We start from the raw sequence: 144,179 nt of genomic DNA, 5'->3' as shown, positions 1-144,179 counted from the left end.
GGAGGGGGACATCAAAAATCCCACATCACAAGTGGCCATAGGTTTTGAGTCAAGTCAATGGAGTGAATTTTCTGATAGCATGCATCATCCTATGGTTTTTTTTTTCTTTTTAGGCAATTGGGGTAAGTGATTTGCCCAGGGTCACATAGCTAGGAAGTGTCAAGTGTTTGGTCTGAGGCCGGTAGAACTCAGGTCCTCCTGACTTCAGAGTTGGTGCTATATCCACTGCACCACCTAGCTGCACCCCATTATCCTATGTTTAAAGGAGTTACTGGGCCTGGGTGGGGGGGGGGCTACTCTGTAAGTCTTTGAAAATAATACCAATTATCACCCATCTGGAATAACTTTCTTTGGTGTAGTCCTGCCCAAAAACAGGGAGACAGATGTCCTGACCCATGGAGTCTCCTCGAACCCCAGAGTTTCATGACACTATGAAAAGTTGACAACAATAGTTGGCAAGTGACAGCAGCTGACAGATCCCAATGGCCTGTAGCCAGCAACAACAAGGTAACTGGGCAACGCACCTTGAGTTAATCAAAGGACAGTTGCAAATAGCAATAAATCCAAAGGCTGCAAGGATTAGCCATTTGAAAGGCTGTACAGGCAAGTAGATGGAATTGCTAGGTGTTACATCCATTGTATGTCCACAAAGGAAACAGTAGCAGAATAGGATCTCTGAATACAAAGTGTAGGTGTATGTATATACATGTGTCATAAAACACATAGACATACACTATTTATATCAGGGTGATGGAAAGGTCTGCTTGGGAGGTCTAATTTCCAAGATAATAAAAGTAGCAATAACAATTAGACTGCTCTCTTCTTAAAAGCAGAGCATGTTTTCTGCCTTTATCACCTCTTTTATCTTCACAACATACCTCTGAAGTAGGAAAAGATTGGTATCATTCTCTCTATTTTACAGCTGGAGAGCATCAGGACCAGAGAACCTTAAATGGCATGGTCAAAGTCACCCAGAGCAGCAACCTGAGACTATTGGTAAAAAAGTCCCCGGGGGCGGAGCCAAGATGGCGGAGTGAAAGCAGTGACTTGCTAGAGCTCTCCCCCAAACCCCTCCAAATACCTATAAAAAATAACTCTAAACAAATTCCAAAGCAGCAGAACCCACAAAAAGACAAAGTGAAACACATTTCCAGCCCAAGACAACCTAGATGGTTGATCAGAAAGGTATATCTCGCCAGGCGGGGAGAGGAACACAGTTTAATGTGGGCATGCAGGCCGCAGCGACCCTGGAGCAGGCCTCAGAGGACTGAATTGCGGGCAGCTGTGGTGGTTTCCAGACTTCTCAACCCAGGAACACCAAAGACAACTTATAAGGTCAGTGGGAAAAGTCTGTTTCTACAGTGATGAGAGAGGAGTGTGGGGTCCCAGCCCCATTCCTTGGGGCAGCGGCTGCTTCCTGAGCTTCTGGCCCACAAGACTGAGGGGGAATCCAGTGGCTGATCAGAAGGGGATTGCAGGGATCTCTCTGCTGGTGCAGGATTCTCTTGCTTTGCTCCTGCTTGGATCTGGGTCACAGTTCTGGGTGGTAGTCCTGAGGCAAGGAGGAGCTTGTAGTGGCTGTGGAGAGGAAACCCTCCTCATAGTTCTAAGACAGAAAAGAGTGCTTGTGGTCACTCATAGACCAGAGCACAGGCCAGGAAAGGAGTAAACACCTCACCTTTGATCATAGCACCTTGGAAGAACTGAAAATTTACAGGTCCCTAGAAGTATCTCTGAAAACAGCTGCATAAAACCCCTGAAGCTTGGGACAGTACATTCTCCATACTGGAAACAGACTCCTACCTTAACAAAGAGTCTATAACTCAAGTAATTGGCCAAGATCATGAGCAAGCAGCACAAAAAGAGTCAGACTATATTATCTTACTTTGATGACAAAGAAGATCAAAACATACAAGCAGAAGAAGACAATGAAGTCAAAGCTCCTACATCCAAAGCCTCCAAGAAAAATATGAATTGGTCCCAGGCCATGGAAGAGCTCAAAAAGGATTTTGAGAAGCAAGTAAGAGAAGTACAGGAAAAACTGCGAGTGATGCTAAAGGAGACCCAAAAAAATAGTGAAGAAAATAACACCTTAAAAAATAGCCTAACCCAAATTGCTAAAGAGGTCCAAAAAGCCAATGAGGAGAAGAATGCCCTAAAAAGCAAAATTGGTCAAATGGAAAAGGAAGTCCAAAAGCTTACGAAGAAAATACTTCCTTAAAAATTAGAATAGAGAAATTGGAAAGTAGGGACAATTTGAGAAATCAAGGCACTAATCCAAAGGAATGAAAAAATAGAAGAGAATGTGAAATATCTCACTGGAAAAACAACTGACCTGGAAAATAGATCCAGGAGAGAGAACTTAAAAATTATTGGACTATCTGAAAGCCATGATCAAAAAAAGAACCTAGACATCATCTTTCAAGAAATTATCAAGGAAAACTGCCCTGATATTTTAGAACCAGGGGGCAAAATAGAAATTGAAAGAATCCACCAATCACCTCCTGAAAGAGATCCCCAAAGGATAGCCAAATTCCAGAATTCCCAGGTCAAGGAGAAGATATTGCAAGCAGCCAGAAGGAAACAATTCAAGTACTGTGGAAACACTATCAGGATAACACAAGATTTAGCAGCTTCTACATTAAGGGTCTGGAGGGCATGGAGTATAATATTCCAGAGGGCAAAGGAGTTAGGACTATAACCTAGAATCACCTACCCAACAAAACTGAGTAATCCTTCAGGGTAAAAAATGGTCATTCATTGAAATAGGGGACTTTCAAGCATTCCTGTGGAAAAGACCAGAGTTGAATAGAAAATCTGACCTTCAAATACAAGACTCAAGTGAAACATGGAAGAGGTAAACAGAAAAGAGAAATCATAAGACACTTATTAAGGTTGAACTGTTTACATTCCTGCAGGGAAAGATTATATTTGTAACTCATGAGTCCTTTGTCAGTATTAAGGTAGTGGGAGGGAAAAAAAAATTATATGTATGTATAGATAGATAGATAGAGGGCACAGGGTGAATTGAAGATGAAGGGGTGATATCTGGAAAATAAAATTAAGGGGTAAGAGAGAATTATACTGGGAGGAGGAGAAGGGGAGAAGTAGAATGAGGTAAAATATCTCACATGAAACAGACAAGAAAAGGTTTTTACAGTGGAGGGGAAATGGGGGAAGGTGAGAGGGAATGAGTGAATCTTATTCTCATAGGATTTGGCTTAAGGAGGGAATAACATACATAATGGGGTATGGAAATCTATCTTACCCTACAGGAAAATAAGGGGGAAAGGGGACAAGAGAGCAGGGGGTTGATAGAGGGGAGGGCAGACTGGAGGAGGGGATAATCAAAAGCAAACACTTCTGAGGAGGGACAGAGTCAAAAGAGAGAATAGAATAAATGGGGGGTAGGATAGGATGAAGGGAAACATACTTAGTTTTTCACAACAGGACTACTATGGAAGTGTTTTGCATGACTACACATCTATAACTTGTACCAAGATACTTGCCTTCTTATTGAGGGTGGGTGGGGAGGGAGGAAGGGAGAAAATTTGTAACCCAAAGTTTTAAAAACACATGTTAAAAATAAAAAAATTAAAATTAAAAAAATAAAAATAAAAATAAAAAGTCCCCCAACATCCAGTGGATTTACCCTGATTCCCATTTGTTCGCCTACTTCTAAAGCAACTTTCATTTTAAATGACCATTTCTTGAACTTAAATTTGAGATACCTAAGTCTGACACATCACAACTCATTAGTTTGCCAACAAGTATTGATCAAATGCTGACTTTACATGCTCAGAACTGTGTGAGGCACTGTAGAGGATAGTTTGATGCATGATACCTGCTCACAAGTATCTTGTAGTCTGGATGGGAAAGCAAAATGAATACGCATGAAAAGCTAATATACAATAGTACAGAACACATGCAGTTACAATTTGTTACAATAATATACAGTGCATAATTAGATGACATATTTGGTAGGTACAAGTTATAAATATTGCAGCAATGAGAGGGGGAGGAGATGTAGAGTTTAAATGGAACTCTGAAGGCTGGGTAGGATTTGGATAGATGGAGGAGAAAGAAAAGACATTTCAAGGTGAAGTAAAAACTAGCAACAAAAATAAAGATGGGAATTAGCATAGCATGATTATGGAAAAGTGAAGAGATTAGCAGCTAAATTTTACAGAACAAATCCTTTTATTAAGGGGATTTGTTCTGTGAAGTTTGGACTCAGTCAAAGGGCCGCACTTGAGGATCTAGAGAGCCACGTGTGGCCCTGAGGCCTCAGGTTCCCCACTCCTAGGTTACCCCAAGTACAAAGAAAGGTTTATGTTGGTGAATGGTAGGAAATACCCTTTAGTGGATAAGGTAGATCAAGATCATGGAAGGCCTTGAAAAAGGCCCAAGAGTTTCGAGAAGAGGAGAACAATGAAAAAATTTTTGCAGGTTGAATTGAAGGGAAGAGACACAGATCAAAGACACAGATTTATAGAAATCATATTATGGAACTTCTCAAACAACAGGTATGCATACCACTTAATGACATGAATAAAAATATCCATTAGGGACACAGATTGAATCCGTAGAAATCAATCATTAACGGCTGAAAGTCACTTGGATATTTCACCTTTCATAGTGTCCTAGCACTAGGTGACTAAAAGACAAAGTTCTAGAAATCTAAGCAAGCTGTTTGGCTCATGTCCATCTCTCACCTCAAAATTACTGAACTCATTATGATAGACATGGAGATCCTATTCATTAATCCACTAAAGTTATAATTACATGTTTAAATTCTGAGTGTCCGTGCTAAAACTCTTTCGCCAGCATCACTTGCAGAACACAGACTCTGTCCTGTGTCCTCATTTCAGTGATGGGGTTTGCTGCTTGGTTGATACTAATTCCCTGTGAGAGAGAAAATGAGAGCATCATGCTCAGACTGCAGTTTGTTTTGCTCTCACTCTCCCTGGACCTTTCTTTTGCTTTTTGAACTTTCCCCATGTCAAGCAGAACTTGATCTGCTCTAGTTCCACTGGCTATCATATAGAAATATGGCATCGTTATGGAACTTCAATCTTTACACAGTCTGTAAACATCATCCTTTGAGACTCCATGTGATATAGAGAAGAAAAAAGTGTTAAACCTGGGGTCAGGAGACCTGGGTTGGAGTCTCATCTCTGACATGATGTGACTCTAGACAAATCACTTAAACTCTTGTAACTTCAATTTCCTGATCTGTAAAATAGAAATAATTTTTGGATTTGCCTACCACATTGTTTTGTTAGAAGGAATGCAGGTTGCCAACCTTAAAAGTAAAATTGTGAGTTATCATCATCATTATTATTGCTTATTGAATCATCAGAGCTACAGGAACCCTGGCTACCATGAAGCAATGCTAAGTCAATGATTTCCCTCTTTTCTCTCAGGATACTTATTTGGAAAACCTAGGGTTAGACATTAGGAGGCCCACAAGGAAAAAAAAGTTATAGAGTTCCTAGGATTGCTCCCTTACCAAATTAATTTCCAAGAAATCTAACACAATCACCTTACTTCATTTTGTCCTCACGGACAATAAAACACAACCTAAAAACATGACAAAGGGCAATGTTTGGACTTGCCCTTGATGTCATATTAACCACACCCATGACTGCATTATACCTGTTTTTTTAAATATTTTTCCAGAGAGGTCATGTAAAAAATATAGTAAAGTGGAATTTTTTCCTCTGTGCTGTTGATGAACTTTCTAGATGATACAAGGACAATAATAAGGTAAAACACATCTTCCCCAGCAAGTGCTAACTTGTTCCTGAGGCTGCGGCTTTCCTTGCCATTTACAGAACAGGTTGGCAGTCAAGAGGCATGAAGGCAGCTACAGGTGACACTCATTTAAAGATATTTTAAAGCCTATTATTAAACTAGGCATAAACAATCTTTGGGAACTTTGTCATACCAAGTGAATTCACCCTTGGCTACTTTATGTGCAATGTAAGCCCTGTCTCTTGAAAACAAAATGTTTTCACTTTTAATGTGTTGCACACTCTTTCTTCTCTAGATTAGCCCCAAATATTAATATATTAAATAAAGCTTCTGTGATATATTTAAACTCTATAACAAGTTCTCACAGGTTGGGGATTCCACATCAAATAACAATTCTTTTAGACTGTGGGGGCCATAGAAATGTCAAGTATTAGTCCTAAAAGAAATGTAATTAACTCTACCTTTGTGTTTCCTAGTCCCATTTTTGTTAGCTTTTCTGTGGAAATCTATGAGGGAACCCTATTTTCTGTAGCCATTGCTGTTGTGCTTCTAACCTTGTAATTAAGTAATAATACCTAGGATTTCTTCTGTAGCCCTGTTCCTACAAAGAGTTTCTTTTTAAATATCAAGCCTGATATAATGCTTAGAAAGATGGGTAACGATAATGACTTTTACTGACTTCTAAAGATGGAGAAAACCAAGCAGCCCAAAAAATATAAGTGATTTGCCCAAGATTATCCAAGAGGTCAAAAGTAAATCCCAGAACAACCAAAGTTCATATTATCCTCACTGAATGTTTTGTCACAAAGACCATATTGCCCTCACCAGAAAAAACACTAGGACTGAGTAGGAGAAAGCCATTAATAAGTTAATCTAGGGTTATGAAGGTAATATATGTCAAAATGTGTTGAAAAGTACAGAACTAAGAGAACATTGTATACAATAATAGATATTGTTCAAAGAATAACTATGAATGACTAAGTTTGAGTATTATAAATATTCAAATCAACTATAAAGGAACTATGAAGTAAGATGCTATCTACCTTCAGAGAAAGAACTGACAAATAAAAGGATGCGCAGTATGGTTTTACAAGTATGCATATCTATGTTAAATAAATTGGTGGCCTTCTCTGTTGTGGGATGCAGAGGGAGAGAGAGAGACAGTTCAGAACTTAAAATGTTACCAAAAAAATAATTTATTTTAAAAAAGAAAAGTACAAAGTGCTATAGAATTGCAAAATATTATTTAGTGGATAGATTTTTTTAAAAACATTCATCAAAGTGTTAAAGTACATAAACTGTATTAAAGACCCACTTTTAATATTGGGCTATTTTGTAGAGCTAAACACTGATTGTTGTTCCATTTCTTCCAATCCCACATCCCTTTCATCTCATCAGAAAGACCATAGGTATCTGAAAAACAGATTTTCTATAATTGATCCATCAGTTAAGGTCTGACCATGTGGAAGAAATGATGATTTAGATCCTCCTGATGGCCATGACACTCCCTGGGAATAGAGTTGTTTAGTAAGACTCTAGCAAGACAATTCAGCTCTATATAATATACTACTGCAGAATACCAAATGATCTTTCAGTGACCTAATTTTCTCCCCAAAAGTAAAACATAGAAACTGAGGAACAGTTCACTCATTTTGTAAATGCCCTAGAGATGAAAGCCTCATATATCATTATTTCCTTATATATTTTATATGTACACATATAATGTATGTCAATATATACTATATGTTATACATGTACATATGCCATATAAATAGGATGGTTCTTTATGTTTAGTGAGCATGAAACAAGAAGTCCTTACAATGTATTTCAAGGGGCAGCTAGGTGGCGCAGTGGATGGAGCACTGGCTCTGGAGTCAGGAGGACCTGAGTTCAAATCTGACCTCAGACATTTAACACTTACTAGCTGTGTGACCCTGGGCAAGTCACTTAATCCCACAGACTAGCAAAAAAACAAACAAACGAACAAAAAAAACCAATGTATTTTAAAAGGCACAAAATAAGAGCTCTAAAGGCAGACATAGAATAAATATCCTAACAGCGAAGCCGTCAGGAATTAGAATGGGTTATATTAAGAATAGGAGAGATTCTTACCTATCTGGTATGGGGTAAAGTATAATATGACCTAAAAGCAAGAAGAAGGGCTGGAAACTGCTCAATGTCCCTCTGAGGCCTAAAATTGAACAAGCCTTATCCATGATCACTCACAGAGATAAAGAGAAATCCTTCTGACCTGGGGTGTAGCCAAAATTATAGTGGGGGGTAATCTTATGGTGAACACCTTCTTCTAGTATATCCAAAGGGTTCAGTTTTTTCTTATGACCCTTGTTCTGGAGTGATTTTCTTTTTTTAATCCAGAAAAAACACCGGTGACAAAGTTACTTTTCCTGCAAAAAGAATGCTTAACTGATCACTTCTGAGAAGTTCACACTGTCCCCATCCAGCCCCAGATTTCCCCCACTAGGAAAATAAATGTTTTCTTACATGAAAATGTATGTATGATATGTCTTTTTGAACAATCTTTTACTCTAAGGTAGCAGATATGTTGGAATTGTTATTAAAAAAAACATTAGCGCTTAAAAGGGAACAGAAGTACATTGGCCTGTTATTACCAAATGACCTAGAGAGATGGAAATGGAGCTATTTATACAAGTTGTGAATTGTGCAAAATCTATAACTTTGGGGGTGGGGAAAAGGTAGGTAGGAAGGGAGACAACAATTGAGTGCCAGAGGCACCTGGAAGTGAATAATATACTTTGTTTTAGTATTGCTCAATAGTGACCAACATTCACCAAGGTTCTTGCCAACACTCATGTAAAGGATCAGAGTACTGCTGATTGATTATTTCATTCCCTGCTGGAAGCAGTGTGAGGAGCTGGTCCAAAGTTGCAGCGTCCTTTGTGAAGCTTAGACTCAGCTAGGTGCCAGAGCCTGAGAAGGGCATCTCTCTCGTGCGAGATAGGCAAGCAGACATGCACCTACCTGCACAAGACGTGTCTGCAAGAGGAAAGTGAGGTGTCTCTAGGCCTCCAACACAAGGAGTCAAGCTAGGAAACAGAAGCTCATTCATTCCCTTGCTGCTGAGCAGTCAAGGGAACACTCTGCTTTCTCATCAATCCCTCTAGCAGCTCTTTACCAGGGGGTTAAGAAAGTACTAGAGGTCCTCAGGCCATGATCAGTGCAGGTGCTCCCACTCTGGGAGAGGCTGCACAAATCCTAGGAAACAGAATATATTCTACACAAAAGCACCCTTGTCAGCCACCTCTGATAATGATTGAACTGCAAAGGACAAACCCTTTGCTAAAACAATCTCCCACCCATAATACCTGCAACCCAAGCAAAAATTACAACAGGAAAAAAAATCAAGAACTTGGGTTAGAGTTGTGTAGTCAGGCAGTTCAAAGAGCTCTCATGAGCTTATACATGGCAGAATGGAAATGTACATGAACAACATGGAGCATCCTGATGGATTTGAACTCCATGGACTGAATCATATCAAAGCAAGCACAAAGGTCAGGTACTGAAATGCTTCTTCGTTACTGTAATAAGCATTCACCGAATACGTTCATTCAAGGCACTGGTATACAACCACAAAGAGATATAAGGCACAGTCCCTATCCTTAAAGAGCTTATAATCTAGTTGGGAAGAAAGGTTATACACAGAAAGAAAAGAATTATACTACAAGGTGGCATATACTAAGTGCTAAATGAATAGTATAGTCTATTGTACCATACGTTATACTTCAAGGGAATGAGTTAAGAGCTCATTATTAAATGAGCTAAATGGAATTAGAGCTAAATAGTTTCTCTTAAGACTAACTAGCCTCCAAATTAATGCCCTTAACTAACTATGCAAATAATTTTCCACAAAATTATTTGGCCATAAAAATTTTCTTGAGCCTACAGAATGGTCAAATAGCCCCAAAAAACATTTACCAGTGACTCCCCTTCCTCTTTCAAACCTTCAAAACATAGCCATTTATTACTGATTGCATGGTCATACCTGTCATTTTCTAAAATTGGCACCCAAATTTGATAGGCTACATGAAACTGAATCAATGTTCCTCAAAAAGAGTTATTTTCAAATTTGTTTCAAAAATCAAAGTACCTGGCATTAGCACCTACTTTGTGCCCAGCATTGCATATGGTAAGAAAGAAACATAAAACATGTTCACTACCATCTAGGAAGTTACAACATAGTTAGCATCTAGGTGGCACAGTAGATACTATTAAGTGATAGACATGGAGTCAGGAAGGCCTGAATTCAAATATGACCTCAGATATGTACTAGCTGTATGACCCTGGGCAAGTCACTTGATCTCTGCCTGTGTTTCTTCCTCTGTAAAACTAGGGATAATAATAATAGCACCTAGCTCCTAAGTAGTGAGGATAAAATGAAATAATGTTTATAAAGCACTTCGCAAACTGTAGAGCATTATATAAATGCTACTACCTTGCTAGCTATTATTGGAAAGGCAAGACTAACCCACATTTTTAAAAAATAACTATTTGATACTAATTATGACTACAGTAAAAGTTGATAGGAAAGAAATCATTGAAAGGTGGAAGGCCTTTTCTTGAAAAAAGTGGAATCCTGAGTTGGTGTTTGAAGGCTGGATGAGATCTGGACAGGCAGAGAGGAATAGGAAGAGCATTCTGAGAGGTGATAACATAAGCAAAGGCAAGAGTAGAAGTAAGCATGACGCATAAGAAAGCAGACCAGACTGGAATGGAGGGTGTTTGGGGGGACAAACTATAACAATGATAGCTTCATATTTATACATTTTAAGAGCTTCCCTCATAGGAACCTTGCGAAATAGTTAGTATAATTACTATTATTCCATTTTATAGACAAGGAACTGAAGGTTCAGGGAGGTTAATGAAATTGCCCATGGTCACCAAGTGAATGAGTATAAGAGAAGGGATTCAAACTCATATCTCCTCTTTCCAAGCCTAGGAATCTTTCCACTGCATTATGCTAGACAGACCAGATGAGAGTACATTAAAGAAGATCTGGAAGGTCAGTTATAAGACTTTATATTTTATGCAGTAGTTGATAATAACAAGGCACCACAGCATGATGAAAGTGATGTTCAAAGAATATTGGTTTGGCTCATGGAGGAGCCATGAACTGCTCCAGTCGTTCTGGAAAGCACTTTGGAACTATGCTCCCAAAACTATTAGACCATGCATAACCTTTGACCCAGAGATATCACTAAAAGGCCTATGCCTCAGCAAGATCAAAGAAAGAGAAAAAGAACACATATGTACAAAATATTTATAGCAGCTCTTTTCATGTTGGCACAGAATTGGAAACTAAGGGGATGCTCATCAACTGGGGAACAACTGAGCAAGACAGTATATGAAAGTAATGGAATGCTATTGTGCTATAAAAAAAACACAATGAAAGTTATTGTTTCAGAGAAACCTGGGAAGATTTGCATGAACTAATGAAGAGTGAAGTGAGCAGAATCAGGAAAATCATTTATACAATACAACAATTCAGTAAAGACAGATAACTCTGAAGGACCATTCACAATTTCAGTTGGTTCATGATGAAACATGCTACCTTCCTGCAGATAGACTCAGAGTGCATACTGAGGCATACATACATATGTGTATGTATGTATACGAGACATGTATTTATATATTGAAGTATATATGTATAAATAATGTATATATACAATATATGTGTATATATTGTATATATACATATTGAGGCATATATGTATATGTATGTACACACATATAGTTGGACATACTTAATATAAGAATTTGTTTTTCTCGACCAAAAATTTTTGTTTTTCTGACATTTTGTAATGAGTTTTGTTTTTCTTTCTGAATGGGGAGAGGCACAGATGGGAGGGAGAGAATTTAGACCTGAAAATAAAATAAAATTGGATTTGTATAGACATATAACAAAATAATAGATCTTAATATAAGAATATTAGCTTGCACAAGAATCCAAGAATATTGGCTTGCATAACATGGAATGCACAAAAAAAGCAAAAAGAGAAGACAGCGAGAATAGTTAGGAATTAGGTCTATCAATTCAGGTATGAGGTGATAACATGCCAGATTACGATGCTGATGGATGATGAGAATGCAAAAAAGGAGAAAAAAATTAATGAAAGAATAAACTACAAGCCTTGGTGATAAACCCCATATATGGACGAAAAGAAAAAAGGAATCAAAGATGACTTCAAGATTTCTAGTATGAAAGAAGAAAGAATTATATTAGTGCTATTAGAAGTTAGAAAGAGAAACCAGGTAGAAAGATAAATATATGACTAGACTCTTGGTGGAGTTGTGAATGGTCCACCATTTGGATTTCAATTTGGAATGATGCCCACCCCCCAAAAAAGTGAATAAATTGTCCATACCTTTAAACCCAGTGATCCTTTTACCGCGTATATACCCAAAAGGAAATAAAGGACTGAAACAAAGTTCCTATATCAAGCAAAAATATATAAAAAAAAAAACATTATGTGTGGTAGTAAAGAACTGAAAACAAAGTAAGTGCCCATTGATTTAGGAATGGGTTGAGAAAAGCATGAATATGAATATAGTGAAATTATTGTACTATAAGAAGTGACGCACATGAAGAATTCTGAGAAATGTGGAAAGATTTATATGAATGGATTGAAATAAGCAGAACCAAGAGAAGACTGTATAATGATAACAATATAAATGAAAATATCACTAAAGTGAAATTCTGAATAATTGAAAAACCAGTGACGGTCCCAGAGAATTGATAATGAAACTTAGGTCATCCCCCATAGCAGAGAGAAGGACTAAAGGGATGGAATGCTATACCTCCATCAAGATGTCTGTGGATTGAGTGTTTTTGCAGGTTATTCCTTTGTCACAAGATAGTTCCCTCTAGAGAGGAGATTGGAATTGACTATGATGATGGACAACCACAATTTCTGGATCAACAATGGAACATGCTATTTACCTCCTGACAGAGAGGTGATGAACACAATAAATGGGTACAACACATATATTTTTGGGCAAGGAAATTTGTTTTACCTGACTATGCCTATGTTATAAGGGTTCTCTCCCCCTCACCCCAAGGAGAAAGTTGGAAATAAAATAGATTTTTGGTCATCGAAAAAATAAATTTAAATTAAAAAATTAATTATGACATGAAAAAAAATAAATAAAAATAAAATAAAATGAACCAACAAAATGTGTTTTAAAACAACAATAATGAGCCAGGAAATAAAAGGGGTGGGGAGATAGTTGGAATGGGAAAGATGATTTGGGATGTGCTAAGGCTAAAGGGATATGACATAAGTGGTATGAATGTGTCATGAGGACTGCTTGGTCCAAAAAAGTCTCCTAAATTATGAGCTGGCATCATATAATATTTAAGTTTATAACAAGCCAATGACTGCATTAAAAATCCTGGAATAAATGAGTATTTTCCCTGTGTGCTCAAAATTGGTATCTTTTACAAAGCAGCACCAATCTCTCCATTAATCCTGGCAAGTTTGGGTTTTGTTTTGTTTTTTATAGGGGCAAGTGGAGTCAGTAGTTCATAGACTATTCCATCCTGCTAATGTGGCTATGCATCAAAGAAACTTGAGAACTATTGTTCTATCTCTCTTATTGTTCTATGACTTATCATGACAGCCTTCTAAATTCAATTCAACTCAACTAAACAAATATATCGATTGTTACTGTTCAGTCATTTTCAGTCATGTCTGACTTTTAGTGACACCATTTGGGGTTTCTTGGCAAAGACATTGGAGTGGTTTGCCATTTCCTTCTCCAGCTCATTTTACAGGTCAGGAAACTGAGGCAAACAGGGTTAAGTGACTTGCCCAGGGTCACAAACATGTATTAAGCACTTATATGCAAGGCACTATTCTTTTTTTTTTTTTTTTTGGCAGTTGGGGTTAAGTGACTTGCCCAGGGTCACACAGCTAGTAAGTGTCAAGTGTTTGGTCTGAGGCCGGATTTGAACTCAGGTCCTCCTGCCTTCAGGGCCAGCGCTCTATTCACTGTGCCACCTAGCTACCCCTGCAAGGCACTATTCTAAAAGTCACAGGTACAAAGACAAAAGCAACAACAACAGTCCCTGCCCTCAAGAACTTACAATCAACTGGGGGAATACAACAGGTATACAAATAAGCAAATATAAATGTAACCCAGACAGGATTCAACTCTGGGCATTTGCAGAAGATTTTCCTCATTTAGAGAGACAATGATTATTCAAACCTTTGCACCTGTGTGAGGAATTGCTAAGAGTTTGGAAGAGTTCTTTTTCCAACTTCTAGCTTTTGAGAAAAGACCAGGCAATTCCAGGCTCTCTTTCAGGAGACATCCCTGGAGGGGCAAAAAGATTTCCAAGGAAACTGGCTTGTAAAGGACCTGGTGCCTCCAGCATGTCTCTATTTCTAGCTTGCTACACTAGAGACTTTAGGAAATGGGTAGTACTGAGGACTCTGCCTCTGTCTCTGTCTCTGTCTCTCTCTCTCTGTTGAGCTGAGATATTTAACTCCAGTGGGAGAGTTCACTCACTCTGTGTATTGCCTGGCATGTTCTAATCTAGATTTATGCATTATTTCCGAGTGCTGCTTGCTTTCACCATGGAAAAATGGGTTTATTACCCATTTAATATTTGTGATGGTCTTTGTGTAAATAGCATGTTATGAGAAGGAAGTCATGCCTTTGGATATAACTTCCGGAGGTCCTCCATTAAGGAAAAGTGCCCAGGAAAAGCAGATTGAACCTAAAAATAATTTTTCCCTGTTATTCAGTAATTTCAGTTGCATCCAACTCTTCGTGACCCCATCTGGGATTTTCTTGGCAAAGATACTGGAGTAGTTTGCCATTTCCTCCTCCAGCTCATTTTACAGATTGAGGAAAGTGAGGCAAACAGTGTTAAATAACTTGCCCAGGGTCATACAGTCAGTAAGTATCTGAGACTAGATTTGAACTCAGGAAGATGAATTTTCCTGACTCCAGTCCCAGCGCTCTATCCACTGTGCCGTTTGGCTGTCATAGTTTTTCCCTAAAGTAGCCATGTTTAGTGGGGCATATAGAAATAATTCTGGTTCAATATTCCCTCTCTGAGAAGAGCAGAGTGGGCCATTCTTGTGGCCTCAATCCTCTGCTCTTCTCCAGGCAGGAATCAAAGTCTGCCTTGAAGAGAGGTGAAGGAGAATCTAGAGATATCTACTTACTCTTCTTTGCAAGTTTTATTTAGACAAACCCATGTGGCCATATACCTAACCTACTTGGGCAAAATACATACCTTACACAAAGTATATATAAAATAAATTCAAGAATTCAGAGTCCTCAGTTTCACCTAAGGGAAAATTCCCTAAGGTTTCTAGTGCTGGCAAAATATATACCTTACACAAAGTAAACATAAAATAAATTCAAGAATGTACTAACTACTCAGAGTGGGAGTGGGAAAGGCTTCAGATTGGAGTAGCCACCTTAGCTATGCTTCAAAGGAAACTAAGGGTTCTAAGCATAGGGTACAAACTGAAGTGAAGACATGGAGGTAAAAGAGGAAACATCATGTACAGGAAAAAGCTAGTAGGCAAATATAAAATAAGATGGGAAAAGTAGATGGAAGCCAGACTACAAAGGGCTTTAAATGCCAGGTGAGGATTTATATTTTGCCTTAAATGAAAAGGAAACAACATTTTCTCCTGATTTAAAAATAAAAAGCAACCCATTTTGATTTCTTCATTTTCTATCTCCTACTTAAAAAGAATCACTCCCCCATACTGCCAACTCCATTTTCGCTTCTCTTTACCCCCAATGCCTTTTAATTTTTTAAATAAACTTCTCAATCTTTGTTCCAATTTCTTGCCCCGTACTTAAAATAACAATAATAAACTAAATTAAGGTGGGGCCGACGGTGTGTGCCAAGTGTGGGATTTGGCATGGACCAGATCCCTTCAAAGTCTAGTGTTACTGGTTTAAGCGGTGTTCAGTGGTGGCTGGAGTTGAAGCTGGGCAGGTGGAGGGTGAGAGACTAAGGAATATAGTGCTCTACCAGGTCTGCTCAGTAAAACTGTGAAATTATTATTATTTAGTGAGCATTTATATAGCACCTACTGTGTACCAAACACTATGTTATACAAACATTCCTTCATTTGATCCTCACAACAACCTTGGGAGGTAGGTGGTATTACTATTCCCATTTTACAGATGAGGAAGTAGAAATAGAGGTTAAATGACTTGTCCAGGGTCACACAACCAATAAATGTCTGACTCTGGATTGTACTTAGGTCTTTCTATTTCCAGGCTCAGCACTCTAGTTACTTCTAACCTGCCCTAAACCGTCTTCTTTTCAGAGTCCAATGCTTTCATGCTGACATTTAACTATCCAAGGCACTAGAAGAGGCTATGAACCCCACTCAGGACTGTCTAAACAGGATGGTATTCCATGCTTTTGACCAGATGCTCCCTTTCACAAAAAAAAGATTTTTTTTACCAGTCTTGTGTTCATCATCTCTGCTTTCCAAGGGGACAGCTAAGTAACCAGATACAGTCATTTGAGCTGCATTAGTGGATGCTAATGGTTTAACTTCTTACACCTCACAGGTTTGAATTCTAACAGGGATCTTCTTCAGAGAATACCTTAACCCAAAGGAGTAATTAATTAAAGAGAATTTTACCATATCAGAATTAGTTGGAAAAATATCATGAAGTATGTGGGTCTCTTGATACCCCTTAAATCACATCATGTAGGGAGGCCCTAGAGAAGGAGAAGTTGGGATTTACTAGAACAAGAGAGCAGCTATTGGTTTAATTTTAGTTCATCAGATCTGGAGTTAAATGAGCCCTTTGTAAAATATCACAGAATCTAACCCCTTTCAGTTACAACCTTAATAACAAGATAGTGTCTATTTTTCACGAAGTACCTACTGTGGGCCAGGCCCTATGCCACACACTGAGGATAAGAATACAAGCAGAAAGAAAGGCAATCTCTGACCTGAAGGAGCTTATATTCTATCTAGTGTGAGAAGACAATACATAAAATGGAGCGAAAAGTGGGGAAGGGGAGATGGGTTCCCGTGTAAGAACAAGGTGAAGAAGTCTGGAAAATCCAGAGAAAAGTTGGGCTTGCGCACTTCCTCAAATTGAGATGCCAAGCTAGGACACCCAATTAGAGGAGAGGGCAGAGGCATCTTCCAGGGTGAGAAGGATCCAGAGGGTCAGGAGCAGAGCCAGGAAATGATGCAAAGGGTAGATATCCACAGCAAGCAAGCTTGATCAAGGTTAGGAAGATTAAGTGACTTATCCCAAGGGTCACAAAGAAGAGCCTCTTTCCTATCTTCAGGACTGTTTGTCAAAATCCACAACTCTCTATCTCTCTACATACCCCTATGAAAAATTAAAAAATTTAAAAAAAAAAAGATCTGACAGAGGAAATCAGAGATGCCTAAGAGCATTTACTTTTCTTCATTTAAAAAATAAATTCATCCCTCAAATTAGCTTTCCACGTCACCCCCCATTTAAAAAAAAGTACAAAGAACCTCCCAGCAGCTAGAAGCCCTGAATCTTTTCATCTCCATTTCTTCAGTTGTGTTTGGTTCAGGAACTTTAAAATAAGCCCTTCTTGGCAAGCCTAATTCTTCCCTATCTTTAACTCTCCATAGCACATCTTTACGAACATGAAAGAACTTTTCAAGTTCTGGCCCAAACTGATATGTTAGAGCTATACTGGTGTAGTGGCACCACTGATTTAGAGTCCGGGTCCCTGGATTCAAATCCTGGCTCCATCACTTATATATGTGATCTTGGGTGAGTCCCAACCTATCTGGTCCTCAGTACCCTTATCCATAAAATGAGGGGTTAGATTAAATGACCCCCGAGTTCCCTTGCAGCTCTAAATCTATGATCCTGTGAAATATAAACAGTAAGAAATTGAATTTTCAGAAAAGAGAACTTGAGGAGAAACTGCAATCAATCAATAAGCATTTATTAAATGTCAACTCTGTGCCTCACATTGTGATAGGAACTCTGAGAAATACACAAGAAACATATGGTATAGTCTGGTCCAAAAGAGATCCTATTAATAGGAGGACTTTGGAATGTTTAAAATCAAAGCCATTTGCAAAAATCACTTTTAAGTGATGACAAACCAAAATTAGACCTAAAAAAAAAATCTTTCCCATTTCATTGGGCTAAGAAAATACAAGAATTTGTCTGCATCTAATACACTTACAATTCCCACAAATTGATTCCTAGTAAAAATTTACCATAAAAGGAGTAAAATATAAATCATCACAATATACAGAAACAAACAAGCATAGTAGCCTAGCATTTGATAAACCCAAGGATCCCAGCTATTAGGACAAGAACTCACTATCCTATATAAGTCTTGGGGAAAACTAGAAAGCAGGCAGTTTGGCAGAAACTGGGTATAGACCAACCATATATCAAAATAAGTTCCAAATGGGTACATGATTTAGACATAAAGAGTGACATCATACATTAGAGGAGCATGGAAGAAATTAGCTACCAGATCCATGATAGGGGAAGAGTTCATGATCAAACAAGAGCTAGAGAGGTTCACAGGAGGTAAAATGGATGATTTTGATTATACAAAATTACAAGGTTTGTGTACAAGCAAAACTAGTTCAGCTAAAATTAGAAGAGAAACAGTAAATTGGAAAAAAAAAATCTTTGCAGCAAGTTTCTTTGATAAAGGTCTAATTTCTAAGATATATAGGGAATGCGTTCAAAATAAGCCATTCGCCAATTGATAAATGGTCAAAGGATAAGAACTGGAAGTTTTCAGAGGAAGAAATCCAAGGTATCATTACCCATGTGAAAAACAATGCTCACCTAAATCATTAATAATGAACATTAAAATAACTCTGAGGTGCCACCTCCCATAATTCAGATCAGCAAAGTTCACAAAAAAAAGGAAAACGATAAGTGCTGGAGGGGCTGTGGGAAAATAGGTACATTTTGGTAAAACTGTGAACTGGTCCAGTCATTCTGAATAGCAATTTGGAACTATGCCCCAAAAGCTATTAAGTTTGCATTCTCTTTGATCCAGTGATACTGCTACTAGGTTCATACCCCCAAAGAGATCAAAGGGAGAAGAAAAAGACTAATATGTATGAAAATACTTATATCAGCTCCTTTGGCAGTAAAGAATTGGAAACTGAGAGTACCCATCAATTGGGGAATGGCTGAACAAGTTATGGTATATGAATGTCATGGAATACCACTGTGCTATTAAAAAAAAAAAAGACAAAGGGGATGCTTTCAGAGAAACCTGAAAAAACTTATAAGAACTGATATAGAGTGAAATAAGCAAAACCAGGAGAATAATTAATACAATAGCAACAAAACTGTAAAAAAAGACTTAGGGACTCTGATCAATACAAGGATCAACCACAGTTCCAGAGGATTCATGATGAAACATGCTAACCACCTCCTGTTAGAAAAATGATAGACTCAGAGTGCATATTGAGGCCTATTTTTTTTTTTGACATGGCTAACACAGGAAGATTTTTCTTTCCTATACGTATTTGTAATGGGTTTTAGTTTTCCTGCTTTCTGAATGGAGTAGGGTCAGTGGAAAAAAAGAGAATTGGGACCTGAAAATAAAATAAAAATTGAATTTAAAAAAAGAAAATAAAGCATCATGTAAGATTAGTGCTAGAAGTGATTTGAGGGATGAAGCATATTTCATTTAAGCTTATGGCATAAAGGTCAGTGTTCATTTCCATGACTGCCCCAAGTAGTTCAAGGCAGAGAAAAAGGTAGCTTGATTATCTATAGGAAAGTCCTCCCTCAATTACTCATCCCAGTATCCAACACTATAAATAAATTTCTTCCTTGTTTCTGTCAAAAATCCAATACATACATACATACATACAAAAATCCATACACATACATACACACACACACACACACACACCACTGAAAGTCAATTTTCTCAGTGAAGGAGGGCGACAGCTAGGAACCTTACTATGTAAATGGCCCTTTACATACATAAAGATTACACTGGGTCTTTTCTTAGCTCTAAGTTAAAGAACCCTAATTTCTCTCTAATTTTTTTTCCTTATTTTCCAACTTTTAATCACTGCCCATTTTGAATGTCTTTGTCCAACATTTTTACAAATTCTCCACATCTCCCAAAGTCAAGGAGCCCAGAATTAGGTACAGTACTTAAATGGGGTTAACCAATAGTGATTGTAGTAGTTACCTCACAGTTCTTTTATGTCAGTTAAAACTATAAATTGAAATTGCTACTTTCTAGTATCAAACATAAGAAGAATAACAGGAGATGCACTTGTCATTTCACTTACATCAGGAACTTTCAAATGTGGTAAGTCCTTCTACCAATAAAGGTTGGTATCTTCTCTGAAATTTGTAGTCTTAGAGAGTTACCTAGAGCACTGAGAGGTTAAGACTTACCCAGAGTCACACAACCAAAATGTGTCAGAGGTGGGCCTTGAACTCAGGCCTTCTTGGCTCTGAGCTGGCCAGCTCTTTATCCATTATACCATACTGACTCTCAGAGCCTGAATTTTGGGTTCAATAACATTATATATTTAACCAGACAGTTGGAAAAATCTTCCACACATCAGTCAGTCAATAGGGATTTATCAAGTACCTACTACTGTGTGCCCGACTTGGTCTCAATGCTAAGCCCTGAGGATACAAAGAAAGGCAAAAAGTCCCTGCTTTCAAGGAACTCACAGTCTAATGGATGAAATAACAACATACAAACAACTATGGAGAAATAAACTATATGCAGGATAAATTGGAGATAATAAATAGAGGTAAGGTACTAGTATTAAGTGGAATCAGGAAAGGCTTCTTATAGATGAGATTTTAGCTGGGACTTGAAGGAAACCAGGAAAGCCAGGAGGCAGATATGAGGAGGGAGAACATTGCAGGTATGGAGGACAGCCAGAGAAAATTCCCAGCCTTTGATGAGTGTAGAAAGATTTTCAGACGTGACAGATTCAGAAAAATTCTACCTAAGTTTATTTTCCAATATTAACCAAAATGCTACAGTAGAAATGACAAGACAGCATACAGAAAGAGTATGTTTATATTATACTGTGCATATGTTGTTGCTTAGTGTTTGAGTAATAATGAAATCTTTTATCAGAATCCCAACTGTAATCAGAGATGTCTGGCATCCAGCAACAATGGGTATAATTTCACCAACATGTAATCTGTTAGAGCTTTAAATAACCAGGAATTTGCTTCTCTTTTAGCTCAATTTGTGAATCAGTTTTGAAACTGTGTACCAGCTAATTAAAAGGTACACCATAAAAATTAGTTTTGTCCAAGAGATGGGGATGGAGAAGGGGTAGCAAAATACAGAGGGCAGACATAGCCATTATTCCTTGCTAGAATGAACTTCATCTGAATGACTCCACATCTCTATAGGCCAGTCTTCATTCCCCTCCTCAGCCCTGTTCCTGGCTCCCATACTTCCAGACCGTGCTATCACCTGGAATCTCTTCCTCCTGGAAACTTCTCAAACTGTAACATTCCCTTGGGTGAGTTTGCAGGGCGCAGTCCAGTCTTTATTCCTCTCCCAGCCCTGTTCTTGGCTCCTAGACTTCCAAACCATGTTCCTTGAAGGCAGCCACCTAGCTGCCCCATCAGCGTAGATGATCATTCAATCAATGGGAGCTGATGAGACCACCAAATAAAGTAGTATAGAGGAAGAGCAGGGAGCTCAGTACAGAACCCAGAGGAACACCTGCATTTAGAGGGCATAATCTGGAGGAGGATCCAGAAAAGGAGACAGAGAAGGAGCAGTCAGAGAGGTAGGAGAAGAACCAGGAGAGAGTGGCGTCCCAAAAACCTAGAGAGAAGAGATTACTAAGGAGGAAAGAATGATCAACAGTGTCAAATACCACAGAGAGGTCATGAGGATGAAGAAAAGGCCACTGGATTTGGCATCTAAAGAGATTATTAGTAACTTTGGAGAGCAGTTTCAGTGGAGTAACGTCTGGTGCCAGATTGAAACGTATTAGGAGAGTGAGAGGAGAGAAAGTGGAGGCACCTATTGTGGATGGCCTTTTCCAGGAAAAACGGGACAATAGTTAGCAGGGATAGAAAGATCAAGTAGGGGTTTTTTCAAGATAGGGGAGACATGGGCATGTTTGTAGGCAATAGGAAATGAGTTAATAGAGAAGGAGAGATTGAAAGTAAGTGAAAGAGTGGGAATGACAGAGAAGACAATCTGCTGAAGGAGTCAGGATGTAATGGGATCACTTGAACAAGTAGAAAGTTAGCTTTGGTGAGTAATGAGGCCACTTCATCATGTGAAACAGGGCTGAAGGAGGACAAAGTGGCAGAAGGCTCCTGAGGGATAGGAGATGAGGAAAAGGAGAGAAAAGGGAGGTTCACAGCAAATGGCCTCAATTTATTCAGTAAAATATGAGGCAAAGTTCTCACCTGGGGGTGGGGGAAGGGCAGGGGAAGAGCCATGGGAGGTTTGTCCTCCAGAAATTACAAAAGTAACAGAATTGAGTTCTGACCTCCATGGGTTTAAAATCTAGTTGAGAAGATAAGTGTCCATACCAAAAGAAAATAGAGTACAAAACAAGCAATAATTGATGTGGTACATACTCACTACACATCTGAAAACCTCCACATCTCTCAAATCTGACCCCTTCTCTCTATTAACACACCCTCAACTTTAAACTAGGACTTCTTATCACTTCTTACCTGAGCTGCTTTAAAGGCCCTTTAATAGGTTTCCCTGCCTCAACCCTCTCCCCACTCCAAATTCATCCTCCACATCACCACCCAGGAGATGAAGCAATGATCTGCTCTTACTATTCCCTCTCCCCTTAAACTCCAGTGGGTCCCTACTGCCTCATGGATAAAACTCTTTGTTAGGCTTTTAAAGCCCTCCCCAACTAGCCCCTACCTATCTTTCTAGTCCAATTATACGTTACTCTCCAGAGTCTATGGTATAGTCGAACTGGCCTTCTCTGGTCTTCAAACAGCACTGCATCCCTCACTGCCCTTACCTTCCCTGATCTCAGTGCATAAGCCCAAGGCACACTGGCCAACACCACACACACACACCCCATGCCTGGAATGCACTACCTCCTCACCACCACCTTAAAGAATCTCTCACTTATTTCAAGACACAGTTCAACACACTGTCTACTCAAAGCCTTTCCTGATCCCCTTAACTGTTACTGTTGTCCCTCTGCAGCTACATTACAACCATCTTGATTTACTTTGTATTTATTCTATAACATATACGAACACATCTCCTCTCATAGAATGTTAGCTCCTTGAAAGTAAAGTATTTTTTACATTTATCTTTATATTGCCAGCATTTAGTACAGTACCTGGCATATACTAGCACTTAATAAATGCAATAATTATTGGTTGGGATTGGTTAAGAAAGGCTTCATTGAACAGAGAGGGCTTGAGGCTGGGCTTAAAGGGAGTGTAGGATATAAAGTGGCAGAGAGGAGAGGTTAAGAACATTCTAAGACAGGGAAAGAGAGGAATAAGCATGTAGTATGTGGAACATAGGAAGGAACTGGCTTGATTGGATTAAAACATCTCTGTTGGGAAACAGTGAGATAAGTTAGTGCCAGTTGATGGAGACCTACAAATGTCAGGTTGACAAGCTAAGGTTTGATAAAAAGGAAGCCACTATAAGTTCTGAAAACTGGAAGAAGGAAAAGAGAAAGGAGACTGGGAGAATGAAGCTTACATGATAAAGCTTTATTAAAATTAATCTGTATTCCACTAGTCTGGCCACTAGGTGGTAGATTCTTTGTCTCCCACAAGCCATTGGGACAAAAAAAAAAGGTGGAAAGTAACTCTCAGTACTGTTCAGTCCACTTCTGCAACAATGTGACTGAATGACCAAAAAGGGGACAAAGAGTGCTAAATATCACAGTTTTTAGACCATAAAAATTAACTTCCTTATTAGTATTCTAAATATGAGATCATTGCCCAATAACCAATGAGTTACTACTAGAGGAACTAAATAATATCAATTTTTATATTTATAACTATAAATTAAACCAGAAGACAAAAAGATCATAGCTTTATAGATTTAGAGCTGGAAGGGACCCTTGAAGGTCACCTAAACCAACCTTCTTATGTTACAGATAAGGAATCTGAGGCCCAAAAAAAGGTTAGGTAACTTGACTAACGTCACACAGCAATTGGCAGAGATGAGATTTAAACCCAGGTCCTCTACATGCAAATCTAGCACTCTTTCCACTGTACCACATTGCTTCTAGTTGCACCTGACTGAAAGGATGCCCCAGGCTCTCCATGAAGAAGCAAATAAAGGATAATCCAGTTGAATTCTTCTCCCCTACAAACCCAAACCCAGATCCCTGGTTTTTGCCCCATTTCTTTCTTCTCCTTATGTTTTTTTTTTCTTTCATAATCTATCCTCTGTATCTCTGTATCTCCTCAACTCTACCCTCCTCACTGGCCTCCCAATCTGGTCCACTGCTTACTTAACTTTCTATCACTATTATTTTTAGTATTATTTGCTTATTATTTTGGTCTGATGATAAGTTCACAAAAAAAGATGAGAAACGCTGGATGGCCTATGGGAAAATGGATAGACTGTTGCATACCCATTCACTATTGGTGGAACTGTGAACTGGTCCAGCCATTCTGGATGAACAACTAATGGTACATTAATTCTTTTTTTTTTTTTTTTGCCTATTAGTTGTGTCCCACTCTTTATGACCCCATTTGGGATTTTCTTCACAAAGATACTGGAGCGGTTTGCCATTTCCTTCTCCAGCTCATCTTACAAATGAAGGAACTGAAGCAAACAAGATTAAGTAACTTGCCCAGGGTCACACAGGTAGTAAATGTCTGAGATCACATTTGAACTCAGGTCCTCATGACTCCACTAGCCAGCATTCTATCCATCTCGCCACCTAACTGCCCCATAATGGAAGACTAACTGCAACACGTGACAAAAGAAACCTGGGAAGACCTATGTTTAGTAGTGACAAAATGAAGTGAGAAGAAACAGAAGAACTACACATACAGATACAGACAGACAGACAGATAGATAGATAGTACCGTCTTCTTCTGGGTACTTTCTGCTTCCTAGGTTTTGTGACATAACTTTCTCCTGGTTCACTACCTATATTTTTGGCTGTACTCTCTCAGTCTCCCTTGCTTGTTCTTCGTCTATGTCATGCTCATTAATCATGGGTGTACCCCATAGTGCTGTACTGAGGCCCTCTTTCTTCTCTCTACACTATATCACCTGGAGATTTCATCAATTCCCATGGGTTCAGTAATCTCAATGCAGATGATTATCATATCTATATATCCAACCCTAAAGTCTCACCATTATCAACTAACACTCATGTGTCTCAAGCTAGATATCTCATAGACATCTCAAATTCAACATGTTCAAAACAAAACTTAATACCTTTCCCTCCAGACCCTCCCCTCTTCCAAACATTTCTGTTTTTGTCAAGGGTACCACCATTCTCCCGGGCTCACAACCTCAGTGTCATTCCCACAGATCCAATCAGTTGACAAATTTTGCCTCCTGTATCTTCACATCTCTCATATACATCCTATTCTCTCCACTCAAAAAGCTACAAGCCCAATTCAGACTCTCATCACCTCTCACTTGGACTATTGCAATGGCATTCTAACTCTTCTCCCTATGCCAAGTCTTTCCTCATTGCAATCTATTCCTTACTCAGCAGTCAAGTTGTTTTGTTTTTTTTCCCCTAAAGTGTCACTTTCCTTCCCAATGTGCGCCAACGGCTCATTATCTCCAGGCTCTGTTGTGCACTTAAAGTTCTTCATAACCTGGTCTCCTTCATAACCTAGTTTTCTTACACCTTATTCTCCTTTACACATTCTACGATTCAACTACACTGGCTTAATATGAACACGATGGCTTCATCTCCCATGTCTATCTGTGCCTTTGCACTTCCTATCCCCCATAACTGGAATGCTCTCTCTTCTCACTTCTGTCTCTGCTAGGTATAACAATAATTCTTCTTTCATAAAGAAATGGGGGGAGGGGCAAAGAGGTGGCAAAATTATCTCTAGTTGCAGATATGATATGTGACATGGAGATTTACTTACAGAATCTCCAGAAACTCAATGAAAAAATAATCAAGGTAGGTAATCAATGATGTCAGTAAAGTATCAGGATACAACACCCTCCTTATCAGTCCTTCCATATGGCAAAACCCAAGAGGAAAAAACAGAGAAATTGTATTTTTTCAAACTACCAAATTCATAAAATATTTGGAATTTGGCTATTCAGACATATTCAGAATTTTTATTAACACAACCACAAAACACAATTTGCAAATAAAAGAAATAAAGGAAGACAAGTAATTGGAGATCTCCTTATTGTTCACTGCTAAGCTATGTGATGTAATACAAAGGGGCTATAACACTTAAATTACATAGGATCACAGATTTAGGACTAGAAAGGACCTCAGCTACCATTCAGTCTAATCAGCTCATTTTACAGATGAGGAAAATGAAGTACAAGTAAGTGATTTCCCCAAGGTCATGTAAGTAGCAAAAACTGGAGGCAAGATTTGAACCAATGTCCTATGACTCCAGGGCCTGTGCTTTTTCCATGTACCACTCTACTTATCTAACAAAGGGACTAGACAGACAAAATTTGGAAGAAACAGAAAGTCAGGAATTTCAAGGGAAATAATGAAAAAGCTCAAGAATCAAGGCTTAGCATCACCAAGTCCGAAACTATGCTACAAAGTAGTAGTCATCAAAACAATTTGGTATAGATTCAAAAACAGAAAAGTAGATTACTGGAGCAAACTAGATGGACTGGAAGCAAATGAACACAGGAAGTAGCCCAGTATTCCATAAACTCCACAGCACACGTTTCTGAGGGAAGCATTTTGTATTTGATAAGAACTGCTATGAAAACTAGAAAATAGTTTGGCAGAAAATAGGTTTTTATATTTGTGCTAGTTTCCATCTAAGACCAACAGTCATTCCCAAATAGATAAATGAGGAAAAATTAGGAAGTTTGTTTTTATTCTTTTGAAAACAATCATGTCATACTCCTAATCACTAATAGTAAAATGCAAATTTTAAAAACTCTGAGGTTTTGCCTCACAGCCATGAAATAAGCAAAGACAATAAAAGACGGAAAAGGATTCTATGTTGTAGAGGCTGTGGTAAGTCAAGTAAACAAATAACTGTTAGAATAGCTATGAATTGGTCTAATGATTCCATAAAACAATTTAAGTCTAGAGACAATGGATAAGGTGTCCACTAACTGCCATCATCAATCAATCATTTATTAAGCACCTACTAGGTGACAGGCACTAAATGAGCTTTCATTAACTGAGGAGACAACAAGCACATTCATAGCTATGTACAGGGTAAGTACAAAAAGAATAAATACAAATAAATACAAAGTCATTAAATACAAGGTATTGTGACAGGCAGGGATGGCACAAGAAATTATGGGGATCAGTTTCAGGTAGAAGACGTTGCTTGAGCTGTGTCTAGAAGGAAGAGAGAATTCCCTGAGACAAAAGTGTGGAGGGGGTGGACAGGAAGCAGTCCATTTTAGACATGGAGGACAGCCTACAGCAGGAAATGGAAAGAGGAGCAAGGAGAAGGCCTGTTTAGCTGGATCACTGAGTGTTAGACAGAAGTAATGCACGTTGAGGCCAGAGAGATAGATTGGGGCAAAGCTGTGAAAGATTTTAAAAGCTAAACAGAGGAGTTTATATTTGATTCCAGAAGCAATGAAAAGCCACTGAAGTTTACTGAGTAGTAGAATAAAATCGACTATACCTACACCAATAGATTACCATTGGGTAATTCATTGAGTTATCAATATCTTTCCAAATCAGCTGTCTGTGTATAGTCAAACCATCAACTTGTTGGAGCAAAGGAATAGGAGATAGGGCACTGGATTTGAAATCAGGAAGACCTGGGTTCAAATCATGCCCTTAAGATACTGTTTTGCCTATGTGATTCCTGGCAACTCATTTAACTTCTCAGTGTCTTAGTTAAAGTTAGGAGATTAGACTCAATGTCTCCAAAATCCCCTACAGGTATACATTTATGATCCTATGATCCAATTCTAAATTAGAAGTAAGAAATAAAATGAGAAGATATACCATGCAATTAAAAAAGCTCCAAACCTATATTTAAACAAGCTGCTGACATGAAAAATTGTAAATGGATAAATGGAGGGCCTGAGATATGGTGATGCTAATACTAAGACTGGACCTCTGTTGAGACCAGAAGATACTCCTAGAAAGGAAGGTTAAGAGAAGATAGAAAGAAAAGGATTAACTAATAGATGGGATGATGTATGGTGTGGAGAGAAAGCAGGAGGCTGAGAAGGAGGTAGGGGTAAGGTTAGATACTAGACCTATGATTTCACAGACTATATGGAACTCAATGCTGAATTAAGTTCCTACCAATATAGGTTGGCACCTTCCCTACAACATAGAGTGTTACAGAATTACCTAGAGTACTGAGAGGTTAAGGGGTCTACCCAGAAACACATAGCCTGCATATGTCAGGACTTGAACTCACTGTCTGGTTCCAAAACTGGCTCTCTGTCCTGTATGCCACAGTGCCTCTCAATATGGGGGCAAAATAATAATAACAGCTCATATATATAGCATGCTGAGGTTCACAAAACATGTTACATCATTATCTTGGATTTTATAATAACCCCAGTGAGGTAGGTAGCACAAATATTATTTCCATTTTACAGATGAGGAAACTGGGTAGATTAAATTTTATCCAAGATCATACGCTAGTAAGTGGCTAGTATCCTGAAGAGTGATTACAGGGCATGACAGTATAAGAAAATTTATGTTCTGAAACACAACAAGGGAGATGTAAATTTTGGTCAGATGTCTAAGGAAAGAAAAAGTTAGGAAACCACTGCCTTAGGCTATACTACCTCCTACACAGACAATATTATCCAAGGTTAGTAAAGAGCTGGCATAAAGCCCTATAGTCTTTCATCAGGCTAGCCACATCAGCTTGCCCTGTTTTATTACCTTTGCATTGCCTCAGAAGAGCTCGCCCCATCTGGTTGTGACTGTTAAAAATGTGCTTGGCTTTCTTCTTAAAAATAAAAACCCCAATCAAGGGATGAAAGAAAGTACTTTTGGAGGCAGTCCAGGGAGCCACTGCATACAGGTGGGAAGGGAGGGAGAAACGAGAAGATGAGTGAAGAGGGAAATCAGGTGAAGGTAACAATCAGAAAATGTTGAAAAAACAATTTGGTTATAACAAAAGCACCCACTTTCAAGCACAAGATAAGCCAAAAGATATTTTCCAATGCCCAGAGACTGCAAAGATCTGCCACTTAGTGTAAAGAGGGAAGGGAGGTGTGAAAATGTAATTCAAGAAATATGCAGCTACTTTTAGCAAGGCAATGCCACAGAAACATCTGTTAAAAGCCTGCATTGAAATGTAAAGCAACATATACTCACAACTCTTATTTTCTACAAGTGAATGATCTGTGCCTTGTGGATTATCTGTAGCAGCCCAAGGTGACATTCAATCAAATAGCTAGGTTCTCAATCCTCAACAGAATGGAGCTGGGAAGGGATCGAGACTAAGTATTACACGTTGCAAGTTCCCCTTCAACCTTTAGTTACATCCATCCCAATCTTAAGGCTCTTTTTTTGGGTTCTCCACAATATTTAGAATATTTAGAATATTTAGAATTCGTTTCTTCATAGCAAGTCAACAAGCATATTCCCCTTTTCTCAGGCAGACTTTCATGAAAACTTAACCAAAAAAACTAGAATTTCCTAAAATTAGATTTAGGTCTACTGCCTAATTTCTGTGATGATTCCTTTTCATGCTGAAAGCATATGCTTCAGTGCATGGTGGGCCTGGAACCTTTGACGTTAACTTATTTGGGAAGAGTCTCTGAAGCAGAGGCCTTCACATTCAAATACAGTCAAAATGCCAGGTGGCAGCAACTAAAAGCATACCACGTTGACATCACAGCAGAACTGATTCTCAGAATCAAGGCCCAAGGTAGGCACTCTTTAGGTGTATAGTAACATGTATACACATTATTCAGAAGAAGGAACTCCTTTGCATCTGGGTTGCCTTGGTCTGTATGGTACAAAAATCCTGAGATTTGGTGAAGGGCTATGATTTCCCTTTAAGACTCCAAGTCATTTTGTAGTAAACAAGACTCAGTGTGGGAACAATGTCCCTATAAATTACAATACAAATTGATTAATGCCATAAAAATGTTGCTGAAACCACTGGCCCTTGGAAACAGTGGGTCTTATGTTGTCTGCTGTATTCCAAGGAAGATTTAACTTTGGAGCTTGTGTATTGTTCACCCTTTATGTTGGCACACACACAGCCTTCTTAGAGCATATAATAAGGCAGGTCATTAAATTAAACAACTTAATTTGGACCATTTTCAAGGGAGTGATTCAGTCATGAGTTCTCAACACACAATCAGTTTACAATATCTTATCAGATGTTATAAGAGGAGTGGGAAGACAAGCCAGAAAATGTTTTTCTTGCCTTCTGGAAAAGTTCACCTTCTCATGGCCACAAGGTGGAGCTAAACGTGTTGTTTTTTTTTTAAACAGTTAAAAGCAACAGCTACAGCTTCCAACTCCCTAGGCTATACCATCTAGCTTATACAACTAAATACAAAAAGGAAATAAACGGAAGAGATTAAATGAACATGAAATTCTTATGTGTGATGCTTGCACAAAAATATAAATTATGGTCTGAACATAATCAAAATGGAAACAATCACTTGCTTTTACTTAGGATCATACACAGGACTTAAGATCACAGAATTTTAGAGTAGGAGAAACCTAAGGTCATCTAATCCAGTCCCCCTCATTAGACAGATGAAGAGAGGGAGAAGTGAAGTGACTTGCCCAAGGTCATACATATAATATGTGAAAGACCCAGAATCTGAGTCTTGTTCTTTTGATTTTAAATACAGTATTATACCATGTTTAGGGGTAAAAATGGCCATGTGCATGCCATCACGAATCAATGAGAGCATGATACAATTGAAATTTATACTTGGCCACCAGTCAGGAGACCCAAGTTCTAGTTCCAACTTTGCTACTATTGAACTGTATGACCTTGGGCAAGTCATTTAAGTTTGGTGCCTCCATTTCCTCAAATGTCGAAAAAAAATTTATCCCTACATCACAATTTTGGTGAAAATTAATGAAGTAGAACTTCACAGTTGGAAGGGAACTCAAAAGTCACGATTAATCAATCAACAAGTATTTAGTAACTTTGTGCCAGGAACTAAACACCTCCCCAAAAATAATAAGAAAAGAAACTGCTTATTCTCAAGGAGTTTTTATTCAATCAGGGGAGACATACAAAATAAATACATAAACACAATATTGGAAGGGGGGGCACTAACAGATGGAGGTAGAGTCTGAACAAGCCCCATATAGGTGATGGCTGGGCCGGGATTTAAAGGAAATCAAGGATTTTAAGAGGCAAAGGTGAGGAAGGAGGGCATTCAAGGCATGGGGACAACTTGTTGAAAAAGCACAGGAGAAGGGCAATGGAATGTCATGTGTGAAGAATAGCAAAGATGACAATTTGACTAGACTGTAGAACATCAAAGGGAAGTAAAGTATAAAAAGGTAGAAAAGTAGGTTGGAGCCTGGTTATGAAGGGCTTTAAAAGGTAAACACAGGAGTTTCTATTTGACACTAGAGGTAATAGGGAGCCACTGGAATTTACTGAGTAGTAGAATGACATGACCAGACTTGCACTTTATGCAGCTGTATAGAGGATATACTAGAAAAGGGAGAGACTGGGGGCAGGGATCCATTATGAGGCTAATGTAATAGCCCACACCAAAGGCAATAAAGTCATATAGAGTATACTATACTATACTATACTATACCATACTACACTATACTATACTATATACTCTATACTATATAGAGACTATAGATAGTCCAACCTCAACCTGAACAGGAATGCCCCTTATACTAATCCCAACTACTTGTCATCTGGCTTTCACCTGAAGACTCCTACTAAGGAGGTATTCACTAACTCACAAAAGTCTACTTTGTTTTGGAGCAGCTCAAATTATTAATCAGTTTTTCTGTTTATATTTCTGAACATCCTGCTTTTCTGTTAATGCAACCAAAGATCACAATATTTTTTTACTGTCTACCACATAATACTATGGAATTACATTGAAATTAGGACAAAGACCTGGCAATTCTAATGAACAGTTGCCTAGCTAGCTATATCTTCCCCATACTTTATTTGTGCACTTGATTTTTAATCCAAATATAGAGGCTTTACATTTATCCCTATTAAATGTATCTTATTAGATTTATTCCATCAATCTTAACCTAGAAGAGATTGTTTTTAATCACTATTCTGTCATTCAGTATACTAGCCCTCTCTCTCAGCTTCCTGTCATCCACAAATAATGTATATGAAAGTACTCTATAAAATTGTTGTGACCCATAAAGTATTATTTTATTGTTATTTTTTACCAAATGGATATGGGCCTATAAAAAAATCACCAGAAGGGCATAAAGGATAGGCTATGTGAGAAAAGAGTCTAGGGATAAGAAGTATTTCCTGATTAAATTTTCATGTTCAAAATTAAATGAAAATTCTTACAGTAAAAAATATACTGAATTATAAATAATAAACATATATTAGTTTGTAAATTTAATTTGCCTAGTAAAAAACTATGACAAAATGACCTAAGTATATAACTTAGTTTCTGCTTAGAAATACATACTATAGCACCAAGAACTATAGATAGATGTAGGAATGAGACCAGACTATTAACCCATTAGGGTTACTGAAGGAGGTGGTGAAATCTATGAAGTCCCACGATTTTAAGAATAGGAAAATATTCATCCATGGAGTCTGTAGACAAGCAGATGGATTATATAATCTTAAGATTTCTACCATACTTTAGGCTCAATTATTTAGTTTGTGTGGTAAGGACCTACAAATTCCCAAAACTATAAAGGTCATTATGCCTCAAATAATGGCTATTTTACAGAGAAAGGAATAAATCTTTTAACATAACAAATACATCTCACTTTATACAATAGTTTTCTGCCAATGTTTAAAAATCAAATCTTTTTACATGCAATCAGGAATTCTGCATTATGCTTTGTAGTTTTCAAATATATTATCTATCTAATTTGATCCTAACAACCACCCTGGGAGTTAAAAGGGATGGATGATACTAACCTACCGCACAAATAGAGAAATTAAGAACCTCTTTGTAATGTAAATAGTTACTTCCTAAATTTGTTTTGATCGATCTTTTTTTTTTTTACCTTTTTTTTATTTTGTAAGGCAACTGGGTTAAGTGACTTGCCCAGAGTCATACAGCTAGTGAGTGTTATATGTCTGACGTTATTTTTGAACTCAGGTCCTCCTGACTCCAGGGCTGGTGCTCTATCCACTGCACCACCTAGGAGCCTCAATGATCAGATTTTCTTAAAGACACATTTGCATTTCTAACTACATTTGCCTTCACATTCTACACTAATAAGTATAATTCAATTTTATTTTAAATAAATCATCATATAAAAGTATTAATAGCTCTAGAAAACTGTAGTATACAGTTAGTTTGAAAAGGAATTAGGACATCAAAAGTAAGTGCTTTAGAGTAAGGTAGAAAAATAAACCAAAAGAGACAGTGAGTTCAAAATATGCTATATTTAATCACAGGATATGATAGATGAGAAAAATCTGGAGAAAGTCCAAAGGACAGAAATGTAGATCATTAAAACAGTCTTGAAAATAGCAATATAAACAAAACAACTAAGTTTTAGAGATGACAAGTAATTATTTTTCTGGAAATGTGCTTCTACTGTCATTTGAACCATACATAAATTAAATAAACAGAAAAGTTTCACTGCTTCTTCTTCCCTCTATGAGATTTTATCCATGCAAAATCACATTCCTGCACATTATAGAATCCAAACAATCAGATTTTATCAGAGGTAGGCAGTAGACATCATTGAACAAGAGTTATAAAATAGATACTATAAGATTATAGGAATTAAAATTTTAGCAGTCCATATTGTTATATAGTCTGCCCTATGTTTTGAAAAGAATAAAGTATAGAATGATTCTTGGATTGGAGCTAATTTCCATTAGGTAGCATGAGCTGTTTCAGAAAATAAAGGCTAAATCTGTTATCATCTATTCAAGGCAAAAGTGACCAAGACCTAGAGTCATAAATTTAAATTAGGCATTGAAAGTAACATTCAGAAAAGGCTTCCTTACCATTAACTGCAAAAAACAAACTTCTCCAGCAGAAAACCCTTGAAAGTCCATTTGGTACAGAAAAGCAATGAAACACTCTTATGCCCCTGCATTTAGGAATAATTATTGCACTTGTCAGAATGTTTACTGGAATAAGACAGTTCTGTTAGCAGATACTGCTAAGATCATATTAAGACATAAGAGCTAGGATAATAAACAAAATTCTAAATAATAAAACTTCTTATGGTTTCTGGAATCTATCCTTAAAACTGGTTATTTACACACACACACACCCACATACACGTATATATGTACAAATGAAGATGAGTTGGATTAGTGGTGAGAGCAAGAGATAACTGTTGAACATCTCACGTGCACTACAAGTATCCTTGAGAAGAGAAAGCAAAGCTCTATATCAATAAAATCATAGGTCCAGTCTATAACCCCCAAAGTCAACACTTTATACAAATGGGTTTATCTTAAATTAAAATGGGTTTACTTTCTTATCTCATCAATGCAATTTCAACTATATTTGAGACAATTTAGGAGCCAACAGTATGAAAAACAAAGTTCCTTCACAATTTCTTATTATTTAGAAGTGGCATATTCAATGTAACCACTGAAAATACTATATTAAATTCAGAGTTTTACTTCACAGTGATTTTCTACTTCAATTTTCTCATCCAGAAAAACTACATGAAACACTAACATCTGTTTACCTTGCCCTAACATGTATAAGCCAATTTTAGTTCTAAGTTTTCTGTTGTTTTTAAAGTTTTGTAGTCTTTATTGACCTTGGGCACATATAGAAGGTTCAATAGTAACTCGTGACATACTAATAGGAGTCATAAGTCAAACCTGTTGCATTTTTATATTAAGTTTAAATTAAAAAAAATAATAATACACTATACTGATTTCTATTGGTGAAACCAGCTGGCTAGTAAGAAAAAAATTTTTTTCCATCTGCAGCTACAGAAGAGTATTAATCAAGAATTGTATGTCCAGAGTTACAACAGACCTGAAGAGATCAATTAGTCCATTTCTTTGTATCAAGCGGTGCATCACTCAGACCATCTTAGGTCACTTTTAATAGGTGAACTACCAAGCATAAAACTTTTTCCCCCAATCTGCCTTTCCTCCCCACTAACTCCCTCCCCCTGGGGTATGTGTGTTGTGTGGGTTTGGGTGGGGAGGGGAGAGGGAGTAACATTCTGACTTCCCTGTCAGATTGAGTCCTAGTAGAACTCAATTCTCCTTTCCTCTTCATTTCTTTCTCAAACCCTGGTAGACCACCTAATATTGCGATTAAAAACAGAGGAAGAGATTACAACACCTACTGTTACCAATTCCTTCCTTTCCCAAGGTGGCTGGAGAAAATACTACCACTAAAAGGGCTAGGCATAATGCCTTAACAAGCATTCCCTGCCAACCTGGACATAAGCCTTGGTCCTCACTTCTCCAGTGTTACTCGGCTACTGTTACACAACCACGTATGCCAATTTTGACTTAATGTGTTACTTGTGTGGTAATGAATCATTCTGGCAATATGCCAAATATAGTATGACTGAAACTAGTGGCCAAAAATAAGAGAAGAGAGATGAACAGCTATACTATGTTAGAACATGATTTAGCATTTGAACTAAAAAAGAACCTGTGGGAAACTTTTTTCTGTTCATTTATCCCTACTTAAACAGTGGAAATTAGTCATCTGGTTAGAAGTGTAAAAAACTGTAAGCTGCTCAAATCAGCATGATTTAGAAATTTTCAACAAACAGCTTCTCCAAATGCTCTATAGAAAATTAGAATTCAATGAAGGAACTCAAACAGCATGTCAAGTAGTACAACTCAACAGTTCCCATGTTCATTTTGCAAAAGGAAATACTGCTTGAGAGCAAGATAAAGAACACTGAATGAATACACAATTTATGCAAAACACACCTCAAGATTTTAAAACAGAAGTCAGTCCAAAGTCTCATGATCAATGTCTGTAAAATCATTAACATCAAGAAAATAATTATTAAATCAAATCCTGAAATCTGAGGCAAGAGGTCACACTCATTATAAATCTAAATAACTGGAATGACAAATAAAACAAATATTACTTTACAAATTCATGGGAGGGGTTAGATAGGGAAGAGCTGACACATTATACAAATGAATTCAAAAGAGGCATGGACAAAATTTATAAATACCTGCCCTTTAAGATTGATGTATAACCCTGAACAATTAAGTCATATCATTGTTTCAGGTCTCAATTTTCTCTTCTGTAAAATGAGGAAAATGGACTAGATAATTGAAGGTCCCTATCACAAAAACTAATACTCTATGCTGGGGAAATAACTGTACTTTCTCACATGTCCTAGACAATCTCAGTTGGCAACAGAATAAATACTAGGCTGTCTGTTCAGCTGTGGCAATTCCTACATTCCTACAAAATGAAAATTGTTATAAAGTCCTATGAATTAATCCTTCAACATTACTTTGTAGTATCTTAATATGGCCAAGTAAGCTAAGTAAACATCTTCCAAACTCTTAAACACCAGTTTGCAATGAAAAAAGTATTCACATATCTGAAAATATAAAAGCTGAATCTACTTAGGTCTTAGGATATGGCTTGAACATAACTTCACAGTTTTAAGTTCTATGGCTTGTTTTTTTTTTCGCTATGTTTCACTTTCCAGCTGAACACAAAATCCATGTTTCATGATGTGTCACTTTTAAGTCCTACAATTATAATAATACGCCTAACCACTGTTCCTTTTTTCTTCCAATAACACCCCAATAAGTGTGTGTGTGTGTATGTTTGTACAATTTCTGCATTTCAAAGATACATGATCTCATCACTGTATGTACTCCCTCAGCATTCAGATCATAAGAGTATACAAAGATATAAATAACTGGGGAGAATAAGTCTAAATCATAGGACACTAATGTCATCCAGTGGGTTAATAAATGACTATCTCAAATTTTCAAATAAGGCAAACTTTCTTATTTTTTTTCAAATGAAAATAAGTGTCTATACAAATCCTTAATATAAAGACTAAACATCTCCAGTTATTGCTATTCAGTTAAGTATGATTTTTTAAAAACACCAATTACAAATACCAAAAGGAATTTCTGCAGTCCAAGTTACAATATCTAGTATTCACAACACAAATATATCCCAAACACATTTTTTTCCCAAACCAGTCATAAGATCATCTATGTAATACAAGTAAAATGTGGGGAAAAGACTGAATCAGAAAATCTAAGAAACTACTTCACAGAATCACAGTTTTAGAGTTGGAAGAGGCTTTAAAGGCCTTCCAGTCGAACTCCCTCATTTCACAGCTGAGGAAATACAAGTTCACAGAAGTTGTGACATGCCCAAGGTCACACAGGAAAGTGATAGTGGGATTTAAAGTTGTGCTCTCTAATTTACATACTTCCTCACCATATATTTAGATTTATTTGAGAGATCTCAATAAATATTTTTAAATGAATAAAGCTAATCACATTGAATAATAGTTTAATGAAGGATTCATGAAGATTAAAGAGACACTAATATTTGTAATCTTGTTTCCTTTCTCCAATTTCAGAGAGTTAAAACAAATAATAATGTTTGTGTGGTACAGATTCAAGCATGAGAAAATAAATAAAAGGAAGAATGTTTTCCTTTCAACTCCTTTTCACCTCACCAGCAGAGTGCCTTGCATACTATAGATACACTCAATAAAGTTTGAATGAATGGTAAGAAAATGTAAAATAAAAAGGCCCAAATTCAGAAGTTTTTGTCTGTTTTTTTATTCCAAAAAAAAGTTCATGATTCATTGGGAAGTTATACAAGATGGTTTTCCAAATCAAAATCATAATCTTTACAATTTCTGAAACAATAAAATAGAAAGTGTTTTTCTTTTTTTTCTTTTTGGCACCCACACTTGAAGTCTCATTTTTACTGAAAAGAAAAGGCTGCTAACTTTTTATTTTTTTTATAAACCATATTATTCTTCCTTCTGACAAAATTTGCATGATTGCTTAACTTAGGAATATGGCAGCAGCAAGTAGGACAGCTACACTTAACCGTTTATCTTCCATCATTAAAAATCTCTTTCTAAATGTTAATATGTCTGTCAGAAGAAAACTATATGAAAAACTGCAACCAGAGAGAACATGGCAGTGGCCTACCTTCACTCTCCTCACTGTTTTTCTGATTTAAATTTAGAATTACTGAGTAATTCTGTGAGAGGTAGCAAAATGTCTGGCACTGGCTCTGGCTTCATGATTTTAGGTTACAACTGTAGCTCATCATTCTTCCAAAGCATTTGTATTAAACTAAACAAGGTAAAGAAACAAAGGAGAGCATCAGCAACATTTACTACATGCACAGGAGTTTATCAGTGCTCTAAGAGAAAATATAATTTTTAAATGATGACAATTACTTTGGGGATAAAATGGTGCTTGTAAATTGTTAATGCCAATTAGTGTGTGAAGTGAGCACAGGCATGAAATTTTAAAGTGTGTTGTGGGATAGTAGTTGCTGGTTTTGTTTTGTTATTTTATTTTAATTAAAAAGCTGCAAAAGGTGAAGCATAAGAAAGTGCACTTTTTTTTTAAAGTTCCCATACAATCTTAGGACCCTTAGGGAAGAACCAAGCAATAAGGGTAAAACCAGCCAATATTTAAATATTAAAAGAAAAACAAAAATAAAGCCAGAACAGATTACATCTCATACCTTTAGTGTGTATGAATGAGGTTTATGAACTTCATAATGACCTAGTACAGACAACTCAAATTTACATTTTAGCTACTTTTTGGACTCTTCTGGGAAATACTAACAAAATCTGATGATAAAAGTCACTCGATTTTACTTAAGTCATTAAACATAACCAAACCACTTGCTTTGTAACTTAATGATTTTTCTGACTGCCATTAATAAAATGGTAAAATGTTAGATTGCTGTATGTAGAAGAAAGTCTGGTTTTCCTTCCCCAAACCTAAAGAAAACAAGAAAATTTTAATTTCTGACTGAAATGGTGATGTTATAAAACTGGAAAAATATCATAAGCTACAATACAGTATTTTTAAAATTAACACTGGATTACTTTCTGCTTGTGGTACTAAGTTTGTTGTTTTTAAGCTTTCAGTTTAAAAAAAAAATTGACAGAGGAGCAGAGCAGTTCCACTCCATGGAAAATGGGTCATTTTTTCTGCCAGCTATTGACTGATTCACAATTTTTTTTTCCATTTAAAGAAGTAATGAAGGAATCAAATAAAAAGAAAAGACAGTACAAGTAAAGAAATACAGTCTTCCTTTCATGAATCCAGCACTATGTTCTCAGTGGCAACTGACAGATTTGATCCACGTTCTCAGCAATCACAGTAAACAGCATCTTTCTTTAAAACTTTTCTTGTTTTTGCTGCTTTTTTTGCCATTCTTATCTTTGTTTTCTGACATCTTCTTTGCTCTTATTTCTCTCATTAGATCAAAGAATACCTGGAGGAGAATAAATAAGAGGGAGAAGAAGGCCATTTCACCAAACATAATTATACAAAGCAGTAAAATCAGAATGATGAGCTAAAGCACAAATCAAAATTAAATTTGAAAAAAGTAAAATAAACTATGTCAAGAACACAGGACCTAAAGCAAAGAACAAAAATTACTTGAATATAGTTGTCAACTGAATAGATTAATGATGTTTATATCATGTAAATGATCAAAAAAAGAGAATGGAAAGGGGTATTCTTAACTGTTACCAGTCATTTAGCAACCTGCTTTAAAATAAGTTTGTTGTTATTGTTTTTGTGAAGCATAAAAATAAAATGCAGTAGCACTTTGAGTCCATCACTTCTCTGTGAGAAGTCAGGCAGCTTTACTTTATCATCAGTCTTCTGGAGTGGTAGTTAGACATTACATTGATCAAATTTTTTAAGTCTTTCAGAGTTGTTTTTCCTTACAATGTTATTTTTTTGATATACATAGTTGTACTGGTTCTGCTCACTTCACTTAGTTCATACAAGTCTTCCCAGGTGTTCCTGAAACCATTTGTTTCATCATTTCTTACAGTATAATATAAAATACACTGAAATGCCATAAAACTATTTCCCAAATGATGATTACCCCTTTAGTTTCCATGTAAAACAAAAGGCTATATTTTTGTACATGCTAATCATTTCCTTTTTTTTCCTTTAATCTCTTTGGGGTACAGACCTACCAGTGGTATGCTGGGTCAAAGGATATGTGATTTTTGGAGCATAGTTCCAAATTGATTTCCAGAATGGCTGAATTAATTTACAGATCCACCATCAGTGCATTAATATGGCTGATTTCCCACAACCCCTCCAATAGCTGTGATTTTCCTTTTCTCTCACCTTTGCCAATCTGATGGAACCCCTAGAGAGTTTGTTTTAATTTTCATTTCTCTACTTATTAAAGATTTAGAACATTTTTGTATAGCTGTTGATAGCTTTTTTTCTTTGAAAATTGCCGGCTCATATTTTTTGACCATTTATCTAATGGGGAATAGCTATATTATTATGTATTTGAATCTGTTCCTCATATAACTTAGATATCAGACTTCGTCAGGGAAACTTGCCACAAAGATTTTTTTTTTAACCAGTTAACTATTGCCCTTCTAATTCATCTGTTTTATGTAAAAACTTTTGAATTTTATGCAATCAAAATTGTCCATTTTCTCTTCTGAGACTCCTTCTATATCTTGCTTGGTTATGAATTCTCCTATTCAAAGCTGCAAAAAAGTTATTTCTTTTCCTTGTTCCTGTCATTTAGATGTAGTATAACATTTACATTTAACTCATGTAATATTTGGAATTTATCTTGATATGTAGTGTGAAAGCTAGTCTAAGACTATTTTCTGCCATAGTGCTTTCCAGATTTCCTATCAGTTTTTGTTGAACAGTTAGCCCTTGTCCCACTAGCTGAGATTTTCAGGTTTGGTTAACACTATGTTACTGTGTTCATTTGCTTCTGTATTTTGTGTTGTTGATTTGTTCCATTGATCAACTTTTCTGATTTTCAATCAATAGCAAACAGTTTTCGTGACTGCTATTTTGTAGTATAATTTGAGACCTGGTACTATTTAAGTTTCCTTCCTTCTCACTTTTATTTTCCTTTAGATTCTTCACTTTTTGTAACCTAGACAAAAAGTAATTTCTTCTAGCTTTATAATTTTTTGGTAATTCGATTGGTTTGGCATTGAACAAATAAATGAATAATAAATGAATTTAGGTAGTATTGTCATTTTTATTATATGACATGACCTAACATGAGCAACTAATATCTCTCCAATTATTTAGATCTGTTTTTATTTTTATTTATTTATTTTTGGTGAGGGAATTGGGGTTAAGTGACTTGCCCAGGGTCACACAGCCAGTATGTATCAGGTATCTGAGGTCACATTTGAACTCAGTTCTTCCTGACTCCAGGGCCAGTGCTCTATCCACTGTGCCACCTAGCTGCCCCGTTTTTTTTTTTAATTAATATTTTTTAATTTATTTATTTTAGTTTTCAACATTCATTTCCACAAGATTTTGAGCTCCAAATTTTTTCCCCATCTCGCCCCTACCCCTACCCCAAGACAGCATACATTCTGAATACCCCTTCCCCATATCTGCCCTCCCTTATATCACTTCCCCTCTTCTCTTATCTCCTTCCCCTTCCATTTTCCTGTAGGGCAGGATAGATTTCTATACTCCATTGCCTGTATATCTTATTTACCAGTTGCATGTAAAAATAATTTTTAACATTTGTTTTTAAAGCTTTGGGTTCCAAATTCTCTCCCTTCCTCCCTCCCTACCCACCCTCATTGAGAAGGCAAGCAACTCAATACAGGTTACACATGTATAGCCATGCAAAACACTTCCATAGTAGTCATGTTGTGAAAAATTAACTGTATTTCCCTTCATCCTATCCCATCCCCTATTTATTCTATTCTCTCTTTTAACCCTGTCCCTCTTCAGAAGTGTTTGCTTCTGATTACTTTCTCCCCCACTCTGCCCTCCCTTCTATCATCCCCCCTCTCTTTTCCCCTTCTCTCCTATTTTCCTGTAAGACAGATTTCCACATCCAATTAAGCGTGTATGTTATTCCCTCAAGCCAAATCCGATGAGAATAAGATTCAGTCATTCCCTCTCACCTTCCCCCCTTTCGTGACCACTGTAAAAGCTTTTTCTTGTCTGTTTTATGTGAGATAATTTACCTACTCCATTCTACCTGTCCCTTTCTCCTTCTCCCAATATAATCCTCTCTCACTCCTTAATTTTATTTTTTATATTACCCCTTCATCTTCAACTCACCCTGTGCCCTCTATCTATTTACACATATTTTTTTCCTCCAACTACCCCAATACTGACAAAGGTTTCATGAGTCACAAATATCATCTTTTCATGTGGGAATGTAAACAATTCAACTTTAGTTAAGTCCCTCAAGATTTCTCTTTCTTGTTTATCTTTTCATGCTTCTCTTGAGTCTTATATTTGAAAGTCAAATTTTCTATTCAGCTCTGTTTTTTTTCATCAAGAATGTTTGAAAATCCTCTATTTCACTGAATTTCCTTTTTTTCCCCCCAAGGATTATACTCATTTTTGCTGGGTAGGTGATTCTTGGTTGTAATCCTATCTCCTTTGCCCTCCGAAATTATCATATTCCAAGCCCTCTGATCCCTTAATGTAGCAGCTGCTAAATCTTGTGTTATCCTGATAGTGTTTCCATAACACTTGAATTGTTTCTTTCTGGCTGCTTGCAATATTTTCTCCTTGACTTGGGAACTCTGGAATTTGGCTATAATATTCCTAGGGGTTTTCCTTTAGGGATCTCTTTCAGGAGGTGATCGGTAGATTCTTTCCATTTCTGTTTTACCCTCTGGTTCTAGAATATCAGTGCAGTTTTCCTTGATGATTCCTTGAAAGATGATGTGTAGGCTCTTTTTTTGATCATGGCTTTCAGGTAGTCCAATAATTTTTAAATTATCTCTCCTGGATTTATTTTCCAGGTCAGTTGTTTTTCCAATGAGATATTTCACATTGTCTTCTACATTTTCATTCTTTTGGTTTTGTTTTATAATGTCTTGATTTCTCATAAAGTCACTAGCTTCCATTTGCTCCATTCTAATTTTTAAGGAAGTATTTTCTTTGGTGAGCTTTGGACTTCCTTTTCCATTTGGCCAATTCTGCTTTGGATATAGGAGCTTTTGACTTTGTTGGCTTCCTCTGGTGGTATGTTTTAATTTTCTTTGTCACCAAAGTAAGATTCTATGGTTTTTTTTTTTGCACTGTTTGCTCATGATCCCAGCCAATTATTTGACTTTTAAACTCTTTGTTAAGACAGGGGTCTGCTTCCACTGTGGAGAAAGTACTGTCCCAAGCTTTGGAGGTTTTGTGCAGCTATTTTCAGAGATACTTCTAGGAACCTGTGAGTTTTCAGTTCTTCCAAGGTGGTACGATCAAGGGCTAGGTATTTATTCCTTTCCTGGCCTGTGCTCTGGTCTATGAGTGACCACAAGCACTCTTTTCTGCCTTGGAACTGTGAGGAGGATTCCCTCTCCACCTCCACAACCACCACCACCACCACAAGCTCTACCATGCCAGCGCTCCTCCTCACCCTAGGACCACCACCCAGAACTGATACCCAGATCCAAGCACGGGCAAAGCATGAGAATTCTGCCTCAGCTTCAGCAAAGAGATCCCAGCACTCCCCCTCTGATCAGTTGTTTGATCCCCCCTCCATCTGTGGGCCAAAAGCTCTGGAAGCAGCCACCGCCCCAGGGTTGCGCTGGGACTGGGGCCCAACCAAGCTCCTCTCTTACTGGGGACAGACACACCTTTCCTACTGACCTTCTAAGTTATCTTTGGTGTTTGTGGGTTGAGAAGTCTGGAAACCACCACAGCTCTCCTTGATTCAATCCCCTGAGGACTGCTCCAGGTTTGCTGAAGCCTGGCCTTTGCCTACACAGCCTGTGTGGCCCACACTGAACTGTGCTCCTCTCCTAGCCTAGCACAACAGACTTTTCCTACCAACCTTTCAGGTTGTCTTGGGATGGAAATTTGTATCACTCTGTCTTTTTGTGGGTTCTGCTGCTCTAGAATTTGTTTAGAGCCATTTTTTACAGGTATTTGGAGGAGTTTGGGGGACACCTCAAGCAAGTCACTGCTTTTACTCCACCATCTTTGTTTTTATTTTTTTTTAAAGAGTGTTTTGTAGTTGTGTTCAAAGAGTTCCATAAATAGTAATTTAAGGAGATTTGAACCAAGTCATATGACTCTTAAGTTTGGTGCTCTTTCCACTATATAGTTTTCCTTCCTTCTCTTACCCCTAAGAATATATTTCTCTGTTGCATAGGATTCCATGCACAGCTGTGTTAGTAGTGTCAAACAATAAAAAGATTCTCCCCGACAGACAATGAAAACTCTGGACCTAAAGAAGTTTTATTACTAGAGGTACTCTTTACTATAAGTTTGCTACCTAAAAGACCACCACCCAATAATTAACAAGTTTACCATCAGCTGTGAATTACTAACAATAAAACATGCATTTCAGGTTATTTTTGTTCTAGCAACAGAGGAGAAAGGATGACTCAATTTAAACAGATGACACAAACAGTTGTTAGCTGTCTTGAAAAACAGTTCTCTTTCACATAAACTGTTTATAATTGAAAACAATACGACTATTCCAAGATCCTGCTTGTTCTGGTTTGACAGGTAAAGCTCGTCCAAAAGGGAGAAACAAATTTCAAATGTGAATAGAAACATATTCGTCAGTGATTTTATATTGAGAAAGCCTTCCTTATTTGCTTAAAATAAAGTCAATATCTGACATTTACTATTATTATTATTATCTCTAAGATTAAGGATCACTTAATTTCAAAGGAAGCAGGGGTCTGGAACTAACACAACTGTAACAACAGCTGTCTGAAACAACAGTTGTCTGGAACAACAACTAACACAAACACTGAAATGAAACAGACTTTTAAACAATGTTATGCTATTTGGTTATGTTTCACAATGAGATATTCTTAACTAAAGAAGACTGTATTTTCCTAACAGAAATCCCCCAAAATGCTTGTAACTCATAGAGAGTCCATCGCCTTTAACAGTGAATATCCTGTAACACTATTCCTCAGAATTCTTCCTACATCTGGTTCAGAATACGCGGCCATGTGTGTCAAAGCTCTTCTCTCTTCATAATGAAGATGACTCCTCTCCAAATGAAAAAAATTCATACAAATGTATGAAAACCTTGATCCAGGTCCAGATGCCAATAAAACTAATATGAAGAGATTACTAACTCTGTGATTGCTAAATGTTATGTTGAATTTGAAAAACAAGACCATGCAAAATGATGGCAGAGGGAAAAAGCCACATCTTTCTAGTTTTGGTTTTGTTTTGTTTCATTTTTCTGGATAAGTACACTGACTTTATAAAATCTTATCTGCTTAAAAAAAAAAAAGTACTCTTTAAAAGCAATCCCTGGTACCTAATTTTTCCTCCCCTGCTCCACTTTCCTAAACTTAATTTTCATGTCAATATCACCATCCTAGATGCCTTCACAAAAGTTTTGGCTTCCCAAAAGAGAAAAGAGATTTAAAGAATTTAGACCTTAAGAATGAATATTGTTGGGGCAGCTAGGTGGCGGAGTGGATAGAGCACCAGCCCTGAATTCAGGAGGACCTGAGTTCAAATCCGGCCTCAGATACATAACACTTACTAGCTGTGTGACCCTGGACAAGTCACCTAACCCCATTGCCTAACCCCCCCCCCCAAAAAAGAATGAATATTGTTTAGACATCAAGTTAGAAAGAAGCAGCTTTAGTGCTTTTTTGGTACTGAAGGGTGAAAGAACTGAAAATACCTGAGTTCAATGAAATCCAAACCAGGCTAATTGGCTAATGTTTTGTTAGTAGTAGTGGTTCCTCTATGAAGTGGATTAAGTGAATTATCCCTGTTCCTTATTAGCAATAAGAGATCAAAACATGAAGTACTTAATGGCTATCTCTCCCTCCTTCAACAAGCTCCCGCCAGAACACACTGATTACTTAACTTTATCTCAAATGATTATGTAAAAATTCAATATGCTTTAACAAAGTTATCCAGCATGAATCAAAACTTTTGAGTTAACTCTTTTCTGATGTTTTAACAGGAAAAAAAGAAATTCCAACATTTCTTACAGCATTGCTTAGTAACAAAATACTCAAATTAATCAACTTTAATATTTGGAAAAATCCCAGTGATTGTGTTCTAATTTCTGTAAGTTCCTTTATAACCATAAAGTTAAGAATGTCAACATTTTAACTTATATCCTCTTAAAAGAAAAAGAGAAATTTCATACCTTGTCTACATTGGCTCTAGTTTTGGCAGATGTCTCTACATACTGGACACCCCACTCTTCTGCTTTACTTCTGGACTCTTCAATGGGGACCTGTCTCCGCTCTTCCAAGTCAGATTTGTTTCCCACCACAAGCAAAGGGATTTTATCTTCTTCAGCCTTAACACGCAGAATCTGTTCCCTAATGCATTAAATCAAAAATAAAATAGCTGACAAGACTGTAGTATGTCATATCAGTAGTGACAGAAGCAACAACACATAAAGTCTTAGAAATAATGAAGACTTCACAATGGCATAAAAAAAGTTTCTACAGGAGCCACATTCCAAACACTGTATTTTAAGCATAATTTAGATCAGATTAAAAGAGCAAGGAGCATCCCCACAAATACATAAATACTTGAATGTCTCTGGAATGGAAGGGGAGCTCAGCACTTCCTCAAGGTGGAGCTTGATGGCAGTCCTGCAATGCCTACTGAGGCAGCTGACTTGGAGCTAGCAGACTGAGGAGACACAAAGTTCTTCCAAGCTCAGGGACAACTGCCAGGACCAAAGGGGTAGGCATTCTCCTTCCAACAAGCAGTTGGGTAAAGCTTCTCCCTTTCTCCCCCAACTAATTTTTGCCATATAGTAATCTTCATATTCTTTTATTCAAAAATAGTTCATTTTTTCTTAAGTTCAGATACACAACGTACCCCAAATATAAAATGGCAATATTACAAAGGTCACTCTCTCATCAGTTAGATACATATGCAAAGAACAATTTTATAGGCTTTCTATGTTTTTGCATGTATATTCCAACATATTTAACATTTGAACGATGAGGGATTTTTAAGGTATAAGGTCCTAATCACTCAATATCTTAAGTGTATATGGGTAAGTTATCCCAAAAAGTCCTATCAACATTATTTATCAAATTTCTGTAAGACACTATGCAGAGCAGTAAAGATGAAGCCCCAGAATTTCATATCAATTTCCAAACTCAAAGTATTTCTTCAGACTGAAAACAAAATGAAAGGTAAACTAAGCTAACAATATAACTGTCAAAGGCACCACCATCCTTGTAGCCACAAATGTTTGCAACCTCAGTGTCATCACTGACTCCTCACTCTCACTCATCCCATATAAATAATTAGTTCTTTCTCCACAACATCTCTCCTAGGTGTCCCCTTCTCTCCACTCACACAGCCAACACCTTAGATCTCAAACCTTCATCCACCTCTTACATGGACTACTGTAACAACTTTCTAATTGAGTCTTCCTGCTTCAAATCTCTTCCCTTTCCAATCCATCCTCCACACAGCTGGCACAATGACATTCCTAAAGCACAGATTAGACCACAGCATCCCTACTATTCAGACTCCATTGGTTTTCTATTACCTCTAAGATAAAATATAAGCTTCTCTGTTTGGATTTTAAAGCTCTTCACAACTTGGCCCCTTCCTGTCTTTCCATTCTTCTTACACATTACTACCATGCATGCACTCTATGCACTCTAGTCATACTGATGGACTTGTTGTTCATCATCCATCATGCTCCATCTTCCATAATCATACTTCTGCACTGGCTGTTCCTCAAGCTTAGAATTTTCCCTTTCCATCAACTCCTCAACCAATCCTTAAGAAATACTCTAAGCCAAGGTTCAACAAATCTTGGTGACCAGATGTACACAAAAATGGGGAAAGTTCCTGAGAAGAAATTCTGGGGTTGGCCAATTCCAAGGGTTGGATAGTTACAGCCACCTCTCCCTAAGAATGGCACATGAAGCTCCGAGTTCTGTTTCTGAAATCCTAGAAATAAAGGTATCCTCAGGATCAGGAAGGTGGACATGATGAAGGAAATCTGAGTAGAGGGCATATTATAGGAAAGCACAAGATAAGGTGTGAGAAGACTCAGATGAGTTTAGGAGATGTACGGAATGGAACTTCATAAGCAGGACTGGGTAGAAGAAAATGCCATCGGACATTAGGGGAAGGAGAAAGAATCTGAAGTGTTATTAGGCCTGAGGAAAATGGGAGAGGAACTGTTGTTATATTAATTTTTCTCAAGGAATACCATAAAAATGAATTAGAGAAAAACAACTGGGAGATCTGAAAATGAAAAACAATTCTAATAGATTTTTTAAAATTTCATCATTAGAAAGAAAAATGTGTTTGTCTTCTAAATTTGGGGGACAGCTCCTAGATTCTAAGCAAAGCAAATTTTGCCTTCTTTATGCCCTAAATCTTACAAATAAGTTGTTTGAAGGAAATTCAGTCTTAAAAGTTCATAGATCAGAAAGTAGAATCTGAAGAAGATACATAATAACTATAATAATGTAAATGAAAACACTGCTAAAAGGCAACTAAACTCAAATCAATTGCAATGACTAAACTTGGTCTAAACAAAAAGACAATAAAACATATTTCTTCTATCTTGGGAAAGAGGTGTGGGGGGAGAGGGAAGGTTCTAAGGTACAAAATGTTGCATTTATTGTCAAATGCAGACATTGTACTGATGAGTTTTGCTTAACTGTTGTTCTTTGTTACAAGGAGGGTTCAGTAACAGGGAGAGGATCCTGGGAAATAGTTTTGTTGAAAAAGAAAAGACACCAATACATTTTTAAGAAATTAATATAGTTATAATCTACATTGTTTTATCTACTAAAAACTAAACTTCTTTTATTTTAAAAACACTGAGATTTTAATGAGTCAAGAATCATAGCACAGTGGATAAGAGTTGGCCTCAGAATCAGAATGAGCTGGTTTCAAATGCTACCTCAGATATTTAACTTCTCAGTGACCCAAACAACTTTCTCAAGACTATGAATAGTTGTCAATCTAAACTGGGGGAGGAAGTTTCCTCTGGTACACCTCACAGCAGTGAAGTCACAGGTGTAGACCAAAACAAAACCAATATCAATAGAAAAAAAAAATCAAAGGTTAACCAAGATACTGTAACTGGGTGCTGGGGCAGAGGGAAGCCCCAAAGGGATTCCTACCTCTATTTCTGGACATAATTTTTGGAAAATAAAGTCCCCTATATAAATGTATGATACCTTATGTGGTGGGAACACATAATAATAAATAAACAAAAGCATGTCTTTTCACATAGTCTATTAAAAGCACATGAAATCAAATCTTCCAAGATTAGAAAAGGAAGAACAAGCAGATGTTTGCAATTTGCCTCCTAAACAGCTATGTCATCTCAAATGTTTCAAGGGTACAATCAGCCAAGCTCATGATCTCACTGTCATCCTCAACTCCTCATTCTCACTCAACGCACATATCTAATCAATTGCCAAATCTTGTTGTTTCTTCTTCACAACAGCTTTCACATACGTCCTCTTCTCACCACTCATCAACCTCAACCCTAATCCAGACCCTCATCACCTCTTGCTTGGGCTAATGCCTAATAGACTTCTAACTGTTTTCCCTGCCTTAAATTTCTTCCCACTCCAATCCTCCACTCGATTGTCAAGGTGATTTTCTGAAGTGTAAATCTAACCATGTCAGCATCTCCCTACTCAATGGGGTCTAATTAATTTCCTATTAAACTCTTTTGGTTAGCATTTAAAGCTCTTCATAATCTAGTCTCTTCTTCTCTTTTCAGTCTTACTACACTTTATTCTTCTACACATATTCTATGATCTAGCTACATTGGTCTTCCTGCTATTCCTTGAAGATGATACTCCATCTCCCACCTCCAGACCTTTTCACTGACTATCCCCCATGCCTGGGATATTCTGCCCCTTCACACCCATTTTCCCTGGTCTCCTTTTTAAGACAACTCAAATCCCAGATTATGCAGGAGGCCTTTCTTGGTTCCTCTTGCTAATATCTTTTTTTTTTCCTTTCAATTTACCTTCCATCTACTGTGTATACATCTTGTCTTTACTTAGTTATTTACATGTTGTTTCCCCCATTAAAATTAGAAATAGAATTCTCTTCCTTCACAACCTCTCCCTGTCTATACCAGCTCCTTTTCTAATGCCTTCAATCATGCCCATATCTCTCCCACATCCTCAAAAAACAAAACAAAACAAAACAAAACAAAAACCTTTACAGGAATATAGCACCATTCCCAATTTATTTATATGGAACAAAGACTTGATGTAGAACCATTAAAGAACACTAATGTCATTTTTGTGCTAGACTTGTTGGAAAGGAGAAGAGTGATATAATCTTTCTCCTGAGAATAACTGTACTGCTTTCCCTTTAGGTAAACCACAGAACAAGAGGAAACAAAAGAATAGAAAAAAGAATAAGATGTTCATGTCCCTTTTGTCTTTTGAAGAGGTATAAAAAAAAAAGTCCTTATCCCTCCAAAATAATTATGAGTGCATTTGCTACATTTGGCAACCAAGTTCCATAAGGAACAGAAGTAGCAAAGGAAATTCCTGAAAAGAGACTTCTAGGAACATAATTATACTACAATCTTATGCTAGGTTCTTTCTTTAGGAGGAAAAAGAGTCCTTCACACTACTGTATTATGTGTGTGCAGTTGTATGAAATTATGTACTATACTAAAAGATAATATACTTTAATGACTCAAAACTATACAACAGAAGAACTGAGATACTGTTTTTGTTGCCTTCCACTCACATTTTCCTGTTTACCTTCATTTCACCTTTGAGTCCTCCCTGGCTCAATGATGCTCCTTCCAAATCTTGGGACAAAAAAATTAGCTTTCTCATTTTCACCCCTTACTGGTCACTTGACTCTCTGATCAGAACTTACTAAGAAAGGAAAAGAAAATACTGGGTGTTTTGTCTGGTTGTTAAAGTCTCTTTGAGGTTAAGATACTTTAAGTGTACTTACAATGACTGGTAACTGCTTATAAGAAGCACAGATGAAAATATTTAATTCCCCAAGAGAAATGGGGAATTTTGATTGAAGGAAGTATCAAGGTAAACAGTGACTGTATCCCAAAGATCCTATTTTTTTACAACAGAAGATTAGCAACTGAAAGTATTTTAACTTTTTGTTTACAAAAAAAAAACAAATCTCAATAATGTACAATTAATAAGACACATATTTATTCTACTCCAAAACAGGAAGAAACTAAAATTCTGAATTTGGCAAGCTTTGTAGTTCCAAGTCAAATCTTTTCTTCCCCTGTCAATGTCCTACATAAACAAACCTCAAAATACAATTAATGCCAACTTTCCACTGAAATTTTAAAAACAAGTTTAAAACATTAATCACTCACTATGACTAGGAGTCATACAAATCTATAATCATCAAATATTGTGTGTGTATGTGTATATAATATACACACATATATGAAACACACACACACACAAATCATCGGGTCCTCTTTTGAGGAAGACAAGATTCCAATACTTGTAACCATAAAACCAAGAGCCAAAAGGTCCACAGAAGGAATCTAGTACAGACTACTTACTGCTCTGATGCACAAGTACCAGAAAAACAGACAGCTACACTTCTATTTAGAAGTCCCAACATCTTCTTTAAACAACTGGGACAATGCTCAGAAGATACACTGGGAGTGATGTTATTGGCATACATTGCTTCTCAACCAAGGCTATAAGGAAGGAAGACAGAAAAAGGCCTCAAGAGCCTTCGTGTATCTTTTTTTAAAAACATACCTGAACTCTGCTGTGGCTGTAAAGGATTCATGTTCTGTTATGGAGAAGACTAAGAGAAACCCCTCCCCACTTCGGAAGTAGTTGTCTCGAATAGCTGCATAATCCTCTTGTCCAGCCGTGTCCAGAATGTCTATCTGCACTTCTTCTCCATCAAGGACCACTTTCTTTCTATAACTGTCAGCTTTAGTAGGTTCGTAGTCTTCTACAAACTAAAAAACATGACACATAAGTAATGTCATCAAATAACTAAACTACTTCAAAAACAGAATTTTAATATTACAAACATATGCTTTGCTTATAAACTAAAAATATTTACTGAGTGCTTACTATATGTAATATAATGTCTTCATTGTATAATTATTGTTTATGTTCTGCATTTACATGGTGGTTTAGCTCCCCCAAAGCAACATATAAGCTATCATTTCATTTGTCTTTTGAGTACTTCTGTAAAACAGATAGGTATTATCCTTACTTTACAGATGTGGAAAAACTGAAGAACAGATAGGATAAGTTGGTAATATTGTCACAAAAACAAGAACACATGTAGCACCTTGAGATTTATAAAAGCACCTTCCTCACAATATCTATCCCCCATCTCTTCCCAAACATACTAATACATCTTCATTTTTGAAGTCAAACTTGTTTTCAATGAACTAGGTATAAAATGTGACAGCATGATTAAAAAAATTACTGATAAAAACCTCCTTTGAATATCATGATTCATTTCACTTTCATTGAAGTATTTTTGAGCTGATTAGGTTTTGTTCCATTTATTCCTTTGAGACTGGGAGTCAAGATGTCCTGATCCTACCATATACCTCATTGTTAAATGAAAAATGTATGCTATTTTTAGACATCTAGATTACAACTCTGATGTTTACATTTTTCAGCTAGGAAAACAGGCAATGAGACTCTTTAGAAAGATAGGGAACATGAGCTAGACTGATTCTACAGGAAAAGACAAACATTCTAATTCCCTCCAAAGTTGTTAACGTGGTAATTCTTAAACATTCAGTAGTCACAAAATCTTTATAAACCTGTATTTTTTTGTTTTTTTCTCACCTGCCCTTCACATTAACACCAATGTCCCCTTTGCCAGTTACTACAGAAACCATTACTGCCACAACTATACCATTATTATCTTCAGGTTTCTGGGCATCAGTGCAGGGGACACATAATTAGAGAAACTTTGAAATGAACGCTTAGCTTCAATCACACTAAGAGGCAGTCAACTGCTAATATTTCACAAAAAACCTAAAACTGCTGACTCCCAGAGTGTCACTATCATTCTACCTATGAAACGTGATCTTCAAATGTAAAACTAGGTATGTAACAGAAAATCAAATAGGGACAACAAAAACACAAGTCTCCTCTTATCCATTTTTTTCCCTCTTTCCTTTCCAAAAACCTTGAACTATATTTTCTTTGCCATATTACCCCACTAACTGTCCTCTCCTCAGCCCTGAACACATATCAGATCATAACAGCTAATAATAATAATACTAGCTAGCATTTACATATCACTTTACAGTTTACAAACACTTTACATATATCATCTCAATTGACCCTCACAATGACCCTGTGAGGTAGAGGTACTATTTTTATCCTCATTTTACAGATGAAGAAACTAAGACCCAGAGAGGTTAAGTGACTTGCCCAGAAACATATAGCTAAAAAGTGTCTCAGAAAGGATTCAAAGTCAGGTCATCCTAACTGCAATTCCAGCACTCCAGTCACTATACTACTTAGGGAAAGGGAAGGGAATAAGTATTTATATAGTGCCTACTATGCATCAGGCACTGTGCTAAGTGCTTTACAATTATTATCTCATTTGATATTTACAACAACCCTGGGAGGTAAGTGCTATTATTATTCCCATTTTACAGATGAGGAAACTGAGGCAAACAGAGAATAAGTGACTTGCTCAGGATCACACAGCAAGGAAATGTCTGAGGCTTGATCTGAACTCGTCTTTCTGACTCCAGATCCAGCACTCTATCCACCATGCCACCTAACCCCAATTTCAGAGAAAGAGAATATTAGAAAATGACTCAATTCATATCCATGCTTGCTCCTTTTCCTCTAGTCATCCTCCCCTTCAAAAAAAATTTTATTCTTCTTTGGCTCAAGCAGTCGCACTGGTAAGATTTAGTAGCCAAGGATAGGATTGGTCCTCACAGTCTTGATCATCCTATTTTAAGAGCTACAAGGAATTTGGATATTGTCTAGTACAGGAATTCTCAAATTTTTTATACTCTTAAAAAATTTATTACTCTGAAGTAATCCCAAAGAGCTTTTGCTTATATCAATATACGAGTTAATAGTTACCATATTAGAAACTGGAACTATTAAATTTTACACTTGTTATTTCATTTAAAATAACAATCAATTCATTACATGTTAAATAACAATTTCATGAGAAATAACTATTTTCCAAAATAAAAAAATTTAGTGAGAAGAGCGACATTGTTTTACATATTTGTGCAAATCTCTTTAATGTCTGGCTTAAAAGAAGACAGCTGGATTCTCAGATCTGCTTCTGCATTCAATCTGTTGTGATATGTTGTTTTGGTTGAAATATATGAAGAAAATCCGGCCTCACATAGATATGTAGTTGGAAGAGGGAAGAACATTTTAATAGATAAATAATGTCTTTGTATTTTAATGAAAACAGTTTTGACCTCAAGGACCCCTCAAAGTGTCTCAAGGACACCTAGGGGTCTGCAGACACTTTGAAAATCAATGGTCTAGTTCAACCCTTTCATTCTACAGATGAAGAAATAGTCTCAGAGAAAAAAAGTGACCTACCTAAGATTACACTAGAATAAATAAAAGACCTAGGAATTATAGGCAAGTCCTCTGACTCCAAATCCAGTGTTCTACACCACACTAACAGGCATTCTGCGCTGCACCTGAATTCTGGGTTTGCTAATCAGGGAATGCCTGGCCATACTTTGTGGGAATCTTCCCTCTCTTAATTTATCAAACCTCTGTCTCTGATGCTATTTCGTCATCCCATGATTCCCCACCCTACAAGTCACCAAAGGGAAAAACAATCTCTCTGATCTAGGGTCCAAATCTGTTTCTCCTTTTATGCAAATAGTATTTTCATTTAATCAAGCAGATGTTTGCCTTTCCATTTTAGCTTGTGGTACAAAGTAAGGATAAGTGGACACCAAAGAAGGTATTCAACCACAAAGCAGAATACCATAGGAGCAGTTCTGCTACCTCTTCTAAATAGGACCAGCAAAGAACACTCCATCTAGGGCACAGAGCAGTGGGTCCTTGCCAAACTATATGCAATATAATATCTATTATCACACCAGATGCAGCACAGTTTTGACTATGACACCCACATCAAGTAAGTGATTTAAACTTTGGCAAGGCTGGGGAAGAGACAGAGAGCCAAACCTCACTCTTGCTGTATGGAAGAAAAGTAGGGAAAACTTGACATCTATTAATTATGGCAAAGAAGATCAGAGTCTAGACCTTGTGAAAACTCAATTCAGTTCCCCTCTATTCCACAGTTAACTTTTCACAAGGCTAAACACATGATCAGCCCATTAGCAATGGAAGGTTACCAGTTTTTCTCTCTTCCTCTCCTCCCTTTTCTCCACAAACAGCAGGACCAAAGAAAATGTAACAAGAGGAATAAAGGCAAGAGAAAGGAAACCTCCCCTCTGGGCCCCTCCCTGCCCTGCCAAAGTTTAAATCACCTACCTGATATCAACAATTTATAAATTTTATTCTTGCTGAGATTCACAGGAAGCTGCGGACCTTTCACTCTTCAGGAAACTTTTACAGGGTGGATTGGTTATAGAACCCTAGAGGGCACACAGGGAAATATATACTAAGAAAAAACTTTATTCTTTTTAAAAGGGGGACATTTGTACCAACAGGTAAATGAGCTGGACAACTTGCGATTTAATCATCTTACCTCATCATACATGAACTGAAGGGTAAGTGCAGATTTGCCCACCCCTCCACTGCCAACCATGATCACTTTGTGAAGAACTAACGAGCTCTGGTTCTTATTCTTGTTTGCAGCCATTGTGCTTGTTGTCTAGGGTTGCTGAGCACTGTCCGATGAGCTGTTGGAGAACTGCTGGTAAAAAAGGACAAAGACTTAGGGGCACTTTGTTCTCTATCCAACTGAAATAAAATAAAATTCATGCCTCTACTAAAGCCTAAGCCCCACATTCCCAAACAGGGGCTAAACTTTTAGACGTGGGAAAGCAATAAAAAGCTTTCTACAGTTCAGAAAGTCAATAATTATAGGAGTCAAACCAGATGAGAAGCACTAGCACTCATGGTCCTGCCTATTTCACTGGGCAGGCTAGGAAAGGGTGAAAGAGGTTGAACAAGGAAAATTAACATCTTACAAACTGCCACACGTCTCCTCAGTCAGAATGACCAAACCGCCCTGAGTTGTAGATTTCGCCCCCTACCCCCTCCGCATCATTGCCACAGGACAGAATGTCTGTGCCAGGCTCTGCATTTACACAACCTGGTTTTCCATCCTGTAGTCTCTCATCCTCCACCCCTCTCATAAAAGCTTCCATCTAAATGGTATGAACTATAAATGGAGAGAGCTGAATATATTTTTAATGTACTACCAAACACTGCAAATTTAAAGGATGAAGAACCAAATTTAACTTGATTCTCATATTTTGTTGTTTTTCTTTAGAGTGATTTTACTGTGAATTTATAAAACAATCTTTATTTTCATCTTAGTGTGACAGAATTTTTTTGAACATTAACACATTAAGGATAATGAAAACTCAGTTATGATATTAGAAGCAAAAAAAAAAAGAAAAAAAGGTACCCAGACTGGCAACTCCTGAATTAAATATCACATATAAGAAACAGATTGTTCCAAATAAATGAAGCTCTATCCATTTTGTTTCAAAGACAAGGTTTTCCCATCTACAACCAGGTGCAGAGGCTACTCACACGCTTGATTCCACTATCGACATAGGAGCCTCCTCATTCCTGATGGGTCCGTTCTCCCCTCTTTAGGCAGCCTGGTTTGCCCTACCCTCCACCCCCTATTACCCCATCACTCTTCAGCCATGATGATCTAGAACCATGAAACTCCTCTCCAATCACTGATCTCTATCACTGCATCTCTCTCCCTTCTTTAACCTGTTCTTTGTGCTCACCAAGGTAACCTCAGAGGGAAGAAGGGATAAGAGAAATCAGGAAAAGTCACTTCCAGAAGGTGGGGTTTTAACTAAGACTTGAAGGAAGCCAGAAGGCAGGGCTGAAGAGTGAGAGCATTCCAAGCATGGAGGTCAGCCAGTGAAAATGCAGCATCCAGGAGACCAGTTGTCTTATTGTGAAGAACAGCAAGGAGGTCAGTGTCACTGGATCAAAAAATACATAGAGGGATATGGGTCAGCTGGAGGCAAAAGACGTAAGAGACAAGAAAAGGTGTAAGGTGAGGGGAGGTCAGGCTGTGAAAAGCTCTGGATGCCAAACAGAGAATTTTATATTTGATCCTGGAGACACTGAGGAGCAGCTAGAATTTACTAAACAGATGTGTTACATGGTCAGACTTCTGCTTTAAGAAGATCAATCTGACAGACTACTGAAGGAAACTTCTGGCAGAGAGACCAATCAGCAGGCTATTGCAATAGTCCAAGCATGAGGTGATGAAGGCCTATACCAGGGTGGTGGCAGTATCAGAGAAGAGAAGGGGGCATATCTGAAAGACATTACAAAGTTAGAAACAACAGGACTTGACAACTGATTGGATATGGAAGGAGGGAAAAAGAGTGAAAAGCTGAAAAGGGCACCTAGATTTTGAGCTTTGATGATTGGGAGGATAATGGTGCTCTCTACAGTAACAGGAAATTTAGGAAGGGAGGGTTTAAGGGAAAAGAATGAATTTCGTTTTGGATATGTTAAGTTTAAGATGTCTACAGGAAGCTGAATTTGTAAGACTTCAGCAGAGATAGGAAGGATGGATACATAGGAGACTCAAAACCAACTTTTAAAGGAACCCATGATTAATGGGTGGGAGATAAAAGAGCAGCAGAAGCTGATTATCAGGAGTGGTGAGAAAGTGGAGATACTGAAAGATAACTCTCTTTAGGAACATAACAATGAAAGGAAAGAGTGAAAAAAGGACAACAGCTTGAAGGAATTGGCCAGAATAAATGAAGGTTGTCCTAAGAATGGAGAACTGGATATGTTTGTAAGCAGCAGGGGAAAAGCCACTAGGAAAGGAAAACTGAAGAGAAAGCAATAATTGATGGGACAAGCTCCTGGAAGAGACAAGAAGAAGTGGGTTCAATGGTAAAGGGGTTAACACTGACCCCTAAAGTAAAGGAGAAGTTGAGCGAAGATGTATAGGGGTTTTCCAAAGATGCTAGCTCTGAAGGCAAGAACTCACTATTCAACAAAAACTGCTGGGAAAACTGTAAAGCAGTCTGACAGAAACTAGGCACAGACCAACATATCATACCATAAACCAAGATAAAGTGAAAATGAGTATATGATTTAGACATAAAAGATGACATCATAAGAAAATTAGGGAAGCATGGAAAATTTTACGATCTATGGCTAAGGGAATAGATTATGACCAAACAAGAGACAGAGAGGATCATAGGGCATAAAATCAATAATTTTGTTTACATGAAATTTAAAGGCTTTGCACAAACAAAACCAATCCAGCCAGGATTAGAAGAAAAAGCAGGAAACTGGGGAGAGGGAGAAGGATATTCTACAAATTCCTCTATTAAAGGCTTCATTTCTCAAGTATATAAGGAACTGAGACAAATTTATTAAAAAAAAAAAAAAGGGCCATTTCCCAATTGATAAATGGTCAAAGGATAGGAACAGGCAGTTTTTAAAGTAAAAAAATCAAAGCTATCAGGAGTCATATGAAAAAACAATGCTCTAAATCATTACTGATTAGAGAAATGAACATTAAAACAACTCTGAGGCACCACCTCACATCTACCAGATTGTTTAACGTGACAGAAAAGGATAAGGACAAATGCTGGAGGGGATGTGGAAAAACAGGGACACTAATGCACTGTTGGTGTAGCTGTGAACTGGTCCAACCATTCTGGAGAGCAATTTGAACTATGCCCAAAAGAGCTATAAATCCGTACATACTCTTTGACCCAGTAGTACCACTACTAGGCCCATACTCCCAAAGAGATCAAAGGAAAAGGAAAAGGATGTGTATGTACAAAAATATTTATAGCAGCTCTTTATGTGGTGGCAAAGAAATTGAGGGGATGTCCATTAATTGGGGAATGGCTGAACAAGTTGTAGTATATGATTATGATGGAATACTACTGTGCTATAAGAAATGATGAACAGGATGGTTTCAAAAAAACCTGGGAAAACTTATATGAACTCACACAAAGTGAAGTGAGTAGAACCAGGAGTACAATGTATATAGTAAAAGCAAGATTGTAACAATAATCAGTTGTCAAAGAATTAGCTACTCTTATCAATATAATGCTCCAAGACAATTCCAAAAGACTCATGATGGAAAATGCTATCCATCCCCAGAAAGAGAAGATTGATGAACTCTAAGTACAGACTGAAGCATATTTTTTTTTATTCTTTTGTTTTCTTGCTTTTTTCTTTCCGGCAACATGGCTAATATGGAAATATGTTTTGTATGACTTCATATGCATAATAGGTATATTGTTTGCTTTCTCAATGGGTAAGGGAGAGACTAGAGGAAGGAAGATACTATAGAACTCAAAATTTTTAAAAAATGAATGTTAAATATGCAAAGCAGTTCACAAAACTCTAAATCACTATATAAATATGAAAAATTTTTAAAAAGCTATTTTGGAGAAAAAAGATGTATCAGAATTTTGAAGTATTCAGGGGGAGAGAGAGTTCATGATAGATAATCTTGATTTTTCTCAGTTAAGTGGGATAACATAATTTTGCTCATATGAGAAGCTTCTGCCCACACAAAATTAATACATCTAGATTAAGAAGAGAAGTCATTTTATTGGGAAAAAAATCCTTCTTTAAGTTTCTTGGACAAGAATTTGGTATCCAATATATATGAATAATAGGGTCAAAGAATATGAACAAAGAGTTATCAAAAGAATTTCAAACTACTAATAACCATATGAAAAAAATGCCCCAAATCACTAATAAGAGAAATGAAAATCAAAACAATGCTACAGTTCCACTTCACATCCAGAAAATTGGACAAGATGACAAAAGATACAAAGTCATTGGAGGGGTTGTGACAGATAGCTAGCACATTGTTAGAGAAGTTGTGAATCTGAGGTTTCATTTTGTTGAGCAATTTGGAATTATGCAAATAAAGTGATTAAAATATCTATGCCCTTTGACACAGAAATTCCACTATTAGGCTTATACCTCAAAGAGGTCATTAATTAGAAGAAAGTCACCATATCCACCAAAATATTTATAGAAGCACTTTTTGTCATAGTAAGGAACTAGAAAAAGTACTGTTAAGTGGCCAGAAAGAAAGCATTTAAGTACCAAGAAGCCACATAGAGTCATACATGATTCAGCAGCCACCACTATAAAGGAGTACAGAATTTGGAATACAATATTCCAGAAGACAAAGAATGTAGGCTTACAGACCAGAATAATTTATCCAGAAAAACTAAGCATGATGCTACAGGGGAAAAAAGGACTTTAAAAAAAACAGAGTTTCCAAGTATTCCTGACAAAAAGACCAGAGCTGCATAGAAATTCTGAAATTCAAACACAGGAGTGAAGAGAAACATAAAAAGGTAAACACAAAACAATAATAAGTGACTAAATAAGGATAATGTCTTACATTCTAATATGGGGAGGTATGTGTCCCCACTAAACGCTATAGTGATCAGGGGTCATAGGAGTCAAATTAGACAAGGCCTGGTTGTCGCTCTCTTATGTTTTAATGATCTTAAGAGAAGAGAGAGACGAAAAGGAATACATTGGGGTGAGGAGATGGGAAGGGTGGGGGAAGAGAAAGGTAGTTAGAAAAAATTATTTCACATAATCAGGGTGCAAAAGTTGGCATCTATACAAACAAGGAGGAGGGGAAGCAGCTAACACTTCAACCTCACGGTCATCTGAACTGGTCAAAGGAAGGAATACACACATACACAAAACAGAGATGGGTATAGAACTAACATTTCATGCAAAAGGTAAACAGATGAGAAAGGAGAGAAAAGGGGAAGGGAGAATTAGAAGGATAGATTAAGGAAGAGATCCTAAACAAAACATACTCTAAGGATATAAAAAACATTACAGATCTTTTTGAGGTGGCAAAGAATGTGAATCTGAGTGGGTGCCCATCAAATGGGGAATGGCTGAGCAAATTTATAGCATATTTATAGTAATTTATAGCATATAAATGTGATGGAATACTATTGTGCTCTAAAAAATTATGAAGGAGAGGGTTTCAGAGACACTTGGGAAGATCTATATGAACTGACAGAGAGTGAAGTGAACAGAACCAGTAAAACAATTTATATAATGCCAACAATATAGTTAAGGTAAACAACTTTGAAAGAATCAGGAACTCTTAGCACAACGTCCAACCATGATTCCAGAGGACTACTCATGAAATGTGCTGCTCACCCCCCCGATAGAGAGATGAAAGACTCAAAATGGAAAATGACACAAATTCTTTTTTGATATGTCAATGTGGAAATTTTTTAAATTGACTATACATGTTTGTAATGGGTTTTGTTTTTCTTTTGTTCTCAATTGGGGTGAGGAATTGAGGTAAAAGGCTTAGAAGGTAGATTTTTTTTCTGACTGAACCAAATAAAATATTTTTTTTTTAAAATGAGTGTATGCCCCTTGATATCATGGACTCTTTCTATTTTCCTTTTTATCCCCAGTACTTAGCACAGTACCTGGTACACAGTAAGTAACAACATATGCTTGTTGACTAAATGCTTCTTGATCCTGCTTCCATTTTACACCTTTAGATAGTATGTAGGTACTGGGGTGGCTAATATGCTAATAGCCCCCAGCAAGTCTGAACTAATGCAAACTTTCTTCTTTTCAAGTAATTAGGATAGCAAATTGTAAATGCACATGAGAACAAAGGCCACATCTGTAGTTTGGGAAAAGCATGCACTAAAAATACTAGATGCCACAATAAAATCACCAGACACCATGTAACTTAATTCCAGGAATATGTCAAGGCCTGCTCTAGTATAGATGCATAAGGAATCCTTTGTATTTGTGTTCCTTTGGGTCCAGTTCTGATGCTTTTTTTTCCCCAGTTTTTGATGCTTTCCCCCAATTGTGTTTCTGGTTCTATATTTGTTACCAAACAATTCATTTTCTTTCCCCCTAAATCCTCCCCGACCCCCACCTTTCCCTATTACTACAGAGGACAATACCATCCCCCTAGCACCTCAGGCTAACAACCTAGGAGTCATTCTCAACTTCTCACTCTATCTCACACTCCTCCCCATTTCCAAGCTATTGCCAAGGTCTGTCGATTTCATCTCTGCAACATCTCCCAAATTCATTTCCTCTCCTCTGACACTGCCATAACTCTGGTGTAGGTCCACAGGACCTCATACGTGGACTGTTGCAATAAGCCTACAAGCAGGTCTGCCTGTCTCAAGTCTCTTCCCATTCCAATGCATCCTCCCATCCACCAAAGTAATTTTCCTAAAGGACAGGTCTGACCATGTCACTCCTGTACTCAATAAACTCCAGTGGCTCCCTATTACCACCAGAATCAAATACAACATGCTCTATTTAGCTTTCAAAGCCCTTCATAACCAAGGTCCCTCCTACCTTTCCAATGTTCTTACATCTTACTCCCTATAAGTGACACCGGTCTCCTGGCTCTTCCAAAAGCAAAATACTCCATCTTTTGGGTCTGGCCACTTTCTCTGGCTGGAATGCTCTCCTTTCTCAACTCCACCTACAGACTTCTCCAGCTTCCTTTAAGTGACAACTAAAAACCCAACTTTTATAGAAAGTCTTTCCTAACCTTTCTTAATTCTAGTGCCTTCCCTCCTTTAATTATTTCCTATTTATCCTGTACATAGCTTGCTTTGTATTTATTTGCATGATCTCTTCCCCATTAGATTGTAAGCTCCCTGAGGGCAGAGAATGTCTTTTTTTATACTCCCAGTGCTTAGCACAAGGCCCTGCACATTGTTCCTCACCATAATTTGAGAATTTTCCCATCCTAATCCAAAATGAAGATCTCCATGTGGGTATGTATATCTGTGTATGTCTGTGTCTGTGTCTGTGTTTGTGTCTGCGTGTGTAGTATAAGGTAGAAACAGTTTCCTTCACAAAGTAACACAAATCACCAGCCTAAGTAGACCTACCTTCTCTCTAAGCTTATTTGTAAGTCAAGACTTCTATCTCTCAGCAAGGGAAATAATGAAATGTTATAAACTTAAACTACAACATTTCATTATTTCTTCTGTCTTCCCCTAAAGATGAAAGCCAAAAGAATCAGTGGGAGCAAGGGGAAGGAAACGAGAAGAGGTAGAAGTCTGCTATTGATGATCCAGAATTCACTATACTTTTAGTATTTATTAAATCTTCAATCATCAAATTTGAACATGCTTTCTCCCACCACAGCTGATGAAAATGACCTATTAATTGAAGATTCAGTCTGTCATCTTTATGATGGTCTAGAGGAGACAACGTCTCTGCTGAAGTTTGTACATGGAAGTTATATGTTTCAAGATTCTTTGCTCCCTGTCATGTGGAATAAGCCATTTTATCTGAATGTTGCTGTGTTTCTTCTTCTGGCACTGTATTTTGCCTTTTTTTTTTTCTGGAGATAAAGAAGTGGGTGAAAGTCATTTTTAAATAAAATAAATTTTAAAATAAATTTTATATTATTTATATTTATATATAATAATTATATGTTTATATTATAATAAAATATATTTCTATATTTCTATATAATAAAATAATAAAAATAAAAATATGTTTATATTATATAATAATAATTAAAACAAAATATTAAATAAAATAAATAAAAGATTAGAGGACTGAAAATTTGAAATTATGGTTTTTATGAATTTGAATTATATTTGAAATTATGGTTTTATGAAATGGAAACTCCACTCAATGCAATCATCTCTCTCTTTGTCCTCTATTCACATACTAAATCCATTAAAATTATCAAAGGTATCTTACTTGAAAAAAACTTTTAACAGTCACTATTTTTTTACAAGAAGATAGAGGGAAACCATATCAAAAGAGAAGTTTAGGGAATGGAGTCAAGATGGCGAAGTAAAAGCAGTGACTTGCTTGAGCTCTCCCCCAAACCCCTCCAAATACCTATAAAAAATTGCTTTAAACAAATTCTAGAGCAGTAGAACCCACAAAAAGACAGAGTGAAACAAATTTCCAGCCCAAGACAACCTGGATGGTTGATTAGAAAAGTCTATTGCGCTGGGCTGGGAGAGAAACGCAATTCAGCATGGGTGCGCAGGCAAACATCAGGCCTCAGCGAACCTGGAGCAGGCCTCAGGGGACTGAATCAAGAGGAGCTATCATGGTTTTCAGACTTCTCAACCCACAAATACCAAAGACAAAATAAAAGGTCAGCAGGAAAAGTCTGTGACCACGGTGAGAGAAGCTCGGTCTCAGCTCCAGTCCTGGCACAGTTCCCAGGGTGACGGCTGTTTCTGGAGCTTCCAGCCCACAGACTGAGGGGGAATCGAGTGGCTGATAAGAGGGGGATTGCAGGGATCTCTCTGCTGGTGTTGAGGTAGGATTCTCTTGCTTTGCCTGTGCTTGAATCTGGGTACCAGTTCTGGGTGGTGGTTCTGGGGCGAGAAGGACCTCTGGTGTGGTGGAGCTTGTGGTGGTGGTGGTGGACAAGGAATCTTCCTCACAGTTCCAAGGCAAAAAAGAGTGCTTGTGGTCACTCACAAACTAGAGCATAGGCCAGGAAAGGAGTAAACACCTCGCCCTTGATCATACCACCTTGAAAAAACTGAAAACTTACAGGTCCCTAGAAGTATCTCTGAAAACAGTTGCACAAAACCCCCAAAGTTTGGGACAGTATATTCTCCACACTGGAAGCAGACTCCTACCTTAACAAAGAGTTTAAAATTCAAGTAATTGGCTGGGATCATGAGCAAACAACGCAAAAAAAGTCAGACCACAGAATCTTTCTTTGGTGACAAAGAAGATCAAAACATACAACCAGAAGAAGACAACAAAGTCAAAGCTCCTACATCCAAAGCCTCCAAGAAAAATAAGAATCAGTCCCAGGCCATGGAAGAGATCAAAAAGGATTTTCAGAAGAAAGTAAGAGAAGTGGAGGAAAAACTGGGAAGAGAAATGAGAGTGATGAAAGAAAATCATGAAAAACTAGTCAATAGCTTGCTAAAGGAGACCCAAAAAAATACTGAAGAAAATAACACCTTAAAAAATAGACTAACCCAAATGGCAAAAGAGGTCCAAAAAGCCAATGAGGAGAAGAATGTCTTAAAAAGCAGAATTGGCCAAATGGAAAAAGAAGTCCAAAAACTCACTGAAGAAAATATTTCCTTAAAAATTAGAATGAAGTAAATGGAAGTTAATGACTTTATGAGAAATCAAGACATTGTAAAACAAAACCAAAAAAATGAAAATATAGAAGACAATATGAAATACCTCACTGGAAAAACAACTGACCTGGAAAATAGATCCAGGAGACATAATTTAAAAATCATTGGACTATCTGAAAGTCATGATCAAAAAAAGAGCTTACACATTATCTTTCAAGAAATCATCAATAGGGGCATAGCCAAGATGGGGGAGTGAAAGCAGTGACTTGCTTGAGCTCTCCCCCAAACCCCTCCAAATACCTGTAAAAAATGGCTCTAAACAAATTCTAAAGCAGCAGAACCCAAAAAAAGACAGAGTGAAACAAATTTCCAGCCCAAGATAACGTGGATGGTTGATCAGAAAGGTATATTGTGCCTGGCTGGGAGAGGAGTGCAGTTTGGTGTGGGCGCACAGGCCACAGCAAATCTGGAGCAGGTGTTGGAGGGCTAAATCGCAGGCAGCTGTGGCAGTTTCCAGACTTCTCAACCCACGAACGCCAAAGACAACTTAGAAGGTCAGTGGGAAAATTTTGTTTCTGCAGTGGTGAGAGAGAAGCTAGATCCCAGCTCCATTTCCCGAGCTCAGCCCTGGGGCAGTGGCTGCCTCCTAAGCTTCTGGCCCACAAACTGAGGGGAAATCGAGTGGCTGATCAGAAGGGGATTGCAGGGATCTCTCAGAGTTCTGGGTGGCGGTCCAGGAGAGAGAATTTAAAAATTATTGGACTATTTGAAAGCCATGATCAAAAAAAGAGCCTACAAATCATCTTTCAAGGAATCATCAAGGAAAACTGCCCTGATATTTTAGAACCAGAGGGCAAAATAAAAATTGAAAGAATCCACCGATCACCTCCTGAAAGAGATTGCCAAAGGAAAACTCCTAGGAATATTGTAGCCAAATGCCAGAGTTCCCAGGTCAAGGAGAAAATAGTGCAAGCAGCCAGAAAGAAACAATTCAAGTATTGTGGAACCACAATCAGGATAACACAAGATTTAGCAGCTTCTACATTAAGGGATCGCAGGGCACAGAATATAACATTCCGGAGGGCAAAGGAGATAGGATTACAACCAAGAATCACCTATCCAGCAAAACTGAGTATAATCCTTCAGGGTAAAAAATGGTCATTCAGTGAAACAGAGGTCTTCCAAGCATTCTTGATGAAAAGACCAGAGCTGAATAGAAAATTTGACTTTCAAATACAAGACTCAAGTGGAACATGAAGAGGTAAACAAGAAAGAGAAATCATAAGAGACTTATTAAGGTTGAACTGTTTACATTCCTACATGGAAAGATGATATTTATAACTCATGAGACCTTTGTCAGTATTAGGGTAATTGGAGGGGAATAAAAATTATATATATAGATAGATTGATATATAGAGGGCACAAAGTGAGTTGAAGATGAATAGATGATATCTGGAGAATAAAATTAAGGAGTAAGAGAGGATTATACTGGGAGAAGGAGAAAGGGAGAGGCAGAATACGGTAAATTATCTCACATAAAACAGACAAGAAAAGGCTTTTATAGTGGAGGGGAAGTGGGGGAAGGTGAGAGGGAATGAGTGAATCTTATTCTCACTGGATTTGGCTTCAGGAGGGAATAACATACACACTCAATTGGGTATGGAAAGCTATCTTACCCTACAGGAAAATGGGGGGAAGGGGATAAGAGAGTGGGGAAATGATAGAGGGGAGGGCAGATTGGGAGAGGGGGTAATCAGAAGCAAACACTTCTAAGGAGGGACAGGATCAAAAGAGAGAATAGAATAAACGGGAGGTGGGACAGGATGAAGGGAAATATAGTGAGTTTTCCACAGCATGACTACTATGGAAGTGTTTTACATGACTACACAAGTATAACCTGTATTGAGTTGCTTGCCTTCTCAATGAGAGTGGGTGGGGAGAGAGGAAAGGAGAAAATTTGGAACCCAAAGTTTTAAAAACAAATGTTAAAAAATTGTTTTCACATGCAACTGGGAAGTAACATATACAGGCAATGGGGTATAGAAATCTATCCTGCCCTAGAGGAAAATAGAAGAGGAAGGGTATAACAGAAGGTATGGGGGGGAGATAGAAGGAAGGGCAGATTAGGGGAAAGGGTATTCAGAATGCACCGCTGTCTTGGGGTTGGAGGAGGGACGAGATATGGAGAAAATATGGAATTCAAAATCTTGTGGAAGTGAATGTTGAAAACTAAAAATAAATAAATTAATGAATCTTAAAAAAACAAACAGAGGTTTATCTACACCCTTTAATAGTAAACCAAATCTGACTGAAATCAGTTTATTCCTACTAAAGTTACGCTGAAATGAACAAATATAAAGACAGAAACGTCTAAGCAGCTGAGTCTGAAACAAAGATCTTACTTCTTTAGTCAATTATTTTCTAAATGAAAATATATGTTACGGTTTAGAAAAATAAACATACACAAAAATAACTTCATTTAATTCTTTTAATCAAATTTTATTTTTATCATTAATAGCACTAAGATTAATTGATTTTTTCCTATACCTCAAGAGACGATTGAGGAGCCGATTATTTCCATTTTATATACAGAATAAAGTTAAACTTCATACCAGAGGCAATAGTAAAATAAAAGGGAACTCTCAGTTATTTATACTTTAGCCAAAAGTTTGTCAATACTATAATATTAATTTTACCTAAATGGATTTATAATATTTTGGAGGGGAAGGTTATTTTTTCCTAACACATTTGTCATGATTTTATTAAATCTGGATCAATCTGTCCCATAACAGTAAGGAAGAGGAGCTAAAATAAATAATATATTAAATTTCTGCTACCAATAAAAATTGACTTATACACTTACGATATTTAAAAATGTTACTTCAGTTTCTTCAGGAAAGATCAGTCCTCATTCTTTACCTTGAGAAAATAGCACAAACTGTACCTTCTTCTCTCAATGAGACCTGAAAATTTAATTAAAGGAAATATTTAATATAATATTTGGTGATTATTTCTTTAGTTACTGACTCAAAAACTCCAATATCTTCAAACTAGAACAATTCAATCATTATTCCAACAGATCAGAGCTCTACCAAGTTCTCCTATACCACCCACCTCTACTCCAACTCTGGCTAAAAAATATGGTCCTAAAAAGCTTCACATGTTCTGTAATTTTATTTATATATCATCATATGGAAAATTAAATAAATCCTTCCATATTTTTAAGGTTTTGTTCTTAGGTTTTCTCTGGCTTTTTCTAGGATTTAATTGGCTTTAAAAGTTTCTGCTAATAAGCTTCTGCTAACTTACTAATTTTTGTTCTAAGACTTAGAAATTGTGATTCTAATTGTTAACCTTGGCTAGCTAATTCTTCCACTGGCTAAGAAACTGTGGGGTGTTTATTACCTTAAGGTTTCTTTAGACTTAATTGTTTGGGGGGTTAGGGAGGAAAGAGGTGAATTTCAAAGGCCAAGTGTTCAAATCACTCAAAATACTTGGGAAATAAGACTATAGTAAATATAATTGCTGCCTGTTAGGAAATTGTCAGCAGTTATTTCAACTACAAAAAAAAAAAAGGTTTTGCTCTGACACTTAGATGCATATATAATAAGATAGTATATGTACTCAAAAGATAAGAACAAGCTAAATAGTTGTAAAAATGTCATTTTCTCTATTCCTAAGTCATCATACAAGCTTTTCTAAATCGGTGATTTTTAGCTGTAGAGTGAGCAAAATAGATTAGAAAACTATTTTGAAGCTTTGAACACCATTGTATATGGGAGAGATAGATTTTTAGTGTTTAAATACATCTGTAAAAAAAAATATTATCTATTATACAAAAATTCATCATGTAAAATTTTCACCTCCAACATGTTTTAGTTAATGTTCTATCGCTTTGAAAATTTTCATTTCAAGTCTAAAACCATTTAACTTTAGGTAAAAGGAGGGGAAAAGATCTAAGTAAGCATATAAATTCTACATTCTAACAGATTGAAGCACAAATGTAGTACTTGCTAAATTAAAGCAGGTTTCAGGACTTCTGATGCTCTGTTTCAAGGGCTCTTAACCAAGGATCCAGCAAACTAGTTGAATTTTTTTTTTTAATTTTGACAAGAGTAATTCAATATACTTGGTTTCCTTCGTAATCCTATGGGGTTTACTTTACGCACTTAAAAACAGTATACTGGGGAGGGGTCCATAGACTTCACCAGACTGCCAAAGGGACTCAGGATATGAAAAAGTTAAGAAGCCCTACTTTACTGTGATCCCTAGAGACAGATGCTGCTGCTGCTTGAATAAGACAAAACAGTAAAATGTATGAAGAAAGAAACTGTGAAGGAAAAAAACAAGGGCTAGGAGTACTGACCTAAGTTCAAAAGAAAACCAAAATAAAGTTAAGATTAAAAAGATAGGTTTATGAAAGAAAGATACAAAGGTCAGACTTAAACTATTTTTCTAAAGATAAAAATAAAACTCATCTTATGCCTCCACTCTGCCCCCAACAATTATGACAAATCATAACTGGGTCTAATCCTGAAGTTCACATCTCTTAGAAAGTAAACTTGTCTGCTTGTTTGTAGCTAGGTGACACAGTGGATAAAGCAATGTTCTTAGAGACAGAAAGATTTGAATCCATATCTGGTCTCAGACACTTACAAGCTGTGTGACCTTGATCAAGTTACTTAACCTATGTTTGCCTCAGTTTCCTCAACTGTAATATGAGGATAATAACAGCACCTACTTCCGAGATTGTTTTGAGGATCAAATAAGTCAACATTTATAAAGTGCTTAGCACAGGGAATAGCACATAGTAGGGCCTTAATAAATGCTTATTCCTTCCTCCCCTTATCCAGATTTTTAATTATAAAAGAGATTATGGAGTTGCTATTTATAATACACATCCTGGTTTTAACAACATAAATCTTAGAAAGGGAGATCTGACAGTTGAAATCTAGAAGTACTTTAAAATAGCTATTTTGATTTGGGTGGGAGGAGGGGCATGTTTGGTATGGACCTATGCTTCCAGTAGTAAAAGGAATTCCTGTAAGGGAATTCCCTCTACCAATAAAGATAGGCAGCTATTCTGCTATTTAAACTATCAGACTTACTTGAAAGAATTATAGATTTAGAGATTCAAGGGATCTTAAAGGAGAGCTAGTCCATCTTCCTCACTAATTTTTACGTACGCTGGCTGAAGCCCAAAGGTGTTAAATGACTTGTCCAAGGTGACACAGATCAGGATTTGAACTCAGGACCTGACTCCAAAGCAAGTGCTGTTTCCACTATGCTGAAAATCTGGGAAAGGTGGGGAGGGTACTTCAGGTAACTAGATAAGGAAGAGGGAGGGACAGATACAGGAGGATTGAGTTTAGTGACTTGCCCTGCCCAAAGAGGCTGGCTCTCTCTCTACCATTACCCAATGCTACTTCTACATTTAAGATATCAGACCTAGTGCTTAAAAGCACACATACTATTAAGAATTTTTTTTTACTTAAGTATTAAATATTGAGGACCAACCCCCAATGTTTTTAATATTTAAACAAAATTATTTGTAATAATCTAGTCATTACTCAAAGGATAAGTAATCAAAGGATATGAACAGGTGATTCTCAAATGAAGAAACACAAATGATCAACAACCATATGAAAAAATGTTCCAAATCACTAACAACGGCAAAGAATCTATTAAGTGCTTACTATGTGCCAGGCACTGTGCTAAGCACTGCTGATATAAGTACAAACAAATTGGATAGTCTCTGTCCTCAAGGAGCTTACTTTCTAATAAAGAGACACAACACATATATGGAAGGGTATTTTGTAGTATTGATTTTATTACTGCCCTCAGCGGAATGTAAGCAATGAAAATAATAAAGGAGTAAGTGGTGGGTCTGGATCTAGGGTACATCTGGCCAACACTCACTAATCAAAAGCCTAGGGATACAAAGACAGAAGCTTAGTATGCCACATCGAAGGTGGAGGCAAGGGTGTAAGAGGATGGTTCAATGAAGATTACAAATTGAAAACAATTATGAGATTCTACCTCACACCCATCACACTGGCAAAGATGACAAGAGGAAAATTAGGATTGTTGGAGGGGCTGTGTATACTAATGTATAGCTGGTAGAACTATGGTTCAACCACTCTAGAAAACAATTTGGATCACCAAATCACCAAACTGTATATACCCTAAGACTCAGCTATATTCTTACTAAGTATATATACCAAAGAGTTCAAAGACAGAGGAAAAGAACCTGTGTATACAAAAACCTTTATAATAGCTCCTTTTATTGTAGCAAAGAACTGGAAATAAAATGGGTGCCCATCCACTTGGTGGCAGAGTGAGCTGAGCCTGAAGTCTGGGAGACCTGGGTTTAAATCCGGCCTTAGATACTTATTAGCTGAGCACTCTGGGTCCTGGTGACCTTAGGTAAGTCATTTAAAATTTCTGTGCCTCAGTTTCCTCAGTCGTAAAATGGGGATCATAACACCTACCTTGCACCACTGTTGTGAGAGTCAAAAGAGATAATATCTGTAAAAGTGCTTAGCACAGTACTCGGCACATACTTGGCACTTAAGAAATGTTTGTTTCCTTCCTCTTTCTACCAAGTGAAGAGCGATTGAACAAATTGTGACATATGGATTAATGAAATATTATCACTCTGTAATAAATGGTGCTGTATGCCAGGCCTGACTCAGACCAGTCTGGTACTTCAGGTTCAGAACTGTAATGAAATGAAATACTCATAAACTAATAGCAAAAGAAATATTTACTTAACCCAGCAAGGAAAGAATATTCAGCAAGGATTTGGTTGGGTACAATTCTCCTGCATTTGTGTTGGCCACGGAGGTGTGGTCTGGCTTTTATACTTAGCCACCAGGAAGCTATGTCAATGGCCAGAAGCCTTAGTCTACTGAGCCAATGAAGTCTTGAGTACAGTTTTTCATACCTTTAAAGGACAAGCTAGCCAAGCCTAGCCAACATGTTCCTACCACACTTGAGAAGACTTCTATGAACTAGTTTGGAATGAAATGAGCTGAGGCAGGAGAACAATTTACACAATAACCAAAATAATATAAAGGAAAACAAGTCTGAAAATCTTCAAAACTCTGATTAAAGCAAAGATCAATAATGACTTCATGTCTTCCATCTCTTCTCAGAGAGATAATGGACTTAAGGCCCAGAATCCAATTGAATCCTTTGACCAGAATCCAAAGGGCCTCACTTGAGGACCTAGAGGGCCACATGTGACCTCAAGGCCTGAAAGTTCCCCACCCCTGTGCAAGACCCAAGGGATACTAAGACAAATATTAAATAGTCCCTGCCCCCAAGGAGTTTACATTCTATCAGGAAAGATTAAAAAGTACACGTGTAAGTATATTAAAAAGATATATAAGGTAGTGGAAGGGGGGAGGACGGAGAAAAAGAGAGGGCCTCATGTAAAAGTGATCTGACTTGAACTATGAAGGAAACTAGGGATTCTTGGAGGTAGGGGTAAGGAGGGAGTACATTCCAGACATCAGTGACAGTTTGTGGAAAGGCACTGAGATGAAAGGAGTGTTTCATTTGTGAAGACGAGTAAGAAAGCCAGTTTGGCTGGACTATTGCATTTCTGAAAAGGCATAATGTGTAATTGGCCTGGCCAAGTTGAGTTAGAGCCAAGTTGTTAAGGGCTTTAAACACCAAACACAGGAGTCTATATTTGATGCTAAAAACCAAAGGAGAACCACTGGAATTTTAATTAAGCAGAATACTGACATGGTCAGACCTGCACTTCAGGAATATATCACCTTGGTTGCCCAGAAGAGGATGAACTGGAAAAGAAAGGGGCTAAAGGCATAAAGGCCAACTTTAAAAGCTACTACCATACTCTAGGTGAAAAGTTTTGAGAACCTGAACCAGGGTGGTGGCCATGTGAGTAGAGATAATGGATGTCAGAGATGCTATGGAGGTAACAGAAACAAGCTCGGAGACTAATTGATTAAACAGATATGGCAGATGAGGGAGGAAGGTAAGAGAGAATGGGGAGTTGAAGGTTACTCTGAAGTTGCAAACCTGGGTGACCAGAAAGACAGAAATATTTCTGGCAGAAAATGGATGCTTCATAAGTTGCTATAGCCAAAATATTCACTATCTGGTGACCAATTCAATATTTTATATTTTTATATTTCAGATTTTTTAAAATGCTTTAGACTCTCAACTCAATTCAAAATGTAATCTCCACAAAGTCTTACTCTAATGGCTTCACTGTGGCACGTGAACAAAATGCAAGAATCTAGCAGTCTACCATCCTTTAAAGGCTTCATATACAGTCCCTACAGTAGACTATTTTCCAAGGACTTGCCTAGCTAAGAATGGGAAGGATCAACCCTAAAAGGCTAGCTACTAGATGGTCATAGCAACCCATAAAACAAAAATACAAAACGGCCCACAGGCCTGTACTAACCCCTTCCACCTCATTTCATGAAGTATCTACTTAGCCTCTTTTCACAAAACCTTTAAGAATATTTATATTTGTATCCTTGATATGGTTTTGAGAAGGGAACATAAGGCTTTTACAATGATACAGCAAGCTATATCTTTATAATAATATAACTGACTGAAAGATGCAGAAAACGTAAGATCCCATTGTTTGTTCCCTAATTATAGAAAAGGATTTGATTTGGTAGAGAAAATGCCACCTTTATTATTGCATTCCACAAGCATTTATATGGCATCTATACTTTGTGCCAAGTACTGTGTCAGGCCATGGATTTACAAAATAAAAGCCAAATGTCTCTATCCTCAAAGAATTTTACATTCTATTGGGAAGGGGATGGGGAGAGAGGGAGGGGGAGAGAGAGAGAGAGAGAGAGAGGGAGAGGGGGAGGGGGAGAGAGGGAGAGAGAGAGAGAGAGAGAGAGAGAGAGAGAGAGAGAGAGAGAGGCACACACAACTTATGCACAGAAAAATAAGTAAATGTAAAATGTATACTTAAATAAGCATAAAATATGAAGTTATTTCAAAGAAAAAAGGGAAAACATTAGTAACTCCAGGTAGGGAGGCAAATCAGAATAGGCTTCTTATACGAGGAAGCACTTAAGTTGAGCACTGAAGAAATCTAAGAATGATCTCACACAACAGAAGTAAGAAGGGAATGCATTCCAGACATGGGTGACAGCCAATGCAGAGAAATAATGTTGTGTATTAGCAAGTTTGGCTGGAATGCAGAATCCATGAAGGAGGGTAACAAACAATAAACCTATAAGTGTAGGTTTGAGTCAGAATATAAAGCTCTTTAAAAGCCAGGGAATTTTCATTTTATCCTAGAGGCAATAGGGAGCCACTGGAGTTTCTAGAGCAGGGAAGCGATATGGTCAGATCGTGCTTTAGTAGAATCACCTTGGTGGTTTGTATTGAGGGAAGAGAGAAACCTTAGGCAAGGAAAACATTTATGGGGCTAGTGAACTAAGACATCAAGATTAAGGGAGAAGGAAGAGTTAAAGATAACTAAGGTTGCAAAACAGGATAACTGAAAGGATGATGGATTTCAACAGAAATGGCGGGGGTGGGGGGTAGGGGGGAAGAGAGTTGATAATCTATCCTGCCATTCTGCTGCGAACAAGCTGACATACAGAAAGGACTTCCAGGTGGAAATATCCAACAAGCAATTGGTAATGAACTAGAGTTCAAGAGAATACAAGGCCTGGATCTATAGATCTGGATTCATTTGTATTGAGATGATTTGGGAGGTGGGGGAGGGGGGGAGGAGAGGTGGACAGAAACACAAAAAAAAGAAGATAAGGACCTGTGTCATGAATACCCAGGGAGGAGTCACTGTCTACCAAGAAGGAGTGTTCAACCATTTCAAATGATAACAGAGAAGTCAAAAAGGATAAGGAATAAGAAAGAGCTCTCAGATTTGACAGTAAGAGCTCATAGACAATCTTGGAGAAGGAAGTTCCAGTTGAATGAGATGAGGTAGGAAGTTAGCTTTGGCCAAAATCAGTCAGCTTGTCTGACCCAAATCTCCTAGCCAATTCCCTCACTGTTCCCCAAGCAGGTCAATTCCCACCCCTAACCCCCAGCAACTTTTTATGCTTTCTTCTCCCACTGTAATATAAGCTCGGAGGCAGGAATTGTTTTGTTAATTTGTATTTGAACCCATGCATTAGCACAGTACCAGACACAAAGTAAGCAGATAAAGCCATAAATGTTTTATCTGTAACTGCTGAAAAAGATAATACCAAAAAAATGTAGATTCAAATGGACAAAGTACATCAGTGTACCTATTAAATCATGATACTAATTTTTCAATCCCATCCACCAATTATGCATAAGTTTTTGTTGAAATCTGGCTAGTTGATTTTCATTTTGCCAGATGTCAATCAGTTGTTTTTGGAAGCTAATCAGCATTATATTTTTAACAAGTTAATTAATCCACTGAAACTCTTCTTTTGGAAGATTAATTTTAAACAGGTTAAAAACTTTTGTTTCCCAGTTAAGTGAAAAAATATGAAAGTTTTCACAAATGACACACATTTTTGGCAACAAAAACTTAGTTTCTAAATGCCTTGCGAATCCTGGTGGCTTCATTCTATCACTAGCTAATATCTCAAAAGACAACATATATATATTTAAGGTGAGGTACATCATTAATAACAGTGGGTATGAATCAATATTTCAAATAATCTTAGTAATTTCAAATTGTCAGGTGTGATTAGATAGTCACTGTTTTTACTTGTAATGTAGCTAGCAAAAAGTGTCAGTATTAGTATCATAATCCATTTAGTTTCTTTGCCAGAAACTTTTAGCTGTTGTATACCTTAAGAGTTAATTTAGTTAAAATTAGATCATATAATCCAAAATCCCACTTAGCCAGGCACATATAAACTGTAATATGCACAATACACTGAAAGCAAGTAAATGACTCAACCCTTCCACACTGTGGAACACTCAGCCTTTCCTCAGGATGCCCTGAAAATCATACATGACCCTAAATTACCTTACTCACTCTGAGCACCTAAATTTTAGATTAAATACTAGTCAAACTAAATTTCTTATTTTTTAAATAAAAAGTAAAATAAATATAAACACAAGTTCTCATTTTTCTTCTTGCATACCAATGGAACATTTTATGTGCCTCCTGGCATGTCTAGACCCAACATGAAGATCAATGATGTTGTTAATCTCTAAAATACTAGGACAAATTCAATAAGCGCTGTGTAAATTCATTTTTGGTAAAACTTATCTTTTGATTAAAAACTCACCCTGGCATATTCTTTACATTTTACAAAGTGCTTTCCTCAAGACAACCCTATAAAGTATTATTCCCATTTTATTGAAGTGGAATTTGAGCCTCAGAAAGGTTAAGTGACTCACCTATGACCATACAGCTAATAGATTATAGGATTTAGAAATGAAAGGTAATTTAAGAGTTTATCTATTCCAACCCTCTCAATATCACAGATAAGGAAATCGTAGCCCATAAAGGTTTAAATGAATTGTCCCAAGCTTATAGCAGAACAGCCTGGATTCAAATTGAGATTCTCTGACTACAAATTCAGTGTTCTTTGCACAGTTAGCTGGATTTGCATTCGAAAGTTGGAAAACGCTAACAACTTCACATGGTCCTTACAAGCTCTGACTGAGAAGTCAGATAGAATGATGAAAAGAGACAGAATAGGTTAGGACTTTGTTCTTGATGATACTCAAAAGACCACTGCATCACTTGCAATTTCTGCAAGAATCATATTCACTGAGGAACAATCCAAATCTATACCCACTGCTGGTCTGTAAGTCATGTGGGCTAAGTCCAGGTAGGGGGAGGAGAAAAAGGAGAAGGTGGGCTCTTCTTGTGACCCTGATACACAAAGGACTATATCAGCCCCTTTGGAAAGGGAAGGAGCGTTTTCTTGACAGTCAAGGAACTCAGGCATGATCCACTTTACATTTTGTGGTTTTTTGATCAGGTTAAATAAAATCTATCCTATAGTCAACGCCTCATCAGCCTAAGTTCTTGCAGGAGATCAGAGGGCCTTTTTAATAAAGCAAAATAAATGGTGTTCTTAGGACTTTACCTAAATTGGCAATTAGCCAAAGAGACTTTGCAAGTACATTAATAAGTACATTAAAATTTTACTAGGATATATCCTGTTGGACATGAATTTTAATGTTGCCTCTCCAAATTAAAATAATCACTTCTTAATCTAATTTTTAAGGCATTTTCTTAATCAGATTTTATTAAAGCACAGCAAACCTGCAATGGTATTCACAACGGGAACTAAGTAAAACCAATCATTTTACTTATATTTTTCGCCAGTTACATTTCAGCCTCTCTCACAAATTGACATAAGTTAAGAAAAAAATAAAAAACGTTTCCTCTCTGCATTCTCCTTCAAGTAGGCTGCCACTATCTGACAAACAGAAAATTTGAACTAACTCAGTTTCCCCAGTGACCTTCATTAAAATACATGGTACATTACTTACAATCTGAGGTTAATTATTTATTCATCAGTTTCTTCACCTGTAAAATGAAGGTGAAAAAGGATGATTTCCAATTCTTATAATTATAGGTGATCAATAATGTCCTTTCAGTTCTTCATAAACACAGAATTTTTAAAATAGACTAGGCTGTGCTGTCTGAGGACATCTAGTTCAACTTGTACCTAAAGGAGAAATCAACAAATGGCCATTGGCATTTACTTGAAAACCTCTAATAAAGGAGAACAATTACCTCCTGAAGCAGTTGCTTCCACTGCATCATCCACCCAAAGTTTGTGGGACTGCCCTCTAACACTAAGCAGAACAAGTTCAATCCTTTCTCCACAGTACAGCCTTTTAAATCCTTAAAAGTAACTACCATGTCCCTGTTAAGTCTTCTTTTTAACACACTAAATATCCCCAGTTCTTTCCACCAATTCTCATACAGTTTCATTTAAGTTCTTGAATATCATGGCTGCCTTCCTCTGGACATTCTCCACCTTATTAATGTTCTTCCCAAAATATAGCACCAAAATTGAATATAATATATAATTATATACCATATTATATATAAGATTATATATATGATATAATATTCCACATGTGAACTAAACAGGAAGTACAGAGCTATATCAAACAAGTATTTATTAAGCACCTGCTCTGTGCCAGAAACTGTGGACACATAGACAAAAATGAAACAGTCACTGATTTCAAAGAATTTACATTTTATTAGAGAAGATACCATGTAGGAGGTGACAGTATCACTTCTATTAGTCTAGAACACTATACCTCTCTCACTACAGGCCAAGAATGAATTAAATTTCTCGGTTGCTAACTGATATCTATCTATGCTTCCTAACTGTGTGTTTGAGAAGTTGATTTAACAAAAATATAAGATTTTATACTCATTCCTATTAAATTTCATTTTATTAGACTCAGTACAAGTACATTACAGCTTCTAGAAACACTTTGGGATTCTGTCATACAAGGAATTAAGTATCTTATTTAGCTTTGTGACATCTAGAAATTTGATAAATATATCATCTATCCTTTTTCCAAGTCATTGATTAAAAATATTAGATAGCAGATAGGTCAAACAAAGATCCCTGGGGCATTCCCTAAGACCCTTCCAAACTGACATAGAACCATTTGGGTCCAGTCATTCTACCAGTTCAGAAGCCAGCTAACTAGACTATTTTCTAGCCCTCAACGAATCACAGTATCATAAATTTAAAGCTGGAAAGGACCTTAAAGGCCATTTAGTCCAACTCCCTCATTTTAGAGATGAAGAAGCTGAGACCCAGGGAGCTAAAGTGAAACCCAGGGTCTTTGAATCCAGAGCCAGTGTTCCTTACTGCCTTTATCACAGAAAGAGCATGCAAGAATCTGTCTACTGTTCTGCTAAAATCTAGTTAAACTATATAAAAATAGCTAGTAATAGCTAGAATTTATATAATGCTTTAAGGTTTACAAAGCTCTTTGCAAATATCTCATTTTATTCTCACAATAACCCTGAGAGGTAGGCGTCATTATTAACCTCATGTTACAGATAAGGAAGCTGAGGCTGAGAGAGGCTAAGTGACTTGCCCAGGCTCACACAGGTAGTGTCTTTCCCACACCAGGTACACTGTGACACCTACCTAACTGCTATCTACAGAATTTCCCTGATCTACCAGTTAGTAACTGTTAAAAAGAGAAAAAGGTTAGTCTGGTATGACCATCCAGTGAGAGGAGCCCTGGAGTGCATCAAAAGGCCTGGGTTCCATTCCTGGTTCTGCCACTTTCTTCCTGTTCAACCTCTGGCAAGTCACTTCACTCCTGTGGTTCTCAGCTTCATCTGGCACATAAGGAGGCTGGATTAAAATGCCTAAGCCATGCTGACTTCTTGCCATCATTGTTTTCTTTTCCAGATGCTCACTAGCCAAACCTTTAATTATATGTTCAAGAATTTTGCCAGTAATTAATGTTAAGCATACTGGCCAATAGTTTATAGATCCTTTATAATGGTGTCTAAAATTCCTGTTTTTCTGAAATTAGACAAGTCAACACCTCACTTTACCATTCCTTTTTGCTCAAGCAAATGCCTGAAAATAACACATTTCCATTTCCCATAGAAATAACACTTCTCAAAATACTTTATTCTGAGCTTCTCGAATGAATTTAGCAATCTGAGCTAAACTGTCCCAGTTGAATACAACTTAATTTAGATAAGTGAAGGGAAACAGAATAAGCATTTAGGTAGCACCTTCTATGTGTCAAGCGCTGTGCTAAGTGATTTAGAAATATCTCAGGGCAGCTAGGTGTCGCAGTGGATAGAGCACTGGCCCTGAAGTCAGGAGGACCTGAGTTCAAATGCAGCCTCAGACCAAACACTTGACACTTTCTAGCTGTGTGACCCTGGGCAAGTCACTTAACCCCAATTGCATAAAAAGAAAAAAAAGGGAAAAAAAAATATCTCATTTGGGTTTCATGATTTAGATATAAAGGCTCATACTGTAAGCAAACTGGGAGAGCAAGGAATAGTTTACCTATCAGATTTATGGAGAACAGAATAATTCATGACCAAACAAGAGACAGAGAACAGAACGAATGCAAAGTGGATAACTCTGATTACATTAAATTGAAAAGTTTTTGCACAAACAAAGTCAATGCAACCAAGATTAGAAGGAAAGTAGAAAACTGGGAAAGCATTTTTACAACTAGTCTCTCCGATAAGGGCCTCATTTCTAAAATATATAGAGAATTAAGTCAAATTTATAAGAATACAAGTCATTCCCCAATTGATAAATGGTCAAAGGATATGAACAGGCAGTTCTCAGATAAAGAAATTAAAGCCATCTATAGTCATATGAAAAAATGCTCTAAATCACTATTGATTAGAGAAATGCAAATCAAAACAACTCTGATGTACCACATCATGCCTATCAGATTGGCCAACATGACAAAACAGGAAAATGATAAATGCTGGAGAAGAGGTGGGAAAATTGGAACACTAATGCATTGTTGGTGGAGTTGTGAAATGATCCAACCATTTTGGAGAGCAATTTGGAACTGTGCCCAAAGGGCTATAAAAATGTGCATACCCTTAGACTCAGCAATAGCACTTCTAGGGCTATATCTCAAAGAGATCATACAAATGGGAAAAGGACCCACATGTACAAAAATATTTATAGCAGCTCTTTTTGTGGAGGCAAAGAATTGGAAATTGAGAGGATGTCCATCAATTGGGGAATAGCTGAACAAGTTGTGGTATGTGAATGTAATGGAATACTATTGTGCTATTAGAAATGATAAACAGGCTGACTTCAGAAAAACCTGGAAAGACTTGTATGGTCTGATGCTGAGTAAAGTGAGCAGACCCAGGAGAACGTTGTACACAGTAACAGTCATGTTGTGTGATGACTAATATTGACAGACTTAACCCTTCTCAGCAATATAAGGATCTAAGACATCTCGAAAGCCCTCATGATGAGGGGCAGCTAGGTGGCGCAGTGGATAGAATACGGGCCCTGAAGTCAGGAGTACCTGAGTCCAAACCTGGCCTCAGACCAAACACCTGACACTTATTAGCTGTGTGACCCTGAGCAAGTCACTTAACCCCAATTGCCTTAAAAAAAAAAAAGACAAAAAAAAAAAAAAAAAACAAAGGCCTCATAATGGAAAATGCTATCCACATCCAAAGAAAGAACTATGGAATTTGAATACAGATCAAAGCATACTATTTGCTATTTTTTTTTCTTCTGTTGTGTTTTGTTTCCTCTTTCTGGTGGTTCCTCCTATTAGTTCTAATTCTTACTTACAACATCACTAATGTGAAAATATGTTTAATAGGAATGTATATGTATAGCCTATATCAGATTGCTTGCTGCCTTGGGGAGGGAGGGGAAGGAAAATTTAAAACTCAGGGGTAGCTAGGTGGCAAAGTGGATAGAGCTCTGGCCTTGGAGTCAGGACGACCTGAGTTCAAATCCCTTCTCAGACACAAAACACATGACACTTACTAGCTGTGTGACCCTGGGCAAGTCACTTAACCCCGATTGCCTAGCAAAAAGAAAAAAAAAAGTTAAAACTCAAAAGCTTATGGAAGTGATTGTTGATAATTCAAAATAAACTAATTTAAAAAAAGAAATATCTCATTTGATCATCACAACCCAATTATGCTTCACAGATGAGGAAAATTAGGCAAACAGAAATTAAGTGATTTGCCTAGGGTTACACAGATGATAAATGTCAAAGGCTACATCTGAATTGCAGTTTTCCTGATTCCAGGCTCAGAGATTTACTACACCAACCAATTGCTTACATGCTCTTTAATCCAGGAAATCATTAATTATCAATGCCTTTCAAAATGTTAATTACCCCTCCCCAGTTTGTGCTTTGCAAAAATATTTCCACACTTTCAGGATCAGATACATATGCTTTTCATATTTAACTAAATGATTTTGGAAAGAAAGGTTATTTCTCCTATGGAATATGAAAGGTTTTTCATAGGAAGAATGACAGTTTAGAAATTGATTTAGGAACTTCAGCAAAATCTAAAAATTTATATAAAAGTAGTCAATGCCTAAAAGGTTTTTTCCACCTTATCTCCCTGCCTCAAAAGGAAAAAAAAAAATACAACCAACATATCCTACCAGGAACAAGAAGCAGTTGGGAAAGGAAGGAGAACTTCAAAAGATTAGGAAAAGTTTACCTTCAGGACCAAAATTAGTAGTAATCCTTCTTATCTCATCCCCAAAACTGATCATCTGTATACTGATGCATAAAATTCCTTTAATGGAATTCCACAATGAAATAAAAAATGTAAAACACAAATGTTGGTTGAGGTAACACACAGAAAACCCTAATCTCTACTAAAAATATAATAAATCAGCAACAAATTACTGACATCTGATTTTTTTCATGCCCTGTACAACAAGAATAATAATACTTATACTAACTACCATACAGGATTATGAGTAAAAGCACTTTAAAAACTGTAAAGGCATATAAATGTGAGTTGTTTGTTTATTATGACATAAAAATATCTGGGAACATGGTGCTGAGTATACTACCAGAATTTTTTATTCATTTGTGGCCTCAAGAATAGGAGAAGGCACAGTACAGAGGTGCTTAGGATAACTGTTCAACAACTTCCATGACAGAATCAAGAGAGGTAAATTTTAAAACTGAACCCCTTTACTTTTTTGTTTTTTGGTTTGTTTTTGTTTTTTAGGCAACTGGGGATAAGTGACTTGCCTACGGTCACACAGCTAGTGTCAAGTGTCTGGTCTGAGGCCAGATTTGACCTCAGATCCTCCTGACTTCAGGGCTAGTGCTCTACCCACTGAGCCACCTGGCTGCCCCTTGAATCCTTTTACTCTTACCTCCCGCTTTCATAACCCTAATTAAACTTAATTTAATGTAAAGACTTAGGAATAAATGCAACTAATTTAGGGAAAATGTGATAATGAAAAAATAAGTGGGCCCTCAGAGCTCCTGAAATAGTAGAAGTTGGGCAACACCAAATGGAGGGAAAGGAAGACTAGGCAAATTTTAATGCATTCCCAATTTGGCTGAAAATGGGCCTACTTTACCTTCCACAGAAAAGGAAGGAAAAAAAGCAGGGGTAGAAAGTCTTCCTGTCACTGGTCATAAACACGCATAATTTATGATTGAGTTAAATCTTCATTCCCAAAGGATCTGTTAATTGAGGCATTATTGTAGTTTCTAACAGCTTTTAAGAGGAAAAAAGGAGAAAGACTGGTGAAGTAAGAATTTACTGTTACAAGATAAAAGGTCAAAAAGAAGTTTCTGTTCCCCAAGAGTGAAGTATGCCACTTTGCCAACTACTACTTTTCAAATAACACTGAAGATGAACAGTTAAAAACCCTTGTTTAGATGGATGGAAACCCTAAATATCTAACTCAAGTGATCCCATAAATATTAAAATTAAGCTCAATTTTTAAACCTCCAAAGCAACTGCACGTTTGACTATTTAACTGAATCATTTTAGCATCTGGTGCTAGAATCCATAAATAAAAAATGCTAAGCTGCAAAGTACATACGTTAAAAAGCACCAGCACAGTCAAAACTCCAGCTCTGCTTTAATTCCTTACTATAACCTTACTTACAAATAACGAAAACATACATAGGTCAGGGCAAAAAGGAAAAGCGAAGAAGTACAAAAATGTCTAGGCTAAACAAAAAATAGCAACTGATACTTATCAAGGACCTACTACGTGTAAGGCACAACAGGTAAAATGCCAATGACCAAGCAGGACTAAATTTTCCTTCAACTTCGCTGTGCTGGTTTAAGGGTATCTTCTTTAGATATACACTATACTCTGTTGAGAGCAGCTAGGTGGCCCAGTGGATAAAGCCCTGGGCCTGGAGTCTGGAAGACCTGAGTTCAAATCCAGCCTCAGACATTTACTAGCTGTGTGACACTGGGCACATCACTTATCCCTATTTGCCTCAGTTTTCTCATCTGTAAAATGATCAAGAGAAGGAAATGACAAACCATTCCAGTTACCTTGCCAAGAAAGCCCCAAATGGGGTCACAAAGAGTCAGACACAACTGAAATGACTACATGACAACAAAAATAAATACTCTGTTGAGAATGTTAGGAAATAACTGCCAAATATATCCTTCAGCATACACAGGGAAATGTGATAAAGAAAACATCATATAGTAGAAAGAAAACAGAATTTAGAGTCAGAGGACCTAAATATGAATCTCAACAGTGTTACTTACTACCTATGTAACCGTGTGCACGTCACTGTCTCTGGGCTTCAGTTTCTTCACATGTAAAATTGAGGGCAGTGGAGAGAAGGGTATGGGAAGTGAAAAAAGCACTGCCTAGGAGTCAGAGGCCCTGCATTCAGAAAGTCTCAAAGACGATGCTTACTCACTATGTGACCTTGGGCAAGCAACAACCTCCAAAGGCATGTACAAAATAAAAGGGATTGTTCTAGATAGCCTATGGGCTCCTTTCCAACTCCATCTATGATGCTATTAAGAGGAAAGATGGGTTAGGCTAAATGATTTCTAAAGTTCTTTCCATCTCTGTCCTTTTACCCTAAATTTTATAAAAACTGTATGTTACAAACTAATCAATCTAAAAGAAGAGCTCCTCTATGTTCCCTTCTCTCCAGTAACACAGGCACCACCCTAGTTTAGGCCCTCATCATCATCCTCCCAGTCCTGTCTCATCTCTCCCTCCTCCTATCTGTCCTCCCCACAGTTGCCAAATTCATTTTCTGGAGACCATGTCACTGCCCTACTCAATAAACTCCATTGACTCCTGCCTATCTCTACTATTGTTGCTTTTTTTTTATATCTCCAGTGTTAGTACTGTGCCTGGCACATAGTAAGGGCTTAATAAATGCTTGTTAGTTGATTGGTCCTGGTCTAATTTAAATATGTTTGATGATATATATGCATGTGTATATATACACACACATACACATATGTATATATACATATATTTTAAGTATTGAATATGTATATATATCTCTATATTTTTTCATATATATGTGTGTATATATAGATATAGATGTAGATATATATAGATATAAAACAAACATATAGCTGTGCGACCCTGGGCAAGTCATTTAACCTCTTCCTAAATCCACTGGAGAAGGAAATGGCAAACCACTCCAATATCTTTGCCAAGAAAACTCCATATAGGGTCACAAAAAGACATGACTGAATAACAACTTTAATACATAGGGTTTATATCAGATTTCTTTAAAATAGTATTAATTTCTCATTTTTATTTGAAGATTTGATACTTATGATGAAAAAGTTTACAATTATTTCAATTGCAATAATTTTATTTGATATATTTTTAAAAATCAATGGTAACTTTTTCATCTAATAGGCTAGAAATATATAGCAATCTCAAATTATAATTCTGTGCAGGTTTCACAAAAAAAACCCACAAAATTATTTAATAGCAAATGTGAACAGTACCTTTGCATTCTGTTGGTTTGTTGTTTTTTTAAAGGGAAAACCTAAAAAAGCTTCTAGAGTTTCAAACCTTGATGAAGAAAACTGTTAATAGTTAGGCACCATACAACTGTTGTGTTCAATCTGAAGTTAAGAAACAACTGTCATCCTGTGTTCCTACTAACAACTCAATCATCTTCCTTCTTAGGCATTTACTATCTCATATCCAGTCTATTCCCTCATCCATCTAATAATACAAATACATATCCACTCCCCAATCTTACCCAACACATCTAGTCACCAATTCTTATTATCTGTATTTCTAGGAAGGCATAAACATATACATGTGTTCCAAACACCCTAATTATGGAGTTCATTAATGGCACCTACCATCCCAGCAAAATTTATGATCAGAGATCATTTATACTTGCCAGTTAGTTCTAGGCTAAACAGTTATTTGGAATCAGGCTGAGAGACCACCACCATCAAACTGAGTTCCCAAACTGGTTCACAAACTGAGCCACAAAGGCTATTTCATGATCTCTGAATAAGTAGCCCTACCTTGGATAGTTTGGTCCAACTTTCCCCTCCTACTTAGCTTAGCAGCTAGAAGGTTAGAAAGCAGATGATGTAGATTAAATATTATTGTAAAATAAAGCCTAAGTATAGTTATTTGTTACTAGTCATAGATAATCCTCTTTCTCACCCCCACCTCAGGCCCAGCACTGTTGGATTCTCCCCTGAAATATTCATTCAAGCATTTGCCCTACTGTATACACACAATAGTGGGGAGTCAGAAATCACAGTTTGAAAGTGGTCTCTATGTCATAAAAATTAAGTAGGCTTAAAATCCAGCTATGCAAGGAGACTACAGCTGCTTCTCAATGAATTCAATTCAATTTCTTATTATTATTATTATTATTACATAAAGGTTTGTGACAGAATGCAAAGGATTGTTCCAATTTCAAATTTATAACCATTAGTTATGGCACAAAGTTTCTTGAACATACATCACTTCTACACTTGTCAAGTGTAGAACTAAAGCCACAAGAAAATTCACAATTTTGGTAGTAGAGTCAGCAGAATGCTCCCGGACAGTAACTCAATTCTACTATGAGCAAAGGATTGTACTAAAGCAGAAGCAAACAAAACCTAGTTGTTGCCTTCAAAGAGCTTACTTGGGGGGGGGGGGGAAGAGGGGAGAGGGAAGGAGGAGAAGATACATGTGCTCAAAGCAAGATAACTTGAGGAAGAAAGGCATATTAAGAACAATTAGCAAAGGCTAACAACTATGGGAAAGGTTTCAGTGGTACCTGAGCCTTGTAAGATTTAGCTAAGGAGTCAAAGAATCCTTAGGAGGAAGGGCTGCTTTCCCAGTAAGAGGAACTGCCTGTGCAAAGGCACTGAAACAAAAGAGGGAGTACAAGATTAGTCAGTTACAAGGTAATGTAAGATGATGTAAAATAAGGTTGGAAAGGTAGGACGGAGTCAGTGTGCAAAGAACTTTATTTTTTGCAAGGAACTTTAAATGCCAAGCTAAAGAATTTAACTGTACATCACAAACTCATATAGAGGTTTTAAAATTTACAAACGTGTCTTATAACACGTTTGAAGTAGTGAATACAATGATCATCCCCACATTATGGAGGAGGAACTGGAGTCCCCAAGAGGTTACATGACTTGCCCAAAGAGTAAGAATAAGTGATGAAACCTGGATCCAAACTCAGTTCTTCTAAAGCCAAAGTTTTTTCCACTGCTGCCCTCTACTTCCCATCCACAATCTTTCCATTTTGAACCTTTACTTCCTGCTGACACATTCTTTTCTTCTTCTATCAGTTTTCTTAACATAAAAATCTTGACAGCATGGCACAGAGTCTCAGATATCCCAAAATTATTCACATGGTCAAGATGCATACTACTCCTCTGAACAGTCAGGCAATACTTATCTGGCCCAAAAGTTATACTAAAAATAAATGACTTTAAAAAGTAGATTGAAAGCTCTTTGCAGTAAAACTGCAGAGGTCAAACCAAAGGATATCAATTCAAGCAGATTAATAGCCCATTAAGTAGCATCAATCAGCTTAAACATTAAATAGGCAGCAAAAAGTTCTTACAAGCTGGCTAACTTCCTCTCCCCAAAATTCCTGCTTGATAAATTTTTAATTTTTCACTTTTTCCAATAAATTCCAACTTCAATATTATCCAAAGACTGGCTACAACTGACCTGGAATGTCAGATCTTACTTATCTCAATACCAATCTGTTTAATTTTTTATGAAACATAACTTTAAGCATATGGCATTCCACCTAGAAACATTTGGAGTATTGGCAATAACACAACTATTGCCTGTATCACAGACACAGAACATGAAGCTTGCCAAAAAAAACTATTTGTATAACATGTGATTAATGAATGAAAGCAAAATGCCATACGTGGGGTGCTAGGAATCTAGGTAACAAGGATCCCAACTGGAAAGGGCACAGATCTGAAGGAGACAATTTGTCTCGGGTCCATCACCCAAACCAAGGATGCTTCGACGCTTGCACAGAGCACACGGAGAACTTTGCACAACTCGGAAAGCATATGAACTCTGAACGCGACACCAGCTGTGGGAATGAGGAAGGGGACCACACTCAGCGAGGCCTTCCTTTAACAGAGGTAGGAAGTTAAAGCCTTACCACTTCTGGGGAGAGGAAGGAGGGTTGGGAGGTGGGAGGAAGAAGGGGTCACTAAGAGATGCAATTATACAAAGGGTGGATGGGAGGGAAGAGGCGAGACCTGGGGGACCGAGGGCCTTCAGCCCGTCCATGGGCGGAACGACACACTCCCTTTTCTGCAAGGTTTCAACTGACTGGGCCAACCTGCATCTGCCCAGGTACAGGTGACTAAGGAGTCGGGCTGGGGGAGACGCCCAGCCTAAAGGGTGGGGGGGGGGGGGGCAGGGGAAGGGCTCGGGAGATTCGGTCCTATTAAAAAATCCCTGTTTTTAAAGTTTCACTCTGGGAGACAGAAAAGAGCCTCTAATGGGCCTGGAGCCTCACAGGAGGGGGGAGGGAGCAGGAGAAATGGAGGAGACGCCCCCCCACTGCCCCCATCGCTCCTTCTCTCTGCGGCGGGGCGGGAGCTGGGGGGGGCGGCCTTAGAGGCAGTCCCCCGCCCCCTCCAGTGGGGAGGGGAGAGAGAAGAGGAAGAGGGAAGGGGAGGGCGGGGCCACGCCCAAAGCCCCACAAGCCCGCCCCGCACCCGGCTCCCCCCACAGCGCCCCCGCTGTGGCCGTTACCTGGACCCGCGAGCGTCCGGCCCCCTCCTCCTCCTTTTCTTCTTCTTTTTCTTCTTCTTCTTCCCAGCCCCGACCCACCCTCTCTCACTCCCGGACGCTTTTAAATTTCTCCTTCCTCCTCCCCCGCCGGGAGCCGGGCCACCCTCCGCCGCCGCCGCTGCCGCCTCCTCAGTATTGTCATTGAGCCGCCCAGGCACGCTCCCGGAGGCGCGCCCCCGCCGTCGCCGAGGCAACCCGGCGGGTCTCGGGAACGCGCGCTCCCCTCCCACCCGGCTCCGAGCGCGGTTCCGTTACCACCCCCTCGGGCCCAGCAGCCAATCGCGAGCGAGGGGCGGGGCGGCGCCAGAAGTCACGAGGGATAAGGAGGAGGCGGGAGCTCTGGGGAAGCCGGCCCGAGTCCGGCTAGCATGCTCCCCGGCCTTGCTCCCCGGCCTTCCTCCCCGTCTCCCTCCTTCCCCAGGGTTTGAGGCTGCGGAGAGAGCAGGGGGGCAAGGGGCTGGGGAGGCGGCGGGGGCGGGGCAGGCCCTGAGCCGGGCTTAGGCCCGAAGGAAGAATCTGCTGAGTCAGGAGAAAAGGAGAGGAGGAACCCGCAGAACCGGGCGGTAGAAGATGCATTTAAACCGGCCGGGAAAGCGTGCCTGGAGCGGGGAGGGGAGGCGGCGCGATGCCCCGAGCGCAGCCGCGGAGAGCCGCCTGGCTCAAGCGCTCCGGGTTGGAGCGAGGCGGTTCTCCGGTCATTTGTCCTCATCTGCGGAATGACAGGGTTGGACCTCAGTCACCGCCAAGTCCTCTCCCAGCTGAAGGGTCCTAGCGAAAATAGCAGGGACACCCATTCGGGTGCTCGAGCTGGAGGCAATCAGTGGAGCAGGGTCCCTAAAGCAAGTTCTCTCAATAAAGCAGGGTCTCTCACGCTTTGAGTCGGTTAATCAAGAATTTAAGAGTCTACTATGTTCCAAACAATGCGATTAAAAAAAAAAACCACCTCTGATTTCACTGGGGCAGGGAACTCCGCGTTTAAGTACTTCCTCTTTAGGTAGCCGGCACCAGGGGTTCTTAACCCCCTTTGTCAGAGTAAGGCTTATAAATAATTTGAGGAAATGGTAAATTTCAGTTAGAGGTTAGTGAAAATAAAGATGTAATTTTTTTTCCTATTCAAGTTAATGGACCCCCTGAAATCTACGCACACGACAATCTAAATAGCCCTGTAATAAATTTATAAACTTTCAGAATTGATTGGGGGGGGGGAGGCCAGGCACTGAAGTTATCTTAGGAATTAGGTTATCAATGCCAGTATGTCTTGCTAGTCTTCCTGATTCTATCTATATGTTACTCTCAAGTGCTAGGATCACCTAGTGGTGGAATTAATTGGAATGTTACTCAGTACAGTATGTCAGAGGCCATACCTGAAAAAGGTATGGTGCCTCTACAAGGTAGCATGCATTGGGTCAAGACCTCACTATTCCCTGAAGCATCCCATTCCACTTGAAGGAAATTTTTCCTTGCATCAAGCCTATATTTGCTTCTCTGAAATTCCATCTATCCTTCTGCCCTCCAGAGGCAAACAAAATAAGCCTAATCCCTGCTGAGGTTGATGGTGAAGTGACTTACCATAGGTACATTAGGGTAAGTGATCGAGCCAAGTCTATAGCTCAGGTCTCTACTAATACACCTAGAACTTGGCCTTTGCCCCTGGGCCCTCTATTCTATCTGTATGTATTTTCTTTCTTGGTGATTTCACCAGCTCCTATGAATTCAATTATATCTATACTATACAAATATTCTTTTATTTGATCTTCATAACAACCTTGGAAGGTAGGTGCTATTATTATCCCCATTTTACAGTTGAGGAAACTGAAGCAAACAGAGGTTAAGTGATTTGCGCAAGGTCATACAGCTAGTGGTGTCTGAGGTGAACTCAGATCTTCCTGACTCTAGGCCTTGGGCTTGATCCATTGTGCCACATAATCTCCATCTACCCTAATTTAGCCACCATCCTAATAGCCTTCACCAACTCTTGCTTAGACTACTGCAAAAACCTCCTAATTGGTCTCTCTGACTAGTCTCTCCCTTCTCCAATCCATCTCCCATACAGATGTCAAAATGATTTCCCTAAAATACAGGTCTCACCATGAAACGTCTCTGCTGAAGAAACTCCTCTAAGATAAAGTATGAACCCTTCTGTGGGCCATTTAAAGGCCTTCACATTCTGGTCCCAGATTACCTTTACCGACATATTACACATTATTTCCCTTTACATACTCTACATTCCCGCCAAATTTCCCCCCACAGGATAATCTATCTCATCTCCATGTCTCTTCACCTATTGAACTGCTGCCCGAAATTCACTCCCCCTAATCTATGCCTTTTTGAATCCCTAGCTCCCATCAGGTGCTACTTTCTACATGAAACCTCCTCTGATTCTCTCAGCCCCCAAATTGCTTTGTATTTACCTTGTATGTGCTTTGTATTTGGAAGGGAGGGAGGGAAGGAGGGATGAGAGAGGAAAAGAAGGAAAGAAGGGGGAAGGGGAAGTAGGAGAAAGGAGAGACCTGTTATGGGTGGGAAGGAAAAGAAGGAGAAACAAAGGAAAGAAAGTGGGTGGGAGGGAGGGAAGCAGAAGGAAGGAAGAAAAGGATGGAAGGAAGGAGGGATGGATGTGTTATGGTTGGGAAGAAGGGGAAGGAAAAGTGCAAAAAGGTAGGTAAGTAGGGCCAACAGCTTTTAATCCCCACATTAATGTTCTTAATTCATTTTTTCCTCCACTCAACTGTCCTGATCGCTTGCCTTGTTCTGATTCACTCCTTCTCACTGGGGCTGCATGTTCTCCCACTGTCTTCTATCTTCATCCTCCATCTTCCCCACCCAAAGCATAAGTCCTTCATGTGTAGTCATGAACCTATTTCTAACTCTTTCAGTTTGCAATCTGTGTATTAGGTGCATATTTCCATATATTTATGTCTATATTCAAAACTAAATATAAGACTGAATTCCAGAAGACAAATGCAGATAATTTTTTATGTTCCATAGGGTTTTGGAGTATCTGAAGCACTATTCTCATTCACTAATGTAAAGAACCCATAATTAGCTAGATAGCTATATGTATATATTAGTACATCTATTATAATAGCAAAAACTCACTCTTATGTAGTACATTATGATATATTCAGTACTTTCTTCAACAACCCTATGAAACAGCTAGTGCAAATATTATTACATCTGTTTTGCAGATAAGAAAACTCAGGCTTTCAAAAGCTGAAGTTGGCCCATGATCAATCATGGCTAGTGTCTAAGGCAGGATCTCCTGGCTCCAAATTCAGTTTTATATTTATATGTGGAAAGTAACATTCCTTTTTTAAACTCCTAGGACCATAGAGAATGTTAGAACTGGAAAAAACCTTAGACATCACCTAGTTCAAGCTCCTCATTTTACTGACAAAGCAACTAAGACCCAGAAAGGAGATTGTCCAAAGTCATGATTCCATATCCAGTGTTCTTTCCATAAGATCTCCTTGCCTCCAAATATTTATTATTCCATATCTGATTAAATAACTTCCACCAGTGTCCAGAAAAGACCCTACTTGAGGTGATACAATAATCAAAGTTAGAGAGATATTTCGTCCTCAGAGCAGGGGTTCTGAACTTGGAGTCCCAAGACTTCCATGGAAGGTTTCAGGAGGTCCATGAACTTGGATGGGAAAAATGTTACATCTTTATTTTCTACCAACCTCCAACTGAAATTTAGCACATCATTCAATTATAAATTTTTAAAATTATTCTAAGAGGGGGTAGAAAGAAGAAAGACTGCTAAAAGGGTATATGACACAAAAAAGGTTAAGAACCCCTGTTCTAGAGCTTTTCTATTTACAATAGGAGCAGTTTAGAGTTGAACCATATCTTCAGAGGTCATCTAGTCCCCCACTCCAGGTCTTCTTCCAGGTGAGAAAACTGAAGCCCAAAAAAGTTAAGTGATTTGCTCAAAGGAATTCAAACCCAGGTCTTCTCTGCCTGCAGACCTAGGGTTCCTTCCACAAACCCTGCTGCCTCTTTTGTAACACCATCATTTTTTTAAATTTGTAACTCCATAGTTTATTTAAAAAATCAAAAGCCGGCATGGCTTAAGATTTTTTTCCTTTGTGCAATATTTTAACCAAAACAAGTTTAGATAAGTGAGCCAAGCCCTTATTGCCAAAGCCAAATGGGAAGTTCAGACAGCAAATTGAACAAATTCAAAGGCAGACTGAGATTTTCCAGTAACAATAGTATTCTTAAGTGATTTCTTACCCTTCCTTAGTAAGATTTAAAATGACCACTTTTTTTCAGATTGCTAACTATCTGTGGCAGGGTCTATACTCTGCCTACCCCCTTGTCACTCTCTCAGCTCAGTGCCTAGAACCACCACTCATCACTCTTTTCTATTGTTCTCTGTTTCAAGGATGTGAGGCCTGTCTTTGCTAAGTAGGCAACAAAATCTTTAAGGGAAAAAAATCATGTTTTATACTACTATTTTTTTTATCCCATAGTACCTACCATAAGGCTAAACCATTATTTTCATCATTGGATAAACAACTTCCATATTTTTTAATCATGTGTAAAAATAATCTTGATATGTTACTCTTAGAACAGATTTTCATTAATAAATAATTTTAGTTTGGGGAAGAGATTTTGTTAGGTTTTTTTTGTATGATAACACAATGCATAATGCAGTGACTTACAAATTGGGCAAACAAGACATTTATCCTAAATAAAATTGATGGTCACACAATTTTATTTTCTAGCCACCTAAACAAAAATATAGTGACTTATTTACATTCATCCATTAACATATTCACATTCATTATTGTTATTCACCATGTTTTTATATTTAACAGTCCTTATAATAAAGTAGGTCCCTGGTTTTGCCTGCAATAAATAATCTCCTGATCCCTGACTCTTTAATGTTTTCTTTCTCCTAAAATTATATTGAATTTATTTATCTGTTACATTAATTTAATCTGTCAACACTTTAATAGAATGTAGGCTGCCTGAGGGCAGGGGTTATTTCTGCTTTTATCTTTGCATCACTAGTTCCTAACACTGTGTAGTATACAACTAACTTGATGCTGAGGTGCTTAGTGAACGAGTGAATATGAGGTGTTTGATGAATTCTTAGGATAGCATATTATAGTGGAAAGCAAACTGAGCTATTATCCCAACTCAGAGTCAACTTGAGCAAATCACTTCATTTCTTTAGGACCTCAGTTTTCTCCTCTATAAAATGAAGGAGTTGGGTTAAATCAGTCAATAAGCATTTATAAAGTGCCTACTATGTGCCAGGCGCAGTGCCAAGCACTGGGACTGGGATACAAAAAATGACAGAAGACAGTCCAGTCCTGGCCCCTCAAGGTGTTTACAATCTAATGGAGGAAGACAACACACAAAAGAAAGCTGAAAGGTAACAAGGGAGGGAGGTATTCAGCAGGAGGAAGGGGGATGAGGGTGGAGAATGTCCACAGGAGGGCAACCAGGTGAGAAATGAAGAAGTGATTTGCTCCTGACAACCTAGTTTAACCTAGGTTTAATGTATAACCTAAGCGCTCTCCTTGAAAGGAGGTTGTGGGAGTAGCTCTCAGCTCTTTACCCTCTAATTGGCCAGGGCTGGGCCACCAGGGTTTCTGTCTTTTATTAGTATCACTCACAGAGTGTGCATTTGACTGCCTTACCCATAGTAGGTGCTTAACAAATACTAAATCAGTCAGTCAATAAATCTTAATTTATGTGATCTCCAAGCTTCCTCCAGGTTTCTGACATACTATGATTCTATGATTGATTCCTGTACTCTTACCTATAGTTCTCCATTCTTACTCTTTATTTCATGTTATGCTTCCTATACCTTCACTATCTGACACTGTCCATAGGATGGTTGAAGAGGAAGGTAAGCCCAAATTATCTGGATGCTCAAAGAATACTATTATTCTAATCATCTGGAGAATATGACAACAGTCTATCATAGGTAAAACTGTGAAGTCATCAGCGTTCATCTTCCATTCCTCTTCATCTCCCTATTTTTATTAATTTTTCTCATTTCTTAATGAGGCCCGGCATCTTTGGGCTCACTCTCCACTGTACCAAAAATCACTCTCAAGAATGGGTTTGTAAACTCTTTCACATTCACTCATTCATTAATTTCTTCAACAAACATGTATTAACCACCTACTACAGGCAAAGCACTGTGCTAGGGGGTGAAGGAGAATTGAAGTTTAGATAAGACACAGCCCTGCCCACTGGAGTTTACAATATTGTAGGCTAGATCAGTCCCATATCACTGATACAATTAGAGAACAGTAAGAGGGGTTGGGTCCTAGATACCATTTACTCCCTTGTCTTAGAATATTTTAAGAAATCAAAACTGGAAGTTCATGTATCAATCTAAATATGGAAATTATTTAGTCCAATGATTGATTTTCCCATATCTGGTCTACTGAAATTCTACCTCCTTTAAAAGATCCAGCTGAAATGCCATCTACTACAATAAGTATTCTCAGATCTCAGTCCACATTGATTCTTCTCCCTAGACCTGGAATAGGATTTAGTCCATACCTCTCTCTTACATAGGATTTAGTCTACACCTCTGTCTTACATCCTTGTTATTGTTCCATCACATCTGACTCTTTGTGATCCCTTTGGGGTTTTCTTGGAAGGCTTTTCCATTTCTTACGAATGAGGAAACTGAGACAAACAGGGTTAAGCAATTTGCCCAAAGTCACACAACCAGTAAGTGTCTGAGGCTGGATTTGAATTCAAGTCTTCCTGACTCCAGGCCCAGCACTCTATCCATTGTGCTACCTTAGCTGCCCATACATTAAACAAGTTCTATTCTGCATTGTTGGTGGAACTGTAAATTGGCCAAGTCATCCTGCAAAGCAAATTTGGAACTATGCCCCCAAAATTAATAAATTACAAATATTCTCTGACTCAACTACCAGACCTATACCCCCCAAGGAGATAAAAAAAAAAGAGGAAAAGGACCCATATATACAAAAATTTTTATAGCAGCAATTTTCATAGCAGCCAAAAACTGGCAACTGAGAGGATGCCCACTTACTGAGAAATGGCTAAACAAGTTATAGTTTAGGAATGTAATGAAATATTATTGTGTCTTAAGAAATGATGAAATGGACAATTTCAGAGGAAACCAAAAAGACTTCTATAAACTAATGAAGAACAAAATGAGCAAAATTAGAACAATTTATACAATGATAATGACAATATAAAGAAAAACTGTAAAAGACTTTAGAGCTCTGATCAATGCAATGATAAACCATGAGTCTAGAGGACTGAAGATGAAATAGGCCACTCATCTCCTGCCAGAGAGGTGATAGACTTCACAGAATGAGACATTAATTTTTGGATGTGGGGATCTATGTTGTTGGACTCTATGGTATTTGATATGAGTATTTTCTTTTTCTTTTTTTTCTTATTGTTAAATAGGGGATGGAGGAGGCAGGTAGAGGAAAAGATATTAATGTCCATAAAATAAATAAATAAATGCTTAAAATATTTTAGGTTCTATTCTGTATTATAGTTGATAGTATGTTTCATGTACCCCTACTAGACTGTGAGTTTCTTAAGCCCTCTATTTAATCTTGTTTCTTCTTCAGTACAGGGCTCTGTAGAAGAGGTTATGTTAATCAAAGTTGAAGCAACAGTTTAAAGTATGATTCCATCCAGGGGTATTCAGATTTTAGCTAGGTGCTTCAAGATAAAGGAATAGTGTCTTAACATCATCCAAGGAGCAGGCAGGCATCTCTGATGCTCTTGAAATCACCAACTCCAACTGACTATGGCATAGTCACATGTAAAATCACAATGATAAATCCACGCCTTTTACTCAAACTTGACCTGGCAGGTCAGGACCATATGGAAGAATATTCTATTAGTGGAGTACCGAAAATAGGAGAGAGGACGGCCATTTGCAGTGTGGAAGTCTCCAAATAGGACGATGCTCTCAAATGCCCTAGAGTGGCATTTCAAAGGGAAACTCTCCATTTTCTTGTGGAAGTTTGTTGTAGCATTCCCTCCCTCCCAAACTTTAAAACTCATCTGTGTTCCAACTTAATAGTTACTGGAGTAGCAATGACTTACAAGTATCTTTGTTAAAGGTCTTTCCAAAATCACCTATCACAGGAGAGTTTATCTATTTATTAAAGTCCCTCTAGGGAAGGAATGGGGGGAACATTGCCATGAATTAACCAAAGGTTGGTAAGAGTAATAAGGCCCAATTGAGCCAGTCCATGAAATTAGCTTTGACATGAGCCATCTTCTTCCACAAGAAATTTATCCAGTTGGAAAACATCTCCGTGCCCCCCCCCCACCAAAAAAATCTATCTTAATATATCAAAGTAGCTGAAATTATTGATTCACAGGCAGAAGTTAAGGAAAACAAGTTCCCCAAAATAAAATATAGTTCCTTGCATTATTTAGTAACATAACTGTAATGCTAATTTCTCACATCACTTGGTCCTTAGTTCTGCTGGCTTCACATGGACATTACTCGAATTTCAGAAATGGAATTGATTTCTTAACAAAAAGTTTAAACCCATGCAAAATAGCAACTAGAAAGATCTGCATTCAATTTACACAAATGAAGAATAGAATCTGGTGTAGCATTCTCTTCCTTGGGTAATTTTTCTCTTAAATATGTGTATTTATTTTTCCTCCAACTGCTGTATATTATTCCCAAATCACTATGATTCAGAGCTAGCCTGACAGTAATGAAATATTCAGGTTAAGTACATCTCCTCCTATTCTTAGCTTAGATTTTCCTGTCCTGTGACATGAAAGTCAAGTCACTGTGGATACTGTTGAACTTCCTGTTGGTGGACACTGGATAAGCAGATGACTAGAAGGTGAGCTTAGAAAGGGCATGCAACCTCAAGTATCAACTTCTAACTCATAGATGAGAGGAAGGAAAACTACAGAATCACAGTTTGACTTTTAAAGGACCTTAGAAGTCATCTTGTTCAACTCCCTCTTCCCATTTTACAGTTGAGGAAACCATGGCCCAGGAAAGTTATTTGGCCAAGGTCAAGATCACCATGGTGAAGGTGGAAGATGTAGGTATCAGACCCTGAAAGATAAGTGGGGAGTAGGGAGTTCATTTCAGATAGCAGAAAAAGGACTGAACTTGTTCTCCCTAAAAGATTTTGTATCAGTCATTTACACTCTAGTGTGACTCTATGTCCCTGGGACCCCTGTCCCAGAGGCATCTGCATGGAAACCTTAAATCAAATCAATCAACAAATAAATTCCACTTGTGGAATGACAGACTGTGTTCTCTATTAAAGAAAGTCCAAGTGTCAGGGTTATCAAATGGCCTTCCCAGTGCTTCTTATGATGTAGTTCAGATATCAAGAGCTAGAAGGAACTTTAGACAATCTCTAATCCAATCCTTTCATTTTACAGATGAGGAAACTGAGACCAGAGGGTTCAAGTGACTTGCCCAGGGTCATTTAGGTAGTGAGTAGCTAACCTGAATTCAAACCCAGTTCCTCTAACTCCATATTCAGGGCTCTTTCACACCAGTAGCCTGTGACATCTAATTCAAATCAGTTTAACAAACATTTATTAAACTCTTTTTATGAGCCGCTAGGTTGCCAAGTGGATAGAGCACTGGGCTTGGAATCAGGAAGACTCATCTTCATGAATTCAAATCCAGCCTCAGACACTAGCTGTGTATCCTAGGTAAGTAACTTAACTCTGTGTGCCTCAGTTTCCTCATCTGTAAAGATGAGCTGGAAAAGGAAACGGCAAACCAATCCAGTACCCCTGCCAAGAAAACCCCAAAATGGGGTCACAAAGTGTCAGGTACAACTGAGACAACTTAACGACAAAATGTGCAAGGGCACCCAGGACACAAAGATGGGCCTGGCCTGCCTCCACCATAATAAAACACTTTAGAGAAAAAGTTCATTGCTCCATCATGTCAACATCCTCATTTCTCAGCAGATTGATTGTGGTTTGGGTATAGATAGAAAGTCCTTGTGTCTCCTACTTCACCCCAGTTGGCTTCAGCCCCATTTAGGAACAGCTGAAAATAATGGCAGTCTATGAAGCCTACAGGCATACAGAGCAAGACTTCCTAAAACAGGGACAAGCCTCCCCTGGGTGGGAAGGAATAAGCTGAGTCAGTTCTGAGAGGATGTCTACAGAACTGTATACTGGAGCTGAACCATCTAACAATTCTGCCATCTTTTGCCCTTCCCCCTAGAATATGTCAGCAGTCCCTTCTGTGAGATTTCTATCAGGAATCTCTTTCAAAGCCAAATCACAGCATAACCTCCCCTTTACATGGGCTCAGAGGAAATAGAACAAGGCCAAAAGCATGACTCAAAGATGTCTAAATAACACTGTGTCAGCAGTTAAGAAACAGAACAGGGAGGCTCTTGCGCTGGAAAGAAGTTGACATTTTTAATCAATTTATTCTTCTCCATTCCCACCAACCACCTTCACTTGTTTAAAAATATCCTGTATTCTGGATTTGCAGTTTTACCTACAATCCTTTCCTTCGGTTTACTATGTCTATAGAAATATTCATTTTATTTAGCGTGTAGGTTCAGAATTTTTAAAAACAAAAATCTATTTTTATATATTTTACATATATTTATTTCTGATTATCTAGCTAGTCTACGGACAGATCACAAATTTATAGGAGGCAAGAAACCTTCAAGGCCTTCTAACATAACCTGTTAGAGGCAGCTAGGTGGTTCAGTGGATAGAGCATTGGGCCTGGAGTCAAGAAGACCTAAATTCAAATCCAACCTCATGTGACTCTGGGCAAGTCACTTAACTTCTGTTTGGCTTAATCCACTGGAGAAGAAAATGGCAAAGCACTCCAGTATCTTTGCCAAGAAAACCCCACGGACAAATGAACAAACAACAAAAAAAAAGTGGGGCAATGGATCGAGAGTTAGGTGTGGAGTTAGGAAGACCTGAGTTCAAATGTGATTTCAGACACTTGCTAGCCAGGTGATCTCTGTCTGCCCAGTTTCCACAACTGTAAAATGGGGATAATAATAGTATTCCTCCCCAGCCCCCCCACCTTGCTGTGAGGATCAAATGAGATAGTATTTTTAAAGTGCTTAGCTCAATGTCTGTCATATAGTAGGTACTATATAAATGCTTGTTTGCTTCCTTCCTTCCTTCCCCTCAAATTACTGGTGTAGAAACTGAGGAAGAAAGTAGCAGAGCAAGAATTTGAAGCCAGGTTATCTTATTCCAAACCTAGGGCTTTTTCTACCATTCCATATTGCTTGCCAGGCATACACTAGAGTAGAAATTAGAATGACAAAGAGTCTTTCTGACCATGAGATTTACAGCTATTTTACAGAGGAGGAAACTGAGGGCCCAGAGAGATGAAGTAATCTGTGAACCTAAAATGGACTTTAAGACTCTTGACCTCTAGCCAAAGGATATTTCCAAAATCTTTCCTTGGGCTCCACTAGGATTCCCAGGGCTCTCCTAGACCTTCCCATTTTCTTTTCTCTAGAGTGGTTTCCTTTAACACATTAGCTCTGAGGGGCTCCAAAGAATCCACCCTGGGGGGGGGGGGGGGATCAGCTAGGTGGCACAATGGCTCCGGCCTTGGAGTCAGGAGGACCTGAGTTCAAACGCGGCCTCAGATACTTGACACTTACTAGCTATGTGATCCTGCACAAGTCACTTAACCCCCATTGCCTCACCAAAAATCAAAACAAACAAAAAAAGAATCTACCCCTTCACGGGCTTTAAATTGTCCACTGTAGGACCCACAACAAGGACAGTGCAAGAGTGATTATCCCCACAAAAGATCTGTGGGTGTCGGGTGCCTAGGGAACTTTGTATTTCCTTCTCTACATCCAGTCAGTCGTAAACACAGAGTTGCAAGACCTCAGTAAGATATAAATCTGATTTGAACATTTATGACAATAAATCTCTCAAAACTCTCTAGGTATTCCGTTTATTCCCAGGGCAGACTGACCCTGCAACTTCCTACCTCACCTTCCCAACCAGGGCTGCCAATCAGAATTCCTGCTCCCCCAACTCCCAAACCCCAACCAATTATATAAGTCTTTCCCATCATTCGTGGCCCAGTTCAAATCCCTGTGGCTCCATGAAGCCTTCCCTGAGGCTCCTGGCCCAAGTTGACCTCTCCCTCTGTGACCTCCTATAAGCACTTATAACTAGTACCACCCCATTTACTACTCACTCCAATGTCTTGCTTTGTTCTCTTTCATTAGAGTTAAATCTTCACACCTCAATTAGAACATAAACTCACCAAGGAAAAAAACTGGGTCTTCTATATCCTTAATAGTCCCTAGCTCAAAGCTAGCTGGGTACCTAGTGCTCAGCAGCTCGGTGTGGATTGAAGTAAGTGAAATTAGGCTTTGGTTACCCCAGAACCTATCACTCAATCAGCAGACAAGGTTGTCTTCACCACTACCCTTATAAATTTATTTATAAAATTCATCTTTAGGTAATTTTTTATTATTATATTTATAAAATAAAATTTTCTACAAAATTTGTAATAAATTTATAAATGAAAAAGGAAATTATACTCTCCCTTTCCTCTCCAAGAAAACATCCTCTGTCCTCTCTCTCAAAACCTCAGTACCTTTACCAAGTCTCTATGACTTTCCTCCTTCAAAAGATGGAATTTCTATTCTGGAACTGATTCCAACCAACAGGGAAGATTGGGTTGCTGTGGTGGAAATGATAGGGACTCCCTTAGTGGGCTAGTGACCATTCCCTCTTAGAGGAGAGGAAACCCATGAATAGCCTAACACACACCCTAATTTGAGAGAACAGATTTCAAATGGTTTGGAGGAAAAATGGGTCTAAAACCATTGCCTTTGATTCCTCACCTTCTACTCCTCAATCCCCCGAAATTTAGCTTCCACCACTTGCCTGAAATTGCTTGCTCCAGCATCACCAAAGATTTTTTTTTTTTTAACAACTAAATCCAGGCCTCTTTTCCCAGGCTTCATTATACACGATGAAACTATTGACTATCCCCTCTTCCTAGGCACTCTCTGTTTCCTTAGCTTACATAACTCTCTTGGTTCTCTTCCTACCACTCTGACCATTTCAATCTCCTTTGCTAAATCACCATCATCATCCTCCCACCCATGAACTGTGGGCTCTCCCTAAGAACCTCTTTCTCTTTTCTCTGTGCTCTCCCTGGGTCACCTTATCAAATTCCATGGCTTTAATTGTCATCTCTATGCAGATGACTCCTCAATCTATATGTCTGGCAGCTAGACTCTAGCCCTTATCTCTGAAGTCTAGTTCCATTTCACCAAATGCTATCTCCATGAGATTTCTGGCTCAACATTCCCAATACAAATATCCAGTTTCTCTTGAGCTTACTACAATCCTTCAAGTCACACAAGTTCACCACATTGGAGTCATGCTTAACGGGTCACTCCCCCTCACCACCCATGTCTAATCAGTTGCCAAATCTTGTCAATCTTATCTCCACCACATCTCTCACATCTAACCCCTTCTCTCCACAGAACTGCCTTCTTAGCCTCTTTCAGGTCCTTATCATTCACTTAGACTGTTGTGATAGCCTTCTATCTGCCCAGTTCCAGTTTGCCCCCTTTCCAATCTATCCTCCAAAGTGATAGTCCTTAAACATAGATCTATGTCACCCCTCACACCCACACACTTAAAAATCCTTAATGGCTTCCTATTAACTCTAGGATAAAATACAAAATCCATAGACTGTCATTTAAATCCCTCTACAATCTGGCTGCCACCTCGATTTCCAAGCTTATTCATATTAATCCCCTTGATATCCTCTTTGTTCAAGTCAAACTAGCCTATCGGTTCCTGTTCACATACAGCATTCCATCTCTGGCCTTTGCACCTTTATCCATGGTCCCTCAAGTCTGGAATGCATTCCTTCTTCACCTCTACCTTATGGAATCTCAAGTTTCCTTCAAAGAATAGCTTATGTCACCTCCTATACAAGGCCTTTCATTGTGTCCCTAGCTATTAGCACTCTCTTCCTCCTAAAACTACTTTGTATGGCATCATATATGTATACTTTCTATTTACTAGCTTGTGAGCATGCTGTATTCCCCCAGTAGAAGGGAGAGCAGGAACTGTTTCATCTCTGTCTTTGTGTTCCTAGTACAATGCATACAGAGTAGGCACTTAACATAATTAATTAATTATAATATATTATATAAATTATAAAATATATTATTAATGTTATTATATATTATAATTATATAATTATATTATAATATATAGTTAATTAAAAAATGTTTGTTGAATTGAATTAAATTGAATTACAACATGAAAGCTAGAAAATTAAAGAATAAGAGACAGAAGCAACAGAAAGTGGGAGAGTAGGGAAGGGGGAACAGGGGCAGGAGAAGAGAGCTGGGAAAGCCTCTAAAACAAACTTTGTAGACTTTACCATTTTAGTCAAGGCCAATTACATTTGGTATTAAAGGTGACCCAGAAAGAATAATAAGGCATGTAAAAATGTTAAGCGACAGGGTTTAGGAGGTGGGGGTAGGGAATTTTCAGCTAAGTTCTGAGCATTTCCACAAGGGCTCCTGCTTCCAGATGCCCCTATGTGTTTATGGTCCCACAGCAGCTAAGAAACGCATACCCTTTGGTATGCCTCCCTGGTGAATTTAATTTAAAAGACGGCATTGCTGTGTAAGTTATATTTGTTCAACATTTAGCTAATTGTATCTGATTAAGGTATCATTATTGGATAAGCTTAGATTGAAACTAACCAACCAACAAGTATAGCCGAGTCCAGTCAAGGGACATTTTTTTAAATGTCTGTTATATGTCGGGCACTGTGCTAGGCACTCAGAAAGATACAAAGATAAACAAACCACAGGCCCTGCTAAACGAACTCATAATCAAATATAAGTAAGAAAAAAAAATGTCATCTTACATTTTTACCCAGCACTTTACAATTTATAGAACATTTCACAACAACCCTTTTTAGTAGGTAATGCAAGTATCTTTATCCACATTTTACAGATGAAGAGAGTGAAAATCAGAGAGGTAAAGCAATCTGCCCAAGGTTGCACAGCCAGTAAGTGTCAAGAGTTGGGAACAGAAAAATGTCCAGCCATTTTTCCCTTAAACTGTGCTGCCTACCACAAGCTAGGACACAGTCTTTGTCCCAAAGGGCCCATAGTAAAACAACCCAGAAACATAACAACAGAATAGCATTGGGCCAAGCCCAGCAAATTGACAGGGACGTCTCAGAAGTGGAGATTTCTATGGCAAACACAGTATTATAATGGCAAGCACACTACACCAGGAGGCCCAAGACAAACACTAGCCCTGGTTCTTACCTTAAGTCACTTAAACCCTCTATGCCTGGGTTCCTATTTGTCAAACAGTGGAATAATACCTGGGCTACTTAAGTAGCCATACAATTATAAGATATTATCAACTAGAATCCTAAGAAATGAGGATTTGTGATCGGCCTGAAGGACTTACCTTCCCCTAGTTTACATTTGCATTATGGAAAAAGAGACAAAATGGGAGGGCCAGAGAGAATATTTAACTTCCTAAAGAAAAAATTATTTCAAAAACTTCAGCAACATCTGTTCGCGTATGATTCACATTAGGCTCATAGGATCCTCACAGGAGTTGGACCTGTAAAGGAACCTTGGGGTCCCAGCCTCTTCATTTTAAAAATGAAAGAGCAGAGGCTCCCCGAGGTTAAGTGATTTGCCCAAGGTCATACAGCTTGTAAGAACCAGGGTCGATTCCCCGGATTCCAAGTCCGACACTTTTCCTCCTGAAAGCCCCTGCTTTGCAACACTTCATTGTTCGCTGTTCATTTGGGTTTCTGTGTGCTTGAGAGCAAGAAAATTGCACTTCTTTAAAAGAGCTTTTATTTTATACTTTTCACGCATTCAGGCTGACCTCCCTTCCATTACTCTCCTCTAAATCTGCAGAAGTAGGTAGAATTTTCTTCAGTCATGTCTGACCCTTCGTGACCCCCTTTGGGGATTTCTTGGCAAAGATTGGAGTAGTTTGCCATTTCCTTTTCCAGTTCATTTTACAGATGAGGAAACTGAGGCCAACAGGGCTAAGTAACTTGCCCAGGGCCACACCACTAGTAAGTGGCTGAAGCCAAATATACATTTGGAAAGATAAGTCCTCCTGACTTCCACCTAGCTGCCCCAAATCTACAGGAGTATGAGCTTTAATTGGATTTCTCCCTCTGCCCCTAAGTAGGACAGTACCTGAATCAACTAAAACAGATATGTGTCTCACCTTCCCTTCATGGTTTTCTTGATGAGGAGGCATCGTGATACATTGGGAGTTTGTGCTGCACTTGAACTCAGAAGACATGGGTTCAGGTATGGCTTTTGTCACTTAAGAACCAGGTGAACAAGTGCCAGACTGAGCCTCATTTTACTTGTCTATAAAATAAATCTGCTGCTAAGGAATTTGTTGCCCAGCCCAAATCCCCCAAGCTGCAATTTATGCCCTCCCCCCCCATCTTTAGGGGATATCAATCATAGAGTTATAGGTCTAGAGTTGGAAGGAGGCTTAAGAGACCATCTAGACTAATCCTTGCCTTCCTGGCTTCCTTCAAGTCCCAATTAAAACCTTACCTTCTAAAGGAAGCCTTCTCCAACCCCTCTTAATTCCAGCACCTTCCCTCTGTTAATTATTTCTTTTTTTTATCCTGTATATAACTTGTTTGTATTTGTTTGAATGTTGTCTCTCCCCACCCCACCTCCATTAGATTGTAAACTCAATGAGGGCAGGGACTGACTTTTGCCTCTTTTTGTATCTCTAGTTGCTTAGCACAATGCCTGGCACGTAACATGGTTTTAATAAGTGTTGATTGATTGATTTTTAAAATAAGGAAACTGAGACCCAGGGAGGGTGAGTGAGCCCAGGTTCATACAAGTAGAGGCAGGATTTGAATCCAGATCCTCTGACTCAGTCAACAAGCATTTATTAAGCACCTACTATGCGCCAGACACTGGATACAAAGAAAATTCTAGAAAGACTTTCAATCAATAGGTATTTGAGTGGGATAAAATACAACCAGTCATAGGGATTATAGATTTGGAGCTTGAAAGGAACTTTGCGTCACTGTTCTACATAAAATCACCCTCCATAAACTTGAAACCTACAGAGTCACCCCTGCTCTTTTCTTCCTGGATGAAAGCAGGGCTGAAGGTGAGGTAGGGGGGCACAGTGATAACTCCAGTTCAAGTTTGAAAGCATAGTCAATGCTTAATACAAAGGAACAAAAATCTAATTGTGAAATTTCAGTTATCAAGGGTAAGAGATTTTGTGATAAGTGGAATGGTTGGGGAATTTCTTTACATCCCTCAACTCCCACCACAAAGGCAGTATGTACTCTGCCTTTTCATGAAGCTGGCTTGTGACCCACAAAAAGCTGGCACATCAGAATGAGACTGGAGACCTAGTCTACCTACTGGGCCTCCCTCTCTGGGAACAGGGAGCAGCTGAGAAACCAGTGCCTAGGGTGGTACGTTAGATTGGATGTGCAGCAGCAATTAAGGGCCAAAAAGCCCATCAATCACAGGGGCTTGTTTTGACACTTGGGGTTTTGTGAACTGACAGGACATGTTAATCATAATGTACACTTAGCAGACAAAAACAAGGGCCAGTAATTACCAGGCAGTGAGTAACCCAGGTCATATGCCTGGCACCATTCCCTGATTCAGGAACCCACAGCTGAAGCGCAAGGGCTTGTGGAGAAGTCTGTAATGTAAGCAGGTTTGGGGTTAGGTGAGGGGCAGTAAGTAGAAAAGAAGAGAACAGGCAGGTGCACAGCAGGCCAAGGCCTGGCTTTAAAGAAACCCTGAGAGACTGAAGGCTTAAGGTTCCCACAGGAGAAGTAGTTCTGCTGGCCTACACAGCACAGGGATGGACAAGGGAGGAAGGGTGAGCTCATGGCAGAGGTAATGATATGGGAATCATTCAACAAAGAAGTTCTGGAAGTCAAGGCTGGGTGGCCTTATCAAAATAGATTCAAAGTGGGACAGCTAGGTGGTACAGTGGATAGAGTACTGGCCCTGAAGTCAGGAGGACCTGAGTTCAAATCTGGCCTCAGACCTGGGCAAGTCACTTAACCCCAGTTGCCTTTTAAAAAAAAAAAATTTGATTCGAAGGGAGAGCCAGACTTCTTGGGACACTACTACCTGAACTCCAGTTCTAACCCAAAAGTATGCCAGAGGTTTAGACAAGTTAGCATTCCCCTCTTGGGGAGTCTGGCTCTGCCAAGGAGAAACAAGAAACCAAAAAAAAGGACCTTCACAGGAATTTGAAACATGATATGGGGGAAAGAGCACTGAACTTGGAGACAGAAGGGGCCTGGCTTTAGTTCCAATTCTGCTAGCTGTGACCTTGGGCCAGTTACTTCTCCATTCTGGGCCTCAGTTTTCCCACCTGTGAAGTAAAAAGAGTTGAACTAAATGATCGCTTAAATTCCTTCCCAGATCTAACTTTGTGATTAAATAGTCAATAGGGCTGTTTATTTTTGTAGCAAGTTCCTTGTATTCCCTGTCCCATCCTATCATCTCCTTTCTTCCTGTTGTTGTTCAGTCTTTGCAATTGTGTTTGACTCTTCATGACCCCATTTGGGGTTTTCTTGGCAAAGATACGGGAGTGGTTTGCCATTTCCTTCTCCAGCTCATTTTACAGATGAGGAAACTGAGGCAAACAAGGTTAAGTGACTTGCCCAGGGTCACACAGCTAGTAAGTGTCTGAGGACAGATTTGAACTCAAGAAGAGGAGTCTTCCTGACTCCCAGACCTGGTACTCTATCCACTACACCACCTAGCTGCCCTAGCTCCTCTCTCACAAGTACATATTTATCAAATGCTTACCATATGCCCAGCCTAGAGTGCTAGGTACTCTACAGGACACAAAAGAAGACATGATCCGTGTCCTCTAGGAATTTACCATCTCCTATATGAGGCTACCTCCTACATGAGATCTTTCCAAATCCTCCCATCTGCTAATGCCTCTTCCTAGAAATTAACTTTGTAGTATGTGTGCATACTGTAGGGAGTTATCAGAACACCTCTGATCAATTGATTCTCATCCCCTCCTCAGCCCAGTTAATGAAAGTACAAAAACTGCCAACAATGGAAAATGAGGTAGTAAGGTCTTGAGAGAAGTACAAAGAAGGAATTAGAGTGCTTTATCCATTGACTGGCAGACAGATCAGCTGCCATACCTCTATACCTCTCCCCAACCCTTGAAAAAGAAATCATCCCCCTGCCAATGAAATGCATGTTTTTTAAACAGAACCCTACCTAGGAATCATTACACCCTTGGCAAACTCAGTCGGGGCATGAGTAACAATGGGGCAGAGGGCAGTCTGACTGATGATGCCATTGTACTAAGTGGAAGGGCAACCTCTTTCTCTGGTAAGTCCAGAGGATAAGTCCAGAAGGAAGGTCAATATAGAAACAGGAGGCTGAGGTGGTTGTATCACATGATGCTGTGGCTGAGGCACCAGGCAGGGATGGTATTTGCTACAAGGGAGAAAGCTCACCTCCCTCCTGGTCAGCACCATGAGGCCACCCCCTGTTTCCCCTCCTTAATTATGATTCTGTTTTTACTAGACCCTACCTCATAGAGCTGTGTTAAACTGTAAAAAACTATATAAATGAGAGTTCTTTTCATTACCTCCTTCATGTACATAAGTAAGTAGAATACAAGGTGGAATGTAAATGAGTTCCACCCTTGTATTGAGACATAAAGAAAGGTGCTATGCAAACTGTCAACATTTTTAGCCATCACAAAGATCTGTTTACTTACAGCGCATTATAAGAAGGTAATCGTGTTGCCCTCCTAATGAGAATCCCACCTGCCAACAGTAGATCGTGCACTTTCAGTTATTTCTCCAAGACCAGGTAGTGATTTGTCCTCCTCCAGACTGACCCTCCCTCACCCAGTTCCCTCGGTGAACAAAAGCACACGTTTGCATGACTGGACATTGTAAGGGCTATTCAGTATCAGCCGGAGCCCTGGAACAGAGTGACCATAACTGGTTTCCCACATGATTAAATGATAGGCTCGGCTTCCTTAGCTCTCTGCTCCTCTAACCAGTTCCTGCCATGCTCTGAGGCCCTTGTTCTCCTTTGCCCTATCCAGATTCAGCTCATCTCCCAGGCCCAGCTCGTGTCCCAGCTCCACACAGCCTTCCCCCACACTACTCTACAGGGATCTCTCTTCCTTCTGAATTCAGTGCTTAATAATCTATGCATATCTTGGTCACTGTTATTTTGCCCCGTTTGTCTTCACTCTCTAACTGGACTGTACATTCCCATCTGTAGGGACTGTGTCTTTTGAGAGAAAAGAGGGAAGCATCAGTGTACAGAAAAGAGGGAAAGAGGGATCATTGCATCAGAGATTTAGAGCTGGGAGGGACCTTTGGAATCATCTAGTTCTACCTTTTCATTTTACAGATAAGGAAATTCGATTTGGGAGAGAGGTGGAATAGACAGGAAGAAGAAATAAAAGAGAGAGGAAGGGAAGAAGAGAGAGAGAAGAGAAAGGTAAGGGAAAGAGTGAGCAAGAAAAAATGAAATGGGGAGGAGAGAGGGAAGGATGAAATGGAAAGAAAGGGAAGAGAGGAAGAATGTGTACAAGAAAAGGGATTAAAGGGAGGAATTCCCACTCCAGAAGGGCAGGGGTGGGAGGACTTATTTCTTCTCCCTGGTTCTGCAGGACACTCTGTACCATCCTACCCTGCAAATCCAGGAGGGGAGGATCCATGGTTATTATAATTTGTCTTGGAAACTCCCCTCCTTCTTTTCCTCCTCACTCTAATGAAGCCTTCTTCTCCCCAGAACCCCCCATAAAGTCCCAGACCCTCCTTACACTAAAGGGATAATGCCAACTTTTTCATTATTATTGTTTGCTCGTTGCTATTGTTTTATTATAAGAAATAAGTCATTAGTAAATAGCAATTTTTACTCCACCCTTTCTGGACATTTTGGTTCTTTCAAACAACCTCCCCAGAACAATGGATCACAGTGGCGATTTCCTTCTAGGATTCCCCCTAAAAAGCCCCCAGCTACTGGGAAGCTCATTTAAAAGAAAAGTAAGTTGCTTCCAGAGAAGAGGCACATATCCAAGTAAGCTATCAGACACCCACCCACCCTCCACCTTCCAGTCACAAAGTTTGGCTGCCCCTTAAACACTGAGCCACAGCCAGGGTGGCCCAAGGCCAAACTAAGAGGAAGGCAAAGCATTTGCATCTCCAACAGCCACCTCTTTCAGCAACCTCCCTTTCCTTGACTCAATGCCCTTCATGCTGCACCCCATTTCTCAGGCTAGATCCCCACAGTGAAGCATTCCACCAGAATCTCACCTCCTGAGCCCCATGCATCCTCTCAAGGCTCTGATGGACAAGAGAAGCTAAGCTGATAGATTAATTCATGCTATGATGTGAATGGCTAACGAAGCCTCCCAACATGTACACATTATAACTGGGGCCTCAGATGCCTCAACACAAAGAAATTACTCCTATGGTGGAATTTCAGCAGTCAGAGAATCTCGAACATGGGACCTTATCCCAGAATTCCCTCAAATCACAATAAATCTGTCTGGGAGAGGGGTGGTCCAGCCTGGATGAGGGATAATATAAAGCTTTAACGTTTGTAAAACACTTTATATACTACACACTGAGAAAGCCAGTGGTGCTTCATGAAAGACAACTTTCCCAAAACAGAACCTATTGGCTCCCTCTCCTCCAAGCTCCTAACCAGAATACTGCTTTCCCCATCTTGCTCCTAACCATCATTGTTACCACTCTTCTGCCAGCTCAAGCTAGCTACCTTAGAATTACTTTCAACTTCCTCTCTTTTATCCCATCCTCATCTCCATCCCCTTTAGAATTACTTTCAACTTCCTCTCTTTTATCCCATCTTCATCTCCATCCCCTTTAGAATTACTTTCGACTCCCCTTCTTTTATCCCATCCTCATCTTCATCCCCATCCCTGATTAGTTTCCACTACAGCTTTCAGAATCAGAGCTACTGCCTTCATCCAGAACCTCCCATGTTGCTGGTGACCAATATGATTCAGATCCTCAAACAGGAGTAGACAGCTGCCTGAGGTGTGATTTTGGGGAGGCAGGGCACAATATTTAATTTTAAATGCCAGAGAATTCTGGTTTTCTGCACACAGATAATTATTTTGTGAGAATTCAAATCTCAGGAGTTAACAATCATGAGATCAAAGCCTCCAGTGGAAAAGTACCACATAATGGCTGCATTTTTAAAGGGGGAGAGACGTTTTCAAATTTTGTTTGGTGGTATAAGGACCACGGCCAACCATCCCCACCACCCCCATTGATTGTACTGCTGAACCATGATCAGCATTTTCTTAGCCAAATTATGCAAATGTAAGTGCATCCTGCTGAATTCACTTTAATAATAAAAAGAATGGGAAGTTACATGCAAGAAGCACCTAAGTAACCTCTAAACCACCAGACAAATGATTAATAAGGTACTCCTGATCAACAGTGGTTTGAAAGCCTAGTAGACTCAAGGAAACAGAACTTTAATAGGGAAATGAACCTTGATGTTGCTAAAAGGAGAATGTAGTTTGCCTTCTTCAGACAATCTAAATCCAATGACACTCAAATGATAAATCTCATATTTTCCATATTACTCCACACAATGTAATCTTAAAATTTTGTAATACTTCTGGAAATAACCTGGCAACATACAGTAAGAATGACAAAACTGGTCACACCCTCTGACCCCATAATCCCACGACTAAAGCTTTAACCTGAATATATAATTTAAAAGGAGAAGGGAGAGAGGAGAAGATGGGGAAGAGTTATCTGTACCAAAGTATTCATAGCTATTACATTGTTAAAATTGTTATTTTTAATTCCATATTCTATTCCTCCCTCTAACCCCTCCCCTACCCGTTGAGAAGGGAAGAAATATGACACTCATTCTACATATGAAGTTAGACAAAATAGATTTCTACATTAGCCACACTGGGGAAAAAAAGCAAGCAAATTAAGTGAAAAAAATAGATTTCATTCTGCACTCAGAGGTCATCAGTTCTTTCTCTGGAGGTAGATAGTACTTTTTACAACGAGTTCTTTGGAATTGTCATGGATCATGGTATTGATCAGAGTAGCTACAAATCTATTATCTTTACTCAAATGGATCTATGACCTGTCTAGAAACTCTGTTTAACCTCTTGTGGTGAATGGGATGCAATCACAGATCCATGGACAAAGACCTCATAGGATAGAGAGGCATAGTTTGGTTTTGGCCTATATAGTACATATGCGCACGCGTGCGCACACATACATGAAAGAGGAGACTCCAAGTACATGAGCTGTCTCTATTATTCTTTTGTAAAAGTTTATATCCTTTGTAAAATAAGTTCTACTCGTGATTTTATTTGGAGTTTAATTTGTTAAGAGTGTTCATGTGTCTGTTTTGGTTGACCTTGTTAAATCCTAAAGGTTGTCTCATCAGGAGCTTGGAGGTGATCCTGAGTTCTCAAAGGCTGTGCCAATAAAGCATGAGTTCTGGCAAGTTCTCCCAAATTGAAAAGGCCCAGAAGACAGGTGTAGAGAAAGTCAGACTCTGCAAAGACCATGCTAACTAACCTCGGAAAGGCTCTTCACTAGGTTGGCCACAGAGTAATAAATTTTTCAGCCATGGCAACATTCAAGGCCATTTGATAAGTTGTAAAGAGGGCACTATCTATGAGGGTATAAAGATGTCTCATACTGAAGAAATCAGTAGAAATCAATATCCTTCTAAATAATGTAGATGTTATTAAGTTTGTAACTAAAAACAATTATTTTTAAAAGACCCTTAACAGGAAAATGAGTAGTGATAGCTCCTAACTAGATATCTTAATGAGTGGCAAAAACCAAAAAAAAAAAAAAAATACCATAGCAGTTGAGAGGAGGAAGAGGTCCATGTGAGCTGGAATTGTGAAGAAGGACTCATGGAAGAGGTATGGCTGGAGAGGGGCCATGATGGATGAGCAGGATTCATATAGGGAGAGGAAGATAGGGGATAATTTAGGTGGAGAAGTATACAGTTTAGTGACTTTGGGGGTATAATTGCAACTTGCTTTCCAGAATGGCTAAATTAATTCATAGCTCCACCATTAGTGAATTATTGTACCTGCCTTCCTATAACCCTTTCTAAAATTGTCACTTTTCTCTTTTGCTAATCTGAGGGATGTGAGCTAGAACCTCAGAGTTGTTTTAATTGGCAGTTCTCTTATTACTGATGATTTGGAGTATTCTTTTATATGATTGTTAATAACTTGTATTTTTTAACTGTCTGCTCATATCCTTTGACTATTAATCTACTGAGGAATGATTCTTATTCTTACATATTTAAATCAGTTTCCTATATATCTTGAATCTCAGACCTTTATTTATTTATTTATTTGCTTTTTGGTGAGGCATTAGGGGTTAAGTGACTTGTCCAGGGTCACACGGCTAGTAAGTGTCAAGTGTCAAGTGTCTGAGGCCGGGATTTGAACTCTGGTCCTCCTGACTTCAAGGCCAGAGCTCTATCCACTGTGCCACCTAGCTGCCCCATCTCAGACCTTTATTAGAGAAACTTGCTGTAAAACTTTTCCCAGTTAACTGCTTCTTAAGTAGGCAAGTGCAGGGTGTGTTTGAAGGAAAATGAGGAGACTTAATTGACCAAGAGTAGAACATTCCCAAAGGGAAGTCATGGAAGATCAGGCTGAAAAAGTAGATAAGTGCCAGATTGAGGAGTTTAGATGTCACTGTACAGGTGTCACCATGTCACTCGCCTGCTCAATAAACTCCAGGGGCTCCTTATTCCAAGAGGATCAACTCTAAGCTCCTCTCTTTGGCATTTAATACCTTTCACAATCTGGTTCCAACCTACCTTGCTAGCCATATAAGACATGACTCCCCCGACTGGTGCTTAGTAATCACTTAATAAATGCATGTTGATTGACTGATTGATTGATATGCACTACTGTCTAGTCCCACTGGTTGTCTTGATCCTCACACATGGCTCCATCTTCCCATCTCTGTGTCTTTGCATACTGGCTGTTCTCCATGCCTAGAAAGCATCCCCTTCTCACTTGTGCCTCATAGAATTCCTAATTTCCTTCAAAGCTGAGCCCAAATGTCACCTTCTATATGAATCTTTCCTGATTCCCCCCTCCCCAGAGGCACCAGCGCTTTCCTACCGAAATAACTAACAGTACTTATCTTATATGTTTTTTGTTTATGCTTATACATGTACTTGTCACATTCCTCCAACAGAATCTAATTCCCAAGAGACTGTTTCATTTTTGTCTTTGCTTCTGAAAGGCTTCAAACAGTGCCTGCACATAGTAGGTGCTTAATAAAATCTTGTTGATTAATTGATTCTGAAATAGGGAATGATTGTAAGTTTTTGATTGGAATGAAGTAATCAAGGGGTAGTTCAGGAAAATTAACCTGGCAGTGGTGAGTAAATTTGATTCAAGGGACAAGACACAGAAGGCAAGGAGATGTTGTAATAGTACTAATGTAAGGTAATAAGGGCATGAGCCAGGGTGGTGGCAAGAGAACTAAAAAGGAGATGGCTGTGAAAACAATGTCTAAGGGAAAGGTACTTGTTGACTGCCTGAATGTAGGAGTGAATGAAAAACTCACCTGGGTTTCTATTTCTAGTCATACTCAAAATTAGGCTCTCAGAAACTTTCCCTGATTAACCCCATCTAATCCTGATTCTGTGCCCCATCCCATCAATTAGGTCTTTGCAGTGTTTAATTTACATATGTCTATTTATTGCTTTAAAAGTCTTCCTAAGTCTTTTTAAGATATGAGTACTCTTGCTCCAAGGAAACTGTTAATCCCCCCAACAGTAAGAACTATTCGGAGTCCAACTAGGAATATGTTCAATGGCTGAGAGTGGGCAGATGTTGGTAACACAGTCTGACCTAAGGCAAAGGAGAGGAATGGAGTTGGGTCCTTGCATCCCACGGGGTTTTTGGAGGGGAGGGAAGCCGTGAGACAGCAATAACATCATTGCAGCATCTTGGGGGTAAGTGGGGTAGGGACAATTGTATCACCTGACACTGAGGGCTGATAGAAGTAGCTGGCAGAGGACCATGAGGTAAGACATCATGATGCTGTTCTCCCCTGAGGAAACATGGTACCCTTCTTCATGTCAGCCCTATGAGACAAAGCCCCTGGCATTCCTCTGCTAGCTATAACAACTCTGGGATGCTATTTTCTGTTGCTTTGAGAGCCCCCCCATAGCACCTAGGACAGGGCTCTGCAGTTATCAGGTCCCTGTTAGAAGACTCTTGACAGTCTTCTAAACAAGGTGAATTTTCATGTGTGAGTGTGTATATGTGCGTGTGTGCGTGTGTGCGAGACAGAGACAGTAAGGAATGAGAGAGAGCACAAACCTCTATTTAATTTGTCTTAACAATAAAAAAAAAATGAAGATCTGCATGTAAGGAATAATTAGGTGAATGAGAATCTATTAGACAAAATGACTCACTAACAAAGTACACCTGCATAACATTGGATTAAAAGCCCAGACCAAAGGAAATGGAGCTTTAATAAGGAAATGAATGGTGTTGATGCTTACAAAATAAAATAAAAAACTTCTTTTTAACACGAATGAAGTTCAAGGATAAGCTCAAATGACCATCCCCATGTTTTTGTATTTTGTGCTATATAAATTTAGAGATGTCAGGGAAGGGGAGTGAAGAAGAGCAAGAGGGACGCCTCTTGGCTTGACATTGGGGTATTGAAAAAAGCATTAGACTCAGAGTCACAGAGCCCTGATCATGTTCAGGCTCTGTCACGTCATACCTGTGTGAGCTTGCACAAGGCCATAGTGAGAAAGGAATGAGACCACGTGTGTAAAGTGCTGTGGAAAACACAGGGGGCTATCGAGATGCCAGTGGGTGTGCTCTTGGGCTGCATTAGAAGAGGCCCAGCTTTTTGGAGTATTAGTGATCCTCAGACTGCTTCTGGAGTATTGTGTTCAATTCTGGGGGCCACAATTTAAGAAGGTTATGGATAAATCAGAGACCATTTAGCACAATGGTGAAGAGCCTTGAATCCATGTCATGTAGAGAGCAGTTAAAGGAACTGGGGATATCCAGCCTGGAGAAGGTAAGGTTCAGTACAGACCTGATAGCTATCTTCAGGTATTTGAAGGACTCTCATGTGGAGGAGGAGAAATTAGATGCAGTCTGTTTGACCTCAAAGGTGCAAGATCAGGAGCAATGCAAAAAAGGAACAAAGAGGCCAATTTGAGCTTGATCTTGGGAAAATCTTCATAAGGATTAGAGCTGTCCAAATAAGGGATGGGCTTCCTCTAGAGAGGGTGCATGACCCCTAGTACAGGCTGGATGAATACTCACCAGGTATGTCATGGGTGGGATTTCTGTGGGGAACAGGGTTTGGCTAGAGAGGCTCTAATATTTCATTCAACTCTAAATTCTATGATTGTGTGATAATTGGACATTTAACATTTTGCTATTTCTTGAACAGATTATAAATTCTCCAAAGAGCCATACAAAATCTGCACATAAGTGTGAGAGAAGACTATAGCTGGGGTTGGGGGGAAGGGATGTTCAAGATCGATGTCAGAGAAACCATTCCGTTTTCCACTAGCACATATACATATATGCGCACTCATAGGAACACCCCAAGGCCTAATGTAGTTATCATTTAGCTCCAACAACTCATTTAAACACACCCTGGGCTCTGAGAATTCTAGAATATTAAAGCTGAAAAGCACAGCAAAGATCATCCTGCCCAAATTCCTCATTTTACAGACGGGGAGATTGAGATCAGACTATGGCAAATGATCTGATAGGAGACACATCTTGTTATAATGGAAAAAGCATTCAAAGGAGAGTCAGGAGACATGGATTCTTGTCCCAGCTCTTCCATCTGCGAAGAGTAAGACTGGCCTTCACCTTTTGGAGCTTTCAGCAACTTTCTTTTCTTTAAAATGTGGATCATAATACACACCCTACTGTGCAGAATTGTTAGGAAGACAGAGCTCTTTAAACTGTAGATCTACACAAATATAAGCTATTATTATTCAAATAAAAATTAGGTTTTCAGATTATCCACCTAGAACTGTTTTGAGTCCCTACATGGCCATAGTAGGACTCTGCTGGTCACTGTTGGTGGGTATGGAAGATATATTTCATACCTTCATTTGGTCTCACATTCCTATTGCCCTTAGAGAGCTTAGAGAGATAATATTGACATCCTCCCTTTATTCCTTCAAGCCATATTATGCAGAAAAATATCCTCATTGGTGAAATGAGCCCAAGAAGGACTGTTTAGTGAGACAGGAAGAAGCTCAGAGAGCTAATTGAGTGAGTCATTTGGCGAATTAAATTAAGGATGGCAATTTAATGTCTTTTATCTGGCAAAGAAGCAGGCATTTAACAGCTTCTCCTGGGAGACAGGAGAAAAGGGGCTGAATTTTAAAGCTAGAAGCACCCATGGAGGGCCCATTTAGGCCAATCTCTCATTTTACATATGGGGAGATGGAGGCCCAGGGAGGTAAAGCAATTTGTCCAAGCACGATGTAGCAGAAGTCCTCCAACTCCAAATTTAATGGGTTTTATCCCCATTTTTTTCCTCATTATACCATGTTCCCAGATGTCCCAATTAACTGACAAAATGCTTTCCCTACAGAAAAACCTGTATACATGAATAATAATTTTGGCACAGGGGGAAGCAATCAGGATTAAGTGACTTGCCCAGGGTCACACAACTAGTAAGTGTCTGAGGCCAGATTTGAACTCAGGTCCTCCTGACTCCATGGCCAGTTGCTCTATCCACTGCACCATCCAGCTGCCCCTATAATAAATAACTTATTAAAGTCTTCCTTCTCACTACCAAGAGGACTCCAGCTTATTAAAACTAAAAGGATATTTTGTATAATTCTCATCTACTTAAACAAAGTCTACAAATGCAAGTTGCTTTCTTCTTAATGGCCAAAAGAAATCCTCATTTACATTGAGAAAAGAAAAAAAGAACATTTGGAAACAAGTTACTCACCAGCTGTTTGACTGAATCCAACAGGGAAGGCTGGTAATACTGGATTCGTGATACTAATTCATTATCAAGAGCTGTTCAACCATCCAAAATACCTCCCTAGACAAAGCCGGGAAGTTTATTGCCATTTTAGCTAATTTAGAAAGTGCCTCTATGACTGTAAATAATTTTTATGTACTTGCAAGGAAAAAAAAGACCAAATGAAACTCTAAAATTTCATTTTTTTCCACTTGCTGACACATTAGAAGGAATCCCATTAAAAGGCAGGGATTGCTGGGTCAAGGTTTTAAAACAGTCTCCAAGATTTATTGCCAGAGAAAGGACCCATTTCGATTTAATTGATACTTGTAGAGAACAAATCCTGTTTTTAGAGATTAGATTTTTCCTCTCCATTGCATGGCTCAGCAAGCAGGGTGTCTGACAGCATTGCTCATGATTTATGTGCATGCTTATTAGACCCAGAACTTCATTTGATCATCTATCAGTCAATACCAAAGAAGCATCCCTATCCTAATGAAAAATGAAGAGTCAAGAGCTATGGTGAATATGAAAGAATCACAAAAAAGACATGTATCTTGTTATAGATGACAGAAGTCACTTAACACAGAAATAGCTAGGTGGAGAGAGTACTGGGCATGGAGTCAGGAAAACTTGAATTCAAATCCAGCCTCAGATACTTAATAACTGTGTGACCTTGGACAAGTCACTTAATCTCTGTTTGCCTCCATTTCCTCAACTATAAAACTGGAGTAAAGTAGCACCTATCTCTCAGGGTTGTTTTGAGAATCAAATGAGATAATATTTATAAAGTGCTTAGCCTAGTTCCTGGTCCATAGTAAGTGTTATATAAATGGTAGCTATTATTATTGTTGTAGTTCTTATTATTATTCTATATTTTTGAGGCTTTAGGGGGCCTTAGAGATGATCTAGTCTAGGGGCTCATAACCTTTTTTGTGTGTCATGGACTTCTTTGTCACTTTGGTGAAGCCTAGGGACCTTTTCTCTGAATATTTTAAATGCATAAAATAAAATACATAGGATTACAAAGGATATATTAAAATACAGTTATCTAAAAAAATTGGGGGGGGCTAGGCAGTGGGGTTAAGTGACTTGCCCAGGGTCACACAGCTAGTAAGTGTCAAATATCTGTGGCTAGATTTGAACTCAGGTCCTCCTGACTCCAAGGCCAGTGCTCTATCCACTGTGCCACCTAGCTGCTCCTATCAAAATATTTTTTTAAAAAGAAGTTCACAGACCCCAAATTAAGAACCCCTGGTCTAAGTTCAACATCCTCATTTTATAGAGGAGAAAACTGAAGTCCAGAAGAGAGAAATTTCTTGTAGAAGGTTATACAGTTAATTTGGTATCTTGGATCCCGGCCCAGCATTCTTCCTACCATACCATGCTCTCTTTGCAACACCATCATCCTCCAGAGTCCTCAAAAATAGATAGACAGACAGAAAGAAAGACAGACACACACACACACACACACACACACACACACACACAGAATGCAATGCATAACAGGGATAAACACACAATAAAGTTACTGAAGTCTCATTAAGATAAAATCCAAGAAACTACATCAGTATAGAACAGAAAGGCTAACAGGGATTGGTTGAGGCCAGGTTGTAAAAGTCTTTCTTTTTTTTTTTTTTAAAGGCAGTCTGGATTAAGTGACTTGCCCAGGGTCACAGAACTAGTAAATGTCTGAAGCAGAATTGAAACTACAGGGCTGGTGTTCGATCCTCTGCGCCACTAGCTGCCCCATGAAGGTCTTTTAAAGCTAAAACACGAGTTTATATTTTATCCTAGAGGCAAAGGAAAGCTACTAAAGGTGGGAGAGGAGGGGGGTCACATGATCAGATTGGTATTTAAGGAAAATTTCTTTGGCAGTTGTGTGTACTCAGAGACTGGTGGGAGATGTGAGGCACAGAAACCAGGTAGGGGATTATTGAAATAATTTAGGTGAGAGGTGATAAAGGTTCTGAACTATGGTGGTAACCAGGTAAGTAAAAGAAAGGGTCAAATATAAGCAATGTTATAAAGGCAGAAATGACTACACAAAATTTATGGTCCATGGAGCACTCATTTAGCAATTCATCATATATTGCCTTGGGTCATCTTTTGGACTATTCCACTCTTACTTAACCCTTGTAATTGTTGCTTAACTTTTCAAGTATTTTACCTAGATTGTGAGCACCCTCAGGGCAAGGACTGATTCATAAATCTTGCATATCCCCACAGCACTGAACACCCACTCAGTATAAGAATACGTGATGGATGGATCTGTGATTTTGTTGGCATGAGGTGTGCCCAGTATGGGGACTCCCACCAACATAAATGAAAACCCATCTGTGACTCCAAAAGTTTGAGGGAATTTTCTGAGGCTCAAAGACGTTGAGTCCCAGAGTTTGTAAATATCAGAATTGGGATTTGAATCCAAGTCTTCCTGACTTCAAGCCCAGCAATCTATCCCAAGGCTGCCTTTAGATACTCCATGAATATGTTAAATATGCCCCAAAGATAGTCTCAGAATGTCAGTGCTAGAAGGAGCCTTAAAGGTTATCTTGTCCAACCACTTCAGTTTACAAATAGGAAAATTAAAACCCAGGGAGGTGAAGGTCCTAAGGTGTCATGTTAAATTAATGGCATGAGCGTGTGACAAACGAATGAACGAATTGCATAAAATAAGTAGACCACTGGGTAGGGCTTAAAAATGTGCCTTTTATGTTTTGTTGCAATGGGATTTGTTTTAACAGAATTTGTCTTGTAGAAACACACCAATCTTCAATTAAGTGGAGAGAATACCATCCAATTTCCTTTCTTTCTTGCCTCCCCAAGGATGTAGGGAGGTATTCATCCAAACTATGCCCTTGACCTGAGGAGTAATCAGTAAGTAGCACCTGCTGCCAGAGAAAGAGACTGGCCCCCTTCAGTGGCAGCTCAATTTCCTCAGGGAAAAGCTATGACAGATATGAGTGCAGGTGTCAGTATTTAGCACCAGCTATCTGAAGGAAATACACATGGAAATGACGGTTGAGTTTTTATCAAATGTCTATTTCTATTACAGTGAAAAAAAAATCTTATCAATTCAGACTGCACAATGCTTTGCATATGAGTGCTTAAGAACTGTTGAACTGAATTCAGAGTTGATGGCAAATATGTACGGGAACTGGACTGAAATAGGGGCTAATAGTGTTGGCCCAAAAAAAAAAAAAAGCTAATCAAAACTTTAAAAACTCATTCAAATTTATAAGAAAAAGAGCCATTCCCCAATTGATAAATGGTCTAAGTTCTTAAGAGGGTTCCTAAGGAAAGAGACCCAGGCTATCTATAGCCACATGAAAAGCTGCTCGAAATCACTAATTAGAAAAATGTAAATTAAAGCAATTCTGTGATTCTACTTCATATTCATTAGAGTGGTAACGATGACAAAAATGACAAAAATGTTGGTGGGACTGTGGGGAAACAGGCACGTTGATGTGCTGCTGGTGGACATGTGAATGGGTATAACCATTCTAGAAAACAATTTGGAATTATGGACAAAATGTTACTAAACAGTGTGTATGTACCCTTTTACCCAGATATATCACCGGTAGGCCTATACCCAAAAGAGATCAAAGAAAGACGAAAAGTTCCTTAATGTACAAAAATATTTAAAGCAGCTTTTTTTGTGGTTCCAAAAAAAAAAAAAACTGGCAACTACAACAATGTATAACAATTGAGGAATAACTGGTTAAGTTATGGTATATGAAATGCAATGGAAAACTATCATGCCACAAAAAATGAGAAAATATTAGTGATTTCAAAAAGACATGGAAAGACTTATATGAATTGATGCAAAGTGACATGAGCAGAACCAAAAGAAATGTTTCTAATATAACACCAATGTCATAAAAATGAACAATTTTAAGGACATGTACAGACTGATGATGAATGAAACAAGCAGAACCTGGAGAACAATTTATACAATAACAACATTATAAAAACAACTTTGAAACCTGCAAAAACTGTGATCAATACAATACAATGTCCATTTATGATTTTAGAGTAGTGATGATGAGAAATGCTATCTATTACAGAGTGCAGAATTTACAGTGCAGAATAAGACAATTTTTTTAAATAAAGCCATTGAGGGAATTTGTCTTGCTTAACTATGCATATTTGTTATAAGAAATTTGTTTTTTTTCTTACTGGACTGCCTGTTGGGTGGGAGAGAAAATAGATTTCTGTTAATTTATAAAAAGAGAGATGGGGCATGCTACAGACTTGGAATGTTGCATGCACTTTCAGATGAGGTCACTGCATTTTTACTTTTACTTAACTATTTTACTTTGTTACAAAAGACCTATCATGAAGCAGGAGTAATCTGTAAGTATATATAATTTAAAAACAAAACACATCAATACAACTTTTAAAAGAATTTTGAAAAGAAAAATGCAGCTTTAGTTGCATAAATAGAAGTAGAATGTCCAAAATGAAGGGAGTGATGATTCCATCGTACCTTACCCTAGTCAGACCACACCCAGAGTACTGAGTTCAATTGTGAACACTGCATGTTAAGAGAAACACTGAAAAGCTGAAGCCTGTTCAGAAGAGGGTCACCAGGATGCCAAGGGATCCAGAAATATCATTTAAAGAATGAATTAGAAACATTTGTCCTGGGGAAGAAAGCGCTTCAAGGAGATATGATGTGTCCTCAAATATTTAAAGGACTCTCATATAGAAAAAGGGTTAGATTTATTCTGTATAGCTACAAAGGACAGACCTAGAACCAATGGATGGAAGTTCTAGGAAGGAAGTTAAATGATTCAATATAATGAAGAGGTAATGAGTTAATAAAGAGTAAATGACTCAACACAATTTCTAATTATTAAGGCTGTGGAAATAAAACAATGCTTATAAAAACACGTCACTGGAAGTGTTTGGGCAAAGGCTGGATGAGTACCTAACCAGGCTGTTGTAGAAGACATTCCTGCTTCAGGTGGGAGGTTAGAAAAGATGATCTTTAGATCCCCTTCAGCGCTATAAAATGTATTACTCTATAATTCAGACAGTCCTCAGATCAATAGAATTCATATGGTTTGACTGCATTTGGGTACCTTGAACCAAATTATCTTTGGCATTCATTATGCCATTTCACAAAAGACCATGTGACACTTGCTTCTCTTTGTCTCTGTTTCTCTCTCTCTCTCTCTCTCTCTCTGTTTCTTAACCTCTGTCTCTGTCTCTTTCTTTCACACACACACACACACACACACACACACACACCAGTAATTGGTTTGGTTTGCCACAGACCTCTCTAATCAATAAAATGGACACTCACCTCTTGCTTTGGACCAGTCAGCCAAGTTGACTTCTTTTTCCCAACTCTTGTAGAGAGTTTTTCAGACCAAAGCTTCCAGATCAGCTGTCAGTGAGTCAGGCTCACACACTCACTCTTGCCCTGGTTCCTTTGCCAGCTCTACAACAACATTCAATATGAAAGGAAAATGATCACTCTGTGCCCAACTTTTAAAACTGCTTATCTCAGGCAGTCCTAGCCTGGGTTTGACATGGAGGCTGGGGCTGTACATTCAGTAATTAAACTTTTTCCAACTATGGCATAACTTTGGGCTGAACTAGTCACTTGCAGATTGTTCCCAGGACAACACAATCAACAGAGCCAGAAATATCAGTTGTACCAGTTACACGGTTCTGTAGGGAGCACACAAGCCCGTGACTGGGCAAGTCAGTGACCTTTCTGGGCAATCCTTTCCTTATCTGTCAAGTAACCTAGCTATCTCATAAGACTGTTATGAGAATCAAGAGATAACAGATGTGAAAGTGCTTTAAGATGTATTAAACACTCCAAAAACCTGAAGTGAGATTATTTTTCTAGAATGATTCTTAAGACAAGTCCCAGGACATAGTCTCAAGGGGATATCACAAATGGTGTATTTGGTTTTGTTTTGACTGGGAATTACTACACTCAAAAAACTGATAACTTCACCATGATGAAAAAATGCCAGTGAAAAAATGTTAATTCAGATCTTTTCATCCCTTCTTCCTTCTTTCCATCACTCTTCCTCCTTTCTTTCTCTCCCTTCCTCATACCTTTACTCTTTCTTTCTCTTGTCCTTTTTCTCCCTTCATCCCTTCACTCCTTCCTTCCCTCCCTTCATTCTGTCCTTTCTTCTCTCCTTCCTTCCCTTTTCCCTTTTTCATTTGCAAGACTTTTTCCTTTCCCTTTCTCTTTCTCTCTCCCTCTTCCTTCTCTCCTCCCTTCCCCCTTTTCCCCCATCCGAGATAGACTACTCCTTTTCTGCACAGAAAGAAATGCCAACGTGAGTCAAGAGGCTACCATGAGTCACAGATGACTTTTTTTGCTACATTGTATTAGAAGGAAGTAGTGACATACCGATCAAAGAACAAGTCGTGTTGACACTAGGAGTTTCTTTCAGTTCTTTCAGAAAAGGGGGAAACTTCTCCTACACCCCACCTCTTTGCCCCACCCAAAGTAAAAAATGAATGTTGATAATAATTTCTCCAACTCCATTTTGGGAATTCAGAAAAATGGTGATTTCTGTATTCTTTCCATGGCTATCTATAAAGCATGCATAGTCAGATGTTTGTAAAAATTTAATTGTGAAATATTTATTTCCACCTGTTGTCTGTCAATAAATTCAATTCAATAGATATTTATTAAGCCTTACTATCTATAAATCCTGGTAATAAACTATGTATGTTTGTTGGCCGAGGAGTGTCCTAATGAAGTTTGATGGGATTCATCACTAGGCTGGCTGCAGGGTGATGAATTTTCAGCCTTAGCAACTCAAGAAGACCATCTATTAATCTAGAGAAGAACTATGATCTGGGAGGTGGAGGGAATGCAGACCCCTGAAATATCTAGAGGATACCATGAGGAATACAAAGAGCTATCAGACATGGTTCCTGGCCTTGAGGAACTTACCATCAAAGACACATACCAGTAACTGTAATACAAAGGAGAAAATGATGAGTACTATTAAAGTTCAGAGACAGACAGATAAATGAGAGAAAGATAGATACATAGATATAGGTAGGTAGATTGATAGAAAATAGATAAGAATATAGATAGTTAGATTGATAATAGCTAGATAGGTAGATGATTGATAGGTAGATAGAACATTTATTAAGCACTTACTATTTTTGTTCACTGTATTAAATACTGAGGATAAAAGTAAACAAGACCATCCCTTCCCACATGGAGCTTACTTTCTAATAGTGAATCCTGGGAAGACTTGTGTTAACTATTCAGAGTTAAGTAAGCAGAACCAGAAGAACAATAATGCCTACAATATGGTGAAAGAAAACAGCTATGATAGACTAAATAACTCTGCTCAATAACTAGTTATGACCCCAGAAAACTGACAACGATTTGTGCTTCCCCACTCTTGGCCACAAAGAGCCTGACACAACTGAAATGACTAAACAACAACATAACTGTTGGCAAAGAAAGGACAGACTAGAGGGGCAGGAAGGGGCAGACCTTACCAGACACAGTTGAAGTGCAAATTTACTTCACTCTACTTATTCAGAAGAGAGGGCTGTTATGTGGGGTGGGGGAGGAAGTGTGGAAGGAGTAATAATGTTGTTGTTGAGTTATTTTTCAGTTGTGTCTGACTCTTTGTGACTCCATTTGTGGTTTTCTTGGCAAAGACACTGACATGGCTTGCCATTTGTCTCTCCAGCTCATTTAACAGATGAGGAAACTGAAGCAGAGTTGAGTGACTTGCCCAGCTAGTAAGTATTGGAGGCCAGATTGAACTCAGGAAGATGAGCCTGGCACTCTCTCCACTGTGCCACCTAGCTAAAAGGAGGTTCAGAAGGGGATGTATAGGCAAAGAATTGATGGAAGCACCTTGTTAAATTTAATACATACTTTTTAAAAAACTGTACATAAGAAATTAATTGTTATATACAATTTACATTCTTTTTATAAGGAAATATTCATTTTATGTATGTCAAACATGATTATAAATATGTATATACGTATATATTTTACTGGACATGTGATTCCATCAGTGTGGGGCGCTTTTGGGGAGGAACTCCCTCTCCCAATGCAGAGCAGCACCTTCTCTGTGACTTCTAGTTTTAGGAGAGGGAGGGGGAAGGGGGAAAAGGGAGAGAGAGAAGGAAAAAGAGGAAAAGATAGGTAAATAGATTAGATAGATGAATGGATAGACTGATAGCTGATGGATAGCTATAGACAGACAGATAGATAAATAGTAGACAGACAGACAGACAGATAGATAGATAGATAGATAGATGCAGACAGGCAGATAGATAAATAGATAGTAGACAGATAGATACTTACACAGATAGCTAGAGGTAGAGAGAAAGACCGACAGACAGCAGTAGATGGATAGATGTAGACAGACAGAAGTAAACAGACAGACAGACAGACAGAAGTAGATAGGCAGATAAATAGAGATGGACAGGCAGAAAGACAGATAGATAAATAAGTAGAGACATAGATAGATAAATGATACTTCTGAGAAGTTATTTTAATTTAGAAGTTATTTTATTTTCATTTCCTAGGTAAATGGAAACCCAAAACTGAATAATGTGTGTCATACACACAGAGTAAAACTTTGATGGCATGAAAGCGAGTGGCTCAGAGCTACCCCTGGCATTACAACTGAACTAGGGAATGGACCTGCTATTTCATTGGTACAAGGAATGCAGCTGATAAGGAAACTCCCTGTAACAATTTGACGGGTCAATCCCTTCTTTGTAGCCCAAAGCCACCACTGACTGATTAAGTGATTTGTCCAGGGTCATGAAGCCAGTGGGTATCAAAGTCAGGAATCTGAACGCAGGACTTCCTGATTCCAAGACCAGGCAGCCCCTCTAACCACTGTACCACACTGCCTCTTTTCATGTGGTAAGCACAGTGAAGTTTTACATTTTTATAGCCCTTTATGCTTACAAAGTGCTTTCACTTGCATTCTCATTTGCACCTCACCACAAACCTGTGAGGTAACTAAGGCTCAGACAAATTAAGTGATTTGCACTAGGCCAAAACCCACCGGCCACCAACATGGTGCAGTATTTCAGAGATTATGATACAAAGTCCCTTTCCTCCAGATAGATCTTGCACAATGCGGAGTCTCTCAAAGTGCAGAACTTCCTCAGGGAGAATACTTTAATCAGTTATTTTGTAACTTAGTATGAACAAGTTTTGAATTCATCCCTGAGAGCCGGCTTTGAGAGATGGCAGAGGAGAAGGTGTGAGGACTCTGGATACCTTGGGAGAGAGTAAAGAAGGCAAAGTGACATCAGACCAAGGCTGAGGGCACCAATGATCAACTTCTCTTATTTCCCAGGCCTTGCGTGGGCCTGTCCTGGCATCTCAATTAACTGAATAGTTTTTGGTGAAAAGTGAAATAAGCAAATCACAAGAAAATGAGTTCATGTAAGAAATTTGACGGAGAAGAAAATAACTTTGAAAGACTTAGAACACTGATCAATGCAATGATCAATCATAATTTCAGAGTACCTATGATGAAGAGTGTTACCCACATCCTGACAGACAAGTGATGGACTCAGGATATGCAGAATGGAGACACAAATTTCTTAACATGGCCAATGTGGAAATTGGCTCTGTTCGACTGTATTTGTTTTAAAGGTTTTGGCCTTCTTTTTATTTTTTGCTCAGCTGGGGAAGCAAAGGGGAGAGAAGAGAGAAAGAATGTTTGCTATTTGAAAAAAAATTATGATTAATTTTTAAAAAGAGATAGGGGTTCTAGACTCCACTCTAGTCTCAGTATGACTCAATAAATCCTTCTACACTTCTTCCCTTTTCATAGAGAAGCCTGAACAGATTTCGATGTTCAGAATAGTAATAGATAGTCCTAGAGAGACACTGCAATTTAACTTGATTGAACAAGACATTTTCTACATGTTATGTTATTGTTATTCAGTCGTGTCTGACTCTTTTTGACCCCGTATGTGGTATTCTTGTCAAAAATACTGGAGCGATTTGCCATTTTCTTCTCCAGCTTCTTTTACAGATGAGGAAACTGAGACAAGATTAAGTAACTTGCCCAGGGTCACACAGGTAGTAAGTGTCTGAGGCCAGATTTGAACTCAGGAAGATGGGTCTTTCTGATTCCAAGTCCAGTGCTCTACCCACTGCACCACTAGCTGCCCCAAAGATATATATGACATCATATCCTATGATACAGGACCCCTATATATTTCAGTTGTGTCTGACTCTTCATTGACCCCATTTGGGGTTTTCTTGGCAAAGATACTGGAGTGGTTTGCCATTTCCTCCTCCGGCTCATTTGACAGATCAGGAAACTGAGGCAAACAGTAACCCAGTTAAGTGACTTGCCTAGGGTCACACAGCTGGTAAGTGTCTAAGGCAAGATTTTAACTCAGAAAAATGAGTTTTCTTGACCCCAGGTCCAGTGCTCCATCCATCTAAGCACCTATTTTTTGCATGGCACTAGAATGACCACTGGGAGCTACACAGTCAAAATGATAAACAATCCCTACACAAAAAAGGAGAAAAAGATTCATCCCACTGAACTACCTATAACAACCTTGAGGGCAGGTCTTCAGCAATATCTACCTTTGTCCTCACAACAACACTGAGCAATCAGTCATTCAACCAACTGGCATTTATGAGATATCCATCTTGTGCCAGGAACTATTCTGGGTGCTAGGGAGACTAAGACAAATATGGCACCATCTCTGCCCTCAGGGAGGTTATGCTCAAATGGGGAGAAAATGCATAGCAGGCACTTCAATATTTGAGTGGAGGAAGCAGCTGGTCCAGTGGAGAGGGTTCTCACTGCCTCTGGAGTCAGAAGGTCTGCATTCAAACCCCTTCTCTGTCTATTACTACTAATGTTATACCATAACCTACTGCCCTTCCCTAACTCCCCAGCAACTACATCATGTTCCCCTAGAGCCTAGAAGCTGCCAAAGAGAGAAGAAAAAGGAAGGCAGAGCACAGAAACAAGAATAACAGTCTCTGTCCTCATCATCCCTACCCTCAACTCTGACAGGCATGCAAAGGATGTATTAGAAGGACAACAGTCAATAGTTAGTAAACGTTTAAGCGCCTACTATGTGCCAGGCAGCTAGGTGGTACGATAGCTAGCGCACTGGGTCTGGAGTTAGGAAGACTCATCTTTTTGAGTTCAAATCCGGCCTCATATACTTACTAGTTATGTGACCCTGAGCAAGTCACATAACCCTGTTTGCCTCTGTTCTTCATCTGTAAAATGAGATACAGAAGGAAATGGCAAACCACCCTAGTACTTTTGCCAAGAAAACCCCAAATGGGATCACAAAGAGTCAGACATGACCAAAAAATGACTCAACAATAATCACTAAGGTTCCACATAGTAAAGGCTTTAACCCAAGCTACCTGCTGGCGTCCCACCCCACAATACAGCACATAGAATTAATGAAACAATAGCTTTCTCCAAATTAATATTGATCTATATTAAAATAATTGGATTTGGAGTAAGAAGGGATCTTAAAGGTCATCTAATATAACCCAACTCTGATGTGAAGCCTTCTCTCTCTTGAACTCTTAAATATGCCTGTTCCATTCATGTGGCATTTACTATAGAATTACAGAAGGATGATGGACATTTGGGCCAAAAAGGATCTTAAAGATCACCTACTACGACTCCTGCATCATACAGATAAAGAAACTAAAGCCAAAGAAAGACCTGCCCGCCATGGTCACTAAGTAGTAACCAGTAGTGACCAGGCCAGGATTCAAACACAAGATGTCCTGATTCCAAATCCCTGGATCTTTCAGCAAAGCCAGATTCTGCCCTTTGTTTCATGGATGGAAGGGCTTATGTGGTGTCTACAATCCTAAGTCAGGCAAGAAAACTCAGGGCAGGAGTGGCCTTATGCATGGGCCGAAAGAAATTCCACCAATGGACTCCGGGCATTTTCACTGGCTGTTCTCCATGCCTGTCATGCTCTCCCTCCACATCTCCACTTCCTGGCTTCCTTCAAATCCCAGCTAAAATCCCACCTTCTGCCAAACCCCCTTAATTCTAGTGCCTCCCCTCCGCTGATTACCCTCAATTTATCCTGAATATATTTTGTTCATACATAGTTGTTTGCATGTTGTCTCCCCCATTAGATTGTGAGCTCCCTGAGGACAGAGGCTATCTTTTGCCTTTCTTTCTTTTCCTCGAGCTCAGCACAGTGCCTGGTACACAGTAGGCATTTAATGAATGTTTACTGATTGCTAGACTAAGATATATTATTTGATATGAAGAATACAGAAAGGCCTCCCTCAATGGCCTGACACCATACTCTTCTCCTCTCCTACTGGCCTGAAATTCCCACCATTAAGGTCAATTACTCAAGATTAGACAATAAAACTCTAATCTCATGATTTAGGATTTACAGGTCACTTTCATAAACATCATCTCATTTGAGTCTCACAACAACTCCAAGTATTACTACTTCCATTTTACTGATAAATTAAGAGAAGCAGAGAAGTTAAGTATTTTGTCCAAAGTCACACAGATAACACATGGCTAGGACTCAAACTCAGGTTCATTATTCCAAGTCTAATATTCATTCATCTGTAGCATCACTGTTGCCAAAATATTATGATGAAAATCAGTTCATCAACAAGAATTTATTAAATGCTTACTATGTGCCAGGCACCATGCTAGATGCTGAGAACATAAATACAGACCTGGGAACAATCTTTTAGCTCTCTCTAGATAGGAGAAGACAGTTATCACCTTAGAAGGCACAAAGAACCCAACTCCAAGGGGATGAAACCCAAGACAGAGGAGTTTCGATGGAGGGAGCAGTGACAGATTCTGAGTGGATTGAAGGAGGACAATTGGGAAAGGGAGCATTTCCAGAGTGATGGAGCACCCAGGCAAGAGAGCATCTCACTTTAAAGTACTAGGACTTAGGGGTGGGGAACCTGCAGCCTTGAGGCTAACATGTGGCCTTCTAGATTAAGAGCAGCCTTTTGATGGAATTCAAATTTTACAAAACAAGATTCTGATTAAGTCAAAAGGCCGCATTTAAGGATCTAGAAGGCCACATGTGGCCTGAAGGCCACAGGTTACCCATCCCTATAACTAGGTAGACTGAAGGCACATATGTTCTTCAAGGGTGGACTGTGGTCCCAGTTAGCCCACACACCATCATAAGGTCAGACAAGGATTGCCATCGGCTCTCACCCCAGAGTTCTACCTCGTCTAGTTTCAACACTCTATGATGCTGCAATGTTCTGGTCTTTCCTTGACGGTCTGTACCAGCTCAAAGGTCAAAGTTTGGAATGCTCATGACATCCTTCTGGACTTCATCATTCTTTCCAATGCTCTCCCCAAAGCCCTTATTGTTTTCCTTCCCCTTTTTCCTGTCTCCTCATCTCAGGACCTTTTAAAATCTGGACCGGAATAAGGATGAAGGATGAAATATCCACTGATAGGCAGTTCCTCTCATTCCCCCATTCCTCATTTCCTGTAGCCCTGAGATGCCATGATGACCCCAGACTCTCCTATGGGGGCCAGGGAGATTGAGTCAGAGAGAGGCTGGTAAAATAGTGTCAGGAACTCAATGAGGTAAAGGGAAAAGTATTGACCCAGAGTTCACTGAAGATGCTTCCTGGAAATGGGCAGGAAATAGGGAGGTCACTTTCTCTATCAGAATTCAGCCTCACCAGTCCATCTGTCCACAGGTAACAAGTAGACCCAGACCTTCTGTTAATAGAAGGGTCAAAGGGCTTTTTAGGGAAGCTGTCTTTCATAGAAACCATGGGAGTGGGACTGTGTCAACAAAGAGTTCTGTGGAAATATGAAGAACAGAAATGGGAATAGACATGGGGAGTCAGAAAAAGTCTCTACCCTTTCTCTCCCCATCTTAAAAGATTTCTCCCACACTCCCACACACTTCACTTATTGCTCGGGCCAAAGATAGACTCCCCCTGCCTCCTCTGGGGCTGTCCCACCCATGCCAAGACAGCATTTAGCATGATAGCTGGACAGTGCGGCCAGGCTAGGCTGTCCCGGGCCCTCCTGTCCTCTCCAGGCCAGGTCAGACCGAGGTTACTATCTCTCATTTTCTACTTCATTTGGTAGAGTGTTGGACTTCACCTCTAACATCCTTTACAATTGTAAGATTCAAGGATTCTATGAGACTTGAGAAGCTCCACAGTCACTGAAATCTCTTACTGGGTGGGGTGGCCTTGAGACCACTTGTGGTATTAAGACCTCAGGTTCCCCACCCCTACTAGGATATAGCAGCCAGTATAAGGTGGGCAGAGAGAGAGGCAGAGATGGGCTGAGACTGGGAGGCGCAGTGGTGGCAGGAGACAGTGTGATACTTTCTCAGAGGTATGTTGGTAAATGTTGAACAACCAGCTCTTCAGAAAGAAAAAAAAATCAGCACACATGACATACTTTTAAGTTTAATCTGCATCATTAATGTTTTCTTCATCGCTTTCTTAAACCTAGACAATCAACAAAACCACAAAACCAAGCCCTGGTTCATAGGCTTGTCCAATTTCCGTGTTGTAAATGGTCACCCTGAAAATTGAACGTTCTGCTATAGGAGCCCATTAGAGCTGGCTGCCTCGTACCTCTTGCCTCATCCACCCACTGTCACATGACCTGATTTATCCTATAGTCACCTAGACACATCTTCAGGCAGAGTGGCTGATAATTTAGCAGCCAGCAATCATGGGAGCACCTAACAAGTCTACAATCTCTCTTTGTGTAGATTAGACTAGTACAGCTGTTAAATGACTCCAGAAATTGGTCCTTACCCTCCTTAGATGAAGTAGGGGTTCTTTCAGTCTCTCTGCTTCCTCTTCCCCTTCTATGAGGTCCTATCAGTGCCCTTATGCTCTCCCTCCCCCGGTCCTGCTCTCAGGAAAGGATACCATAACAGTCATTTACACTTTAAGTGTGAATATAAAACAGTGTCTGCTGATTTAGGAATGTTATTTGAAGTATCTTATCCCTCATTACATAATGAAAACTTCTGTTCCCTGGTTAAAAGAAAATAATTTCAGACACCAGGTGGGGAAAGTTTTTGGAGGAAAGGGAAGAGTAGGCAGAGAGGGCTCTTTCTTAGAGAAATCTCAGTCCACCTATTCTTTGCCCAAGCCGACATTTAAATATCACTTGAAAATTTGAAAACTGCTTTATATGTGTTATCTATTTTCAATGTCACAACAACTCTGTGATTTAGATACCTGGTTATTCTTACCCCTATGTTACAGATGAGGAACCTGAAGCTTAGAGAGGTTAAGTCACAGAGCTTACTGGCAGGATTAGAAGCAGGATCCCAGCCTATCTTCCTGACTCCACATCCAGCACTCAACCTACTTCCCAAAGGCCATGAACCCCCATCAGTTAAGCCGTTAGCTGTTGAAAAGCACTGAACCATTGCACTGATGACAAAAGGTTAAATATCATACAGGAACCACAGACACACACACACACACACACACACACACACACACATATACACACTTACCCAGAATGGCCCTCTGAGGAGGTAAATTAGGCCACAGCCTACCTATGTGATAAAAGTGTCATATTGAGCTATCCTGTCCCATCAGCCTGCCATGTTTTCCTCCTTTGCTATCTCTCCTAAAATTCCATCCTTCCATTTCAAAGGTAGGAGGAACCAGTTTCCAAAAGACCATGACTAAAATACACACCTATGGCCAGTAAGATAGGCAAACCCACCAAGTGATCCAATTAGCACATTTTAGGGCTTACCACAGCCCTTATAAAAACTTCATAAATATTTTACATTCATTCATGTTACCATCAGCTGATCATTTTCTTGGAAGTCACAAGAAGCAGAGCCTTGAGGGATGAGATAGAATAGGGAGGTCAACTCAAGCAGCACTGCATTTATAATCCTACAGCATCTCTATCTTTCTCTCTGGGCCTCAGTTTCTTTATCTATAAAATGAATGGGTTGGTAAGGAAGGGTTGAGAAAACACAGTTCTTCCTAGGTCTGGCAGAGGAGACAAAGACGGTGATACATTGTATATCAACGCTGTAAGACCCAGTTGTTACGATGGTTAGTTTTGTTGAACCACTTTTTGTCGTCCTTTCACTAATCTGCTGCAGAGGATGGCTTGCTAGGCTTGTTAGAGATGGAGAAGTAACACATTCAGAAATGAAGGTGGTATGAAAACAAAAGATAACAGTAAAAAATCCGAATTTTTTTTTTTAGGCAATTGGGGTTAAGTGACTTGCCCAGGGTCACACAGCTAGTAAGTGTCAAGTGTTTGGTCTGAGTCTGGATTTGAACTCAGGTACTGCTGACTTCAGGACTGGTGCTCTTTCTACTGCACCACCTAGCTGCCCCTAAAAAATTCGATTTTTTAAAAACAGAGTGATTCTAAAAATGAGGGGCTGGGTGCAATGAGCACAAAAGTCCTTTCTAGCTCTAAATCAGTAAGTTGGTTTGTTCTTGATAGTGCCTGGGGTCAGTCAATTGATCAATAAAAATTTATTAAGTGCATACTATGTGCCAGCACTGTGCTAAGCCCTGGGAATATAAAGAGAGACAAAAGATGATCCCCTCTCAAGGAGCTCACAGTCTAATTGCAGAAAACAACATGTACAAATGAACTGTATACCAGATAAATTAGAGATAATTAACAGAAGGAAGGCCTTAGAGTTTAAAAGGTAACCAAATGAGATGATACTGATTTCCATTTCAAGAAGGAACAGATCCTTTGTGACATAAGCTGGACTATACCTAAAGTTAGCTCCCAAAGGGACCTTCTTATCTTGAGATGGAAACTCTCTAACTTTAAATCTATCATTGAGGAAAAGTAGCTGCTAAAGATGCGAAAGGGACCTCACTGGCCTGACAGCTAAATTAGTATCTGACACGGTTAGGGCAGTCAGTATGTAGAAATTGTTGCAAGCTCTGATTTTTGCTAGTTGACATAGATCCTAGATTCAGAGCTGGAAGGGATCTTAAGAGATCAACTAGTCTGACATCCTTATTTTACAAAGGATGTGCTAAGGTGCAGAGAGAGGTAAATGACTTATCTTACTTACCCAGGGTCAGAGGCAAGACACGAATGCAGGTTTTACTGATAGAAGCCAACTCTCTTTCTACTATACCATGCTCTCAATTATACAGACTTGAATACATGGGATAGAGACCTATGATTTCACTGGTATATATATGCCCTCTTCTTAAGTCCTCCATCCAGGCTCCTCCATCATCAAAAGCTATGACAATAGAGTACAAGTTCAAGTAGGTCATACCAAACTGGAAAGGCCTAGAGTAGGGGTCCAACAATGGATTGTGTATCTGTTACCTGACGAGCAACCTGGCTAAGTATTTAAAAAAAAAAAAAAAAAGCCCCTTATGAGAGGGCTGGTTACCAGGGCCTGAATTGTTTTCCAACCACAAAAACCCATGAAGAACCATCTACTAAAGGTGCACAGAGGGTGTCATGTGTATTAGTAAAGAGAGCACTGGAAAGAACATGAATCTGGAGTCAGAAAACCTGAGTTCAAATCTCTATTCTAACACTTACTTTCAGAGTGACCTTGGGCAGATCCTTTAAACCTTCTAGGCCTGTTTCCTTATCTGGAAAATGAGAAGGTTAGACCAGATGACATAAAGTCCCAGGGCTAAATCCTCTGAGCATCTAAACTGGTGAATGAAATCAGGGATCTTTGAAGCACTAATGTCTAAAACATCTGCATCCCGGGTGTGCCCGTGATGTTCTCATACATACCCTTTGGGCCCTAAAAACCCTGAAGAACTGAAGGTTCTAGGGTAAGGGCAGGAGTAGGAGGGAGGAAGATGGGCTAATCCCGGGTGGTCCTAGAGTGGAGAGAAGAATGAGGGAAGGGGGATCAGGGAAGATCGGGATCATTGCCCAAAGCGATGGAATTCTAAAAGGGTGGAACCTGGGGGAATCCAAAAGAGGCAATTACAGGAGAAACTGATAAGGGACCAAAACAAGCTTCATCTATTTCACAGCTATGTCTGGGCCCACCTAAGCACAGTGAATTTCATAGTTGTCTAGAAAGCTCTGCCATTTGGGAGGTGGGGAGAAAGGGAGACTAGGGGCATGAAAACAAACATTATGAAATCCACTCAAGGTCAGGTATGCATTTCCACCTTCACAGCCCCTAGCCCATGCCAAGACTGTGGGCGCTGCCTCATCAGCTGGGACTTCTGAGAGTCAAGAAACCATACCCTCATTCCTCTTCCCCTCCCCGTCTGAAAGCCTTATTTTATCTCTCAGACCATAGAATGTTCGAATTAGAAGGGGTCTAATTGTCTAGTCAAACCCTTTCATTTTACAACTAAAGATAAAATGAGGCCCAGAGAGGGAAACTGACCCAAGGGGACATACAGAGGTAGAGCCTGGGTCAGAACTGGTGTAATAAACTATCCTGCTTCCCCTTAGTGTAAATGGATTCATCAGATTATTTTCCTCCCAGGCAGAAGGGCCCTCAGGCCTTATGAAGCAACTCTTAGAAGGAAGGGAGAGAGACAGAGAGACAGAGAGAGATAGACAGAGACAGAGACAGAGACAGAGGGAGACAGAAAGACACACAAAAAGAGAGAAAACAGAGGGCTTAAAAAGAGTATTATGAAATTTTGAAATTGGCAAAGCCAAACTTTACCAGTTTCACAATTATCACAGCCACCCACCCTGTTGCTATTACCACTAGCTTCTCTGAGCTCCCAATATGAAAAATCAAAGGTCCCAATACGCCAGTCAGTTTGTCTGTTCATGAGATACCTATCAGTCTTTTTCCATCCCAGCAGGGTCTTCCTTTTACCCCAGCTAGGGCAATTTCTGCATCTTGTTCTTCCCTTTTCAGTCCCACTCCTCTGCCAGGGCTAGGAGAACCTAGTGAAGAAGCATGATACAGCGGAAAGGAACACTCGATTTGGAGTCTGAGGGCCTGGATTTGAATCCGAGCTCTGCCCCAACTAGCTGTGTGACCTTGGGCAAGTGACTTAACCTCTCTGGTTCTTAATTTCCTCATCTTTAAAATGAGATGGATCACAGATTTAGAGCTGTAAAAGACCCAAGAGTCCATCAAGTCCAATCTCATCATTTTAGATGAGGAAGATGAGGCCCAGGGTCACACAGTCAATGTCAGAAGCAGGATTCAAACCCAGGTCTTCCAGACTCCAAATCCAGCTCCCTCATCCACTATAGTTGAGGCTAGAGGACCTCGAGGGTTACTCTCTCCCAGTTAGAAATCTATGCTCAAATAGTGCTATGATTTCGCTTTGCAGCTACCACCCCTTCTCCTCTCCCCCAAGGCTAGCCTGAAAAAAACCAGCTGTCACCACATCTGGCAGGGGCGGTCCGCGACCCACCCACAACCACCCGGTGGGCCACAGACCCAAGAAGCTGCAGCTGCCTCCTAAATGCTTTGCTACTTACAGCACCCACCAGAACCTGGACTTGCAGAGCCCGCTTCCTCGACAGCAGCAGAAGAAAGCCCGGGGCAGGGGCGGGGGCAGCGGCCGCCTTCCCAGAGCCGCTCTCCCTCCCCCTCTGGCAACTCCGCCCACACTCCCTTCCTCCCTTCACCCCACCTCCCCCCTTCTCTGACTTGGGAGGGCTAGGAGAAAAGGGAAGGGCTCAGGATGTGAGATCACACTAGGAAACAGTCAGAGATAACGCGCTGCCCAAACCGCTGAGCCAAGAAAGTTTTATCTGTGGGGTGTGCAGCCGGCTTCCAGCGCATTGTTCCTCCTGGTGCAAGTTTCAAAGTTCCCAGTTCCTGTTTGGATTTTTGGTTGCCTTTTCTCTTTTCCCTTTGGAAAATACAAGAAACTCAGATGCAACCAATACCTTTGTAACAGACAATCAATGGATGAGTATTTCTTGAGGAAGCTCCTATGTACCCAGCAGGGTTTGCAAAAGAGACCAGTCAATCCCTGCCTTTGGGGAACGGACAGTCTGGCTGGAGAGAGACAGAGAGAGAGACAGACCCAGAGAGAGAGAGAGACGGACAGAGAAAAAGAGAGACAGAGACAAATTCATAAGAAGCAATAAAAAAAATAGGATGAGACCCTGCATGCCGTAAAGAGTGAATGGGGTGATGCTGTCAGTGCTGTGGGCATCCGAAAAGGACAAATACACAGCATTTTAAAAGTTTTCAAAACATTTTTCATACCTTATCTCATTTGAACATCACCACCACCCTGGGGTTATCATCCCTATTTTACAGATAAGGACATTGAGACCTCGGTTTGTCTTGAGCCTTTTCTTGTATCTCTCTACTCTCCCTTGGTGACCTCATCAGCTCCCATGGGTTTAATAATCATCTCTGCATATTCTCCCAGCTCTGATCTGTGTCCCTGGATCCTCAATTGGCTATTGGACATGTTAGACTAGGTGTCCCCCAGCATCTCAAACTCATTCTGCCTTGTAATAGAATCTTTCCCTCCTACTACACCCTTTTGAACTCTTTTGAGTTCAAAACCCTACTACACTCTTTTGAACTGACCATCAAGGGCAACTGCCATTGTTCCAGGCTTCCAGGTTTGGGACTTTGGCATCATACTACACATCTAATCAATTGCTAAGGCTTTCTGCCTCCCCTCCACCTCTCCCACCTGTTTTCTACTGACACAGACTGTATCATAGATGGGTTCCTCACCCCCTCTTACCTCATCTGCTGCAACAGCCTGCTATTCTCTTCGCAGCCCAACCCAACCTCCACATTGCTGCCAAAGTGATTTGCTTTGAGCACGGATCTGACTGTGTCCTTCCGCATTCAAAAAGCTCAAGAAGCTCTGAAGTTTTCCTCCAGAAACCTCTAGAATATTGCCTTTGGAATAAAATGTAAACTCTTTTGACTTTTAAGGCCCTTATCAACTAAACCTCCATCTATCTTTCCAGACTCTTTATATATTAATCTCTTTCCCATGCTCTTCAATCCAGCCAAACTGGCCTTTTCTGTGTTACATACACACACACACACACACACACACACACACACCACATACATATACACACACCACATACACACACACACACACACACAACATTTCCCACTTGACATTTTGGTAATCCCCATACCTGGAGTACACTCCTCACAGAATCCCTCACTTCCTTCTATACTCAACTGAAGTACCAATTTCTATGGAAAGGTCTTCCTCACCCTTCCAACTGCTAGCTCCCTCTCTCCTTATCTTTTGTTGTTGTCTAGTCATTTCAGTTGTGTTCCACTCTTTGTGACTCGATTTGGGGTTTTCTTGGCAAAGATCCAGGAGTGGTCTGCCATTTCCTTCTCCAGTTCATTTGACAGATGAGGAAACTGAGGCCAACAGGGTTAAGTGACTTGCCCAGGGTCACATAGCTAGTAAGAGACCAGATTTGAACTCTTCCTGATTTCTGGCTCAGCTCTCTATCCACGGTGCCACCTAGTTGTCTCTTCTTATCTACCTTGTAGTTCACACCATTCGTTCATTCATTCATTTGGTTGTCAGTGCTGCAGGCAATCAGAAAAGAATAACAATTATAAAGCACTTTTAATAGATTTATCTCATTTAAGCCTCATAATCACTGCAGTAAGGTAAGTACCCAGGAATTATAATCTTCATTTTACAGATAAGAATACTTAGATCTGTTTTTAAATTACCTTTTATTTCTTATGTATTTGTTCGGTATATATTTATTCTGGCTATATTCATAAATGAGCATCCCTGGCAGCAGGCTCACCAAGTCTTTGCAGCTGGATTGACCATAGGCAGAGCATGTTGTACTTGCTGGAAGAAGTAGGCTCCTCTTGGCCAGTCCCTGTTACAGGTACGTGCTGTATCTCTGGATAGAATTCAAGCTCTTAGAAAGCAGGGACTATTTCAATTTATGGTCTTTGAATCGCCGGAGTCTGGCCCAAAGTGGGCACTTAATAAATCTTTTATTGTTTTGATTTGACTCAGAGAGAAAAAGTGACTTGTATGAAATCATACAACTTGTATCAGGCAGGATTTGAGCCCAGGTTTTCATGATGCCAAGTTCAACACTATCCATTTTGCTGTGCTGCCTCTCATGAAGAAGGGGGAGAGAATACTGTATCTAGATTCAGAAGACCTGGTTCCAGTCCTGGCTCTGCTCCTTACTACCTCAGAGGTGTTGGACAAGTCACTGGCCCTTCCCAGGCTTCAGTTTCCCTATCGGTAAAATGCAGGTATTGTACTTGGTCTCTAAGGCCCCTTTTAGAGCTAAAGATCTTAAGTGAGCTGGACTAGTCAAAAAAAGGTTTTAAGGAGGAGGTGCAATAAAGCCTTGAAGAATGAATGGCATTGAAATAGAGAGTAGGGGAAGGCATTATAAGCAGCCATAACAGTGTGAGTAAAGACATCCAGGCTGGAGGGACCCTGGCATATTTGTGAGATGGTAGAAGGAGTGGTCTGGGCCGAGAAAACCAGAAGAGAGAAGAAGTAAGGGATAAGATGGGAAAAATAGAGTAGGTCAAGTAGGGCATGCCTTAAATATCAGAGTAAGAAGTTTGGATTTTGTGCCTTTAAGAAGCCACTAGAGGCCTTGAAACAGGTAAATGACAGGAAGAAATTCTTATTCTCAGAAAGAGAATAATAATCTATGACAACAATTTATAGGATGGTTTGGAGGGGGAGAAACCAGGCAGGAAGACCACAGAGGAGACACAAGGTGGTAAGAGATAGGGGCAAGAGATAACGGGAGAAGCACAGGGGTTCAGAGAGCAATGTTCCCCCGCCTCAATTTTAGTAGAATGGATACTATAGGAATCCAGAGGAGGCGAAAGTTGTTAAGTTCAACTTTCACGATGAAGTTAACAAATAAATAAATAAATAATAAATAAACAAATAATAAAGTTAATAACTTTAAGGATGAAGTCATCGATGAAATCCCTTGATCCATAGAATGTCAGAGTTGGAAGGGACATCAAAGCTCATCTACCCAAACAATCCAACTCCAACGTCCTTAACAGGTTATCTTGAGTTATTGCAGAAGATGACTCAAGAAGTGTAACAGGCAGCAAGTCTTCTATTTGAGCTCTGGCTTAGGAGTGCCCATTTTTGTCAAAAGTTCCAAGTTTAAGTACACATCATTTGGATGGGGGCAAGGGAAAGGAGAGACATTAAAGCATGAAATCTGTTCTATGGCAAGGTTGAGATGACTATATAGTGAAGAAAATTAAGTATTATCTCTACAGACAAAGATGCCCAAGGGTTATGTTGTCAACAGGTACAGATAGCTAAAAGATGATCCAGCTAAATGTTACTTTTAAGACATTTTCTCAACAGTATGGATTAACTAAATGAGATAGCCTAGTATATACATATATATATGTATATATTATATATGATAGATTATATATATATATAGCATAGTAGATAGACTCAGTAGATAGTATTTATATAGCATAATAGACTCAGGATGACAGTTCTTGACAGTTTAGTCATATGACCCTGGACAAGTCACTTGACCTCTCAATGCCCTAGTTGCAGAACTATTTCCTCACCTAGAATTGTTCCCTATGCTAGTTAAATCACATCTTATGGAACAAGTCTTCCCTGACACACTTCAGGTATGAGGGCTTCCCGAACCCTTCTTGGGATTGCTCATCCTGTGGATATCTTTGGTATCCACCTGCCACCCAGTTCCTACCTGTGGCTCCAAGAAGCTGTAATATGTACAATGGCCACACCTCAGTCTCAGGCAAACGGACTAAAGCAAGTTGAGGGTAACCAACCTCAGTGGGTGAGGGGGGTATCTACCCCAAGCATGTGAAGACTTCCCCCCAGGAGGAATGGGTGGATGAGAACAATTTGTCCCAAAGGCCATGAAGGCAGCTGAAGCAGATTCTTGGAGGGTTTAGCAGGGGTGGGGAACCTGTGCCTTGACCCTCTAGGTCCTCAAGTGTGGCCCTTTGACTGAATCCAGACTCGAGGAACAGGTTCCCCACCCCTGGCTTAGAGCTTGGTCGAGCATCAAAGACAATAACACCATCCACTGCATCCTGGGCCATTGACAGCCCTTCTGACGTTTGTCTTGCCACTGGACTTGGATGACTCTGGAAGAGAGAGTGAAGCTGATGACTTTGTGCAACTCTGCCTCACTTGGATCCAATTCACATGCAAATCAAGACATCACCCTGTGGTGTCATTGGTCCTCCTCAGAAACAACAATAACAACAAGAAGGGATGTCTATCCCTTCCTCCTGGTTAACCTTTCCTCCCCCTTCCCTCGGAAATAGGAATGGGGGGAAGAGAGACAGGAGACATTTCAGAGGAAGAATCAATGGACTTCATGATAAAGTGGAAAGAGCACTAGATTTGGAGTTTTAAGACCGAGGTTCAGATCTCAGCTCTGATCCTTCTTATTAGTGTGAACTTGGCCAAGTGACTTAATTGATTTGGACTTCAGTTTCCCCATTTGAAAAATGAGAGGTTTGAACTAAATGGCCTTGAAAGTAGTTGCCATCTCTAAATCTATGATCCTATCACTTGGTAACTAACAAATAGGGAATGTAAATCATAGGTCATAAACTATCCCCTGACAGCAGAGTGATACTGGGGCCATCACTCTCACTGGAAGAAGGAAACCTTATTGAAATAGACTTCTGCTAGATTTAATTTATGACTTAACCACAATCTAATTTTTCCCATATAAATCTTGTTGGCACATAGTTATTTGCATGTTGCCTCCTCCATCAGATTGTGAGCTCCTTGAGGGCAGGGACAGTTTTTACCTTCTTTTGTACCTGGAGAGTGGCACCTGTACAGTGCCACATACATAGTAGGCACTTAATAAATGCTAGTTGATTGACAAGACTTAAGGATGGAAAGTCTCATAAAGACTAAGATGAACTCTACCATCCTGTTCAGCTCGGAATGTCTGTATATCAGTATCTTTGTGTTACAGAATTGTATCTGCTCTGACTCCACCCCCCACACCCTTTCCTCCTCTCTCCCAGTTCAGTTAGGTCAGGAAAAAGTAAAGGAAAACAAAGCCACTGACCCTGGGAAACCCCCCACTGTGATCAAAACAAATTCTTGTGTTTTAGTAGCCACCCAGCGGCTTATAGATCCCCCCACCCCCACCCTTTTCTCTAGGAAACTCAATCAAGAAAGCTGTGGCTATAGATAACAATAATGATAATGATTTCTAACACCAAGGGTTTTATAGAGCACTTCATATACAGTATCCCAGCTGATCCTTACAACAGTCTGGTGAGTTACATTTTACAGATGAGGATACTGAGGCTTAGAGAAACTCAGCTCCAATTCACATAGCTAGTACATAACAGAGCCAGGATTCTAACCAATGTCTTCTGATTCTGAGTCTAGCATTTTTTTCTACTAAATCATTGGCCTTGAAGTCAGAAGATCTGGATTCAAGTCGTAACTCTGTCCATTGATATCTGGGTCACCTTGGAGAAGTCATTTCCTTTTCTCCAAGCCTCAGCTTGCTGCTCATCTAGAAAATGGGAATAATAAAACATCAACTACCTACCTTGTAGGGTTGTTGTAAGGAAAGGACCTTGTACCTTTTTAAAGCACTAGATAAAATGTGAGTTATCATTGTAATTTTCTCACCACAGCTGCCTCCCTGAGTACAAAGAGCTCCTTGGAGAACGTGATTCTAAGCAGCCCACGCAACTGGCCTAGCTGTAACTGGTCACAGTCAGTTCAGTTCCCGTTTTGCAAGTCACTTCCTTTAGTATTGTGATGGGGGAGACGAGGTCAGACTTCCTATTGTACCACCTCCAGAGAAGGAGGCCTCAGTTCTTCAAAACAAAACAACTGTCTGGCAGTTCCATGTTAGCTACTTTTTCTGTATTCTTTCCCTAGGTCCCAACTAGCCTCATCCAAATCTTCGTCCATACATCTTGTTATATTGGTCAGGATATTCAGTTTTAAAGCTGAGTTTTTCCCCTAAAATAGTAGGTCTCCTTCAAAACATCTGTATTGGGAGCCAGGGTTGCTATCCATTTTAATGCTCTGTCCATGTTCTCTATCAGGAAT

At 38.9% G+C, this 144,179-nt stretch overlaps 1 protein-coding gene across 5 annotated transcripts; it reads right to left on the bottom strand.

Moving 5' to 3' along the window:
* Positions 1 to 37,786: 37,786 nt before the first annotated feature.
* On the bottom strand, positions 37,787 to 137,697 carry RALB (RAS like proto-oncogene B). Of its 5 annotated transcripts, none has more exons than XM_027854768.1 (7): positions 137,608 to 137,697; positions 123,486 to 123,623; positions 68,277 to 68,376; positions 55,849 to 56,016; positions 51,912 to 52,120; positions 46,328 to 46,505; positions 37,787 to 39,481 (listed from the first exon to the last, which is right to left on the bottom strand). In XM_027854768.1, exons 4-7 carry the CDS (start codon positions 55,960 to 55,962, stop codon positions 39,362 to 39,364), a joined length of 621 nt encoding a protein of 206 aa, XP_027710569.1. In that variant the 5' UTR covers positions 55,963 to 56,016; positions 68,277 to 68,376; positions 123,486 to 123,623; positions 137,608 to 137,697; the 3' UTR covers positions 37,787 to 39,361. The 5 variants fall into 5 exon arrangements, with proteins under 5 accessions (XP_027710569.1, XP_027710568.1, XP_027710572.1 ...); XM_027854767.1 differs by having other exon boundaries at positions 137,599 to 137,686; XM_027854771.1 differs by having other exon boundaries at positions 55,849 to 56,013; positions 137,599 to 137,686.
* Positions 137,698 to 144,179: the final 6,482 nt, after the last annotated feature.

The sequence above is a fragment of the Vombatus ursinus genome, unplaced genomic scaffold (assembly GCF_900497805.2).
Source record: "Vombatus ursinus unplaced genomic scaffold, bare-nosed wombat genome assembly UNPS02010548.1, whole genome shotgun sequence".
Classification (NCBI taxonomy): Eukaryota; Metazoa; Chordata; class Mammalia; order Diprotodontia; family Vombatidae; genus Vombatus; species Vombatus ursinus.
Note: the sequence above shows the minus strand (reverse complement) of the source record. Positions and strands in the feature narration are given on the sequence as shown.

Coding starts and splice junctions, on each gene's coding strand:
- RALB (XM_027854768.1), bottom strand. CDS start 55,962: ATGGCTGCAAACAAGAATAAGAACCAGAGCTCGTTAGTTCTTCACAAA. Junction 52,121..55,848: donor TTCAGTTCATGTATGATGAG/GTAAGATGATTA, acceptor CATGTTTTTTAG/TTTGTAGAAGACTACGAACC. Junction 46,506..51,911: donor ACAGCCACAGCAGAGTTCAG/GTATGTTTTTAA, acceptor TTAATGCATTAG/GGAACAGATTCTGCGTGTTA.